At 39.7% G+C, this 128,524-nt stretch overlaps 8 protein-coding genes, 2 long non-coding RNA genes and 2 pseudogenes across 18 annotated transcripts; 4 read left to right on the top strand and 8 right to left on the bottom strand.

Annotated features, from left to right (window-relative positions):
- Positions 1-7,375: 7,375 nt before the first annotated feature.
- LOC116209081 (disease resistance protein RPP4-like) lies at positions 7,376-21,906 on the bottom strand. Its single transcript, XM_031542640.1, is given in 6 exon segments — positions 7,376-7,723; positions 8,239-8,249; positions 11,260-14,929; positions 15,022-15,312; positions 19,934-21,029; positions 21,156-21,906. Coding segments are annotated over 6 exon segments (6,009 nt in total). The 5' UTR covers positions 21,749-21,906.
- A 24,197-nt stretch (positions 21,907-46,103) lies between these two features.
- On the top strand, positions 46,104-46,746 carry LOC116207148 (UDP-glycosyltransferase 75C1-like). The gene has a single exon (XM_031540018.1). The coding sequence runs from the start codon at positions 46,135-46,137 to the stop codon at positions 46,720-46,722; it is 588 nt and encodes a 195-aa protein (XP_031395878.1). The 5' UTR covers positions 46,104-46,134; the 3' UTR covers positions 46,723-46,746.
- A 242-nt stretch (positions 46,747-46,988) lies between these two features.
- LOC116207147 (crocetin glucosyltransferase, chloroplastic-like) lies at positions 46,989-47,810 on the top strand. The gene has a single exon (XM_031540017.1). The coding sequence runs from the start codon at positions 47,209-47,211 to the stop codon at positions 47,674-47,676; it is 468 nt and encodes a 155-aa protein (XP_031395877.1). The 5' UTR covers positions 46,989-47,208; the 3' UTR covers positions 47,677-47,810.
- A 1,614-nt stretch (positions 47,811-49,424) lies between these two features.
- Positions 49,425-63,028, bottom strand: LOC116207145 (TMV resistance protein N-like). 9 transcript variants are annotated; one of them, XM_031540011.1, is made up of 14 exons: positions 61,841-63,028; positions 60,619-61,714; positions 56,531-56,821; positions 55,170-56,438; positions 54,782-55,031; positions 54,453-54,553; positions 54,013-54,127; positions 52,565-52,640; positions 51,951-52,073; positions 51,468-51,545; positions 51,267-51,354; positions 50,149-50,252; positions 49,631-49,718; positions 49,425-49,519 (listed from the first exon to the last, which is right to left on the bottom strand). In XM_031540011.1, the coding sequence occupies exons 1-5, from the start codon at positions 62,431-62,433 to the stop codon at positions 54,858-54,860; spliced, it is 3,423 nt and encodes a 1,140-aa protein (XP_031395871.1). In that variant the 5' UTR covers positions 62,434-63,028; the 3' UTR covers positions 49,425-49,519; positions 49,631-49,718; positions 50,149-50,252; positions 51,267-51,354; positions 51,468-51,545; positions 51,951-52,073; positions 52,565-52,640; positions 54,013-54,127; positions 54,453-54,553; positions 54,782-54,857. The 9 variants fall into 9 exon arrangements, with proteins under 9 accessions (XP_031395871.1, XP_031395868.1, XP_031395869.1 ...); XM_031540008.1 differs by having other exon boundaries at positions 54,782-56,438; positions 61,841-62,702; positions 62,802-63,028; XM_031540009.1 differs by having other exon boundaries at positions 54,035-54,127; positions 54,782-56,438.
- LOC116209080 (nuclear pore complex protein NUP62-like) lies at positions 49,490-54,369 on the bottom strand. The gene is made up of 9 exons (XM_031542639.1): positions 54,246-54,369; positions 54,013-54,127; positions 53,145-53,201; positions 52,565-52,640; positions 51,951-52,073; positions 51,468-51,545; positions 50,149-50,252; positions 49,631-49,718; positions 49,490-49,519 (listed from the first exon to the last, which is right to left on the bottom strand). Exons 1-9 carry the CDS (start codon positions 54,367-54,369, stop codon positions 49,490-49,492), a joined length of 795 nt encoding a protein of 264 aa, XP_031398499.1.
- Positions 63,029-69,528: 6,500 nt separating the features above from the next.
- Positions 69,529-71,348, top strand: LOC116207144 (UDP-glycosyltransferase 75C1-like). The gene is made up of 2 exons (XM_031540007.1): positions 69,529-70,519; positions 70,735-71,348. The coding sequence occupies exons 1-2, from the start codon at positions 69,581-69,583 to the stop codon at positions 71,203-71,205; spliced, it is 1,410 nt and encodes a 469-aa protein (XP_031395867.1). The 5' UTR covers positions 69,529-69,580; the 3' UTR covers positions 71,206-71,348.
- Positions 71,349-71,853: 505 nt separating this feature from the next.
- On the bottom strand, positions 71,854-79,950 carry LOC116207143 (nuclear pore complex protein NUP62). Its single transcript, XM_031540006.1, has 9 exons — positions 78,320-79,950; positions 77,350-77,446; positions 75,958-76,033; positions 75,392-75,514; positions 74,909-74,986; positions 73,799-73,902; positions 73,255-73,342; positions 73,045-73,143; positions 71,854-72,457 (listed from the first exon to the last, which is right to left on the bottom strand). Exons 1-9 carry the CDS (start codon positions 79,866-79,868, stop codon positions 72,365-72,367), a joined length of 2,307 nt encoding a protein of 768 aa, XP_031395866.1. The 5' UTR covers positions 79,869-79,950; the 3' UTR covers positions 71,854-72,364.
- A 3,354-nt stretch (positions 79,951-83,304) lies between these two features.
- On the top strand, positions 83,305-87,321 carry LOC116209079 (annotated as a pseudogene).
- Positions 87,322-104,690: 17,369 nt separating this feature from the next.
- Positions 104,691-108,576, bottom strand: LOC116209078 (annotated as a pseudogene).
- Positions 108,577-108,814: 238 nt separating this feature from the next.
- LOC116207325 lies at positions 108,815-109,485 on the bottom strand. Its single transcript, XR_004156904.1, has 2 exons — positions 109,367-109,485; positions 108,815-108,900 (listed from the first exon to the last, which is right to left on the bottom strand). It is a non-coding gene; the product is annotated as an uncharacterized LOC116207325 (long non-coding RNA).
- Positions 109,486-110,973: 1,488 nt separating this feature from the next.
- LOC116208850 lies at positions 110,974-114,018 on the bottom strand. The gene is made up of 3 exons (XR_004157142.1): positions 112,392-114,018; positions 111,560-111,773; positions 110,974-111,470 (listed from the first exon to the last, which is right to left on the bottom strand). It is a non-coding gene; the product is annotated as an uncharacterized LOC116208850 (long non-coding RNA).
- A 1,256-nt stretch (positions 114,019-115,274) lies between these two features.
- On the bottom strand, positions 115,275-119,141 carry LOC116207356. The gene has a single exon (XM_031540265.1). It carries the CDS (start codon positions 119,095-119,097, stop codon positions 117,436-117,438), a length of 1,662 nt encoding a protein of 553 aa, XP_031396125.1. The 5' UTR covers positions 119,098-119,141; the 3' UTR covers positions 115,275-117,435.
- Between the last annotated feature and the right edge of the window lie 9,383 nt (positions 119,142-128,524).

Raw genomic sequence — 128,524 nt, 5'->3', positions numbered from 1 at the left:
TAATTGCTGAAAAATAAGTGTTGATTTTAGAATAAGTAAAAACGTTTGGGAGCTAACAATTTGAAATTGTTAAAATTAAAATTAATACTTAAACTATAAAGTAAGCATAAGTAATTTTGAAAGAAAATCACATTTCTAATTGCAGAAATTAGCCAAACCATGGTTTTGAAATAATTTATCAAACACTGCTTATGCTTAAAACTCAATAAATTAAATATTTATCCATCCGGCATCGCGCTCCCAAACGAAGCTTAAATCTAATTGCAATTGATGCTTGTTCTTATTCTTCTTTCTTTTGTAAACATTTCATTGGCCAATAAGTTATTGGGTCCATTTTCAATTCAAAAGCGCGAGCTGATAGGTTATAATACCCAATCGCTTATAAACTTATGATTTTCTAATCAATTCTTCGACGTGGGATTCTAACTCTTAACACTCGCCCTCGCAAGGCAACGCGTGCACCATCACGTGTTAGGTGCCCTTTAAATAATTATCCTTAAACACCCACTCTCAATAACTGATCACGAGCCAAGCATCCTCTTCCATGCTCAAGCGACGGGGGACAAACTAAATTGATTGCGAACTCCACACTCGGATCTAACTAACATCCGGGCACACTTTATCTGCCCTCACACAAATGTACATTAGACTTGGCGTGATGTGAGCCAATACGGGCAAGCGTTAAAGTAATATGCTCAAATATCAGCTACCAAGTAAAAATTCTACTGAGTTATAAGCGATTGGGTTTATCACCAATCCAAAATCTCAAATTTATAGGTCGTGATACCAAATCTCTTATAAACTTATAGTTTTCTATTCAATATTTTGATGTGAGATTCTAACTCTCAAGAGCTTTCATTGCCAAATATAATAGATTAAACTATGTTTGGGAAGTTAATTTATTCATTAATTTAATTAGAATATCTCACAAAAAAATATTAAAAATAATCACATTCATATGATTTCTAGAAATACATTAGCAACCACCTGATTACTCAATAAATCAATCTTAAGGTGGAATTTAGTGCATTACCATATAAGATCAAAATACTCGTAATGGCAATGCCCGGTATCCTGTTGTCTATAGGAAAAAAATTACTAAAAGGGAATACGTGCCTGTCACTAAAATACACTCAAACCAAATTGGATAATTTTCAATACATAAAGTGGATCCTCGTGATTTAAAAGCAGATTACTAGTAATCCAAATGGATTGCCCATGATTAATAGAAATTAAATGTATTAAGCTTTTCTAGTTGAAAAAGTAAATTACATTTTGGTAGTAATAGATACGCTTATAAACAAGTATGTCCTATTGTAAGTGACAGTTCCTTTGTGGCAGAGGTCAAACCTTGTCAATTTACTTTGACTTTGCACTCATTCATTGGAGAAGAGAATTCTCATTTCATCAACATGAAAAATCTGTCAGCCTTGGTAGTGTTCGCCTTCATCCTCTTCGTGATCAGTTGTAAGTCGGAAATTATCTGAAGTCAATCAGTGGCGCCTTCGTGATAAGTACGGGTCGAAGGCTATTGGACATTGCGGATTCGAACTTGACTGCCAATGTTTCTATCATTGTTTAGATTTAGTTCTTGCTAAATCAATCAACCATCCGTCCGGAGATGATAATGAAATGAGAATAAAATTTTTGGTATTCTCCGACTTCCTGTCCTCGAAATGAGTTCTAATGCGAGGAGTGAGCTAGCTATATATTAGCCGCCGGAATGCAAAATCAAGAATAATTTGTCCTCAGAAGTTTCGAAATATGAATCCGAGTAGCTCTAAAGTGAGATTGTCTGGAGAAGCCAACAAGCAAAACAATGCTAATCTTTGAGAAATCAACAAAAGAAAAGTCTAGTTTTCCGATACTACCTGTGTTTTATTGCATACTAGGCAATTTCTATGTTTCGACTGATACGGTTGGATTTTGAGAGGCTAAGCTTTTTCCTATGAAGTTTTTTCAATGAAATGGGAGGAAAGAGAAGAGAGGCGTATGCGAAAATATATAAATTTTGAAAATTAATTTTGAAGAATAAAGTTTTAAAAAAATAGAAATGCAAAAAAAGTAAAAATTATAAAAAAATTTAAAAGATTCACAAAAATTAAGAAAAATGTTTTCAAAATACAAAAAAAAATTCACAAAAATTGTAAACATTTAAAACATTCGAGAAATCAGAAAAAATAACAAAAAAAGTATAAGATTTAGAAAAAATAAAAATAAAAGGTAAATTTAAAAAATTCAATAGACTGAACTAAAATTATCAATATCGTCTCAACCCATCTTCTTTGTTCACCACTCCTTGTTTAATTTTCTCTCTTTTATTGCTAAGATAACAGTCTCTAGACCCCTAACTGTCGGAAAAACCTATCGAACCTGATTATAGCTGTAAAACGGACGCAACTATAAAAATGAGCTCAAGAAAGATTCAAACCACCAGTCGCAAAGAGGCTATTATAAATTTTATGTATTTTCTTAGTTTTACTTCATTTGAATTGTACATTTTTTTTTTCTTGTTTTAAAAGTTTTTTCCTCAATTTTTTATTCATTGGAATTTAATTTTTATCGTTCTTTTAGTTTTCCTTTTTTAAAATTAAATTTCCTTAATTTTCAATTTCTTTGGATCTTTTAAGTTGTTCTGATATTCTTTTGAATTTTAGTGAATTGTTTCTAATATCTAATTTCTGAGAATTCTTTTTTAAAAATTCCTAATTTTTATATATTTTTAAAATTTTAATTTTTTTTATTTATTGAAGGTGTAGAAGCTATTAATTTTTATTATAATTTTTAGATTTCACGGTTATTAAGGTTTCTAATATCTAAATTGGGAAAATTAGTTATTTCGGGCTTGATCAAGGAGGCTAATAGAAGGTAAATGAAGTGGGGTATTAAGGGTGTATTATGAAAGGAAAATGGTGTCGCCAGTGGAGAAGAGAGGAAGCTAAGCGAGGAGCTGTGAATAGGGAAGACGGTGTTGAGACGACATCGATGATTTTAGTTTAATTTATTGAAATTTTTATGAAAGTTTTGTATATTTCGAAAACTTTTTTTTTAAAAAAATTTTCTTTGTATCTAATACTTATTATTTTATGAACTTTTTGAGATTTTAATTGAAAAATTTTTAGATTTAGATTTTATTAGTTATGCAGTGCACTATGATTGGTGCCGCGTGGCAAATTTAACATGTACCACGCCATATTAGCCATTAACCAAAAAATTAATAGAAATTTGATGGGAATGGTTGCAATAATGAATTGTTTTTTACGGATTAGTTTTTCTTTTTTCCAGTCAAACGATTACGTTACATTTACCGGTTGCACCATTGGGGTATTTTCACCGCAAAAAGTAGCAAACCGTCGCTCTATCAGTTTAATAAATGGTGATTATTATATATACCCAACTATTGCTGTATGATAAAATTTCCTATTATTTCACTCTTATGGAGTGAAGAGTATCGAGGGACCAAAGAGGATAGAAATGGGGGGAGGAGCCATGCGGGGCACTGTTCTTCCAACGACTCCGACCGGGACTCCATCTTCCTCGAGCGGCCTTTTCTCCCCTTCTTCCTCGTATTCTTCGAACCCTTTTCCTCCTAACTTCCCCGCTTCGGCCAACTACTCTGCCTCCTCCCAGACGTTGGGACCTCGCCCTTCAGCTTCCTGCCAAGACCCTGACAATGGACCACTTGGAGGTGGTGCAAGAGGAGGAGGTTTCACTTTCGGCTCTTTCATCTCTTCCGTCTTCGGGCCCGTGCCTTCGCAACTCGAGATCGAGCGTGCCATCGCTGCTCTGCAAGAGTGAGCCACTCTGCTGTTTCCCCACTTGATACAATTTTCTGTTTTGATTAGGGTTAATTGTAGCAAAGCTGTATGCAGTTGATTAATTTGCATTAGCAAAGCAAAGGTTTAAGAGACAAAGGGAAGAGCACGGTGAAGGAAGCTGAATGATTTGAATAAGGGAGTTGGAGTTGTAGAATAGTGAAGAAGATGATTGTGAGAGACAAAGAGTGTCCGTATGCCAACAAGATTACTAGCACTCCTGATGCTGTCGCTGTGATACAATCGTTGAACAAACGATTCTTATATAGAGTGCGGTGGGCAAATTTGATCTCGTGGGTGATTACAACGTTCGGATGTGTAAAATGAATAATATGCTATCAGCTGACACGAAAAAGTGATGAAGTTTGAGTTTATACACGGATCGGTGCTGACTATAGTTTATTTTCGGAGACAGTTTTCTGCACGTAATTTCTTCATCCGGGTGGAGAGAAATTGGGTGCAGCTGCTAGGATGTTGTCACCCGAGATTACTCCTTTCCGCGGGACTTGGGAGGGTTACTCATGCTCTCCATCTGTTGCAAACAGACCCATCTATTAAGGTGAATTATAGTGCCCAAATTTACGAAGAAACCAGGCCAGGCTCGGGTTTTACATGTCCGGCCTCTTTTCTAATGTCTGAAGTCTGCCATAACTGTGGATAGATTTTTTGCATTTACCTTTTCTTACAAGCATTCACTGAGAAACTGATTCTTCGTGTAGAGATTGGTGGTCTCTCTATCCTCTGACAGAGCTCTTTGGGAAGCTATTCTGAACAATGAGTTGGTGCGAAAGCTCCAGCAGTCACTCTCTACAGGTCAATCTTAATATGAATTTTAAAACCTTGCTGAGTGAACAATTGTGCAGATCAGGGCTATAATGAAACTCGATCGAAGCTACTAAATTGATATAAATAGATAAGCGGGAAATGAATTCTTGAGTTGGCATTCCTTTTCATTAGCTCTCATTGCCCTTCTTTGGTCTCATACTGAATAAGTTTGTACAGCAGAAATTAGAAGGCCCAGGATCAGCGAGGAAGCATCGTCAGAGCCAGACTCGGGTTCGGACAATTTGTGGTGGTTTTTGGACATCGTGAAAGAAAAGATTATGGAACTCATCGAGAAATTCAAGTCTCTCATGGACGAAATATTCAAGCAACACTACGGCAGAGCAAAGCAGCCAACAGCTGAAGATACAGCTCAGTTGGAGGAAAAAGTCCGATCTTCATTACTGCTAACGGTTGTTATCCTGTTGATGGTGGTTCTGGCACGGGTTCGCGGAGCTTAGCATTCATCATTGATTAAAAACGGGGTATTTTACTGTACATTTCACACAAATGTGTGAAAGCAAAATGGTGCATGTGCATAAATAAAGTTCAAGAATGGAAGCTGCATCATATTGTACCCATTCAAGTACTGAGGGATGTAGCTAATGTCCATCTATGTTATGTGTGATTACGGTACTTATCGACTCAAAGAGTCAGCTTTGCAATAATAGCTTTATGTACCAATTTAGTGACAGAACATGAAAACAGATTATCTCTATTCTCCTCTTTGCTCGGACGGTAAACACCCTGCTTCTCCATGCCCGAAAGCTATTGGTTTGGGAGTTAGGAACCAGATAGACCTATTTTTTAGCAGATCACTCATGCGTTCTATCTGCTGCAGACCGACCCATCTGTTAAGGTTAACTGTGGTAGCCGAATTTACTAATGAGGCCGGACTCTGCTGTTAATTATATGGTCGGGCCTCTTTTCTAATTACTGGATTTTGCCAATCTGAATTGTTGATACCGTTAGATTTTGCATTTAGAATTCCTTATTGACTACTGGGCGTTCACTGAGAAGCTGGTTTCCCATGCAGAGATTCGTAATCTATTTATCCTCCGATAGAGCTCTTTGGGAAGCTATTCTGAACAATGAGTCAGTCCGAAAGCTCCAGGAGCTGCTCTCTGCAGACTATAAATCCGTTTATCGGACTTCATGATGAGTGAACAGTAGTTGCAGATCACAGGAGAAGCCTTTCGCGTTTCTCATGCTTGAGAATAGTTTGATTTAATATATTCTCGACGCTGGGGCTATTATGAAATTTGATCCAAAGTGAGGAAGATGATTAGTGCTAAATTGATAGAAATTGATAATAGATTTGAGAAAAAGCTATTCTTAAGTTTGCATTCCTTTTTATAAGCTCTCGTTTCCCTCCTTTGTAGCCTCACTGAAAACGTTAGTTTGTACAGCCGAAAATGATAGGCCCAAGGTCTCCGAGGAAATATTGGCAGAACCAGACTCAAGATCGGACTATTTGTGGTCGTTATTGGACATCATGAAGGAAAACATTATGGAACTCATCGAGAAATTCCAGTCCGTCGTGGACGAAATATTCAAGCAGCACTCTGGCAGCGTGAAGCAGCCAACATCAGAAACTGCAGCTCAGTTGGAGGAAACGTCCGGTCCTCATTCCTTCTAACAGTCGTTATCTGCAGGTCAGTTTTAATATGAATTTTAAAACCTGCTTACCAAAGTAAATGGTGAGTGAACAATTGCAGATCAGGGAAGAAGCCCTTGCTGCTGCTTGAGAACGGTTATTTGAATGTATTTTCAGCGTCAGGGCTATAATGAAACTCGATCTAAGCTGCTAGATTGATATAAATGGATAATAGATTTGGGGAAAATGCAATTCTTGAGTTGGCATTCCTTTCCATTGGCTCTCATTGCCCTACTTTGGTCTCATACTCAATATTATAGTATGTACAGCAGAAAATGGAAGGTCCAGGATCTCCAAGGAAGCATCGTCACAGCCAGACTCGGGTTAGGACAATTTATGGTGGTTTTTGAACATCGTGAAGGAAAAGATTATGGAACTCATAGAGAAATTCAAGTCTCTTATGGACGAAATATTCAAGCAACACTCTGGCAGTGGGAAGCAGCCAACAGCAGAAACTGCAGCTCAATTGGAGGAAAACGTTCGGTCCTTGCTTCTGTTAACCGTCGTTATCCTCTTGATGGTGGTTTTGGCACGGGTTCGTGGAGCTTAGCAGTCATCTTCATTAGTTAACCAGGATTTTCACTGTATATTTCACACGAATGTATGAAAGCAAAACGGTGAATGTGTATAAATAATGTTCAATAATGGAAGCTGTATCATATTTTACTCATTGAAGTACTGAAGGATGTAACTAATGTACATCTACGTTCATTGTCATTATGGTACTTATCAACTTGGGAGGGTCACTCATGCGTCTCGTCTCTTACAGACTGACCCATCGACTGAGGTGAACTGCGGAAACCCAAACTTACAAACAAGGCCTGGTTCTGCTTTTTTTTAATGTCTGAACTCTGCCAAAATTGTGAATTCTTGATAATGTCGTCAGATTTCGCATTTACCATTCCTTACGGGTTACAAGCATTTGCTGAGAAACTGGTTTCCCATGCAAAGATTGGTAATCTTTCTATACTCCGTAGAGCCTTTTGGGAAGCCATTCTGAAAAATGAGACGGTCTGCCAGCTCCAGGAGTCGCTCTCTGCAGGTCTGTCTTAATTTGAACTATAAATCTGCTTACCAGAATTCATGATGATTGAACAGTAGTTGCAGATTGGGGAAGAAGCCTTGCAAACTGCTTGAGAACAGCTTGATTGAAAATCTTTTTCCAGATCGAGGCAGTTATGAAATTCGATCTAACGCGATGAAGATTGCTGACAAATGCAATTCTTAAATTTTCATCCATTTTTATTAGCTCATAGCCCTCCTTTAGTCTCACGCTAAAAATTTTAGTTTGTACAGCAGAAAATGGGAGGCCCAGGATCTTCAAGGAAGTATCGGCAAAACCAGACTCGACCGAGTCTCTGACTATTTGTTGTGGGTTTTGGACATCATGAAGGCAAAGATTATGGAACTCATCGAGAAATTCAAGTCTCTAATGGACGAAATACTCCAGAAACACGCTGAAAGGGAGAAGTAGCCAATAGCAGAAAATACTTTTCAGTTGGAGGAGAAAGAACGATCTTCATTACTGCTCACTGTTGGTATCGTGTTGGTGGTTTCTGGCATGGGGTCGTGGAGCTTAGCATTCATCATTGACTAACCGGGTTTTTTACTGTAGATTTCACACAAGTGTATGAAAGCCAAAAGATGCATGTGTATAAATAATGATCGTGAATAGAAGCTGTATCATATTGTACTCATTCAAGAGCTTGGGGATGTAGTTGATGGACCATCTATGTTCTCTGTGATTAATGAAAGTCTTCTGATGCTGATCGACTTAAAGAATTAGCTTTGCAAGAACAGCTTCAAATTAGTAAAAACAGATTGTCTGTATTCTCCTCCACTCTGACAGAAAACACTGCCAAAGAGTAATTCTCCCATTTGGGCTGGAAAACCAAATCATTTTGTCATAAGGCCATAGGGGAACAATAATCTGAGGTAACAAACCTGTTCCAGCTCTGAAAGTAGCCTTAGTAAGCTTTCACAATAATACCAATAGCATGCAGATTTGAATTACTCGCCTAGCACCGTATACCCATGCCAAGCCAGTTATCTTGACAAACAGAAACTTTTCTTAACCCTTGCGAACTCCAAAGCTTATAGGAGGTACGGCTAAAGCTCTCACCTGCAAGAGGTTTCTCCATGCCCAAGAGCTCATAGGAGGTATGTGTTGAGAGTAAAAAATTCCACACGGAAGAAGTAAAAAGAATGTAATTGGGTTTATAAGAGATTTGGTACCATAATCTCCATGTGTATGGGTTCACATCTGTTAGATAAATTTTTAAAGAAAATAGACCTAATTCGAAATTTAACCTATATGCAATCCAAAAACTTAAATCAATAAGTTACTGAGCCTTTGTCTTTTATAAGCTTTTCTCATTTTTTCCTTTCAATCAGTGTGTGACATTTTGTCCTCTCACACTCCCCAATTTTCTCCAACATCCCGGCCTCACGTGGTATCGTGTCGTCTTATACGTTCCACATGACCTAAACCACTCGACTGGACCATTTGTATACACACACCCGCCCTCACTACGAAGTCCCGACATCGAACACAACGAGTGCCTACTCGAGGCGCACGCTATGCTTACAAACTTGAACCAACAAGTATAGAGACCCCCGCGCATATGCGCACTACACCGCACGAAGGTGGCCATACATGCCTAGGATAGTAACCATGGACTCTGATACCAGCCAGATAAATTTTTAAAGAAAATGGGTAATTTGGATTTGAGCTCATATACAACCCAAAAACTTAAATCAATGAGTTACTGAGCCTTTTGTCTTTTATAAACTTTTTCCATTTTTTCCTTTCAACCGATGTGTGACATTTTGTCCTCTCACACTCCCCAATTTCCTCCAACAACATCACGTCATTTGAAATGTCTTTTTGTTGATGGACAACCAAAGTGCACTCATGTTTTGTTTGAGTATGGAACTCGTGGTCTCTCCGAAATTTGAGCGCATAGAGAAACTCGTCTCATCTTAGTTCGTCCCAAGCATGATCTCATTGTCAATTGTCGTCCCCCATCCTTCCGAGCACAGAAGTTCAATCCCGGCTCATAGTTAGTTCTTGAGGGCGGATTGTTCTAGTCTATTTGGCACATGTAGGTGAATGTCAAAGCCACACGTTGCCATGTGAAAGCAGGTATTGAGAGTAAAAAATCTCAGGATTTATAAGAGATTGGGTACCACAATCTACAAACTCGAGCTTTTAGGTTAAAGATGGGCCCAATAGCTTATAAGTCCAGTAAATATTTTATAGTACGACTATGTATATCTGAGCCCACACCACCCATAATGATCCCAAACTAGACAAAGTTTCTCGAGATACATTTGTAATTCCTGCTCTATGACACCCGACCCGGCCCTTAAGCAAACATAGAATTGTCCAGCTTAGTTTTGCTACTCAGAGAGTTACATCCAGTCCATTCATGAGAAAGGATCCGTGCTTTTGATGCACAAACTTCAGAAAATTCTTATCGAGATAAACAAGAGCATCAGTAGTTGGCTAGATTAATTGGTTACTAAATTGATTTATTTAACTATACCAGCATAGAACAAGTACTTCATAGACCAGCCACTAATGCGAGCAGTAGTTCTATCACTAAGCATCCCACAATCTCTGGCAGAAAGTGAAGTCACCTTATGAAGAGGCATGCTGATTATTTAACTGAAGAAAGCCTCTTTGAAAACCGGCAGAAGAGAGGAGATCAGCAATATATTCCTCAACTTAACCCATACTGAAGATATCCATACTCTCAAGATTGAATCTCAAGCTTGATACATAGAAGTCCCTCAGAATCTGCAATAGATTCAGCAGTGTATACAAATAAGTCGCCGGCAAAGCAGACATGACTGAACTCAACCTGGCTAGTGGCTCCATTCAGAATCTGAGAGTACTTCCATAGTCAGAAGCAATGAGCATTGCGAGAAAGCCATTAAGTCTGAGAGCCCCATCAGCCAATATTTCGGAAACAACCAAACCATGAGAATTTTCGGCTAATATGGGTCCAAATATGCATGAGCAAGCTAATGTGCAAGTTTTACTTTCACGTTAAGTTGTAGTATGTACAATGAAGTACATTGTCAAAATAGATCAACGATATCTCTAATGTTTAGGAACAAATAGAGCCTTAGTTTATCTTAAACCCCCTTCTGAGCCTGCAATGTCTCTCCACCAGTGCAGGTCTTCAAATAAAAGGGTTCTGATGTATTTTCACATCGCTTCATCCAGTTCTCCAAATAAGCAGCAACACAAAATGAATTTGTACCTGGATGCATAACAACAGCAAATTGAGAACTCGACCATGGGAAAAGGAATGCATATGCTTTAATTAATCGAACAGCACAGCCAGTGGCAAATTCGCTAGCGTCCAATATCTCAACCAAATAAGATGCTTTGATATTTCGACAACAGTTAAAAATAATCGTGCATACCATCATCACAAATTGCAAATACTCTTAAGTTGTTTTTTGTGATTTGCGGCAGTTCCAGGTAGTTGTAGGACTACAAAACTCGGCTCTGCTCTTCCCAATTACTTCAGAATCATCTTTATAAACGAATATAAGCTCAAGTTATTAGTGAACAGCCTTATGTCCAGGAACTATACTTGCAAGTAAAATGTCTGACAATCAAAACATTTAGGATGATAAGTCACAAGGAAGACCTTACTCACTGCCGCATGATTTGGACTTCCTACAAGTAAAATTTTCAACCTGTCCAAGAAGAATAAGGGATCAAAACAATTACAACTTACAAGATAGATTCCTTTTACGGAAAAAAAAAGAAGGATCTCAAGAAAATTAAAATACCAAATCGTTACCTTTTAAGAATTTATACTCTTGAACATATTTTAGAATTCAAGATCTTCAATGAAGAATCCTGGGTCTGAAGCAACAAACAACCAGAAGTAAGTTTACCTCATACCAACTTAAAAGCAACAAAAGCAATCCAGCATTACATACCTTTTTTAAACCGTTCCAGTGCCTCCGTCCTCCAAGCCTCTGGCAAATTTTCACAACCCTTACACTTTAGATAAACTAATTTGTCCAGTCTTGATAAGGTAGGCAGCTTTTTAATTTCCTTGCACCCTGCGATGCTTAGGTGCACCAAATTGTTTAACTCATCAACTCCTTCAAGTTCCTGTAGCTTCTTGCAGTCATCAAGTGACAAATATGCTAAACTTTTCAAGCTCTGTAGATTTGGTAACTTCTTGATAGCTTCACATTCTGAGAAGTTCAAGACCTTCAATTTTTCCAACCCATTAAGTCCATCAATTTCTACAAGATTAGCACATTTGGAGACATCCAGAAAACTTAAAAGCTTTAGTTTTGACAGATTAGGGAGTTCTTTGATTCCTATGCATCCAGTTATCACTAGCTCCATAAGTGCTGCCAATTCTTCAAGTCCTCCAAGCTCTTGTAGCTTCTTGCAGCCAACTGCAGAGAACTTGCTCAACAATTTCAAGTTCGATAGATCAGGCAGTCTTTCAATTTCCTCACATCCATCAATATACAATACACCTAATGCTACCGCCCCATCAAGCCCTTCAAGTCCTTGTAGCTTTTCACAGTCATTCACACACAACTTTCTCAATGCTTTTAACTTTGATAAATTAGGAAGCTTCTCAATTTCTCCACATCTTTCAATAGCTAACTCCTTCAAAGTTACCAACTCAACAAGCCCTTCAAGTCCTTGCAGTTTTTTGCATTTATCAGCATGCATCTTTCTCCAAGCTTTTAAGTTTGATAGATTAGGCAGTTTATCAATTTCAGTACATCCTTCAATAGACAACTCCTCTAATGCTACCGACCCATCAACCCCTTCAAGTCCTTGCAGCTTTTCACAGTCATTCACACACAACTTTGCCAATGCTTTTAACTTTGATAAATTAGGAAGCTTCTCAATTTCTCTACATCTTTGAATAGATAACTCCTCCAATGTTACCAACTCATCAAGCCCTTCAAGTTCTTGTAGCTTTTTGCAGTCATCAACATCCAACTTTTCCAAAGATACCAACCCACCAAGTCCTTCAAGTTCTCGCAGCCTTTGACATCTTCGTGCATTCATCTTTTTCAAAGCTTTCAAGTTTGATAAATTAGACAGCTTTTCAATTTCAGTACATCCTTCAACATCCAACTCTTCCAAAGCTACCAACCCACCAAGTCCTTCAAGTTATCACAGCTTTTCACATCTTCGTGCATTCATCTTTTTCAAAGCTTTCAAGTTGGATAAATTAGACAGCTTTTCAATTTCAGTACATCCTTCGACATCCAACTCTTCCAAAGCTACCAACCCACCAAGTCCTTCAAGTTCTCGCAGCTTTTGACATCCTCGTGCATTTATCTTTCTCAAAGCTTTTAAGTTTGATAGATTAGATAGCTTTTCAATTTCAATACATTCTTCAACATCCAACTCTTCCAAAGCTACCAACCCCCCAAGTCCTTCAAGTTGTCGCAGCTTTTGACATCCTCGAGCATTCATCTTTTCAATTTCAGTACATCCTTCAACATCCAACTCTTCCAAAGCTACCAACCCACTAAGTCCTTCAAGTTCTCGCAGCTTTTGACATCCTCCTACATTCATCTTTCTCAAAGCTTTTAAGTTTGATAGATCAGGCAGCTTTTCAATTTCAGTACATCCTTCAACATCCAACTCTTCCAAAGCTACCAACCCACTAAGTCCTTCAAGTTCTCGCAGCTTTTGACATCCTCCTACATTCATCTTTCTCAAAGCTTTTAAGTTTGATAGATCAGGCAGCTTTTCAATTTCAGTATATCCTTCAATATTCAACTTTTCCAAAGCTACCAACCCACCAAGTCCTTCAAGTTCTCGCAGCTTTTGACATCCTCCTGCATACATCTCTCTCAATGCTTTTAAGTCTGATAGATTAGGTAGCTTTTTAATTTCAGTACATCCTTCAACATTCAACTTTTCCAAAGCTACCAACCCACCAAGTCCTTCAAGTTCTCGCAGCTTTTGACATCCTCCTGCATACATCTCTCTCCATGCTTTTAAGTTTGTTAGATTAGGCAGCGTTTCAATTTCAATACATCCTTCAATATTCAACTTTTCCAAAGCTACCAACCCACCAAGTCCTTCAAGTTCTCGCAGCTTTTGACATCCTCCTGCATACATCTCTCTCCATGCTTTTAGGTCTGATAGATTAGGCAGCTTTTTAATTTCAGTACATCCTTCAATATTCAACTTTTCCAAAGCTACCAACCCACCAAGTCCTTCAAGTTCTCGCAGCTTTTGACATCCTCCTGCATACATCTCTCTCAATGCTTTTAAGTCTGATAGATTAGGCAGTTTTTTAATTTCAGTACATCCTTCAACATTCAACTTTTCCAAAGCTACCAACCCACCAAGTCCTTCAAGTTCTCGCAGCTTTTGACATCCTCCTGCATACATCTCTCTAAATGCTTTTAAGTTTGTTAGATTAGGCAGCGTTTCAATTTCAATACATCCTTCAATATTCAACTTTTCCAAAGCTACCAACCCACCAAGTCCTTCAAGTTCTCGCAGCTTTTGACATCCTCCTGCATACATCTCTCTCAATGCTTTTAAGTCTGATAGATTAGGCAGCTTTTTAATTTCAGCACATCCTTCAATATTCAACTTTTCCAAAGCTACCAACCCACCAAGTCCTTCAAGTTCTCGCAGCTTTTGACATCCTCCTGCATACATCTCTCTCAATGCTTTTAAGTCTGATAGATTAGGCAGCTTTTTAATTTCAGCACATCCTTCAATATTCAACTTTTCCAAAGCTACCAACCCACCAAGTCCTTCAAGTTCTCGCAGCTTTTGACATCCTCCTGCATACATCTCTCTCAATGCTTTTAAGTCTGATAGATTAGGCAGCTTTTCAATTTCAGTACATCCTTCAACATTCAACTTTTCCAAAGCTACCAACCCACCAAGTCCTTCAAGTTCTCGCAGCTTTTGACATCCTCCTGCATACATCTCTCTAAATGCTTTTAAGCTTGTTAGATTAGATAGCGTTTCAATTTCAATACATCCTTCAATATTCAACTTTTCCAAAGCTACCAACCCACCAAGTCCTTCAAGTTCTCGCAGTTTTTGACATCCTCCTGCATACATCTCTCTCAATGCTTTTAAGCTTGATAGATTAGGCAGCTTTTCAATTTCAGTACATCCTTCAATAGACAACACTTCCAAGGCTACCAACCCACCAAGTCCTTCAAGTTCTCGCAGCTTTTGACATCCTCCTGCATACATCTCTCTCAATGCTTTTAAGTTTGACAGATTAGGCAGCTTTTCAATTTTAGTACATCCTCCAATAGACAACTCTTCCAAAGCTACCAACCCACCAAGTCCTTCAAGTTCTCGCAGCTTTTGACATCCTCCTGCATTCAGCTCTCTCAATGCTTTTAAGTTTGATAGATTAGGCAGCTTTTCAATTTTAGTACATCCTCTAATAGACAACTCTTCCAAATCTACCAACCCACCAAGTCCTTCAAGTTCTCGCAGCTTTTGACATCCTCCTGCATTCATCTCTCTCAATGCTTTTAAGTTTGATAGATTAGGCAGCTTTGGAAACAATGAGAAGTCTGGGGTTGATGTTAATAGGTGACATTCCTCCAAAATAAGAACTTTAAGCTTCGATGCAGTCTGTAGAAAAAAGTGTAAAGTTATAACTATCTTATCTTTCTTGTATTTCTAAATGATAAAACATATCAAATTCTACGTTCATTTATCATTACCTGCATGAGGCTCCAGCATCTCCAATCATGCGTGACCAAGCTGCCTGATAGATCAAGAACAACCAGGCTTTTTAAATCTAAGTTGGTTGGCTCACACGCTTGCCCCCCATATCGCCAACAAAGGTATCTCAACTTTGTAAACAGGTTCCGGAAATCCCCATCAAGGGCAGCACCATCTATTTCAAGGAACCTCAAAGCGGACATGTTTCTAAAGTTTTGGTCAGTAAGACGCCTATGTTCAACCTCCAAATGTGGAAACTTTAGACAAATGGCTTCAATACATGGTGAACCCTGCGACATAGAAGATAATATTACAATTAAAGCTTTAACATGTAGACCTAACAAAATTAATTATAAACTGTCGTCATGTTACTATTAAAGTATTTTCTGTAAATTTTCACAACAGCAAGCGTACGCCAAAAAAGTAGTGCTGCTGCCGACCCACCAATCCCTCATCCTCATTCCATCTTATTTGATTTCATTGCCCGTCCCCCAACTCCTAAATTAAAACCTTGTCCCCATAAACCCACAATCCTTTAATCATCCAATTAAAAATAATTTCCCCATCTGATTCCACAGTCCAACTGCTACAAACTTTGTGCCGGTGGAGACACGATATATGGTGGCAGTCTATTTTATTAGCTACTTTAAAAAAAAGGAAAAAAGACAAAAATCCCCATTGTGGTTTGGGATCGGGACAAATCGCCCCTTGTTATTTTGTTTGGAACAATTAGCCCCCCTATGGTTTGCTCCGTTAGACATGAGGGGTTACGGCGTTAATTTTTTTTTCCATTTTCAATCCCCAATCTTTAGTCTTTTAATCATTTTGATCATAAATCTTTTTCTTTTATCATTCATATCCTCAACTTTTCATTTTGTTTCATTTTAGTCCTATAACGAAAAATCGAAGGGGGAGGGGGTCGGGGATTGGCGGCCCCGAACCCTCCACCAAGAGCGCCGGCACCCACAGAGGACGCTGACGACCTCGGTGGAGGGGTCGGGGTCGTCGATTGGCGGCCCCGACCCCGAATCAACCGGGGACTCCGACTCGAGGTCCCTGGTCGATTCGAGGTTGGAGCCACAAATCGGCGACCCTGAGCCCTCCACTAAGGTCGCCGACACCCACAGAGGACGCCGGCGCCCTCAGTGGAGGGGTCGAGATAGCCAATTGGAGGCCCCGACCCTGAATTGACCGAGGACTCTAACTCGAGGTCCCCGGTCAATTTGGGGACGGGGCTGCCAACCGGCACCCTCGGTGGAGGGTTCGAGGTCGCAGATTGGCGGCCTCAACCCCTTCCCCTTTCAATTTTTCGTTATAGGACTAAAATGAAACAAGATGAAAAGTTCAGGATGTGAATGATAAAAGAAAAAGATTTAGGATCAAAATGATTAAAAGGCTAAAGATTGAAGATTGAAAATGGAAAAAAAAAATTAACGCCGTAACCCCTATGTCTAACGGAGCAAACCACAGGGGGACTAATTGTCCCAAATAAAATAATAAGGTGCGATTTTTTCCGGCCCAACCCACAATGGGAATTTTTGTCTTATTCCAAAAAAAAAAAGAGACCAAAATCATTTTCCCAGTAGTTAACTCCTCGATCAACTATTCTATGGAAGCTAGAGAACGACCAGAATTAATTCAACCAGCTCCCTGTATATATCTTCTCATGTTCGTCTCTTTTCAAGGAGAGAGAGAGGCAGAGAACAGGGGGCCTCCGCCGATAACAGAAGGGAATCGGAAGAGAGAGAGAGAGCGACGGTGGCTCGCTGCTGGCCACCCCCAACCACCAAAACCAACCCCACCCACCCCAACAAAAATTCTGCCACACTTTTTTTAACGATTTTTAACTAGATGAATACATGTGCATTGCAAGGGAATTGATAAATAAATCTTTTAGCTATTTTGGTGGAGAAAAATGCTATAAATTCATGGCCTAGAGAATATGGCTCATTTAAATGTTTTTTTTTTCGTGTTTTTAATATATTCACTTAGCTTCATCTTTTACCTCATTTAACCTCGTATATATTTTTATGGAAGAAAACAAATTATATATAAAGAGTTCAATATCAATTAGGTAATTAAGTTGACTAATTTTGTTTAAATTTAGTTCTATTACCCCGTGTATATGATACCATTAAATTTTTTTTTGTTAGATGCATATTAATCTTTTAGCTATTGACATAATTCAGTAGACGATATATACTTACATAAACATCCCTCGACTACATATATTCCTATTTAATAAGATTGACCTAATGAAGTAAAAATTACATAATTACGTAAACATCTCTCAACTATATATATTCATATATTCATAAATGAATTTACGTATGTGAATATTTATCAACTAGATATTATTAACATATACAGCACATCCAACCTATATATATGAGATTTATTTATCAAATTACTCTTTCATCAAATAGATGACTGTTATATTTAAACTATCACGCAAAAAAAAATATCGCATATGGTAGTAGTAGAAAATTCTATTTTAATAGGAAACTATATATTTTGAAATTATATCGTCAAAAATTATAAAAAATTATAAAAAAAAATATAAGATGTTGATACGGTGATATTAGAGGGCTTAGAATTCCGATGATGTGGCAACATGAGAGAAGGCGATTTTAATTTTGGAGGTGGCGGCGTAATATATCGCTTCGAGGGTTTATTATTATTATTATTATTATTATTATTATTATATATTGATATTGATTACTGAAATGAAAGAAATTTAATATGTATATATATGTATATATATGTATATATTATCTAAATGAGCGTTTTAATAGGAAACTCTCATTTAGTCATGTGTCACTTAAAAGGGCAATGCTTAGAAAAATATTTTAAAACCTCCTTCTCTCTTCTTTTAAACTTGGCACTCAAGCATTAGTTAAAATTCAAGGAATTAAGTTTTTGTTCATAAACTTGGCCTTCATTTTCTTTTTTTATCAAATTATTTTTTATTTGATTCTTATACTAATAATTATCAAGAGAAATGGAACAAGAGATTATGAATTTTTTAAACTAAAAAAAATAATTGTAGCTCTCTAAAATGAAAATGATTTGTCTTCAATAAATTGAATTCAAGATATTCAAATAAATGTTAACATTTAAGAGGATAAAAGACTGCAAAATTTTGTTAAACAAATTCTCAATTTTATCCAAGCACTGTAAAATCTAACATAACTGCTCCATAAGTTTTTATTTTCTTAATTTTGCATCTTGCTAACGCTCTTTTGTTATAATATTTACCTATTTTTAGAAGAAAAATATTTAATTAATTCAACGCTATTTTGTCTTCAAATTAACAATATGAGATAGTTCTCATAATTATTAAAAGATATTGAGAAATATTAGTGAATATTATATTATAAATAAGAAGATATATAAACTTAAAAATTATATAATCAGAATTTTATAATATAAATATTTTTTTCTGTAAAATTACTCTGTGGCAGTGCACGGGCTTCTTTTTCTAGTAAAATATAAAAAGGCCTTACTTGAACATTTTTCGCTACGTGTTTTCCTTATTCAGTACAAAAGACATGGGAATTAAACTGAAAAAGTACCAAATTTTACGGACCAAATCAGTATTATCCAAAAATTCAAAGCAATAAATCCTAACGAGGCCATCACTTATCCTTTTGGATAAGTATCTTCTTGAGACATTTTGTACTTAATAAAGATGATCACTTATCCAAAAGTAAATAAATAAATAAATCCTGACGAGGAATTTCGTTCATTGGATGGGAATTAAGGGGAACATGATTGAGCATGGCGGGGCTTAAGATTGAAGTTCTTTTTTATCCTATTGTAAGGGAGACGCAGTACGGAGGAAGGTAAATAAAGGAGTATGGGGAGTTTTATTGACTAAAATCGAACTTGGAAACTTTTTATAGAGTTTTTGTTGCTTGTTTGGTGATTGAATAGACCGGGAATAGGATATGGTTAACTGTTGTTATTAAAAGTTACAAATGTCCATAGGTTTAAATAAAAGTAATATCAATTTTTGAAACTATATAAGTTTAAATAAAGTAATATCAATTTTCGAGACTATACATTGAAAAAAAAATCAAACTCCAACCACGGGAAGGGCGACACAACTCTAGTATCCCCTAAGCTCACCAAGAAAGCTCTAGGCTAGTGCTTCAAGCCTCAACTGACATGCGTGAGCACTAGGCTGAGAATGGTGATGCTTGCCCGGAGGCTCGGAGCCCTTAGCCTAGGGCTCAGGCTAGCTATAGGTTAAGAGGTTTGATGCAGTGATACAACTTTGCTTAGAAGTTGGTCTCAAGTTTGATTTTAGCAAGTTAAATTACCCTTGCCCTCTATTTAGCTTTCTAATTTTTTTTTTTAACCAAGCCCTCCTTGTCGCAGAAGGAAAAATGAAAAGCAAAATGGCATATGTCAATTGCCCATCAGACATTAAAGAGCAACAATTGGAGGATATCTTGATGGCTCTAGACGCAGACATGCAAGAGTACTCTAATTAATTACTACACAAAGAAGTTAAATAAGTTAGAAAAAATTTTCACATTATAGAAAGTTTAGTATGAAAAACTTGCCGAATGAGAAAGGGTGTTTGATTCTGGCATCGTCCTTAACCTCAGACCAAGTTATTCTGTATTCGAGTTTCATCAATGGGATTTCCCGTGACTCTATATTTTCTCTTTTCCTATTTATCTCTTTCTAGGTCAACTTCTTCGTAATAAATAATAGGGTCCATTTGACTTCCAAATACCTGAGTGCAAACTGGGAAATTTTTTTTTAAAAAAAATCATGGCAATAATTCTCGTATTTTTCAAAATATTTCTCTGAAACAAGCAATAGATGATTTTTTTTTTCAGTAAATCAACAAATGATATATTAAAAGGTGAATTAATACCTGCAGACTTGTATGCTTACCTTTTTTTCCTGCAGTACACTTAATGCTTCTTCGTTGTTCCACAACCTACTTCGATTCCCTGGTTCTTTCTCATCCTCTTGTTGAACTATTGCTCTGCCAAGGTCTCTTAGTTGATCGTGCATCCAGAATGTGTTGTCCCCCCCGATCTTAATAAGAGACCGCAGAATGAGTTCATCAAGTCCACTTTCTGGATAAAACTTACAATCTTCCCACATGTGAATCGCCACTCGTCTATCTTTTCCAATAAAATGGCATGCAATGTCTAAAAATATTTTTTGTTGTTCAAGTTCTAACGAGTCATAGCTGATCCTCAGCTTTTCTTGGACTTTCATATGAGGTTTTTCTTTCAACTTCTTTAACGTCTCTTTCCATATGACCTTCCCTTTTCCACAAAGGTAAGACCCTATAACCTCAAGCGCTAAAGGAAGCCCTCCGGTTGTATTCACAATAGCATCAGACAGAGCCCTTAATTCAACCGTTGGAGAGTCACTCCTGAAAGCATGCTTGCAGAAGAGTTCCATTGACCAGACAGGATTCATTTCCTCGACTTCATATTGCAATTCTTCCGGAGTCAAACCTAGAGCATTCTTATTTCTGGTTGTAACGATGACTCTGCTTCCTGGACCAAACCAAGCAACTGAGGCCAGTTCCTTGAGTTGGTTACTGTCATCGACATCATCGAGAACAACGAGAACTTTCTTCTCCCGAAACCTGCGTTGCAGCTCATCCATTCCTTCATCAGTCGTAGTGAAGTCTTGGTCTTTACATCTAGAGAGATCTGCAGCTAGCTGATTCTGCAGGCACTTAAGGCCACCCAAATGCAATACTGTTGCACGGATATCTTTGAGGAAGCTGCAACTGTCGAAGTAGTCCATAATTTCATTATAGATGACCTTGGCAAGTGTTGTCTTACCAATGCCGCCCATACCAAAGACCCCAATAGTTCTCACGTCTTCGTTCCCCACCTCAAGCAACCTCATGACCGCTCTTTTCTTATCATCGACTCTGACAAATTTTTCGGTCAAAATAAGATGGCCTTTCTTCAAATCACTCAGTAACCTTCCGACAACTAGCTTTATCAATTGTCCTTGATGTCTGCGAAGCAACATCCAAGTCATATATATACATTTATATATGTATGTTATTTTTTTCAAGTCATATTGTGGTAAGCAGATAAGAATTAGGAATCGTGAAGAGTGTAAGAGTGCACAAAGGGGTTACCCGTTCGTCTCATTCTGTAAATCCCAGCCCTTCAATGTTCCAACCTCCTCAAGAGCTTCCCTCCACTTTCGAACATCGATCCTCGGGTCGCGCTTTGAATCTTCCACGTGCTTAGAAAAGGCCTCGGCATAAATCCCCTTCTCGGGGTGCTGAACCTCATTCGGCGTGACATCGTAGAAAATGGGAAGCACAGTCTGCTTCATCCTCTTCCTGCATTCCATCATACAAGCAAACTCCCGGAGGCACCATTTACTGGAGGCGTAGTTCTTGGAGAAAATGGGGATAGAGATCTTGGACCGCTCAATCCTGTCGAGGAGCTGGGGACCGATCTCTTCCCCAACATGGAGCTCTTCATTGTCCCTGAAAACATCGACCCCGGCATCTCTCAGGCTAGTGTAGAGGAAATCAGTGAAGCCATCCCGGGTATCAGCCCCGCGGAAGCTCAGGAAGACTTCGTAACCACGACCGTAGGAGGGTGAGGGTCTGCTTCCGCTGCTGCTGGAGCTGATGCCCGTTGATGATTGCTGCAGCTTTGGATCTGCCAAACCCTCGTTTAGACTTCTTCTCTTGGCGGCGGCATCGGAAGCGGCCATTGCAGTAGTCTGAGATCTCAAGTCCAAAGATCTGCAGTCAGATCTGATCTGATGAGTGTGCGGAGGAGACTTTATTCCACAAAGCATAAACCCAAGATTTTTTTTAATAGCAAATCCTAATGACTTTGTCGGCCACAAAGACCAACTGCAGTAAGGTGTACTCGCGTTCAATGATTTATCTATGAGATGCGCTATATATGCCGAAATCGGTACCCCAAAATAGTCTTATTTTAAAAATTAATTCTCAAACTAATTTAGTTTTGAAAATAATTCCCTATCTTGACTTATATGTACAGAATTTCTTTTAAATTCAATCCTTGATTTCTAAACTCTTTTAAAAACAACCCCAAAAATTATCTTATGTCTTATTTTGAATTAATTATATGGGTATCAATTTTAAAAAAAAAAAACTATTGTTGATTCACGATCGGAACTGTTATCGCTGCCATTAGACCTCCACCTCGGATGGCCCAACCAACCATTCTCAACCGGTCTCGATATGCGAGGTTAATGATTTCATTTCGCCTTCATTGGAGTCGGAGACTATGAGCAAGCCTGGGGCTTAGTGCGCTTCGAATGACCTAGCCCCAAGGTCCCCCGAGCCTATTGTAAGCTTTGTGACTGGGTCGACCTAGAATGAGCTACCCTATGTCATGCAAGCCTCGTGGAGGTCTAAATCACCCTAGGGCACGCGAGGGCTCAAACCCGTTATAATGAGATTGAGCATCGTTAATAAGGTGAGATTGAGCATGGCTTAGCCTTATCAATTTCCACTCCTCAATTTCGACGCTTGAACATCGTTAATAATGTAAGATTGAGCTACCATGTGGAAACAAGCCTAAAAGGGTAGTTCACATGACGGAGGGTTTGTCCGAGGTTGGAATGGGGATATGAGTGGGGAAAGAAGCCAAAAACGTAAACTGAACCATCCAACCAAATTGAATTGAAAAAAAAAACGAACTTCTTAAATAGGTTCTACTTCTATTCAATTTTTTTAGTAACAAAAAGTGGTTCGTTTAGTGACTTATTAAATCCAATTTACTTAATTGCGGTTCACCCAATTAAATTGTTTTAATTAGAAAATACTAAATAACTAATATAAAATCGCTAGAATAATGGTAAATAATTAAAAATTTTGAAAAATAAAACCACAAAACTCAAGGATCCATTAAGATTAACTTTAATTTATGTTTGACTCTAAGAATTGCATCCAACTTGGCCGAACCATTAATTTTTTTTTCTAGATTTTAGTATTTTTAGAAAATTGATTAATCTAGCCAATAATGGTTGTTATTATTTTTCATTTGAACTTAATATAATTGATTTAAACACAGGAGTATCTTTGAGGGTATTTTGGAAAGAGTTTAAGATAGGGTCTAAGTTAAAAAGAGCTTAACACACATAAAACTAGATAGGGAATAACCACTTACTTTCTCTCTCGCATATCCTTATTTTTTGTCAATATTTTTCACTCTCCCCCAAATCAAAGGACTGCATTTAAAAATAAAATAAAAAAGACAACGTGCCTTCCTCTTCTTTCTCCGCCAACGGGGGTTCTTTTTTATTTATCGATATCAATAAGGATTTTGTTATTATAAATGAGGAATGGTAATCAAATTAACCACGTGTCTATTGATTTTTTTTTTCGAGATTTGGTTCATTTCTATCTATTTAAATTGATTTACTGATCTTTTGTTTTTAAATAATTTCATGATCCTGGAAAAAAAAGAAAATTATAATCAATAAATTTATTTATTTATTTTTAGTTTCGTAGACACCTTTTAACTAATAAGATTGGAAAAACTTACCAACCCATGGACTGATAACTCGGTCGATTTAGTGTATAATTCTCATAACTATATGAATTGTATTTTATAATATGATCGGTTATCAATCTAAATTGGTTTTGAAATATAAATAAGATTTGTTTATCTAAAATGATGAAGAAAAATCAAGTATGAAAAGTAAATATGACAAATTATCTTAATGCACGCCTTTGTGAAGTCAATTTCAGAAAATTTGGAACATAGACTAGATATTCGGTAAGAATTTCATCGACCGACACCCTCTAGTATTATTATTTCGTAAAAGAAACAATGACACTCTGATATTATTTTGAAAAAGAACAATAACACCTCGCATTTTTATATAGTATCTTAAAGTGTTATGTCAATCAAATTATTGGTATGAAGTTATTTGAGTTTCTAGAGAAGTACTAACGAGTGAAGTAAATTACACAGATATCGAAGTATATTATAAAAATTCCTAAGTGAAGTACATAAATTTTCAGAATGATTTACCTTTTTTTCAAAGAGTTTGACTCAGTTTATTTTTTTTGTAAGATATGCTTAAATTAATTTTTTATTAATTTTTAAGCACTTAATTTAATTAAACTTATTTATGTAACACAAGAAAATGACTTAGTTGAATGCATTAAGTTAAAAGAAGCACTTATTGATTAAGAAACTGAGCCTCGAGAAAACCTATTTATACCCTATATAAAAAGTGTGAAGCTCAATAGTGTGTTTTTACACATAGGTGTGCGCACCCGAATTTCATCTCGTCGGGGCACGCATGCGCGCGCCTAAGCAAACGCGGCTTGGGAGTGTCCACCTTCCCGGGGACGCGCGACGGACGCACGTGAGAAGGAGTCGCCACTTGCCATTTTACGACCCGAGGGTCGAGGGCCGACAAGTTACCCGGGTCTAGGGGTACGGGGTACACCTAAATGCTAAGGCAATGGTCGTACGGAACCGAAAATTCCGAATTCGGGGGTTCTATTACGTGCGGGCCTATATCCCGCACGCCCTCTCGGTACTCTAGTTTGCTAGGCTTGCCATTTTGTTTATTTACCGCGTGATTTAGAGTTGCGCTCGACTCGCCCGTTTGGACACCGTAAATTCGATGAATTGATCAAGTTGGACCAAGAGTCCGAAAGATGAGTAGGCTTGTGCATCGAGGAGTCGGTTCACTATCTTAGCGTTACAGTTCATCGAACCGTGATGGTTGATTCCCTGCGTGAACCGAAACCACGAGTATCCAAGCTTACTCACCCTTTGGTGGCGATAGACCAACTTAACCGATCCAGCACTCGGACCTCTCGCTCACCGATCGGGGATCCTTACAAGGAGATGAATGAACATACAAATAGAATCCTCACAATGTTCTCTCGAACAATTACAAAGTATAACCGAATAAGTAAATGGATCCCGATCGGTTTGCATTGGGCCACTATTCCGCTCCTGCTCACCGTGTATTTTGAATAACCGATAAATAAATTAAGGCAACGCGGGCTCAAAGAGCCGGGGGTCGGGTCCGATCGAACCGTCGGTTTGCAGAAAAACGACTTGTTTCCACTGTAACCGTTGGATCGATCGAGCTCCCGGGTGATATCTAAACACGTTTCACGCGCTCAATCCAAATCCGCCTTCCACATAGGCCGTATTCGGAGTGTGACGGTGAATCGAGGCTAGATCCCATTCCGCACTCGGGTTGCACGCGCTCGGTGAGTTAAGAGGCGTTGGACCTCGTGTTCGGTGATTTGGGGCATTGGACCCCATGCAACACGTGACTTATGGGTTCGGGCCCGAACCGCAATAAATCATCAAAAGCAAGAATAAAACGGAAGAAAACTGATGTAACTGACACGATACAGAAAGCAACTGACAATTGTCGGTGAATACAGACAAGTGGTGTATTAAGTCGAATGTACGTGATTTAATCAGTTATTACCCGTGGTTGATTGGCAAACAATGCATCTAACCTAGGCAAACATAGAGGGCGGGCTAGGATAAGGTTCTAAGCCGATTACATGTGTGTGTTTGTTCTTATGACTCTTATTCAGTTAAGTGTCACTGCGGTTTCACTGAATTAGCCAAACTCGTGTTTTGACTCTAGATTGGAATCTAATATTCCACTATCCATTATCTAATGTTTATTTAAGTCAAGTACATGATTAATCCGGTTCTTCGTCTTTTTCAACTGAAATAAAAAGGTTCACCACCGAATCTACGATACGAAGATAGAAACACCGAAAGTGAACGGAATGGGCCGTACGAATGAAACTCGCACCCGAACGGGCCGTCCCTTTCCGTCCATAGATCGAGGTGTTTCCGACTCCCTAAAGCCTAGGATATCGATGAATCACGGAATGACGACTATGCCCTTGAGTGGTAAAACATGTGATGTTCATATATAAATTAAAGATCGTGTGACACGAAGAGGTCTAAAGAGGACTCGCGCATCTCGACTCGAGCCGCCTCAAATTGGGCCCGGACTCGAGTCATAGTATGCGAGTACTTGCTAGACACAATTCTATTCGTGTTACACGTCTCGATGTTTTGAAATTATGAGCTTTTAAGGAAAAGGGCATTTCCGCCGTTTCATGAACCATCGATACGTTTACGAATTAATATTCAATTTGTCCAATTATTTAATCCAAGTGATTTAATTAACCGAATGATACGTCTCGTTTCTCCCATTTGTGAAATTATTCGGTGGTAGTGATCTTATATCGAGGAATTGTGGACTTGACGGATAATCTTCCAAAACTAACTCTCCTAGGAGACGGCTAGCACATGATCGACGATAGAAACACAAAATATGGGTACACTCAATTCCAAGGGACGATTCCGAAACAACGAAAGAGACCGTCCTAAGCCCGGGATGGGTCAAAGAGCACTCGGCCCCTCCTCCAAAGGTTGAGCCGAGAGCTCTCCATGACCCGACTTGGGTTATGGAGGGCCTCCTAGATCGATTCGGATCGTATCTTGCATGCATAATACGTCAAGCACGATAGTAGCGCACGTTTTAACCAAATCGATGCCGCCATGATCATAATTACGCAAACGGGCATACAAACATGCACAAACAAAATATTTAAAGGAATCAATAAAACGGCATCGACTCATACAACGACGAAATGGAAAATACGGGAACCGACTTATTTCGAGGCGAAAGAGGATTCCTTGGACCCGTGTGGTCCAAAGAAACTCTCGGCCACCTCCCATGAGGAATGGCCGTGACTTTCCGTGGCTCACGCGGGTCAAGGCGACCTCTTCAACCCCGATTTAAGTTCTTTCCCGTCATGATGCATGTGTTCATACGACGTATAGCATGATAAACGACGTACATTTACATGGGAGTAGGTAAGAACGTAAACTTGCATGCATTTCAACTTGTTAAACGCCTTAACACCTCATATCAAAAGAATATCGGAGATCCTAACTTCTCTAAGTCGTAGAGGAGTGTTACCTAGCCTCGGAACACGAGGAAAGAGTCGGAGAAGTGGCAAAGGGAGTCGGGAGACTCGGTTGGAACGAACAGACCCGAATCGGAGCAGTCGGGTCGACTGGCAGACCCGACTGGCAGTCTGGCTTGTCGGGGCCGTATTTGTTGATCGGGATGGAATTTTCGCGCGGGGCCAGTTGCGTTGGATTCCCAAAAGACAAAGGATCGCGCCTGTGGTGGTTTCGGGAGGAGAGCATGCATAGATTTTCTTGAAATCAAAAACAAAGTCGGGTCAGTAAAAAAGGACAGACCCAGTCGGGTCAAAACAGACCCGACTGGCACCCAATGAAGAAACGGCTCCACAGGAGGCTCCCGGTGGTCTTTTGATGCAAGGTCTGTGGCATTGGACTCCTAACTGGCTGAGGATCACGGTGATAGGTGGTTCGTAGCGAGATTCAACCCGAGCTGACCTGTACATTCCTGCAAAGTTCGGGTTAGAAAAGACGACCTGAGGAGCAGACCCGACTGGCACCCGATGAAGAAACGACTCTACGGGAGGCTCCCGGTGGTCTTTTGGTGCAAGGTCGGTGGCATTGGACTCCTAACTGACTGAGGATCATGCCTACAGTGGTTTCATGAAGATTAGACATGTCGATTTTCCTGAGAGATGCAAAGAAAACCGGTAAAAACTGGAAAAAATCTGTGAAGGGAGAAAGGAGAGAAATGGCGGTGGTGTGCGGTTGAGCGGCTCTCGGCACGCGACCACCTTGTCACGGGGGAGAGTGAGGGTCATGAGGAACCCCTAGGAAATGATGGCACGACTCGCCATAGTCGTGAGGTAGTGGAAATGTCGGGGAAGCCCGGGAAGCCGTGAAACACCTACGGAACCCGTTTCTGGACAGAGCTGGTTCGGGCTGCTGGGAGCTTCAAATCGCAAAACTAACACCGGAAATGGACTCGGGAGGTCGAAAACATGTGGGATATGAAGTTTGGTTGAGTTTGGTTCGGGTTGAGTGGCGGTCGCCGGAAAACGGTTGAGTTTTCCGGCAATTTTGCCTTGGTTTCGGGCTGAGGGAAAGCTGGACGAATTATTGGAGTTTGAGAGGAATTTGAGAGAGTTTTTGAGCGAGAAAGCTAGAGAGAGAGTGTAAGAGGAGTTGTGATTAAAGTGTCTTGCAATTAGGCACTTATAGGATGCCTTAATGAGCCAAATTAGTGAATTTAAGTGCAATTAGAGGGGGGAGCTTAGGGGTTCCGAATTTTGGAGGGAAGATTAGGGTGGGGAAGTTGTCTTGTTGAGTGTGGGGAAAGGAAGAGAAGGGAAAGTTGATGGGAGGTGATGGGGAAGTGATAAGAAGTGATGGGTGTAAGAAGGATTTGAAATGTGTGGAGGGGGTAGCTTCTTGAAGCTTGGAGCCACCGAATTTTGGGTTTTAGCCGCGGCTTGGAGATTGAGCCGTGGCTTGGTGGCTTGGCTTGGCTGAGCTGGGGTCCCATTCGAATAAGAGAAAAGCCGGAAAAAGCTTGAGACTTGATTGAACGCGCGTCCGGTCTCTGATGTCCGATTAATTTATAGATTTGGAATGCTTGAACGAAGAGGATTTGAATGAGCCCAATATCGCCATACGTCGTGTGAGCGAGCGTTCGGGTGACTCGGCACCTCGAGAATCGGTTTTGCCCTGTTCGGACATTCGGAGTGGAGTTGAGCGTCCCCGGTCCCCGATTGCTCTTTGTGCACCTTAATGTTCGTTTCGGCGACCCTTTTGCCCCGCGGGTGATTGTTGGCTCGTCGTCCTCGGTCGGGGACCGTTGGCCCGGGAAGACCTAGGGACTTTGACCGGGATTCTCTCAATGTGCCCCGAATGCCTTGAGGTGCTTGGAGGTTATCGTGAGGTACTCAGAGATCGTTGTGGTCTCTGCTTTCCGTGGAAATACCCGAAGGTTCACCGGGAGGCGTTCGTGATCACTGAAGCGTACTTCGGGAGATCGAGCCGAGTTCCGGAAGGTTGTCTGAAACTTGTTCCCCGGCCCTGGTGGTCCCTGGGCGCCTGTAGACCCGTTTTGAGGGGCCGTTTGCTTGTCAGTGGAGCGAACCCCGGGAGCTCTGTCAGAAAAGGCGTCCGTGGGGGATCGGGGTGTCCCGGCTTAAGCAGGATGTCCCGGAAATGCGCCCGGACGTGTCATTGGTCATTTTGGCACTGGGAGGGATTTTTGGAGCCCCATATTGGGCACCTTTCGGTGCTTCGGTGACTCAGTGATGAATAGTGCCACAGTGCCAGCTCCGTTGTTTCGGGATTCCTCGTTCGTCTGTTCTTCTGACTGCTTTCTTCCGCCTTTCTCAGTGGACCGTGTTTTTCTTTATTGTTCATGACCCCGTGCTCGCCTATTTGCCTCCGATTGCCGGGCGATGAATAGTGTCCCGAGCATCAGTCGGGAATCCTTGTGCGGGAAGCCGGTGGGCCAAAATGGGGTGCTGACAGCTTGCCCCTCTTTGGTTGCATGCTCGGTTAGAGGATGTAGCCAAAGACCATGAGAGGCACCCTTTTTGGTCCCGGCGACCGCTTCTGTTATCGCTCTCTGTGATAGCTTGCTCCCTCGTGTTGGATACTTAGGGAGGATGTGCGAAGGTGCCCGGACCTGTCATAGGGTAACCACCTGATTAGGAAGCGAACATTATGAAATTTAGATGAGGGGTCTAAACCCCATACGACAGCATGTGTAGGGCCAAGGCCCGTGGAAAGCAGTAAAATGGACGCGAAGTCCATGGACGCGAAGTCCGGAAAGCAGTGAAATGGACGCGAAGTCCGTGGACGCGAAGTCCGGAAAGCGATAAAGTCACTAGGCCGAAGCCCGAGGAAAGCAGTAAAATGGACGCGAAGTCCGGAAAGCAGTAAAGTCACTAGGCCGAAACCCGAGGAAAGCAATAAAATGGACGCGAAGTCCGTGGACGCGAAGTCCGTGGACGCGAAGTCCTGAAAGCAGTAAAGTCACTAGGCCGAAGCCCGAGGGAAGCAGAAAAATGGACGCGAAGTCCGTGGACGCAAAGTCCGGAAAGCAGTAAAGTCACTAGGCCGAAGCCCGAGGAAAGCAGTAAAATGGACGCGAAATCCGTGGACGCGAAGTCCGGAAAGCAGTAAAGTCACTAGGCCGAAGCCCGAGGAAAGCAGTAAAATGGACGCGAAGTCCGTGGACGCGAAGTCCGAAAAGCAGTAAAGTCACTAGGCCGAAGCCCGAGGAAAGCAGTAAAATGGACGCGAAGTCCGTGGACGCGAAGTCCGGAAAGCAGTAAAGTCACTAGGCTGAAGCCCGAGAAAAGCGGTAAATGGACGCGAAGTCCGTGGACGCGAAGTCCGGAAAGCAGTAAAGTCACTAGGCCGAAGCCCGAGAAAAGCGGTAAATGGACGCGAAGTCCGTGGACGCGAAGTCCGGAAAGCAGTAAAGTCACTAGGCCGAAGCCCGAGAAAGCGGTAAAATGGACGCGAAGTCCGTGGACGCGAAGTCCGGAAAGCAGTAAAGTCACTAGGCCGAAGCCCGAGGAAGCGTAAAATGGACGCGAAGTCCGTGGACGCGAAGTCCGAAAGCAGTAAAGTCACTAGGCCGAAGCCCGAGAAAAGCAGTAAAATGGACGCGAAGTCCGTGGACGCGAAGTCCGGAAAGCGATAAAGTCACTAGGCCGAAGCCCGAGGAAAGCAGTAAAATGGACGCGAAGTCCGTGGACGCGAAGTCCGGAAAGCAGTAAAGTCACTAGGCCGAAGCCCGAGGAAAGCAGTAAAATGGACGCGAAGTCCGGAAAGCGATAAAGTCACTAGGCCGAAGCCCGAGGAAAGCAGTAAAATGGACGCGAAGTCCGTGGACGTAAAGTCCGGAAAGCAGTAAAGTCACTAGGCCGAAGCCCGAGGAAAGCAGTAAAATGGACGAGAAGTCCGGAAAGCGATAAAGTCACTAGGCCGAAGCCCGAGGAAAGCAGTAAAATGGACGCGAAGTCCGTGGACGCGAAGTCCAGAAAGCAGTAAAGTCACTAGGCCGAAGCCCGAGGAAAGCAGTAAAATGGAAAAGTCCGTGGACGCGAAGTCCGTGGACGCGAAGTCCGAAAGCAGTAAAGTGGACGCGAAGTCCGTGGACGTGAAGTCCGGAAAGCGGTAAAGTGGACGCGAAGTCCGTGGACGCGAAGTCCGAAAGCGATAAAGTCACTAGGCCGAACGGAAAGCAGTAAAATGGACGCGAAGTCCGGAAAGCGATAAAGTCACTAGGCCGAAGTCGAGGAAAGCAGTAAAATGGACGCGAAGCCTAGGCCGAAGGAAAGCAGTAAAATGGACGCGAAGTCCGTGGACGCGAAGTCCGGAAAGCAGTAAAGTGGACGCGAAGTCCGTGGACGCGAAGTCCGGAAAGCGGTAAAGTGGACGCGAAGTCCGTGGACGCGAAGTCCGGAAAGCGATAAAGTGGATAGAGAGCAAGGGAAAGTAAGGGCGGGAAAGGATGCCAAGTAGTTCGTCGGGGATGTCGGCAGAGGTAGACTGTCCCGTTCCAAATCGAGCTTGTTATCTGTCTTTTCCTTGAGTTAGGGCCAAGAGAATTCTCTGTTATGCCTTCCACTCGGTTCGAATCCCCAATCTGTCGCACAAGCCAATCGCGTGTTCGTCAGGAAGGAGATGCCCCCCGGGGTTCCATGCGTATCTGCAGAGAAGAGCATAACTCTTCGTTAGTCATGTGGACAGTGGCGCGCGCCAAGTGTACAGGGCTGATGCTGTCCCGAAGGTGTTGATCTGCTGTAGATTGGCGTTGCTGCTGCGATGAAGTTGCTTCGTCGATGCTTTGCCCTTGGGGTGGCGGTGTGTGTTTGATCTGCCGGAAGCCGGCTTTGCTGCTAGGGCGGTTACTCTTTGCCCTGCCGGATGTCAGCTCTGTCACAGTGGCGATTGTAGTTCGCTAGGGACGCCCGGTTATGCGATGAGGGATTCGAACTCTGGGGTAAAGTGCCTACGTATCCCGAGGAGTCGGGAATCAGAGTCTGCCGTAGTTCCCGCGTTTGTTGTACTTGTGATCCTGACATCATTAGTAAGTCATGGAGGTTACTAACAACGTGTAAGCGTGGGTAAAAAGATGTCTTTGAGACGCATGCTCTTTAGTTTCGGGTCGCCTGAGCGACCCGCAAAGAGTTTTTGTTTTAGCGATGCGAATGGGATCCCGCTTTCAGAGGCCCCGATGTGAGGCCTCCGGGGCTCCTGTTGGCCTTGCATGGGCATATCGAGACGTTCTCAAAGGTGCCCAAGCGGCTCTATCGGTTGTTCGACGCGCCTGTGAACTTAGGACCCTTCTTATCAAGGTGCCGTAGGGCGGCTGCATTTGTAACCCGCATGGGGAATTTTGTTCAAATTTGGTCAGACCTCGGTCTAGTCATTTTCAGAGTGTTATGACTAGACTCCCGGAAAGAAATGTCTAGGATTTTGGCTTTGTGGTAGCCGATTGAAGGGTGGCTGTGACCCATTTTGGAGTTATGTAAATGACAAGGAGAAAAGAGAAAGCTTAGAGAGCACGTTGCCCCAAGCTAAAAGGATACACGGGTTCACGCCTGCAGCGAAATGTACCCCCTTTTTGTCTTTCCGCGGTGTGGGCTGCGCCAAACTCCTCGGATGGCGTGCTCGGTTGTCCACTACGCCTGGGGAAGAATCCGCCTTGGAAAGTTGAGTTATGTTGAAGAGCCGATCGGGGATCGCGTTGGAGTAGACATCCTGGCCATTTCCCTTGGGGATCCCTAGCTCGCGCAGTGTGCGAGAGCCTCGGGTGACTGTTTTGTTTATCTCTCGTTTTGCTCTCCTTTTACTACGGTCACCCACCTCGGGGCCGCACCTCTTAACCTAAAGGGGATGAACTCTCCTTTTGCCACGACCGCCCGCCTCGGGATTTTCGGTCATGCCTCTCTTTTGCCCTAGCTTTTGCCTAGGTCGCCCCGAGGGGTTTTCGACCTAGCGGGCTCGATTCTTTTATCTCTCGAGTTTGCAAGGGCGAAGTGCTCGAATGATTCGACGTTCGAGTGCGTTACGCTCTGTCTCCGTCGAGGAGTTGCGACTGCTGCTTCCCTTTTTGTTGGGATTTGTTCATTTCTTTTGGATCGGGGGTGCCGGTGCTTTTGGTGAACCTCGGCATTGCCCCATTTTTTATTGGCGGGTTTTTCCCGCTTCTTTTCTCTCTCTCTTCATTGGCGGGTTTATCCCGCTTCTTTTCGCTCTGTTTTTTTTCTCGCAGCTGGGGTCTGTATTGTGCCCCTTGTACTTGTTTGAAACTCCTCGACTTTGCATCATCGAGGCTGCTTTTGTTTGCTTCGCCCCATGGAGACTTAATGTACTTTGTTGTCCTAGCCCAATTTTGTGAGGGCTGGTTTTCTCAGAAGTCTGATGCTTGTGCACTCAAAAGCCGAACTTCGCGTCTTTTGTCCTTGCAAACTTTACAAGTCCTTTCCCCTATTGTCTAAAACGAAAACAAAATTGCCCCAGGAGCATGGGTGACCAAGGTTGCCTCCGCGTGAATGTTGGACGGGGATGCCCCGGTCTTTGTGATTTGTGTCGGGCGTCCTGTACAACCATCGTCCCCGATCGTGCTTGTGGTTCCAGCATCAGTTGTACGCCGGAAAGGTGTGCTCTCGAAGCCGATAGGCATGTTTGTTTGTCGATTGAGACGGTTGCGCTGAAGGCATGCAGCTCGTTCGGATGCTTCCGTCGTCGGCTTCATAGGGGGTACCTCCTTGTCGGGCCCTTCCCTACTAAAGTATAGGAAGAAAGACCCGATAGGAGTTCTCGGGGAGGTGTGAACCCGCGCATCGCTCTTCGCCCGCGACTGGCGTGTCCCTGTGAAGGATGACAAAGAGGATGATGCATTAGGCGATTATGCGGTGGAATGTGTGGTAAGAAATGTAAGGTGGACCCATGGGAGGTTCCCTCATCCAGCGCGCGACCCGTGGGTGCCGCGCGTGGGGGACACTCAATTCCGGGAGTCTAATCATCACCACCCTGGGGTGGTCAGACTGTGATCGTGAGCCGTATAGGCGTACTTTCCCCAATTGCTGGTTGGCATGCACAGCCGTCCTAGGGAAGGCTCGAGAAGCCGGATCCCAGGAGGACAGACGAATCGAACAATTCCGACAAAACCAATAGGGCGTCCTGAGAACTGTCCTAATGCCCCTTTCTTGTCCGGAGTCCGCTTGGGAATGTATTAAGATAAATGTAAAAAGAGAGTTTAGGGAAAAGTGCATGTTGCCCTAGTGGCTGGTTGATGGCCACAGTGGAGGGTGGGCAGGGATCATTCTCCGGTCGGAGATGTGACCGTGCTAGTGACTCTCGCGGCGGGTGGGCAGGGCCATGCTCTGTTCGTCAGAGCCGTTGCTTGTGATCTTTTGCGGTTGAAGGATTAGACTTGCTCCTCGGAGTATCGCTTGGATGAATTTGAATCCAAGTCGATTTTTGACTTTAGATGAGCCTGAAAGCAGTAGATGCGAGGTGTCAAAACCTGAAAGCAGTAAATATTGGGCCGGGGCCCGAAAGCAGTAAATGTAGGACCAAGGCCCGAAAGCAGTAAATGCAAGATCGAGGCCCGATGCGGGGCCGAAGCCCAAAAATGGGGCCGGAGCCCGCTGCAGGGCCGAAACCCAAAAGTAAATGCAGGGCCAGAGGCCGATGTATGGTCGAAGCCTAATGCAGTAAATGCGGGGTCGAAGCCCGATGCAGGGTCGGAGCCCGATGCAGTAAATGCAGGGCCGGAGCCCGATGCAGGGTCGGAGCCCGATGCGGGGCCGAAGCCCGATGCGGGGCCGAAGCCCAATGCAATAAATGCGAGGCCGGAGCCCGATGTAGGGCTGGAGCCCGATGCGGGGCTGAAGCCCAATGCAGTAAATGCAGGGCCGGAGCCCAATGCGGGGCCGAAGCCCGATGCAGTAAATGCGGGGCCGGAGCCCGATGCAGGGCCGGAGCCCGATGCGGGGCCGAGGCCCGATGCAGTAAATGCGGGGCCGGAGCCCGATGCAGGGCCGGAGCCCGATGCGAGGCCGAGGCCCGATGCAGTAAATGCGGGGCCGGAGCCCGATGCGAGGCCGGAGCCCGATGCGAGGCCGAGGCCCGATGCAGTAAATGCGGGGCCGGAGCCCGATGCGGGGCCGAAGCCCGATGCAATAAATGCGGGGCCGGAGCACGATGCGGGGCCGAGGCCCGATGTAGTAAATGCGAGGCCGGAGCCCGATGCAGGGCGGGAGCCCGATGCGGGGCCGAAGCCCGATGCAATAAATGCGGGGCCGGAGCCCGATGCGGGGCCGAAGCCCGATGCAATAAATGCGGGGCCGGAGCCCGATGCAGGGCCGGAGCCCGATGCAGGGCCGGAGCCCGATGCGGGGCCGAAGCCCGATGAAGTAAATGCGGGGCGGAGCCCGATGCGGGGCCGAAGCCCGATGCAAAAATGCGGGGCGGAGCCCGATGCAGGGCCGGAGCCCGATGCAGGCCGGAGCCTGATGCGGGGCCGAAGCTCGATGCAATAAATGCGGGGCCGGAGCCCGATGCAGGGCTGGAGCCCGATGCGGGGCCGAAGCTCGATGCAATAAATGCGGGGCCGGAGCCCGATGCAGGGCTGGAGCCCGATGCGGGGCCGAAGCCCGATGCAATAAATGCGGGGCCGGAGCCCGATGCAGGGCCGGAGCCCGATGCGGGGCCGAAGCCCGATGCAGTAAATGCGGGGTTGATAGGAAAGTGCAAGAAATGCGAAAGCAAAGGTCAATGCTGAGGAATAGCGTGAGGCGCTGCAATGCGGTGACGCTGATTTGCTTGCGGTCTTGCTTTGTGGAGCAGGGATGAGGACTTAGTGTTGAAATCCCAAGGAGCTGGATGGATGTAAGACGTTTGTTGTCTCAATTGTGGTCGATCAGTATTCATGCTGTCTTCTTGTGTAGAATTTTCTACAATGGGAAAGAAAACAATGAAGGAGTAAACTATATTCGCGATTTCAGCGTAAGGGCTTAGGGGATTGAACTAGCCTGGTAGGCGTCGTGCGAGCGCGCTGAGGGACATGCACAAGGTGTGTCGAGGATGCGTGCATGGGCAAGGTAGGGGTGTGCTCGCACGACGCGGAAAGGGCACACTGTTGTGCTGGTGGAAGCACTTGTAGCATCGAGGGACGTGTGCTCAACCATGCAATGACGTAATCGATTGCGCGGGATTAATGGGGAGTTAGTGTTGCTTAGATGGTTGGCCCTTGAGCTACTGATCGTCTCGCCGTGGAGGAAGGGTGAGGACCACGAGAGATCCACCTGCAAAGGCGGTCACAACTTTGTCTACCGTGTGGTAGTGTTAATTCTCATGTAAAATAGTAAATAAATAGGATGCGTGCAATGCGTGAGTTTTCAAAAGCTAATGTTGTCGTTCACATTGACTCGAAAGGTTCAAAGTACAATGCAAATTTTGTAAAATAGAGCCTTAAGCTGATTTGCCACCACACTCGGGGTTTGAGCGAGCGCCGCCTTGGAAAGCACCGGGTCTAGGCGAGGGCCTTGCGGAGATATCTATCCTAGAGTGCATGTGTGGGTCTTCATGAGGCCCTTTCCTAGACCTCTCCAGGGCGGCGTTCGCTCAAGCGAGCTCCTGACCGCATCTCTGCATCTTGGCACGAGTTTGGGAGAGCTCCCTCTGAGGTGGTTGGCCGGCGAGTTCTTCGTTTCTCAGCGACCTCTCGGTGATCGAACCTAGTGTTGATGAGGTCGATCATGCTGTCCCAGAGTATACGCCATCTGCATTTCGTGGCGGGTCGGTGAGGTTCTTGTGTTCTGGTGGACTCTGCCGAGGCGCAGGCAGGAGGCCGAGCAAGGCGTCCCTTACCAAGACGACAGGAAAATCCGCCTAGGACTCGTCAACATGAATGACGTCCTATTTTTTGAAAATTGCATGATGCATGTGTGCGAAGAGAGTAAATGCCCACGGCTTAATAGAAATTACATGTACATCGCTCTTGAAATGGAAAAGACTCAAGTGGCACGCAGGCCGACTCGATGGACTGTTGTCGGCGTCGGGTTGAAGGCTTGCATGGAGGCATAGCACGATGCATGGTTCGGTGCTACAAGGACCGTGCTATCTATGGATGGGGGCTCCCGACTCAAGGGTGTGAATTCCTTGAAATCGAGCGAGGATCTTTGGGGGCCGGTTCGGTGGCATAGCCGACTCGATCCGTTCCCTTACTCGGAACCTCTGACTAACCTAGCTTCCTATTTTGGCGCCCGTGGGATTTCGGACAAGGCACCTAAAGCTAGCATGATATGCAATGCATGCGTGAAATAAATGTGCGTAAGTAGATAAGCCGTAAACGACGGAAAGCAGTAAATAAACAAGCAAGCAAGCGAACGGGATTGAGCCCGAACCCTCTAGATGTCCCCAGTGGAGTCGCCAAGCTGTGCGCACCCGAATTTCATCTCGTCGGGGCACGCATGCGCGCGCCTAAGCAAACGCGGCTTGGGAGTGTCCACCTTCCCGGGGACGCGCGACGGACGCACGTGAGAAGGAGTCGCCACTTGCCATTTTACGACCCGAGGGTCGAGGGCCGGCAAGTTACCGGGTCTAGGGGTACGGGGTACACCTAAATGCTAAGGCAATGGTCGTACGGAACCGAAAATTCCGAATTCGGGGGTTCTATTACGTGCGGGCCTATATCCCGCACGCCCTCTCGGTACTCTAGTTTGCTAGGCTTGCCATTTTGTTTATTTACCGCGTGATTTAGAGTTGCGCTCGACTCGCCCGTTTTGACACCGTAAATTCGATGAATTGATCAAGTTGGACCAAGAGTCCGAAAGATGAGTAGGCTTGTGCATCGAGGAGTCGGTTCACTATCTTAGCGTTACAGTTCATCGAACCGTGATGGTTGATTCCCTGCGTGAACCGAAACCACGAGTATCCAAGCTTACTCACCCTTTGGTGGCGATAGACCAACTTAACCGATCCAGCACTCGGACCTCTCGCTCACCGATCGGGGATCCTTACAAGGAGATGAATGAACATACAAATAGAATCCTCACAATGTTCTCTCGAACAATTACAAAGTATAACCGAATAAGTAAATGGATCCCGATCGGTTTGCATTGGGCCACTATTCCGCTCCTGCTCACCGTGTATTTTGAATAACCGATAAATAAATTAAGGCAACGCGGGCTCAAAGAGCCGGGGGTCGGGTCCGATCGAACCGTCGGTTTGCAGAAAAAAGACTTGTTTCCACTGTAACCGTTGGATCGATCGAGCTCCCGGGTGATATCTAAACACGTTTCACGCGCTCAATCCAAATCCGCCTTCCACATAGGCCGTATTCGGAGTGTGACGGTGAATCGAGGCTAGATCCCATTCCGCACTCGGGTTGCACGCGCTCGGTGAGTTAAGAGGCGTTGGACCTCGTGTTCGGTGATTTGGGGCGTTGGACCCCATGCAACACGTGACTTGGGTTCGGGCCCGAACCGCAATAAATCATCAAAAGCAAGAATAAAACGGAAGAAAACTGATGTAACTGACACGATACAGAAAGCAACTGACAATTGTCGGTGAATACAGACAAGTGGTGTATTAAGTCGAATGTACGTGATTTAATCAGTTATTACCCGTGGTTGATTGGCAAACAATGCATCTAACCTAGGCAAACATAGAGGGCGGGCTAGGATAAGGTTCTAAGCCGATTACATGTGTGTGTTTGTTTTATGACTCTTATTCAGTTAAGTGTCACTGCGGTTTCACTGAATTAGCCAAACTCGTGTTTTGACTCTAGATTGGAATCTAATATTCCACTATCCATTATCTAATGTTTATTTAAGTCAAGTACATGATTAATCCGGTTCTTCGTCTTTTTCAACTGAAATAAAAAGGTTCACCACCGAATCTACGATACGAAGATAGAAACACCGAAAGTGAACGGAATGGGCCGTACGAATGAAACTCGCACCCGAACGGGCCGTCCCTTTCCGTCCATAGATCGAGGTGTTTCCGACTCCCTAAAGCCTAGGATATCGATGAATCACGGAATGACGACTATGCCCTTGAGTGGTAAAACATGTGATGTTCATATATAAATTAAAGATCGTGTGACACGAAGAGGTCTAAAGAGGACTCGCGCATCTCGACTCGAGCCGCCTCAAATTGGGCCCGGACTCGAGTCATAGTACGCGAGTACTTGCTAGACACAATTCTATTCGTGTTACACGTCTCGATGTTTTGAAATTATGAGCTTTTAAGGAAAAGGGCATTTCCGCCGTTTCATGAACCATCGATACGTTTACGAATTAATATTCAATTTGTCCAATTATTTAATCCAAGTGATTTAATTAACCGAATGATACGTCTCGTTTCTCCCATTTGTGAAATTATTCGGTGGTAGTGATCTTATATCGAGGAATTGTGGACTTGACGGATAATCTTCCAAAACTAACTCTCCTAGGAGACGGCTAGCACATGATCGACGATAGAAACACAAAATATGGGTACACTCAATTCCAAGGGACGATTCCGAAACAACGAAAGAGACCGTCCTAAGCCCGGGATGGGTCAAAGAGCACTCGGCCCCTCCTCCAAAGGTTGAGCCGAGAGCTCTCCATGACCCGACTTGGGTTATGGAGGGCCTCCTAGATCGATTCGGATCGTATCTTGCATGCATAATACGTCAAGCACGATAGTAGCGCACGTTTTAACCAAATCGATGCCGCCATGATCATAATTACGCAAACGGGCATACAAACATGCACAAACAAAATATTTAAAGGAATCAATAAAACGGCATCGACTCATACAACGACGAAATGGAAAATACGGGAACCGACTTATTTCGAGGCGAAAGAGGATTCCTTGGACCCGTGTGGTCCAAAGAAACTCTCGGCCACCTCCCATGAGGAATGGCCGTGACTTTCCGTGGCTCACGCGGGTCAAGGCGACCTCTTCAACCCCGATTTAAGTTCTTTCCCGTCATGATGCATGTGTTCATACGACGTATAGCATGATAAACGACGTACATTTACATGGGAGTAGGTAAGAACGTAAACTTGCATGCATTTCAACTTGTTAAACGCCTTAACACCTCATATCAAAAGAATATCGGAGATCCTAACTTCTCTAAGTCGTAGAGGAGTGTTACCTAGCCTCGGAACACGAGGAAAGAGTCGGAGAAGTGGCAAAGGGAGTCGGGAGACTCGGCTGGAACGAACAGACCCGAATCGGAGCAGTCGGGTCGACTGGCAGTCTGGCTTGTCGGGGCCGTATTTGTTGATCGGGATGGAATTTTCACGCGGGGCCAGTTGCGTTGGATTCCCAAAAGACAAAGGATCGCGCCTGTGGTGGTTTCGGGAGGAGAGCATGCGTAGATTTTCTGGAAATCAAAAACAAAGTCGGGTCAGTAAAAAAGGACAGACCCAGTCGGGTCAAAACAGACCCGACTGGCACCCAATGAAGAAACGGCTCCACAGGAGGCTCCCGGTGGTCTTTGATGCAAGGTCGGTGGCATTGGACTCCTAACTGGCTGAGGATCACGGTGATAGGTGGTTCGTAGCGAGATTCAACCCGAGCTGACCTGTACGTTCCTGCAAAGTCCGGGTTAGAAAAGACGACCTGAGGAGCAGACCCGACTGGCACCCGATGAAGAAACGACTCTACGGGAGGCTCCCGGTGGTCTTTTGGTGCAAGGTCGGTGGCATTGGACTCCTAACTGACTGAGGATCATGCCTACAGTGATTTCATGAAGATTAGACATGTCGATTTTCCTGAGAGATGCAAAGAAAACCAGTAAAAACTGGAAAAAATCTGTGAAGGGAGAAAGGAGAGAAATGGCGGTGGTGTGCCGTTGAGCGGCTCTCGGCACGCGACCACCTTGTCACGGGGGAGAGTGAGGGTCATGAGGAACCCCTAGGAAATGATGGCACGACTCGCCATAGTCGTGAGGTAGTGGAAATGTCGGGGAAGCCCGGGAAGCCGTGAAACACCTACGGAACCCGTTTCTGGACAGAGCACGTTCGGGCTGCTGGGAGCTTCAAATCGCAAAACTAACACCGGAAATGGACTCGGGAGGTCGAAAACATGTGGGATATGAAGTTTGGTTGAGTTTGGTTCGGGTTGAGTGGCGGTCGCCGGAAAACGGTTGAGTTTTCCGGCAATTTTGCCTTGGTTTCGGGCTGAGGGAAAGCTGGACGAATTATTGGAGTTTGAGAGGAATTTGAGAGAGTTTTTGAGTGAGAAAGCTAGAGAGAGTGTGCAAGAGGAGTTGTGATTAAAGTGTCTTGCAATTAGGCACTTATAGGATGCCTTAATGAGCCAAATTAGTGAATTTAAGTGCAATTAGAGGGGGGAGCTTAGGGGTTCCGAATTTTGGAGGGAAGATTAGGGTGGGGAAGTTGTCTTGTTGAGTGTGGGGAAGGAAGAGAAGGGAAAGTTGATGGGATGTGATGGGGAAGTGATAGGAAGTGATGGGTGTAAGAAGGATTTGAAATGTGTGGGGGGGTAGCTTCTTGAAGCTTGGAGCCACCGAATTTTGGGTTTTAGCCGCGGCTTGGAGATTGAGCCGTGGCTTGGTGGCTTGGCTTGGCTGAGCTGTGGGTCCCATTCGAATAAGAGAAAAGCCGGAAAAAGCTTGAGACTTGATTGAACGTGCGTCCGGTCTCTGATGTCCGATTAATTTATAGATTTGGAATGCTTGAACGAAGAGGATTTGAATGAGCCCAATATCGCCATACGTCGTGTGAGCGAGCGTTCGGGTGACTCGGCGCCTCGAGAATCGGTTTTGCCCTGTTCGGACATTCGGAGTGGAGTTGAGCGTCCCCGGTCCCCGATTGCTCTTTGTGCATCTTAATGTTCGTTTCGGCGACCCTTTTGCCCCGCGGGTGATTGTTGGCTCGTCGTCCTCGGTCGGGGACCGTTGGCCCGGGAAGACCTAGGGACTTTGACCGGGATTCTCTCAATGTGCCCCGAATGCCTTGAGGTGCTTGGAGGTTATCGTGAGGTACTCAGAGATCGTTGTGGTCTCTACTTTCCGTGGAAATACCCGAAGGTTCACCGGGAGGCGTTCGTGATCACTGAAGCGTACTTCGGGAGATCGAGCCGAGTTCCGGAAGGTTGTCTGAAACTTGTTCCCTGGCCCTGGTGGTCCTTGGGCGCCTGTAGACCCGTTTTGAGGGGCCGTTTGCTTGTCAGTGGAGCGAACCCCGGGAGCTCTGTCAGAAAAGGCGTCCGTGGGGGATCGGGGTGTCCCGGCTTAATCAGGATGTCCCGGAAATGCGCCCGGACGTGTCATTGGTCATTTTGGCACTGGGAGGGATTTTTGGAGCCCCATATTGGGCACCTTTCGGTGCTTCGGTGACTCAGTGATGAATAGTGCCACAGTGCCAGCTCCGTTGTTTCGGGATTCCTCGTTCGTCTGTTCTTCTGACTGCTTTCTTCCGCCTTTCTCAGTGGACCGTGTTTTTCTTTATTGTTCATGACCCCGTGCCCGCCTATTTGCCTCCGATTGCCGGGCGATGAATAGTGTCCCGAGCTTCAGTCGGGAATCCTTGTGCGGGAAGCCGGTGGGCCAAAATGGGGTGCTGACAATAGGGACTCCATTTGTGTCTCTTATATCCAATTGTGCCCTCTCTATTCGAATGAATCCTGCCAATTGATTTCCGTCATTCCGAAATTGTTTTCACTCCTCTCCGGTCACATCCTAATCTCCATTAATTTAATTATCACTTTCTTACGTACACCACCTGTGATTGTCCCTCAGTCCCTCTTCCTTCCCTTGTAGCCCCCGCTTAACTTAACCTACCGGTGATGCTGCTTCCGACCCATTTGCTCACACAAACGATGGCCCCCGACCTTCCATTGTAAAGCGGGTAGGGTACTAACTATTATTTTTCCATTGATCATTAGAGTTGCCCAAATTCCATTTTCCTTAATTTGTCAATTACACTCTGATTAGTATCCCTGCATCCTCTTTACCTCCATGTCTTTTGCGCCCACCACATGTTCGACCGGATTCCGATTTTTTCCTCTGTTTCTCTAGAAATTAAAGGTAATTAATTGTGCCTAATAATTTGATGACATGCCCATTGTTAGAGGGGATCTACAGAGAATCTACAACGAATTGTAAACGTTTAAAAGTTTTGAGCTTCCTCCTGGAGAGTGGGATTCCAATTTCTACCCTCACCATGGCTCTCTCCACCTAAAATAATGCAAAAACCTAAAAAAAAAAAAAAGATCTCTCTCTTTTTTTGGTGAAAGAAAAAACTAGAAATAGATATTTTGCTTCATAACATTTTTCATGTACCGTAAACGCATGAGGCGGCAAAGGGAAAGGGGGGGGGGGGAATACAATTCTTCTAATGTTCAGTAAATGAAATAAGACAAGATTGTTTAGAGAGAGAGAGAGAGAGCTACACTGCCACAAACATGAGGAAAAATATGAGAGGCTGAAGCAAACAGAAGACAAAGAAGGGAGGCTGAGAGACTTGCCAATTCATTCACTTCCCTGAAGAAGAACACTACCTGTAAGTAGAGAAAGGCTATTTATATTTCTACTTCAGTTTCTCAACAAAGGCAAGTAAGTGATAGCTACTCAGTCTATTTGTTTTTAACATACTCTGTGTTGTTGTGATACTAATGTTCTCCTCTTCTGTTCTGCAGAGCTATAGACCTTCAAATCTATTCTTCAAAAGAGAGGCATGTAAGTAATACATAATATGAAATTCGACTTGCTTCTATTTCCCAATAACAATTCTACTTGCTTCAACTTATCTTTATATGTAGATAAATATGATTGTTGTTGTTCTCTTCTACAGAACTTGCACAAACTTCAAAGAACATAATTATTATTTAGTAAGTGCCATTCTAGATAACTAAACAATAGTGAAACAACAGACTTTCAAGCAGAAAGATATAGCTTCTGCGTCCTCCCTACAAAGATTGAATGAAAAAAAATGGAATCAACAAACCACTCAAAATATATCTATGAGATATTCTCTTATATATATTTTGGGAAGATTCAGTTATGGGATTTTTTAGGGGGAGGAAGAGAAAAAGGTAACACATGAGCCAGCCGAATCAATTATGAAATCTGTTATATATATATATATATATATATATTTATATAATTAATTATTTACTTATTTATAATAACTGAGTATGTTCTAATTCTTCTTCTAGCAGATGGACTCAAGCTTGGCACACATTCGAACCTGGTTTCAGAAGGTTGGTCTTCGAAGTGGTCGGTTAGCAAATGAATCTACAGTAGCCCCTAAAACTGGCCATATCAGCTAATGATGGAAGCAGTCTGTGAGGCATAATCATAGTATACTTGGCATATGTCTATCCCTAGGAATAGTACGTAAATACTATTTAAGAAATGTATGGAGTCAAAATCCACTCAACTTCAAAAGAAAGAAAGAATAATTATGCACTTTCAAAAAGATGAATATATTGCGGTTTTTTTTATAAAATAAATGAATTCCATTAATGTAAATAGTCAAAAGTCTTTTTTCCGTACATGAATTGCTTCGTAGTATGCACGACATGCAATTGTTTTTTACCAAAACATCGTGGTCCTCATGATGCAAACGTGAAAACTGATCTCAGGAAAATTTCATCGATATTATAGTGATCTCTAAGTAATTGCAGAAAACCAAAGGGCTTAGCAAATAATGAAATATTATTGAGTTTTAATTAATTATAAAAAATAACAAAGATGTCCTTTCCATAGACAATGAAATTCTAAATGTTAACAAAGTGAAAGATAATTTCTTTCAAAATTCCAATCTGAAAAGAGATTTTGGCTTCCACTATTAGATTTCTGACGTTTCAATAGACTTCAGGCGATATAATTATGAAAGGGACAACATTTACAGCACCGGATAAATTAAGGAAGTTTGGTTGGTGGTAATACCAAATGTATGGTTGCGGAAACCGAACTAAGACATTTTGGTTTTCAAGCTTCAAGCTTGACGTAGACATATTTCAATATTCTTCTTTCATTTAAGAAATGTACGGAGTCAAAATCCACTCAACTTCGAAAGAAAGAAAAGACAATTATGCACTTTCAAAAACGAATATATTGCAGTTTATTTATGTATAATAAATGAATTCCATTCATGTGAATAGTCAAAAGTCTTTTTTCCGTACATGAATTGCTTCGTAGTATGCACGACATGCAATTGTTTTTTATCAAAAGATTCAACCGAATGGAGGACCTCTATAGATGAATCAACTGCCATTCATTCCAAAGTGGCAATTCTCATGTGCAGAAGCCAACAAGAAGAGACTACGTTCATGCATTAATATACGTATGTTGAGAGCAGGAGATGATGAATCATCCGAAGATGATATACGTTCATGCATTCATCTTTATCAGTTTTTCGTTTCCCATTTAATGATGCAATCCACCTATATCTTTGCTCTAGAGGCCAGATGAAGACAGAACGAGCACCCTATACGAAAAGCAGTAGATATATATATATATCTATGTCGGCCGTCATAAGATATTTGATCCACAATGAACAGCACAGCCCGTGCATGCACGGGCCCAGCACCCCAAGTACATATATATGGTCGTATCCCTTGGCATATTTAAGCGTGTGCAGAGGCACGCCATGTGATGTAATAATATTTGTCAGTCGGTTCCATATAATCCATCCGGCAGAAATTGGTTAGCATTTCAAATTGTCTGGATTTAGAGCGAGATGTTCATATACATATATATTGAGGATATTTCTTTACGCTTTTCATCTAGTTATAATTGGTGTTCTGATTCCATCTTCAACATGTTTCCTATAACAATATAAGTTACTCTGATCTTTTTCAGCTTTGATTGACGATGTTTAACTTAATTTAATCCGCTTGCTGGTCCAATTTATCTTAGTTGTTCCTGTGCTTGATGTTAAAAGTCTAAGTAATGGATCAGGATGCCTATCTTTTTCCCTCATGAACTTTTGTATTTGTCGTTTTCTCGACATGTCTCACTTGCCGATATTCCTCTCAGTGCTGTTTCTGTAACGCCCCAGTTCCAAATACAAAAACCCGAAACCCCGAGATAAGCTCCCATACACATTACATATCACTTGATCAGAGATAGCTTCTTACTCTTCCACTTTCCACTTTCTTGTTGTTTCCTTCCCAAGCCAAGGCCACATCAATCCGTCACTCCTATTCGCGATGCGCCTTCTGCGCTCCGGCTCTTGCGTGACCTTTGCCACTTCAAGGTCTGCCCTCCGCCAGATGCGTGAGTCCAAAGAAACTTTCGATGACTTGTCCTACGCGGCATTCTCAGATGGATACGATGACGGATTCGACATAGGAAAGAACGATATTCAGCAGTTCATGGATGAGCTCAAGAGACAAGGGCCTCAGACTTTAGGAGAGCTTATCGGGAACTGCCTGACAGAAGGGCGAGAATTCACGCACTTGTTCTACACGACGCTCATCCCGTGGGCTGCAGATGTGGCGAGTTCCTTTAGGTTGCGTTCTACGCTCATCTGGACACAGCCTGCAACCGTGTTGGACATCTACTACTATTACTTCAATGGTTACGGAGACGTCATCAGCGATGCAGGGATCAACTCTTCATCCCCGATTGTGCTGCCAGGACTTCCGCCTCTTACAGGCTGCGATGTCCCTTCCTTCTTCTCCCCCGAGAACCATTACAGTTACTTTCTGCCTTTGATGAAGCGCCAGTTCGAGATACTCAATGAGCAGGGCAATAGTCATAAAGTGCTTGTGAATACATTTGACGCATTAGAATAAGGGCCTCTACGAGTCACTCGTAAGCTTAACTTGGTGGGGATAGGACCTCTACTGCCCTCAGCCTTCTTGGACGGGCACAACCCGTCGGATACATCCTTTGGAGGTGATATCTTCCAAGGTTCTTCAAAGAATTATACTGAATGGCTGAACAACAAGCCTCGGGCGTCGGTGATCTATATATGCTTTCGGAGCATCCATCTTCTAACAAGGCGGCAAAGGGATGAACTGGCAAGGGGATTACTATCCAGCGGTCGACCGTTTCTATGGGTGATGTTTGATGATCCATATCTAAAGTTTTTTAACTCTTAGATCATGTTCCGGGCTTAATATAATGTAAAATGACTGTAGCATGAGAAATACCTAAAAATATGTCGGGATAAAGGGATATCTAACCGTTCAAAAAGTTATTGCACTAAATAATAATTGTCCAATAAAATTTTACAGGTATCTGAATTTTTCTATTATAATTTATGTTTGGTACAGGTGATGAGGGATGCTGGAGAAAATGATGAGGAAAACAGACAATTGATCTATCGGGAAGAATTGGAGCGACAAGGAATGATCATACCATGGAGCACGCAAGTCGAGGTCCTGTCCCATCTATCAGTAGGATGCTTCGTGACGCACTGCGGATGGAACTCTACCAGTGAAATCCTAGCGTGCGGGGTGCCCATGGTGGCATGTCCACAATGGGTAGACCAGAGGACGAATGCGAAGCTCGTCGAGGACATGTGGAAGACCGGCGTAAGGGCCAACCCGAAGAGCGGGACGATCATCGAAGGGGAGGAGATAAGGAGGTGCTTGGATTTGGTGATGGGAGGGGGAGAGAAGGGAGAAGAAATAAGGAGGAATGCAAAGAAGTGGAAGGAGTTGGCTAAGGAGGCTGCTGGGGAAGGAGGGTCTTCGGATAAGAACCTCAGGGCCTTCTTGGAGGAGATTGCAAGCTCAGTTTAATCAATTAAGCTAGAGTAGATTGAACTTGTTCGCATCCTGTCGTTGTCCTTTTACGAAATTATAAGAATATCTAGGTGAAGTTTTAACGTAAAATCTAATATACAATAACATAAACAAGATGTTTTACATGAACAGACCGGACATCCAGTTTACGGCTTGAATGATGACAGTTGAGATGGAAATAAGATCACAATAGATCTCATCAACTGACTATGCTGGCGGCAAAGTCCATGGCTAAGATGCTCAATCTGAGTCCCCCATGTTCGACGACTCACTGCACTACGTGCTGTGGCTGGTGTCACCGTTGACAGGCAAGATTGTGATCGAAATCTCACCCACGCAAAAACATGCAATCCCCATCTCGGCCTTGACTTGGTCAGCACAGTGGCCATAATGATGCTAGTCACAGCCAATTCAGCTTCTATCAACCCATTTCTCGAACCAGTCGAGATCGGGATGGGATTTGGAACATAATCATTGCCCGTTTTTGGTCGGGCACGGTTGTGCTGCTGCAGCAACAGCCCCGCCAGACTGCACCCTTTTATTATCAATCATCCCAATCTCTAGATCTTCCAAGTTTACTTGTGGAAAAGGATACTAAGAAATAATAGCACATTTTCTTAATACTAGGAAGGAAAAGGCAATCTTAGGCTCGTTACACATCAAAACACATCTAATTCTTGGGCGCAGAAACTACTAGCACTTTCTCTAATAACTACAAGACAGCATCGGATAACACGACAAGCTTCAGTTTCAAAAGTCCCATACACTGCATACCTATACTGGAAAATCGAATTGCTCAATCCCCATATCCACAAGTTCAGCGAGGGGGAGATAAGAATGGATACAACATTTCCAAAAGGTCGCTACTCTGCACAGCTTTGTAAACTACAAGTTTGCAACGTTGAAACATTCCCAAGAGCTCCGAATCATCGCTGAGAGCAAAATCAAGCTTCTAATTTCAAGTTATAGCGACAAGAGTCGAAAGAACAGTGGCAGGGTTTCTCTGCATTGGCTAGATCTGATGTGCTGTAAAATAATGCAAGGACCGGAACACAGTATCTTAACTCAGGACAACCAGAATTTCGGACCCATTAGTTCGTGTTCAGCAGCAGAGCCTTGCCCAGCGAGCTTCTGGATACGGGAGGAGAACTCCTCAGCCTGCCAGGAGCTTAAGTAAGGTCAGTGGAGCTGAATGACATCACGCAAGCACATTGTGAAATCACAGATATATGAGACTTCCCGAATATGATTTGACCACACAGATCATTATTATCCAATTAGTATAGTGTACCGAAACTAGTATAGTTAAGAGCAAAGATGAAACTGTAGTTTCGGTTCATAGAAACATGAACTCCTATCTTCCTTAGACGTGAAAACTATTACACAGAAGGTAACGCCTCGAAAACTGTTTTCTTCCAGTAGTCTGAGAAAATAGATTGAAAGACAGAAATTGCACAGTACAGCTTATTTTCTTGTTTTTAAATACTTTTACATGTTTATCCATTCAAGGTTGTAATCAAGTCACATCTCACTGGACACGTTTGCATTTTGGAAATGACAGAACAGTGTTTTCACTTATTCTAGATGCAGGCTTCCAGATACCTCTCAATTGATTCTTTAAGAAAAGTTTAGTATAATCATTTGGTGTTCTTAGCATTTCGGAATTGTATGTGGAGGGATGACTGTTTAGTTAATAGACACGAGTAAAGCAAATGACTGAAAATAGAGCAAGTAAAATGATGGACCTTCTCATCAATCCACATTAGGGAGCTCAGCTGATTATTCAATATCCAGACAACATCCAATGGCGTCATCCATCAACCGCCGCAAGCTCTCCACCCTGAAAGGGTCAATGGAAACGAAATCTTCAAAGGCTGACATCACTCAATTCGCAAGTCTGACCATACTTGTATGCAGAATCAGCAAAAAGAAGCCACATGAAGAAGGCTACCTGATTGGAGTTTAGGTTCTGAATGATTGATTTGATCTGTTTGGTCATTTGCTCTAGCTCCCTCTCTATAAACTCAGCTTGCTCATGCCTAAGATAGAAGGAAAGTTAATCACCTTGCATGGAAGAAAACCCCTCATACTTTTAACTGACTGCAAGTTCAGAAACCAGTGAGACAACAGTTGAACACAAACTCCTATTGAAAAGAACTGGCATGTTATACAAGACAATGAAATGCATAACAGCTACTTTACCCTATCAGCAAAAAGAAGCAACATCCTGATAATCCTATAAGAATTTTGGCCTGGTTTAAGACTTACAATAAAATAGCAGATAATACAAGCTCATTGTAGAAACTGTTCATGAGATAAAAGACGATTTCCCGTCACTTATTGAGAAGAACTTTCAGAATATATTTCGTATCTAATATAAGATAGTTTGATTATAATAAAAGGCTGCTTTAAACCAAGGTCCTTTAATTACTGATGTTTAATAAAAGAAAAAAGAAAGTGTCTTCTCACATTGCATCTCTTGTAGATGCAGCTTCGTCATCAAGAAGTATTACAAGTCCGTCCTTATAAATGCGCTCAGCTTCTTCTTCAATGCTCTGCAAAGCCTTGTCAACCTAACATAAAGAGGAAATGGAAAACTCATTCTCAAAAGCTCAAGCCACGGTTTTCCCCCCAAATAGGAATGCATGTCAAAAGAATAACCAAGAGTCCAACACAATGCTACTAATAAAGACAGTTTTTTCAGGAATAAGTGCTGAAATCGTATATTTAGAAAAATGTATTTCGGAAAGCAACACACCCTAATGCTCACAAAGAGAACAACTCCAGCAAAAAAAGACTTTTCTCTTGGTTTACAAGAGTATTTATAATCAGTGCCAATTTATTTAGAAAATATTATCTTTTAGATTTATACACGAAACAAACAAGACGGACATAGCCATCCAGCATGAACTCTTCTGGTCCATATGCAACATCGGATACACATTGCCAATAACTTTCTCTTGATCCATCATTGAGCAGTCACCCATCCTATGACCGGGGCATTTCCTACAGTACATCTTATTCAGATATTTGTAAATGAACCCATCATAATAATGTGCTGACATTTTTCGGCCTGACAGTAAGTTATAGAAATAGGACTGCAACTGTTTATTCCCCCATCCCAAAAAAAAAAGAAAAAAAGAAAGAAGATGGCAAGAGCACAGAGTATTCCAACCATTGCTGCAAACACTTTGCCCAGGAAGATTTGCACTCCTACATCTCAACATTGTTTCATCTTAACTTACATGAATCTGTTCCTGTTCTGTATCTTAAACATCAAGCTATCATTTCTCCCTGCTCCTTCATAAAAGGTGCATGGAACAGCATTCAAGAATCCATAATAACACTCTTAAATGCAAAACACATAATAAAACATAAATGTGACTCTCTTTCTGTACCAGCTCGAGGAACCGACTTTGTCGGTATCTTAAACCGTCAATGCATATTCAGATGCATTTCTGTGAACAACTCATCCTGCTGACATTCATCGGATAATAGGATAAATACAAAGTTCAACTGATATCTCTTAAAGAAATTCCAGGAGGATTAATGAATAAAAAAAGCAAGACAAGAAAGTTATATCTGACCTCTTTCTGTACCAGCTCGAGGAACCAACTTTGTCGGTATCTTAAACCGTCAATGCATATTCAGATGCATTTCTGTGAGCAACTCATCCTGCTGACGTTCATCAGATAATAGGATAAATACAAAGTTCAACTGATATCTCTTATAGAAATTCCAGGAGGACGAATGAATAAAAAAAGCACGATAAGAAAGTTATATCTGACCTCTTGCTGATGAGTTTCAATTAGTTCCAGCTGTCTCTCCAACCTAGCTTGCATCTCAACCACTTTTGCTACTTCAATCTAAATAAAAATTCATATAAAGGCACAATGTAATGGACTCAACAACCAACTTATGTATCAGAAGGTTAACAAACGAAAAAGGAAGAGAAGAGCATCAAGTGGAGACTGCTAAGCATAGATATGGAAAAGAAGTTGTAGTAATCTATTCTAAATTTAAAAGCACTAGTGGTATGAAGTTCTTGATTCTCAATGGACCACGTACAGCACAAAAAATATGCCATATTGCATAATATCTGATCAGAAGCAGTATTCACTTTGCATAGGATAGAAAATTCACAACCTAAAGTACTATACAAGCAGTTGAGGTAGTCAATACGATAAAAGAAGAAGAGTGGATAAAGTTCATGCATATAACCATTCTGGTTTTGTAATAAGTTAAAAATTGTCATGATCGAAAATGATCACCTCAAGCCTAAGAAGAACATCACGATTTTGCAAAATCCTCTTATCCCATTCAGCTATTGCACTGGCTTGCTTCCGAAATTTCCCTGTTCGCTCTTGCAGTTCAGCGTTCCACTCCTTGATGATCTTCATTTATACAACCAAGTTGTGAGAGAGAGAGAGGCAGACAATAAAGAGCTCAAAATTACTTCATAACGTAATTAACATGAGTCACAACAAAGGAGATTACGACATTTATCACAAACAGGTTATGATCAAGAAGCTCTCAAATTCCATCTTCACAAAAAATGGAACTGGCAAAATTTTTGTAAAACTAAAAGCATACTTTGTTGTTTGATACAGGGTGATTTTTTTATCAGGAAAAAGTGTCAAGTGCAAAATCTTGTCCTGTCCCCATGGTCCATTTAAGAAATATCCCAGTAGTGATGGTATTCATTGGAAATGGTCATGCTAGTTGTAGCTGACAAATCACAGATATTTCTCTAAAATCTCCCCATGCACCCAACTGCGATGGAGGCTAATAGATCCAAACAATCAGTTCATTTAAGTCCATGTTACCAAATCTGAAGTAACTTGCAGAAATTGGTTCCTATAATTGCAAAAGCAATAACAAATACCTCCTCAACTGTCTTCCCAGTGATTTCTGATGGCATTTTCGGTGCAGCAGAAGGTATGCTTACACTTGAAGTTTCCCTGCAGAAAGTAGAAGAAATAGTCAAGCATACAGTGTATTCTAATGCCATAGCATATTCTTTTTAAAAGAGCTAATAATTAGTAATACTTTTTCAAAGTAAATGGCTTATTTGAGAAATAAGCAATTGAAATACAGAAAATCATTTCACTCAATTATCTGCAGTAACTACCCAGGAAGTCAATCTCCAGTCAAAAAAGATGGGCGGAAAAATGTAATGTTAGACTATTTAAATGCACTGATTCCCCTCAAGTTTGGCACCACTTGCAATTTTGTACCCTAAAATTCCACTTTCTTTTTTTTTTTGGCAATTATCCCTATTATAGATTCATCTTTTGCAATTTTCCCGTCGTTTAATAGTTTGTCAAAAGCAACAGAATGTTGGTGGCCTTCATGCAACTTCATTTTGCCTTGTCAAAGCTCTTTTTCTTTTTAAATGGCAAAAACTTCCCCCCATTATCCTCTTGATCTTTGTGCTTGTAACCTTCTACCCACATACTACTCACAATTGCAGCTGCCCTGTTCCACTTTCAAAACCAACTTTCTCAAACATCATCTCCACTCTGTAAACCAGCTTTTCAACCCAAATCAGTGGAAATGAAAGTTTTCACCATTTGTAATTAAAATAAAAAGATACCCTCTTTCAGTCCGCTTGACCTGGCAAGTTGGTGCAATTATAAGAAGCTAAGAAGTAACCTATGTGCAATTCCTACAAATAATAGGAGTAAAGAGACTTATGTCATGTGCATCCAAAATTTTAAGAAAGTATAAATATAAAGACATTTATTTTCAAAATCATTTGGTATTTAGGTTGACCAATTTCTTCCATTAATTCATCTCTTAGGATATTGATAAAATTAGTTTTAGAATCCACTGAGTTTTTATTCTTACCTCTCAATTTTGCAACATGGATGTAATTGCATCATCTGATCTCAATTTTAATTTCTGTTATTATATATGTGTTCTAATACGAGTCTGTTGCTTCCCTTCCCTTTCCTCTATTTGCCTCGGAGAAGAGGTAGATAATCAGGGCAATCTTTTGTTATTGATATTCTTTTTCTTTTTTTTTTTCTCCTTTTAAGGCTCTCTCCAGGCAAAAGATAGTCCAAGGGTGGAGGGGGTGTGTAAAATGTCACTTTAATAGAAAGTGATGGAATACTAAACAGCTGGTGGACATTGCAAGATGAAAATAGGTGGTTTAATTGCCAAAATTTGAAGTCTTGGTTTTGGGGGGGGGGGGGGGGGGGGGGGGGGGGGTTGCAGTAATTTTAGCCCATGAAAAATCGACACTGATCAACCAACCATAGCAGCAAAATGACAAGAAAATCATGCAGCATAAATATCAAACAGAACAAGAAAATAAGAGCAGCATACGAGGAAGCATATATTGACCCACTACTGGAAGCAGCAACAAGAGCTGATGGTGCCTGGCTAGCAGCTGTACTGGTAGAGGTAACAGTGGTTGTGGCAGCAGTAGTAGAAGTAATGCCTGCAAACACGTATCAATAACAAAAACTTAAACAGGAGAATTTGGGAAGCATGGACCAAAACTCAAGACTATAGAGCCCAAAATCTAAGGAAATAAGTCATAAAGTAGAGTATATGACCATCAACAGCAATCACAGTGATGAAAATGTGCAAATTTTTCCAGTCTATGATACGAAGGATTGTACATCCAGAATCATAAACAAGAAAACTTGTCGGTAAGACTGAAAAGATTATGGACATCATGTAGGCAAAGATTATGGAACTCGTAAAGAAATTCAAGTCTCAATAAATAAGTCGCCGGCAAAGTAGACATGACTGAGCTCAACCTGGCTAATGGCTCTATTCTGAGTCCAGAGTTCTCCACAATTGGAAGCAATAAGCATTGCAAGAAAGCCATTGAGTTCCGAGAGCACCATCAGCGTATATTCTGGAAACAACCAAACCGTGAGAATTTTCAGCAGATATGGGTCTAAATATGTTTGAGCAAGGAAATGTGCAAGATTTACTTTCACGTTAGGTTCTAGTAAGTACAGTGAAGTACATTGTCAAACTTCTATTTTTGTCCGCGACAATCTCCTTTCCAATAGATCAATATATATCCTTTTTATGAAAATAAAGAAGGATCTCAAAAAATTTAAGGTACCAAATCAATTACCTTTTAATAATTTTTAGGCAGTTTTACAATTTCAGTACATCCATCAACAGCCAACTCTTCCAAATTTACCAACCCATCAAGTTCTCATAACTTTCGACATCCTTCTATGCATCGTTGTCAAAGCTTTTAAGTTTGCTAGATTAGTCAGTTTTTCAATTTCAATACATCCATCAACATTCAACTCTTCCAAAGCTACCAACCCATCAAGTCCTTCAAGCTCTCGTAACTTTCGACATCCTCCTGCATGCATCTCTCTCAAAGCTTTTAAGTTTGATAGAGTAGGCAGTTTTTCAATTTCAGTACATCCTTCAACATTCAACTCTTCCAAAGCTACCAACCCATCAAGTCCTTCAAGCTCTCGTAACTTTCGACATCCTCCTGCATGCATCTTTCTCAAAGCTTTTAAGTTTGATAGATTAGGCAGTTTTTCAATTTCAGTACATTCAAAGACAAGCAACTCTTCCAAAGCTACCAACCCAACAAGTCCTTCGAGCTCTCGTAACTTTCGACATCCTCCTGCATATATCTTTCTCAAAGCTTTTAAGTTTGATAGATTAGGCAGTTTTTCAATTTCAGTACATCCAAAGACATCCAACTCTTCCAAAGCTACCAACCCATCAAGTCCTTCGAGCTCTCGTAACTTTCGACATCCTCCTGTATATATCTTTCTCAAAGCTTTTAAGTTTGATAGATTAGGCAGTTTTTCAATTTCAGTACATTCAAAGACAACCAACTCTTCCAAAGCTACCAACCCATCAAGTCCTTCAAGTTCTCGTAACTTTCGACATCCTCCTGCATATATCTTTCTCAAAGCTTTTAAGTTTGATAGATTAGGCAGTTTTTCAATTTCAGTACATCCAAAGACATCCAACTCTTCCAAAGCTACCAACCCATCAAGTCCTTCAAGTTCTCGTAACTTTTGACATCCTCCTGCATGCATCTCTCTCAAAGCTTTTAAGTTTGATAGATTAGGCAGTTTTTCAATTTCAGTACATTCTTCAACATTCAACTCTTCCAAAGCTACCAACCCATCAAGTCCTTCAAGCTCTCGTAACTTTCGACATCCATCAACATCCAACTCTTCCAAAGCTACCAACCCATCAAGTCCTTCAAGCTCTCGTAGCTTTCGACATCCTCCTGCATGCATCTTTCTCAAAGCTTTTAAGTTTGATAGAATAGGCAACTTTTCAATTTCAGTACATTCTCCAATAAACAACTCCTCCAGTTCTACTAACTCTTCAAGCCCTTCAAGTTCATATAGTTGGTAACATTTAGCCACATCCAATTTCCTCAAAGCTCTGAAGTTCGATAAATTAGGAAGCTTTGTAATTTTCCCACACTCTTGAAGATTCAACTCCTTCAGTGCTTCTAATTTCTCTTGTCCCTCAAAAAGTTTCAATAAGTTGGAGCAGTGCCTGGCCGAAAATAATTCTAACGATTTTAGAAAGCACAACTCAGGTGGAAGCTCCTCAATGGCTTCACAGAAATTCATATTTAAGACACGCAAGGATCTAAGACACCTTATTGATGGGTCAATCTCTTGCAAATTCCGGGATCCGTCAAGAATCAAGACCTCTAAATTTGGAAACAATGAGAAGTCTAGGGTTGTTAATAGGAGACATTTCTGTAGAATAAGAACTTTAAGCTCCGGTGCAACCTGCAGAAACAAGTGTGAACTTATAACTTTCTTATCTTTCTTGTATTTCTAAATGATAAAACATGTCAGGTTCTATGTTCATTTATCATTACCTGCAATGGCCTCCAGCATCCCCAATCATGTTTGACTAAGCTGCATGATAGATCAAGAACAACCAGGCTCGTTAGATCTAAGTTGGTTGGCTCACACACCGGCCAAGAATGTCGCCAACGAAGGTATCTCAACTTTGTAAACAGGTTCTTGAAATCCCCATCAAGTTCAGCACAATCTATTTGAAGGAACCTCAAACCAGACATGTTTCTAAAGTTTTGGTCTGTAAAACGTCTATGTTCAACGTCGTAATGTGGAAACTCTGCACAAATCGCTTCAACATATGGTGACCCCTGCGACATAGAAGATAATATTATAATTAAAGTTCTAACATATTGACCTTACAAAATTAATTATGAAGTGTCGTCATGTTACTATTAAAGTATTTTATGTAAATTTTCACAACAGCAAGTGTACCCCATAAATTAAAGGAATAAGTCGATTTGGGCCATAAAGTTTGGTACTTTTCTCTTTAAAGCCAAAAACCAGTAGCGCTGCTGCCAACCCACCAATCCCTCATCCTCATTCCATCTTCTTATTTGATTTCATTACCCATGCCCCAACTCCTAAATTGAAACCTTGTCCCCATAAACCCACAATCCTTTAATCATCCAATTGAAAATCATTTTCCCCTCTAATTCCACAGTCCAACAGCTACAAACTTGTGCCTGTGGAGACATGGTATATGGTGGCAGTCTATCTTATTAGCTTCTAAAGAAAAAAGACCAAAATCATTTTCCCTGCAGTTAACCTCGATCAACTATTCTGTGGAAGTTAGAGAACGACCAGAATTAATTCAACCCGCTCCCTGTATGTATATATCTTGTCCTGTTCGTCTCTTTTCGGGGGGAGAGAGAGGCAGAGTATAGGGGGCCTCCACCGATGACAGAAGGGAATTGGAAAAAGAGAGAGGGAGAGCGACAGTGGCTCGCCGCTGGCCACCCCCAACCACCAAAACCAACCCCACCCGTCCCAACAAAAATTCCGCCGTACTTTTTTTTTTAATGATTTTTAACTAGAGGAATACCCGTGCATTGCACAAGAATCGACAAATAAATCTTTTAACTATTTTGGTGGAGAAAAATGTTATAAATTCATGGGTCTAGAGATTATGGCTCATTTAAATGCTTTTCTTTTTTCGTGTTTTTAATATGTTCATTTAGCTTCATCTTTTGCCTCATTTAACTTCGTATATATTTTCATGGAAGAGAAAACTTTATATATAAAGAGTTCAATATCATTAGGTAATTAAGTAGACTAATTTTCGTTTTAATGTAGTTCTATTACCCGTGTATATGATACCATTAAAACTTTTTTTTTGGTTAATGCAGATTAATTTTTCAACTATTGACATAATTAAGTATATACTTACATAAACATCCCTCAACTACATATATAACTGTATTCATAAATAAGATTGACGTAATGAAGAAATAATTAATAATTACATTAACATCTCTCAACTATATATAGTCATATATTCATAAATTCATAAATGAATTTACGTATATGAGTATTTATCAACCAAATATTATTAACATATATGGCACATCCAACCTATATATATGAGATTTATTTATCAAACAACTCTTTCATAAAATAGATGACTGATATATTTAAAATATCGTCCAAAAAAAATTATCGCATGTGGTAGTAGTAGAAAACTCTATTTTAATAGGAAAATATATATTTTGAAATTATATCATTGAAAATTATAAAAAAATATAAGATGTTGATATGGTGATATTAGAGGGCTTAGAATTCCGATGATGTGGCAACGTGAGAGAAGGCGATTTTAATTTTGATGAGGTGGCGGCGTTATATGCCGCCTCGAGGGTTTATTATTATTATTATTATTATTATATCTTGATATTGATTACTGATATTAAAGAAATTTAATATACATATATATATCTGTATATTATCTAAATGAGTGTTTTAATAGGAAACTCTCGTTTAGTCATGTGCCACTTAAGAGGGTAATGCTTGAAAATATTTTAAAACCTCCTTCTCTCTTCTTTTAAACTTGGCACTTAAGCATTAGTTAAAATTCAAGGAATTAAACTTTTGTTCATAATTCCGGTCTTCATTTTCTTTTATATCAAATTATTTTTTATTTGATTCTCATACTAATAATTATCGAGAGAGATGGAACAAGAGATTGTGAATTTTCTAAACTAAAAGAAATAATTATAGCTCTCTAAAATGAAAATGATTTGTCTTCAATAAATTAAATTCAAGATATTTAAATAAATATTAAAATTCAAGAGGATAAAAGACTACAAAATTTTGTTAAACAAATTCTCAATTTCATCCGAGTACTATAAAATCAAACATAAATTCTCCATGAGTCTTTATTTTCTTAATTTTGCATCTTGCTAACGCTCTTTTGTTATAATATTTACCTATTTTTAGAAGAAAAATATTAAATTAATTCAACGCGATTTTGTCTTCAAATTAATAATATGAGATAGTTCTCATAGTTATTAAAAGATATTGAGAAATATTAGTGAATATTATATTATAAATAACAGGATATATAAACTTAAAAATTTTAAAAGTTAAAAATTATATAATCAGAATTTTATTTCAAAATATAAATATTCTTTTTGTAAAATTACTCTGCGGCAGTGCACGGGCTTCTTTTTCTAGTAAAATATAACAAGGCCTGGCTTGAACATTTTTCGCGGCATATTTTCCTTATTCAGCACAAAAGACATGGGTCTAAAACTGAAAAAGTACAAAATTTTATGGACTAAATCAGTATTATCCCAAAATTCAAAGCAACAAATCCTAACGAGGCCATCACTTATCCTTTTGGATAAGTATCTTCTTAAGACATTTTGTGTTTAATAAGATGATCACTTATCCAAAAGTAAATAAATAAATAAATCCTAACAAGACATTTCGTTCATTGGATGGGAATTAAAGGGGAACATGATTGAGCATGGTGGGGTTTAAGATTGAAGTTCTTTTTTATCCTATTGTAAGGGAGACGCAGTAAGGAGGAAGGTAAATAAAGGGTTACGGGGAGTTTCATTGACTAAAACCGAACTTGAAAAGTTTTTATAGAGTTTTTGTTGTTTGTTTAATGATTGAATAGACCAGGAATAGGATATGGTTTAAATAAAAGTAACATCGATTTTTGAAACTATATAAGTTTAAATAAAAATAATATCAATCTTCGAAACCATACATAAAAAAAAAATAATCAAACTTCAACCATGGGGAAGGGCTCACCGGAGTTGACACAACTCTAGTAATCCTTGGGCTCACTAAGAAAGCTCTAGGCTAGTGCTTCAAGCCTCAACAGACATGCACGAGCACTAGGGTGAGAATGGTGGTGCTAGCCCGGAGGCTGGGAGCGCTTAGCCTAGGGCTCAGGCTAGAAATAGAATTATTTCTCTTTCTAGCCCAAGCTATAGGATAGGGGGTTTGGTGTAGTGATACAACTTCGATTAGAAGTAGGTCTCAAGCTCGATTTTAGCAAGTGAAATTATCCTTGCCCTCTATTTAACTTTCTATTTTTTTTTTAACCAAGCCCTCCTTATAACTGAAGGAAAAACGAAAAGGTAAAATGGCATATGTAGAATCAATTGCCCATCAGACATTACAGAGCAACAATTAGAGGATATCTTGATGGCATTAATTTGATGGATCTAGACGAAGACATGCAAGAGTACTCTAATTAATTACTACACAAAGAAGTTAAATAAGTTAGAAAAATTATTCACATTATAGAACCTTCAGGATGAAAAACTTGCCGCATTAGAAAGGGTGTTTGATTCCAGCGTTGCCCTCAACCTCAGACCAATATTCTTTATTCGAGTTTCATCAATAGGATTTCCCGTGACCCTATATTTTCTCTTTTCCTATTTATCTCCTTCTTAGTAAATAAGTAATAGGATCCATTTGACTTCCGAATACCAGAGTGCAAACTAGAAAAAAAAAATTGTTAAAAAAATCATGGCAATAATTCTCGTATTTTTCAAAATAGATCTCTGAAGCAAGCAATAGATTTTTCCTTTTTGGTAGATCAACATATGATATATTAAAAGGTGAATTAATACCTGCGGACTTGTATGCTTACCTTATATTCCTTCAGTACACTTAATGCTTCTTCATTGCTCCACAACCTACTTCGATTTCCTGGTTTTTTGACATCCTCCGGTCGAACTATTTCTCTGCCGAGGTCTCTTAGTTGATCATGCATTGACAATTTGTTGTCCTCCCCGATCTTAACAAGGGACCGTAGAATGAGTTCATCAAGTCCACTTTCTGGATAAAACTCGCAATCTTCCCACATGCGAAACAACACCTGTGGATCCTCTCCAATGAAATGGCATGCGATATCTAAAAATATTTCCTTTTGTTCAGGTTCTAACGAGTCATAGCTGATCCTCAGCTTTTCTTGGACTTCCATATGAGGTTTTCCTTTCAACTTCTTTAACGTCTCTTCCCATATGACCTTCTTTTTTCCGCAAAGGAAAGAGCCTATAACCTTAAGCGCTAAAGGAAGCCCTCCGGTTGTCTTCACAATAGCATTAGACAGAGCCCTTAATTCAACCGTTGGAGAGTCACCCCTGAAAGCATGCTTGCAGAAGAGTTCCATTGACCAGTCCAGTTTCATTTCCTCAACTTCATATCGCAATTCTTTCGGAGTCAAATTTAAGGCATTCTTATATCTTGTTGTAACAATGACTCTACTTCCTGGAGCAAACCAAGCAACTGACACCAGTGCCTCGAGTTGGTTACTGTGATCGACATCGTCGAGAACAACGAGAACTTTCTTCTCCCGAAACCTGCGTTGCAACTCATTCGTTCCTTCATCGGTCGTAGTGAAGTCTTGGTCTTCACATCTAGAGAGATCTGCAGCTAGTTGATTCTGCAGGCACTTAAGGCCATCAAAATGCAATAATGTTGCACGAATATCTTTGAGGAAGCTGCAACTGTCAAAGTAGCCCATAATTTCATTATAGATGACCTTGGCAAGTGTTGTCTTACCAATGCCGCCCATACCAAAGACCCCAATAGTTCTCACGTCTTCTTTCCCCACGTCAAGCAATCTCATGATCGCCCTTTTCTTATCGTCGACTGAGACTAATTTTTCAGTCAAAATAAGATGGCCTTTCTTCAAATCACTCAGCACCCTTCGGACAACTAGCTTTATCAATTGTCCTTCATGTCTGCGAAGCAACATCCAAGTCACATACACACATTTATATATGTACATTACTTTTTTCAAGTCATATTGTGGTAAGCAGATAAGAATTAGGAATCATGAAGAGTATAAGAGTGCACAAAGGGGTTACCCGTTCGTATCATTCTGTAAATCCCAGCCCTTCAATGTTCCAACCTCCAAAAGAGCTTTCCTCCACTTTTGAACATTGATCCTCGGATTGCGCTTTGAATCCTCCACATGCTTAGAAAAGGCCTCAGCATAAATCCCCTTCTCGGGGTGCTGAACCTCATTCGGCGTGACATCGTAGAAAATGGGAAGCATAGTCTGCTTCATCCTCTTCCTGCATTCCGTCATACAAGCAAATTCCCGGAGGCACCATTTACTGGAGGCGTAATTCTTGGAGAAAATGGGGATAGAGATCTTGGACCGCTCAATCCTGTCGATGAGTTGGGGACCGATCTCTTCCCCAACATGGAGCTCTTCATTGTCCCTGAAAACATCGACCCCGGCATCTCTCAGGCTATTGTAGAGGCAATCAGTGAAGCCTTTACGGGTATCAGCTCCGCGGAAGCTCAGGAAGACTTCATAACCACGACCGTGGGAGGGTGAGGGTCTGCTGCCGCTGGTGCTGGCTCTGATGCCCGTTGATGATTGCTGCAGCTTTGGATCTGCCAAACCCTCGTTTAGCCTTCTTCTCTTGGCGGCGGCATCGGATGCGGCCATTGCAGTAGTCTGAGATCTCAAGAATTAAATTACACATAAAAAAAAAGATTAATTCATATTAATCAGAGAACCAAAACCCTTATAGGAACGTTTGACTTCCTTTCTCAAGATCGTCTTTCTCGCTTCCTCTCCTCCACAATATACACATAAAGACTCCAACCACACAGTTCTTATACTGTCTAGTGTCTAGCGAGAGTAGAGAGCTCTGCCCTCGTCAATGGCGCCAAAGCGTTCCTTCCGCGATGATCCGCCCTCTGCCTCTTCTTCCTCTTCAGAAAGGGAAGTAGAACAGGAAGAGGTGGAGCCCCATAAGGAAGACGGAAAGGAAGAGGAAGGAGATCAAGAAGAAGAAAAGAAGAAATCACAACCCCAATCTTCAGATTCTGAGACCGAGTCCGAGTCCGAGCAAAGACATCAAGCTGAATGGCAAGCCGGTTCCCGCAAAACCTGCGGAGCAGAATAAGCTCGGTGCGGAAGAGATCGTCTCGAATGGGGGAGGCGGAGTTGACGGGGATTGTGGATTTGGGCGGGGGAAGGTCCATTAATGAGGAGTTCTTAAGGAAGGGGATGGCCTTGGGTTGACTTGTGGTCCGACTTTGACCATTTCGCCCACGTCCCACTTTTTAGCTAGTAGGATATCTTAGGCCTGTTTGGTTTTTAGATGCAATTTTAAAATCACAATTCTAACTTAATTTTACTCACTACAAAATAAAATAATTCATATAAAGTTAAAAAGTGGGCCCTATTTATACCACTTTTTTTCCACAACAAAACAACATAACTCATACAAAGTCAAAGGGTGGACCCCATTTATACCACTCAAAATCAAAATCAAAATCTAATTTTAAAATTCTACTATGAAACCAAACGCAACCTTATTCATTCCCCGGGCCAACATGGCGTGTCTGCACTCCACCAAACTGTAATGCTGCGTTTGATTTCCAAGTAGAGTTTTAAAATTAAATTTTAATTTTAAAAAGAATGATATAAATGAAATTCACCATTTGACTTTGTATGAATTATTTTATTTTTTTGTTGAAAAAGAGTGGTATAAATGGGGCCCACTCTTTGACTTTATATGAGTTATTTTGTTTTATTGTATGTAGAATTATGTTAAAGTTGTGATTTTAAGATTAAATTTGTAAACCAAATAAGTCCTAATCATTTGAAGACCTCCGAACCGGACCACATAAAATCGATTCTTATGGTGTGTTTGATTTTCGAATTAAGTAGAGTTGGATTTTGATTTTAATTTGATTGTAATGATTGTGTTATTGAATTATGAGAAAAAATATAAAAAAGTATAGTTAAGAGAAAGTGATGATTGTATAATAATTGTATTGTTGAATTGTTAAAAAAATAATAAATAGTTGATATAATTTATTATTAAAAATTAAATTGAATATAATAGAGTTACACATGAGTTTATATAGGGGTCCATTTTTTTGAATTGGAAGAATTGATTTTTGTTGTGTTGTGAGTAGAGTTAAAATCTTAAAATTATATTGGAAAACTAAACAAAAATACAATTTAATTATCTGATTAACTACTTTCGTAGGAGTCAGTGAGGGGATTTTCGCTCTAGAGATCATGGAAGAGGGGGGGAATCCCAATCTTCCACTTATAAACCCAGGAATTACACTTTAATCATCCTGTGTCGGTTGCTATTATTATTATTTTCAATGGCATATGCATATATATACTAATATTTTAATAAAAATTGAAAATTTAAAGGACAGTTAGTGTATCATCATATCTCAAAATAAATATTGGTAAATTATTACAATTTTCAATTATATTTATTTGTATTACTAAGTTACAAATAAATTTCCAAAAATTTCAAAAACTTTGATTTGAAAATTCAACAACAATATTTGATGGAAAAACACACTTTTTGAAAAAAAATATTCGAAGAATTAAATTTTCTATATACGATCATATCAATTATCTTTAGAGTGAATAGACAAGAAACATGTGGTTTTAAAATTTTTTTTAATCTATCATATGCTTTAAAAACTTGTTGTAAAATCTCGTAGTTTTTATTTTGCTCCGTATGTATCACGCCATCCACCTCGAAATGCTAACTTGTCATGTCTATTACCACCACATGGCCCTTTTTCATTAAAAATTAAACTTTGGTTTTTATTAAAAAAATTCAATTTTTGATAATTCAAAGAAAAACGAAAAATTTTAAAAATAAAATGATGAACTTGGAAGGGATGGAGCGACTAGGGGCGTCGGGCGACGGCTAGCCAATCCCCTTATCCCTTCAATTGACCAAGATCTCAATTTTGAGATCTGGGCCAATTCGGGGGTCGAGGGAGTCAATTGGCAGCACCCCTGCCACCTCCGAGGTTACCAACGTCCTTTAAGAACTTGGGTAAACTGAGAGGCAAAGGAGGGGATACTAACGCCCCTAGCCCTTCCCTTATTCTCTAGGCCCATCCTTGTCCTTCAATTTCTTTTCCTTCTTCTTTTTTTTTTTTAAAGTTTTCAAATTTTAATTTTAATTATTAAGAAGCCAAATTACATTATGAAAATGTGCCACGTTGCAGAAATAGGCAGGACATGTTAACATTTAACGATGGAAAAGTAATAGGTGTACAATATTAAGGACAAGACTGAAACTATGTGATTTTCCAGTAATTTTTTGAAATTTATGATAATGAAAATTTAAAACCACTTTTTAATTTTTTGCTATTTAACAATTTGTCTATTAAAACTAAAAAGGCACTCATATTTATCTAAATATATTTATATTCTATATATTAATTTTTATCTTAATTGACTAGCTACTAATTTTTATCTTAAATAAAAAATTCAAGATTATTAAATATTTTATAGATTATAAAATTTTCTCAAAATCTTGAAAAAAATATTATCTTATATTATATTTATCTTATTAAAAGATATTCATCCAATATTAAAAATTCAAAACTAAGTGATTTATTAAATATTATATGTAACAAGCAACATCTCAATGGAAAATTGACAAAACCTTTTGTTTTATTTAGAACTAATTGTGTACCTTTATAAAATTTGAAAAATGATTTTTTTTTAATTATTATATATGTATAAAAAAATAGAATTCCATTAATTCGGTAATCGGGCTGATGCCTTCAAGTTCACCATGTCTATCAAAAAAAAGTTCACCATGTCTTTGCTTTCATATTGTAAGCCCAGGGGTCGGGTGGAGAATTGGTGCCTTTGTAGTAGCATTACTTGTAAACTTTAGCAACCCGTTTGGTTTTATGATCGATTTTTAAACTTCTAATTCTAACTTTAACTCTACTCACTACATAACAAAAGTCAACAGCACAATTATTACTTTTTTATTTTTCTTTAATTATTTTTAATACTAAATTCTCTTAACTATTCATTACTTTTTCACACTTTTTCTCATAATTCAATAATACAATCATTACAACTCAATTAAAATCAAAATTCAACTCTACTTAACTCTAAAACTTAGCCTCGGAAAAAATCTATCTATATCCTATATAAAAAATGTGAAGGCCTATAGTGTGTTTTCACGCTGGGACTCCTTGTGTCTCTTATATCCAATTGTGCCCCCTCTATTCTAACGAATCCTACCAATTGTGTTCCGTTATCCCGAAATTATTTTCACTCCTCTCCAGTCACGTCCTAATCTCCATTAATTTAATTATCAGGTTTCTACATACACTCTCTGTGATTGTCCCTAAAGTCCCTCTTCCTTTCCTTGCAGCCCAGCTTAAGACCTGTCAGTGCCGCTGCTTTCGACCCATCTACTCACACGAACGTTGCCCCTCGGCCTTCCATTGTAAAGCGGGCAGGGGACTAATTATTATTTTTCCATTGATCATTAGAGTTGACCATATTCCATTTTCCTTCATTTGTCAATTACACTCTGATTAGTATCTCTGCATCCTCTTTGTGTCCATGTCTTTTGCGCCCACCTCATATTCGACTGGATTCCGATCTTTTCCTCTGTTTCTCCATAAATTAAAAGTAATTAATTGTGCCTAATAATTCGATGGCATGCCCATTGCTAGAGGGATTTACAAAGAATTGTAAGCTTTTAAAGTTTTGAGCTTCCTCATGGAGAGCGGGATTCCAATTTCCACTCTCATCATGGCTCTCTCCACCTAAAATAATGCAAAAACCTTTAAAAAAAATCTCTCTTTTTTGGTGAAAGAAAAAAAACTAGAAATAGATATTTTGCTTCATAACATATATCATGTACAGTAAACGCATGAGGAAAAATAGGAGAGGCTGAAGCAAACAGAAAAGAACGGAGGCTGAAAGACTTTGCCAATTCTTTCACTTCCCTGAAGAAGAACACTACCTGTAACCAGAGGGAGGCTATTTATATTTCTACTTCAGGTTCTCAACAAAGGCAAGTAAGTGATAGCTACTCAGTCTATTTGTTTTTAACCTACTCTGTGTTGTGGTACTAATGTTCTCCTGTTCTGTTCTGCAGAGCTATAGACCTTCAAATCTATTCTTCAAAAGAGAGGGATATAAGTAATACATAATATGTAAATTCGACTTGCTTCGACTTATCTTTATATGTAGATAATATGATTATTGTTGTTCTCTTTTACAGAACTTCCCCAAACTTCAACTCCTAGGTGCAGGCTAATCTCAAATGAACAACGGCAAGTAAGTTACGTATTATGCAAACTTTAACTTACAGATTTTTATGTGCTTTTATTGAGACAAACAGCTACCCTCTGCAACCATTGAAGCAAAAATGAAAATCAGTCAGTACGTTGGCCAGGAAAACATATCACCAACATCTAAAGAACATAATTATTATTTAGTAAGTGCCATTCTAGATAACTAAACAATAGTGAAACACTAGACTTTCAAGCAGAAAGATATAGTTACTGCCTGCTCCCTACAAAGATTGAATGAAAAAAAATGGAATCAACAAATCACTCAAAATATATCTATGAGATATTCTCTTATATATATTTTGGGAAGATTCAGTTATGGGATATTTTAGGGGGAGGAAGAGAAAAAGGTAACACATGAGCCAGCCGAATCAATTATGAAATCTGTTATATATATATATATATATATTTATATAATTAATTATTTACTTATTTATAATAACTGAGTATGTTCTAATTCTTCTTCTAGCAGATGGACTCAAGCTTGGCACACATTCGAACCTGGTTTCAGAAGGTTGGTCTTCGAAGTGGTCGGTTAGCAAATGAATCTACAGTAGCCCCTAAAACTGGCCATATCAGCTAATGATGGAAGCAGTCTGTGAGGCATAATCATAGTATACTTGGCATATGTCTATCCCTAGGAATAGTACGTAAATACGTACAAGTAATTTTTTTTTTTTGCCTTTATTCTTTGTAGAAGGATTGTCTTTTCTTTTGTGCTTATAAGACCGAGCTACAACATCCTAGTAATAAGATTTCTGTCGGCCAATTTGTGATTTTATCAGTTCAAGTTGATGTACCAAACTTGGAATATTATGTAAGAAATGCGCATAACATCGTAGTGGATAGCAAAGATAGCTTTGGTTGTTGACATAAGAAATGAACCATACTTATTCGTGTTGAGGTATAGCCCCAGTTGAATCAATAGATTTGGTAGGGGATAAGACCCTAAATCCAAAAACAATAGCCTCAGCCCAGTCCCATGAAAAAGTATTCTATACCAAAACATCGTGGTCCTCATGATGCAAACGTGAAAACTGATCTCAGGAAAATTTCATCGATATTATAGTGATCTCTAAGTAATTGCAGAAAACCAAAGGGCTTAGCAAATAATGAAATATTATTGAGTTTTAATTAATTATAAAAAATAACAAAGATGTCCTTTCCATAGACAATGAAATTCTAAATGTTAACAAAGTGAAAGATAATTTCTTTCAAAATTCCAATCTGAAAAGAGATTTTGGCTTCCACTATTAGATTTCTGACGTTTCAATAGACTTCAGGCGATATAATTATGAAAGGGACAACATTTACAGCACCGGATAAATTAAGGAAGTTTGGTTGGTGGTAATACCAAATGTATGGTTGCGGAAACCGAACTAAGACATTTTGGTTTTCAAGCTTCAAGCTTGACGTAGACATATTTCAATATTCTTCTTTCATTTAAGAAATGTACGGAGTCAAAATCCACTCAACTTCGAAAGAAAGAAAAGACAATTATGCACTTTCAAAAACGAATATATTGCAGTTTATTTATGTATAATAAATGAATTCCATTCATGTGAATAGTCAAAAGTCTTTTTTCCGTACATGAATTGCTTCGTAGTATGCACGACATGCAATTGTTTTTTATCAAAAGATTCAACCGAATGGAGGACCTCTATAGATGAATCAACTGCCATTCATTCCAAAGTGGCAATTCTCATGTGCAGAAGCCAACAAGAAGAGACTACGTTCATGCATTAATATACGTATGTTGAGAGCAGGAGAAGATGAATCATCCGAAGATGATATACGTTCATGCATTCATCTTTATCAGTTTTTCGTTTCCCATTTAATGATGCAATCCACCTATATCTTTGCTCTAGAGGCCAGATGAAGACAGAACGAGCACCCTATACGAAAAGCAGTAGATATATATATATATATATATATATATATCTATATCGGCCGTCATAAGATATTTGATCCACAATGAACAGCACAGCCCGTGCATGCACGGGCCCAGCTCCCCAAGTACATATATATGGTCGTATCCCTTGGCATATTCAAGCGGGTGCAGAGGCACGCCATGTGATGTAATAATATTTGTCAGTCGGTTCCATATAATCCATCCGGCAGAAATTGGTTAGCATTTCAAATTCTTACACTTTTCATCTAATTATAATTGGTGTTCTGATTCCATCTTCAACATGTTTCCTATAACAATGTAAGTTACTCTGATCTTTTTCAGCTTTGATTGACGATGTTTAACTTAATTTAATCCGCTTGCTGGTCCAATTTATCTTAGTTGTTCCCGTGCTTGATGTTAAAAGTCTAAGTAATGCCTATCTTTTTCCCTCATGAACTTCTGTATTTGTCGTTTTCTCGACATGTCTCACTTGCAGATATTCCTCTCAGTGCGGTTTCTGTAACGCCCCAGTTCCAAATACAAAAACCCGAAATCCCAAGATAAGCTCCCATACACATTACATATCACTTGATCAGAGATGGCTTCTTACTCTTCCACTTTCCACTTTCTAGTTGTTTCCTTCCCAAGCCAAGGCCACATCAACCCGTCACTCCTATTCGCGAAGCGCCTTCTGCGCTCCGGCTCTTGCGTGACCTTTGCCACTTCAAGGTCTGCCCTCCGCCAGATGCGTGAGTCCAAAGAAACTTTCGATGACTTGTCCTACGCGGCATTCTCAGATGGATACGATGACGGATTCGACATAGGAAAGCACGATATTCAGCAGTTCATGGATGAGCTCAAGAGACAAGGGCCTCAGACTTTAGGAGAGCTTATCGGGAACTGCCTGACAGAAGGGCGAGAATTCACGCATGTGTTCTACACGACGCTCATCCCGTGGGCCGCAGATGTGGCGAGTTCCTTTAGGTTGCGTTCTACGCTCATCTGGACACAGCCTGCAACCGTGTTGGACATCTACTACTATTACTTCGATGGTTACGGAGACGTCATCAGCGATGCAGGTATCAACTCTTCATCCCCGATTGTGCTGCCAGGACTTCCGCCTCTTACAGGCCGCGATGTCCCTTCCTTCTTCTCCCCCGAGAACCATTACAGTTACTTTCTGCCTTTGATGAAGCGCCAGTTCGAGATACTCGATGAGCAGGGCAATAGTCATAAAGTGCTTGTGAATACATTTGACGCATTAGAAGAAGGGCCTCTACGAGCCACTCGTAAGCTTAACTTGGTGGGGATAGGACCTCTACTGCCCTCAGCCTTCTTGGACGGGCACAACCCGTCGGATACATCCTTTGGAGGTGATATCTTCCAAGGTTCTTCAAAGAATTATACTGAATGGCTGAACAACAATCCTCGGGCGTCGGTGATCTATATATGCTTTGGGAGCATCCATCTTCTAACAAGGCGGCAAAGGGATGAACTGGCAAGGGGATTACTATCCAGTAGTCGACCGTTTCTATGGGTGATGTTTGATGATCCATATCTAAAGTTTTTCAACTCTTTGATCATGTTCCGTGCTCAATATAATGTAAAATGACTGTAGCATGAGAAATATCTAAAAATATGTCCGGATAAATGGATATCTAACAGTTCGAAAAGTGATTGCACCAAATAATAATTGTCTCATAAAATTTTACAGATATCTGAATTTCGTATTATAATTTATGGTTGGTACAGGTGATGAGGGATGCTGGAAAAAATGATGAGGAAAACGGGCAGTTGATCTATCAGGAAGAATTGGAACGACAAGGAATTATCATACCGTGGAGCACGCAAGTCGAGGTTCTGTCCCATCCATTGGAGGGATGCTTTGTGACGCACTGCGGATGGAACTCGACCAGTGAAAGCCTAGCGTGCGGGGTGCCCATGGTGGCATGTCCACAATGGGTCGACCAGAGGACGGATGCGAAACTCGTCGAGGACATGTGGAAGACCGGCGTAAGGGCCAACCTGAAGAGCGGGACGATCATCGAAGGGGAGGAGATAAGGAGGTGCTTGGATTTGGTGATGGGAGAGGGAGAGAAGGGAGAAGAAATAAGGAGGAATGCAAGGAAGTGGAAGGAGTTGGCTAAGGAGGCTGCTGGGGAAGGAGGGTCTTCGGATAAGAACCTCAGGGCCTTCTTGGAGGAGATTGCAAGCTCAGTTTAATCAATTGGTAGTCATAATTAAGCTAGAGTAGATTGAACTTGTTCACATCGTGTCCTTGTCCTTTTACGAAATTATAAGAATGTCTAGGTGAAGTTTTAACGTAAAATCTAATATACAATAATAGGTGAAGTTTTAACGTAAAATCTAATATACAATAACATAAACAAGATGTTTTACATGAACAGACCGGGCATCCGATTTACAGCTTGAATGATGACAGTTGAGGTGGAAGTAAGATCACAATAGATCTCATCAACTGACCATGCTGGCGGCAAAGTCCATGGCTAAGTTGCTCGATCCGACTCCCCCATGTTCGACGACTCGCTGCACTACATGCTGTGGCTGGTGTCACCGCTGACAGGCAAGATTGTTATCGAAATATCACCCACGCAAGAACACACAATCCCCATCTCGGCCTCGAATTGGCCAGCGCAGTTGCCATAATGATGCTAGTCACAGCCAACTCAGCTTCTATCAACCCATTTCTCGAACCAGTCGAGATCGGGATGGGATTTGGAGCATAATCATTGCTTCAATTTTGGTCGGACAAGGTTGTGCTGCTGCAGCAACAGCACCGCCAGATTGCACCCTTTTATTATCAATCATCCCAATCTCTAGATCTTCCAAGTTCACTTGTGGAAAAGGATATTAAGAAATAATAGCACATTTTCTTAATACTAGGAAGGAAAAGGCAATCTTAGGTTCGTTGCACATCAAAACCCGAATGCTTTACGCGACAAGAGCTGGAACCAGAACCACCATCTAATTCTTGGGCACAGAAACTACTAGCACTTTCTCTAATAACTACAAGACAGCATCCGATAACACGACAAGCTTCAGTTTCAAAAGTCCCATACACTGCATACCTATACTGGAAAATCGAATTGCTCAATCCCCATATCCACAAGTTCAGCGAGGGGGAGATAAGAATGGATACAACATTTCCAAAAGGTCGCTACTCTGCACAGCTTTGTAAACTACAAGTTTGCAACGTTGAAACATTTCCCAAGAGCTCTGAATCATCGCTGAGAGCAAAATCAAGCTTCTAATTTCAAGTTATAGCGACAAGAGTCGAAAGAACAGTGGCAGGGTTTTCTCTGCATTGGCTAGATCTGATGTGCTGTAAAATAATGCAAGGACCGGAACACAGTATCTTAACTCAGGACAACCAGAATTTCGGACCCATTAGTTCGTGTTCAGCAGCAGAGCCTTGCCCAGCGAGCTTCTGGATACGGGAGGAGAACTCCTCAGCCTGCCAGGAGCTTAAGTAAGGTCAGTGGAGCTGAATGACATCACGCAAGCACATTGTGAAATCACAGATATATGAGACTTCCCGAATATGATTTGACCACACAGATCATTATTATCCAATTAGTATAGTGTACCGAAACTAGTATAGTTAAGAGCAAAGATGAAACTGTAGTTTCGGTTCATAGAAACATGAACTCCTATCTTCCTTAGACGTGAAAACTATTACACAGAAGGTAACGCCTCGAAAACTGTTTTCTTCCAGTAGTCTGAGAAAATAGATTGAAAGACAGAAATTGCACAGTACAGCTTATTTTCTTGTTTTTAAATACTTTTACATGTTTATCCATTCAAGGTTGTAATCAAGTCACATCTCACTGGACACGTTTGCATTTTGGAAATGACAGAACAGTGTTTTCACTTATTCTAGATGCAGGCTTCCAGATACCTCTCAATTGATTCTTTAAGAAAAGTTTAGTATAATCATTTGGTGTTCTTAGCTTTTCTGAATTGTATGCGGAGGGATGACTGTTTAGTTAATAGACACGAGTAAAGCAAACGACTGAAAATAGAGCAAGTAAAATGATGGACCTTCTCATCAATCCACATTAGGGAGCTCAGCTGATTATTCAATATCCGGACAACAACATCCAATGGTGTCATCCCATCAACCGCCGCAAGCTCTCCACCCTGAAAGGGTCAATGGAAACGAAATCGTCAAAAGCTGACATCACTCAATTCGAAAGTCTGACCATACTTGTATGCAGAACCAGCAAAAAGAAGCCACATAAAGAAGGCTACCTGGTTGGAGTTTAGGTTCTGAATGATTGATTTGATCTGTTCGGTCATTTGCTCCAGCTCCCTCTCTATAAACTCAGCTTGCTCATACCTAAGACAGAAGGAAGGGTAATCACCTCGCGTGGAAGAACACAAACTCCTATTGAAGCTACTAACATCTAGTGGCTGCTTAACCATTTTCAAGTCCTCACCAGCCAGCAAACTTCTCCCAAACTACCACATAGATTAAAAAGAACTGGCATGTTATACAAGGCAATGAAATGCATAAGCTCCTTTACCCTATCAGCAAAAAGGAGCAATATCCTGATCATCCTATCAGAATTTTGGCCTGGTTTAAGACTTTTATAATAAAATAGCAGATAATACAAGCTCATTGTAGAAACTGTTCGTGAGATAAAAGCGGATTTCCCGTCACTTATTGAGAAGAAATTTCAGAATATATTTCGTATCTAACATAAGATATTTTGATTATAATAAAAGGCTCCTTTAAACCAAGGCCCTTTAATTACTGATGTTTAATAAAAGAAAAAAGAAAGTCTGTTCTCACATTGCATCTCTTGTAGATGCAGCTTCATCATCAAGAAGTATTGCACGTTCGTCCTTATAAATGCGCTCAGCTTCTTCTTCAATGCTCTGCAAAGCCTTGTCAACCTAACATAAAGAGGAAATGGAAAACTCATTCTCAAAAACTCAAGCCACGGTTTTCCCCCCAAATAGGAATGCATATCAAAAGAATAACCAAGTGTCCAACACAATGCTACTAATAAAGACAGTTTTTTCAGGAGTTAGTGCTGAAATAGTATATTTCGGAAAGCAACACACCCTAATGCTCACAAAGAGAACAACTCCAGCAAAAAAAGACTTTTCTCTTGGTTTACAAGAGAGTATTTATAATCAGTGCCAATTTATTTAGAAAATATTATCTTTTAGATTTATACACGAAACAAACAGGACGGACATAGCCATCCAGCATGAACTCTTCTGGTCCACATGCAACATCGGATACACATTGCCAATAACTTTCTCTTGATCCATCATTGAGCAGTCACCCATACTATGACCGGGGCATTTCCTACAGGACATCTTATTCAGATATTTGTAAATGAACCCATCATAATAATGTGCTGACATTTTTCAGCCTGACAGTAAGTTATAGAAATAGGACCGCAACTGTTTATTCCCCCATCCCCCAAAAAAAAACAAGAAAAAAAGAAAGAAGATGCCAAGAGCACAGATATTCCAACCATTGCTGCAAACACTTTGCCAAGGAAGATTTTGCAGTCCTACATCTCAACATTGTTTCATCTTAACTTACATGAATCTATTCCTGTTCTTTATCTTAAACAGCAAGTTATCATTTCTCCCTACTCCTTCATAAAAGGTGCATGGAACAGCATTCAAGAATCCATAATAACACTCTTAAATGCAGAACACATAATAAAACATAAATGTGACTCTCTTTCTGTACCAGCTCGAGGAACCAACTTTGTCAGTATCTTAAACCGTCAACGCATATTAAGATGCATTTCTGTGAACAACTCATCCTGCTGACGTTCATCGGATAATAGGATAAATACAAAGTTCAACTGATATCTCTTATAGAAATTCCAGGAGGATTAATGAATAAAAAAAGCACGATAAGAAAGTTATATCTGACCTCTTGCTGATGAGTTTCAATTAGTTCCAGCTGTCTCTCCAAACTAGCTTGCGTCTCAACCACTTTTGCTACTTCAATCTAAATAAAAATTCATATAAAGGCACAACGTAATGGACTTAACAACCAACTTATGTATCTGAAGGTTACCAAACGAAAAAGGAAGAGAAGAGCATCGAGTGGAGACTGCTGAGCATAGATATGGAAAAGAAGTTGTAGTAGTCTATTCTAAATTTAAAAGCACTAGTGGTATGAAGTTCTTGATTCTCAATGGGCAACGTACAGCACAAAAAATATGCCATATTGCATGTTATCTGATCAGAAGCAGTATTCACTTTGCATAGGATAGAAAATTCACAACCCAAAGTACTATACAAGCAGTTGAGGTAGTCAATAGGATAAAACAAGAAGAGTGGATAAAGTTCATGCATATAACCATTCTGGTTTTGTAATAAGTTAAAAATTGTCATGATCGAAAATGATCACCTCAAGCCTAAGAAGAACATCACGATTTTGCAAAATCCTCTTATCCCATTCAGCTATTGCACTGGCTTGCTTCCGAAATTTCCCTGTTCGCTCTTGCAGTTCAGCGTTCCACTCCTTAATGATCTTCATTTACACAACCAAGTTGTGTGTGAGAGAGAGAGAGAGAGGCAGACAATAAAGAGCTGAAAAACAGGTTATGATCAAGAAGCTCCCAAATTCCATCTTCACAAAAAATGGAACTGGCAAAATTTTTTGTAAAACTAAAAGCATACTGTGTTGTTTGATACAGGATGATTTTTTTATCAGAAAAAAGTGTTAAGTGCAAAATCTTGTGCTGTCACAATGGTCCATTTAACAAATATCCCAGCAGTGATGTAACATTCATTGGAAATGGTCATGCTAGTTGTAGCTGACAAATCATAGATATTTCTCTAAAATCTCCCTATGCACCCAACTGCGATGGAGGCTAATAGATCCAAACAATCAGTTTATTTAAGTCCATGTTACTAAATCTGAAGTAACTTGCAGAAATTGGTTCCTATAATTGCAAAAGCAATAACAAATACCTCCTCAACTATCTTCCCAGTGATTTCAGATGGCATTCTTGGTGCAGCAGAAGGTGTGCTTACACTTGAAGTTGCCCTGCAGGAAGTAGAAGAAATAGTCAAGCATACAGTATTCTAATGCCAAAGCATATTCTTTTTAAAAGAGCTAATAATTAGTAATACTTTTTCAAAGTAAATGGCTTATTTGATAAGTAAGCAATTGAAATACAGAAAATCATTTTACTCAATTATCTGCAGTAACTACCCAGGAAGTCAATCTCCAGTCAAAAAAGATGGGGGGAAAAAGGTAATGTTAGACTATTTAAATGCACTGATTCCCCTCAAGTTTGGCACCACTTGCAATTTTGAACCCTAAAATTCCACGTTCTTTTTTTTTGGCAATTATCCCTATTACAGATTCATCTTTTGCAATGTTCCCGTCGTTTAATAGTTTGTCAAAAGCAACAGAATGTTGGTGACCTTCATGCAACTTCACTTTGCCTTGTCAAAGCTCTTTTTCTTTTTAAATGGCGAAAACTTCCCCCCATTATCCTCCCGATCTTTGTGCTTGTAACCTTCTACCCAACATACTCCTCACAATTGCAGCTGCCCTGTTCCACTTTCAAAACCAACTTTCTCAAACATCATCTCCACTCTGTAAACCAGCTTTTCAACCCAAACCAGTGGAAATGAAAGTTTTCACCATTTGTAATTAAAATAAAAAGATACCCTCTTTCAGTCCGCTTGACCTGGCTGGTTGGTGCAATTATAAGAAGCTAAGAAGTAACCTATGTGCTATTCCTACAAATAATAGGAGTACAGAGTCTTATGTCATGTGCATCCAAAATTTTAAGAAAGTATAAATATAAAGACATTTATTTTCAAAATCATTTGGTATTTAGGTGACCAATTTCTTCCATTAATTCATCTCTTAGGATATTGACAAAATTAGTTTTAGAATCCGCCGAGTTTTTATTCTTACCTCTCAATTTTGCAACATGGATGTAATTGCATCATCTGATCTCAATTTTAATTTCTGTTATTATATATGTGTTCTAATACGAGTTTGTTGCTTCCCTCTTCCCTTTCCTCTATTTTCCTCGGAGAAGAGGTAGATAATCAGGGCAATTTTTTCTCCTTTTAAGGCTCTCTCCAGGCAAAAGATAGTCCAAGGGTGGAGGGGGTGGGTAAAATGTCACTTTAATAGTAAGTGATGGAATACTAAACAGCTGGTGGACATTGCAAGATGAAAATAGGTGGTTTAATTGCCGAAATTTGAAGTCTTGGTGTTTTTGTGTGTGTGTGAGTGGGGGGGGGCAGTAAATTTAGCCCATGAAAAATCGACAGATCAACCAACAATAGCTGCAAAATGACAAGAAAATAAGAGCAGCATACGAGGAAACATATACTGACCCACTACTGGAAGCAGCAACAAGAGCTGATGGTGCCTGGCTAGCAGCTGTACTGGTAGAGGTAACAGTGGTTGTGGCAGCAGTAGTAGAAGTAATGCCTGCAAAAACGTATCGATAACAAAAACTTAAACAGGAGAATTTTGGAAGCATGGACCAAAACTCAAGACAATAGACCCCAAAATCTAAGGAAATAAGTCATAAAGTAGAGTATATGACCATCAACAGCGATCACAGTGATGAAAATGTGCAAATTTTTCCAGTCTATGATACGAAGGATTGTACGTCCAGAATCATATACAAGAAACTTTCATAAGACAACCTACACCTGCATTAACATGAACTAATCTGCTTCTATGTCTATGGGCTTATGGGGGATCAGGGAAGCCTGAGTTGGCTACAGTACAATGGACTCCTTACATGACTATAAAAGGGGAAACGCTATGTACATAACAGAAAAACAGCTCTCCCAAGCTATCAGGTACCAAATTACATCACTACTAACCCGTTTGATCTTCCAAACTATAGAAAAACAGGTAATCTTCCTTTCAGGACAAGTTGCAAAGTATGAGCTCCACTCCAATCAATGTCCCAATACATGGTAGAAATGTCATATTATCATTATAGATCCATATATGAAGGTTCTAATCTCCTCCCAATGATCTTATATCAGACACATCTGAAGGAAAATTGCTCACATTATTCTACCACTGCTTGTTTACTCAATCTCTACACACTTCTCAACATTTCCATATAGTCAGCTCCCCAACCACCCCAAGATTCTGGATACTCATCCCAATTCGCCCTTCAAACTCATATTTTCAATTTGCCCTACTCTATATAGCATTAATAGGATCGTATCCATCAACAACGCAAGCATGTAAAGTGATGGCATATCGCACAAAAATGGCAGTTTCATTCGATATGTATGAAACCCCACTGCCAACAAACAAAAGCAAAGTAACCCAACTCACCAAATGCAGGGGCAGGACTGGTCGAGGGGGCATGTGACGAAGCCGGAGTTGTAACCTTAGTTGACAAAGAGAAGCTTGGAACAGAGCTGGTGGTCCCCGAAGAAGCAGTAGTGGAAACCACACCAAAACCGGTAAATGAACCAGTAGTAGCAGCTGAAGCTGCTGAAGTCGTGGCTGCTGATGACGAACTCGCTACCAATGATGGAAACGTTGCGGCCGAAGCAGAGCTACCAGCTGCTGGTGTTGATGCACTCGTGGTGGTAGTAACCGTTGAGAAGATGGGGGCAGGGGAAGAAGCAAATGAGAAAGATGTGGATTTTGTGGCTGGGGCTGTGGAGGCAGCTGTGGCAGGTGCTGAGGTCGCTGCAATGCTGAACCCAAAAGAAGCTTGCGAAGGTGATGAAGCAGGAGCGAAAGAGAAGCTCGGACTGGTAGTTGAAGTTGTTGCTGTTGTAGGGGCAGCGGTTGATGCAGAAGTTGTGATCGAAGCAGTGGGCTTTGTGAAAGAAAATCCAGTAGAAGCAGAGAAAGACGATGATGTAGCACTCGAACTCGATGAGAACAAATTTCCGAACGAAGGGGTTGCAGCAGCGGCAGTAGCTGGAGCTGAAGATGAAGCTGTTCTGAACAGTGTAGAAGGAGCAGCAGTGGTGGTGGTGGTGGCGGCGGCTATAGTTGCCCCGAACAGCCCTGAACTGCCAGTGGACGGAGCTGCCGCTGCTCCAAAAAGTGAGCCCGAGCTGGCAGCGGAAGCGGAAGCAGGTGCACCAAACGGAGATGGTCCAGAAGCAGTAGACGACGGCATCCCAAGAAGGGAAGAGGTGGTGCTAGCGGTGGACGATCCCATCCCAAACAAGGGCGAGCTGGAACCCAAAGCTGTACCGAACGGAGTAGAAACAGAGGTAGCCGCGCCAAACAGGGAGGAAGCAGAGCTAGCTGCTGATGAAGCAGCCCCAAACAAGGACGGGCCCGAGACTGCCGCAACTGAGGACGGAGTCCCGAAAGAGGACGGAGCAGCAGCCGCAGCCGGTGCGCCAAACAACGGAGAGGGAGAGCTCATAGTGGATGGAGCCGACCCGAACGTGGATGAGGCAGAACTGGCGGCAGATGATGCGGCGCTGGACAGCGATGGGCCAGAGGTGGCGGCTGATGACGCAGCGTTGAACAGCAACGAGCCGGAGCTGGCCGCAGACGATGGAGTGCCAAACAATGAGGAGCCGGTGCTGGAAGCAGAGGAGCCAAAGCCGAATGGAAATGAAGGGACGGAGGCTGGGGCAGTGGAGGCGGAGCCGAAGCCGAAAGGAGAGGAAGGGGCGGCGGTGGAGGAGGAGGTGGTGGCGGGATTGAGGGCGGCCAAGGGGGAGGGAGAAGAGGAGGAGGCAGAGGGGTTGAAGGGGAAACCGGCGGAGGAGGAGCTAGGGTTTGGGGAGGAGCTGGAGGAGAAACCGGCGGAGGCGGAATGGGCAGAGGATCCGAAAGGGGAAGGGGAGGATCCGAATGAGAAGGACGGAGCGGAGGCGGCCGAGGATCCGAATGAGAAGCCCGACATGGCCGCGGTCTCTGTCTCTGTCGGGGCTGAGCTCCGCCGTCGGCGAGGGTTTACAATTTTCAATCGTGCAGGAAATGTCCGATCGCTGAAGATGAGGCTTTTATGGGATGGCATGCATTGTAATTATCGAAAGAAGATGAGGGTATTTTTGTCCATTCGCCTCCATTTCCGCATCCGGATAAGCTAATCCGGACCGTGATGGGCGGCACCCGTATTCTGCATGTAAACCGGATATGGATCTTGACTCGGAATAACTATTCCGCATTCCGTTCAACCAAACGACCGAAAATATATTCCGTACGAAATAGTTAATCATTACCCTACCTAATCCGGCGAACCAAACGTGCCCTAATCCTTGCTCTCTCTTCTGAGAGCGAGAGAGATTTTCCTTTCAAAATTTTTGCCTCCGTCCGTCGTCGCTTCCTTTCTTCTTTCTTCACCCCTTTCAGTTAATCAATTCATTAATTTAATATAAGTGGGAAAAAAAAAGTAAAAAACAGTTTTGGTCCTCAATTTTGATATATATCATTTTCATCTTAAACTTTATTTTTTTCAATTCACATCCTTCACCTTCAATTTTTTGCCATTTTAGTCCATCAGTTCAATTTTTCATAGAAAAACAATTTTTTCGATATATACTTTCTATAATTACAAAGTTTTAAAAATTTTAAAAAAAGAAGATTCCCAAAAAAAAAACAGGGAGAAGGGAAAGGGGAGAATGGAACAAGGAAAAGGGAGACGGGAGGAAGAGCTTGGGGTGGTGATCGCCAACAAGGCTCCCAATGCCCAAATTAATGAATTTGAAAAAAAAAAATTGGATAGGGCCACTCCGATTACAATCTCTCGAATGTTTGTAGAGCTTGTAAAATTTAAAAATAAAAATGTGTTACATTAATTATGAATGATAAATTAATAAATAATAAAGCAGTAGATGATGATCCTGGCAAAAAATAAATAAATAATGAATTAATGTACATAATAAATGTCTATTGATTGGATAATTATCTTCATTAGATTTACAAAATTTGATAAAAAGTGCACAATAAATGTTTCAGTTAAATTTTTTCTTAAATTTTATTAAATATTTTTAACTTTAACTTTTTATACCTACATGTAATTAATTTGGAAATTTCATGTGAGTAATTGATCCTTTCAAGATCAACATGCCTCTTGGCTCCTTTAGGTTTCGTTTGGGAGTGTAGTGGCGGTTGAATAACTGTTTATTCTGTTGAGTTTTAAGTAGAAATAGTGTTTGTTGAATTCTTTCAAACCATGATTTGACTAATTTCTGCGATTAGAAAAGTGATTTTTTTTAGAAAGATTTATAAGTACTTATAAAAACTGTTTATACTTATTTTTTATTTTAAATATTAATTTTTATTTCAACAGTTTCAAATTATTACTAATTTTGTTTATTCTAAAATCACGACTTATTTTTCAGCAGTTATACTTTAGAACTTTTATTTCAGCAATAACACTCACAAACCAAGCCATACCGTCTATCCTACTACTTATTTTCTACTTTGTAACCCCTTATTCGCTTCTCAAGTTAAGCCCGCCCTAGTTCATTTCTAAGCTTTGATCTCAATTGATACATGTTTCGTCTCCATCACATCCAACAAGTACACCATGACTAAGCTAACTTCACCTCTGACACTCCCAGGTGCTAGCAAAACCCACCTAATTTCATTGCCTTTGGCTTTCCCAAAGGTTGTTTCCCCTCAGGAGATAGCTTTCCCAGCAATTAATGGAGAACAACTGTTATGTTATCCTCAATGATGTCTAGCATGTTTCACTAACAGTTGAGAGTTTTAGAGGTGAGGATAGTTTAGTTGTTCTGAGCTTGTTCGACTTGTTGGAGACCAAACAAGAGTCGAATAAAAGGGAACAAATGCAAAACTTACGTAGCGTTTTAGATAGTGAAGAGGACATGTTGATCTTTGAGGGGCCAACTCCTCTAATGAAATTTCAAAAAAAAAAAAAATGAATTGAATGGAGCCATAAAAAGTTAATGTTAAAATGCTTTTCTCATAATTTAAAGCAAAATATTAGCTTAAACATTTAATAAGATTAATTGCACAAGATTTCATGAACTCGGCTTGTTTTCCCCAAATGTAACATGGACTATTTTTTCCTAAGAAAAGTATACAACTTTCATTTCCTTCCCAAATCTGGTGCTTGTTAGCTTTTTAGTTTATTTTCACTAAAGTGGCAAACGAATTTTGACACATCATAAAAAATTTCTAAACTAATATAAAAACATAAAAATTTTCAAAAAATAAGAAATGAAATAACTTAAGAAAAATTATAGAAAAAATGGAATACTATAAAATAAAAAAAAATCAAATCTAAAATAAAAAATAGGAAAAGAATTAAAGAATTTACAAAAAAATCAGAAGATTTTATAAAATTTTCATAAAAACTTGGAGAAAAAACAAAAAATTAAGAAAGAAAATTACAAAATAAAAAATATTCTTTTTGTTTGTTCTCGAATTCTTTGAATTTCTGTGTTTTTGAAAAAAAATTCTTAATTTATATAAATTTTTTTAAAAAAATTATAATATTTTAAGTTTTCATTTTTGTCCTATTTTTAAAATTTTCCTTATGGACTCTGAGGCCCGAAGGTCGCTTTTCTGGCCCAAGGTTAAGACGCTAAAGATATGGTTTGATTTCCCTAAGATATATAACTTCCAAATTAAATTCTTATTAGATTACACAAGAATATATCAAATCCCTTGGAAAATATCATCTCACGCCCTCTCCTATATAAATGTAACCTGTTTTGTTATTTATTCTTTTCGGTGAATTGTTATTTATTTTGCTAAGCACAATTACTTTCTTAGGAACCTAATCTGACTAAAGCTTGGCTGCTTTTCACTAAGCCTATTCTCAATCTTTGCTGAGCTGACTTACACAGTGCTTATTGATTTTCGAGTGGCTCTCTCTCGTAATCGTATGTCCTACTTCCCAGTCATTTCTGTTCGGGTAGTTTAGATAACCTGAACAATACTTTCTAAGTGTTGGAGAAAAGCTCATCCTAACTTGAGTATCAATCAGGGCTTATGTATCCATGTACTGTGGTTGCCGATACTTCCAGGACCTATGCACATATTTTCTCTTTGCAATTAAGTTGCACCCCATACCATAGTCATCGCTATTTCCACTTCTTGTGGATGCAATACTGTGGTGTGGATATTCCTCTAGTCAATGCATCGAGCTTTCACCGTTTTCATGGCCAGGTTTGATATTAGCGCTTGTATTCATTGCTTATGCTTGCTTCACATTCCAAGCTTCTCCAGTTATTAATTCTGTTTTCCCTGATTCGTCTACTTGGATGTAATCTCTTTTGGTGATTCTAAGTGACTTGCTTGCCTAAGTTGCCTCTATTGCTAACATGTGAGAACTAATCTTTAGGCCCAGGCCGAGAGACTGCATCATGGCCCTGTTGGTCCTTGGTCGGCCAACTATTGTACCTGCTGTGGTTGCTAGTTGGAGGCATGGCAGCTCGAGCAGAGTTGAGAAGTCTAGAACTGTGAAAATGGTATCTGCTTTTCGAGCACACTCTCTCGCTATGAGAGCCTTCCCAATGATGTCTGCTGTTCAAGCAATGAGAGGCTTTTCCGGTTTGCGAGAGACGAATGCTCTCGACAATCTAGTTAAGACTGGCCTTGATTTTAGTGCTAAAGTTGCAAGCATAATCTCCTTCCCCCAGAGGAACGGCCAGTCGTACAACTAGAGCCATGTCAGAGAGATTCACCAAAAAGGCAATTGACGTAATCGTACTTGCCCGAGAGGGAACAGAGAGACTGGGTCACAATGCCGTTGGGCCCGAGCAAATCCTACTCGGTCTTATTGGTGAAGGCACTGGTATATCTGCCACAGCTCTCAAGTCAATGAGGATCAATCTTGAAGATGCATGTGTTGGAGTGGAGAAAGTAATTGGAAGGGGGAGTGGTTTTATTCCTGTGGAGATTCCATTTACTCTGGGGGGCCGAAGCATGTTCTGGATCTCTCACTGGAAGAAGCACGTCCACTCGGAAAGACGCATTCTTCTTTGTTGTAATAGCCTATTGAGTCTTTGGCTTTTTAGTTTGATTTGCATATCTCGCCACTTCACTGTTCGTACTTACTAGTTACAGCACGAATCAGAAGCATAGAGCTAATCAGTCAGTAGATTTTCAAGTCTATTTCAGTTCAATGAAATGAAGTAATTGATTTCCAAGAGCTTGGAATTAATGGCCTGTCAGTCAAATGAAGCAAATAATGTTGCAGAAAATCAACTGGGAAAAGTTCCCTTTGCACCATCGTAGTTGCGATGTCTTTTATCTGATCTTGTTACCTTAACCTTCATTCTCGCCGATGCATTTTTTGTTGTTATCTTGGTAGTAGTTCTTTCCCTGGCAAAAACCGTACATCCATGTGTACTGAAGGCCATATTTATATTGGATCTGAGCACTTGCTTCTTGGATTGCTTCGAGTGGATGAAGCAGCTCGTGTTCTTCAGGATTTGGGTGCTGACCTTGGCAATATCCGCCCCCAGGCAAGCTTACTTTCATTGAACACAGGGGGAGACCCTATCCACATGGCTGTGATGTACTATGTGTGACATGGTTGTATCCTGTTACGGGCTTACGGCAGGTTATCAAAATGGTTACAGAGAGTACAGGGGCTGTTGGTGCTGGTGCTGGTGCTGGTGCTGGTGCTGGTGGTGGAGGCGGAAGTAGTGGCAATAGGATGCCAATACTCGAGGAGATGGGACGAACTTGACCAAATTGGCAGAGGAGGTCGGTAGTGGTTCTTTTACTTTCTTTGTTTTTTCATATAGGGTATTACTGTCGTGTTTCCAATAGAGCCTAATTTTAAGTAAAACCATGTCGCTTTTGTAGGGTAAACTGGATCCTGTTGTGGGAAGGCAGCAGCAGATAGAACGTGTTGTCCGAATCTTGGGTCGTAAAACCAAAAGCAACCCTGGTCGTATCAGGAAGCCTGGTGTAGGGAAGACTGCTATTGCCGAAGGCCTTGCACAACGAATTGCAAGTGGTAATGTTCCCGAGACAATTGAGGGGAAGAAGGTGAGGATAAATGGAAGATATATATTGGAGTATCATTTTGGATTGGCAGTTATTTTGAGGCAGCCTTTTTAAATGCGACTGGTTTATTAGTGTTTACGTAAAGAACCTCCATACTGTTCAAGGTAACTTCAACTGTAGCTGTATATTTATCGTGGCATTGGGCATGGTCTGGGGATTATTATTGTATTTCAGGAATTATTACCATCTCAAGTGTGAGGAAATGCTAAGTAAATCTATTCAAAAAAGAAAAGGTGTCAAGAAATATTTAACACTTCTGTTTGAAGTAGCTATCTTATTATCTCTATGTTCTTATAATAATGATTAAAGGGACAGAGTAGTATATGTTCCTTTTCGCGTTTCGGGTAATTGCCTTAGACATGGGTGGCCTGGTTGCTGGCACAAAATACTGTGGAGAGTCCGAGGAGAGACTGAAGAAGCTAATGGAAGAAATTAAACAGAGTGATGAGATAAATACTTTTCATTGATGAGGAGCACACCTTGATTGGAGCTGGAGCAGCAGAAGAAGCAATTGATGCTGCAAACATACTGAAACCTGCTCTTGCAAGAGGTGAATTGAAGGTAATTTTTTTACCTTCTTTTTTGGCTAGGCACGTAAATATTTACTAACATCAATGGAATTTTCAATGTTCACCTTTGGCCGCATTGCTCTGTAAGTAATGAGGATACTTGAATAGCATTAATTCAGGGCACCAAAGCCTTGTGTTGATGCTTTGCAAAGAAAGGGGTTCGATGCTTGTGCAGAGTTTTTATATTTTTATTTTTTAAATCAAATTTGAGATTTCAAGACAAAAAGGTTGGATATTGGTTTCAATGCTGGAAATATAACTAGTAGAATGCGCAACATAGGAATAACAAAGTACAAAATGGGCTGAGAGATGTCGAGTTAGATCCTGTCACCTCTGCACTGATCTGATATAAGAACTCACCACCTCTCTGTGAGTGCAGTGCATTGGGGCTTCGACACTGGATGAATACAGGAAGCATACTGAGGGGGACCCGGCTTTAGAAAGACTTTTCCTACCGGCCGAAGTTCCTGAATCATCAATTGATGAAATCATGAAACCATTCAGATTCCTAAGGGGATTAGTGAGAGTTATGAGGTCCATCACAAACTCCGTTATACTGATGAAGCCCTAGTAGCTGCAGCTCAGCTATCCTATCAATACATTAGGTATGCCATTTTCTAAGATGTTTTTGCCGAACGGAAAAAGTGCCCCTCTCTCTACACTTGGTATGACGCTAGGAAATCCGTTTGCCTTGCTTGTTCTTCTGTTATCTTTACCTCTACCCTTGCATGAAATATACACTCACCTATCCTACAACTACATGATTGAGTGACACTGTTGAGCCAAAATTTTTCTATTCTTCAGGCAAAAGCGCAAAAGTTTATGGTTGTCTTTGGCTACTATTTTAGCAGTTATCATTTTTCCATTTTTCAGGAGCTTTATCACACTCTAATTAGTGGTGACTGTTGTCTAATTCATTGACCGTTTTCTCCACTGCAAAGCAATAGATTTGATTGATGAAGCCGTTCTTATGTTCGAATACGTCATGCACAGGTTAGATATCTCATTTCTAAGCTATGCACAATGGTCCTCTTTCATCTTCCAAGAAAGAAGCTGCTCGTTTATCATATTGTTTGCTTATTTTCAGAGTTTTTTGGGAGTTATTTACTTAACTCTGCAGAAGCTATTTATTAATTGCTGGCATTAAGCTATAATCTTGGTTTAATTGAGAAGGTGTCCAGTGATGAGTCAGATCGGCTCCTCAAGATGGAGGAGACCCTCCACAAGCGAGTCATCGGACAGGACAAGGCAGTCAAAGCCATCAGCCGAGCTCGAGCTAGGCTCAAGAATCCCAACGGACCAATAGCTAGTAGCTTCATCTTCTCTGGTCCAACTGGCGTCGGGAAGTAGGAGCTTGCTAAAGCACTGGCCGCATGCTACTTTGGGTCGAGGAAGCCATGATCCGACTTGACATGAGTGAGTTCATGGAGAGGCACACAGTTTCCAAGCTCATCGGTTCACCCCCTGGTTATGTTGGTTACACCGAGGGAGGTCAGCTCACTGAGGCTGTCCGTCGCCGGCCTCATGGTGCTGTTCGATGAGATCGAGAAAGTTCACCCTGATGTTTTCAACATGATGCTCCAGATCCTGGAGGATGGGAGGTTGACCGACAGCAAGGGACGGACGGTGAGCTTCAAGAACATGCTGCAGATCATGACATCGAACGTGGGGAGCAGCGTGATCGAGAAGGAGGGCCGCCGCACAGGGTTTCATCTCCATTATGATGAGGACAGCAGCTACAACAGGATTAAGATCCTGATGACAGAAGAGCTGGAACATTTTAGGACTGATTAATTGTAAAGCTGTTATACTCATTATGCTCTGTTATAAATGCAAAAAAGGTAAAAAGTATTTTTAAGCCGAAGTATTATGTTGATATGCAATGGAATTTCTAAAAAATGTACCCATGATGGGACAATCATCTATTACATTTTTCAGCGTTTAACTGTGACCATCCATAATTTACATATTTTATCCTCTATATTATAGTGCTTCACATTTTTTGCCCATTAAATTATAGAGGCCTTCTTGATTCGCTCGATGACGTATACCAATCACCTCCGCCATGTAAACCAACCTAATAAGCTAGGTTATTTGCCAAACCGAGTAACCCGAATAATAGTATTGGGTCGAATCAATGTTTAAAGTAAAAATGTTAATCTTGTAATAACCATAACAGTGTGAACTAACTTACTGTATAGCAGACACCATGAATCATCATGAAATGACGTCCAATAGATGCAGGGTCACAAGAAGTAAACATATGTTATGATTTGATTTTTTTATTTGGATGGTTACGACGTCCATATATGTATCAACATAATTGTCGAGACGAGGAAGATCATCGTTTTATATTGTTCTTAAAATACAAATTAATATTATCATTTTATTTTGCTCTGAAAATTAAAGTAGAATAATAAAAAAATAAAATGGGTCAGACTGGTTTAAACACAAGAAGTTGGTTTAAGCTAATTGTACAATTAATTACAACTAAATATTACGGGGAACAGATTTGAATTGGCTCTGGAGCGATCATTTCACTCTAATAAATTGCAGTGACTTGGATTGATCTAACCTATATGCTCTTCTAAAGTAACAGGCTGACTACTTTATATTGACTCCATCGAGTAATGGCACATATAGTTTTTTTTTTTTGGGAAATGATGCTTTTTTCTAGAGTATTGAGTAAAAATTTGTAAAAATTTGTTTGAACAGTATGTGAAAAATAGTTCTTTTTGTATGCAGTTTTGAACTATCATATATAACAACATCTTGAAATTTTCCGTCAATTATGTTCGACTCATTTCTAATCTTTCTTAGCGCTACCTGTTATGTATAACGTTTATCTTTTAGAGATAAACGTTAGGCCTATTTAAGGATGTTCACCAGCCTACTCTAGGATGGACTGTTTTGGAGAGGGTTTTTTTCCTTTTTTTCATCATTGTACTCTTCGGCGATCACGTGCGATTACTTGTGAAGAAAAAGAGGATACAAATTTAGCTACGAACTGAAAAAAAAAAAAAGATAATTTTTTTTAAAGTTTCATATACAATTTTTAAGGATAATAAATATTTCTCAATATGGTTGTTTTTTCTTCATTTATAAATTAGAAATAGTGAATGTATAAAGTACTCGTTGATTGAAATTTCAAAAATAAGGATAAGCAATCGATAAGCAATATTTACATATATACTTGTCTAATATTGCTTATATTATAGGTCTATTGTCCTTAGCGATAATTTAACTAATTAATAAAGTATAAACATATGCAAATTCTACCATGGTACCCAATCTTTTGTACCATGTTAGAACAATAATTTCAGCCATTTGATCATCTCAACCTTTTATTATCTATGTTCATTATTTACATATTTTGCCCCTAATAGTTTGATCATTTATATTTCGCATTTGCATTTTTTGTTCAAAATACTATACCACAGTTCCCGATTCTTTGTAACAATCAGATTTCACCACGTTACCCACCACCGCCACTCCATCCACCATCACCACGTCCCAATTCATCATGACACATGTACTAATCACAAGGGGCCACGTCACTGACTACTACTAACCTACTAGACCGGTTTATTAGGAAAATGGAGTAACTTGGTTTATTAATCCTGTTTAGAAAATCAAATTTCAAAAAATTTAAAACATTCCTGTCAAATTTCAAAAGATTTAAAAAGAAATTTGAAAAAAAAAACGCAATAGAGGCTTCTAGAAGAAGAAGAATGGAGGGAGGGGGCAATAGTTGCCTCTACGTCGGCCACCTCTTCCTCTGATGTGGCCGGCGAACTCGTTTGGAGCCACCACTGCCCATAAGACCTCCTCTCTTCTTTTTCTTTCGTTTGTTTTTTTTTAAATTTTATTAATTTCGAATTTTTTATTTCCTGAAATTTAACCATATTAATTTTTATATAATTATATTATTCGATTTGTCAAAAAAAGAGGTTGATTATTTTTTTTTGTTAGACTAAGGATATATACCAGTAATACTTTTTATTTTGATAAAAACCTGATTTAACACATTAATCCTGATATTTTTCTTACAAATATTTTATAATTCGTTTAAATTATTCTAATATTATTATTTTAATTTTTTTACAATTATTTTAAACTTATTTATAAATTTTTATTTTGTGATTATTTTAAAATAATTTATTTTGAATTATTTAAAATTATTTACACTAATTATTTTACAATTATTTATTTTAATTATTTTACAATCATTTTAAAAGTACTTAAAATATTTTACAATTATCTAATAATATTTAATTTATTTATTTTACAATTTCTGTGTTTTATTTATTTTTTATTTTATAATTTTAAAAAAATGAAAATTTTAATCATATAATATTTTTATTTCGTAAAATAACTTTATCTTGGATGTTTTGTTTGAGATACTTATTTTATTTGTATTGAACAGCTTTAGTTTAGACTCTTTTTATTTTAAAGAGATATTTTATTGTATAATAAGAACTTTATATTATCTTTTATATTTTATATCATAATTTGCAACTAATTATTTTCAATTTTTGTTTACATACTTATTTCCAATCACAATAAAAAAATAAAAAATATCTTTCTTGCTAGGAGGAAGAAGAATGCACACTAGTTAGAGTGCGAATTACTATTGGCTCGCACTAACATATAATTGGCGTACTATTTTTCTGTTCAACATATTAGTTTTCAGCAAATAACAGTGCTAGGTGGAACATATGTTTAAAATGGAAGAGTTTATCATGTATTGGTCAACAACAATTTAAACTAACTTAACATGTACTAGGGATCATAAAATATCATGAAAAGATAAACTGGCGTAGAGTGGCCGCAGTGATTATGACCGTTTTGCTTAGGGAACATATTTGAGTTGGCAGGGCGGCTCACTCGTAAATGAATCCATATTAGCTAGTTCTTTCATTCCATACGATCACACTATCAGATTAGTAGAGCCAACATGGATTTTATGAAATTCCTTTTTGTATGTTGCAGGATGAGTTGCTGAAGCAAGTCCAGGAGACTGGTCTCTACAAGCACATTCTCGATTTCTTGCTAGCCACCTCGTTGTGGAAGACTCTGATCTCTCACTGACGATATTTGCTCAAGTGTTATGTCTAATATATTTCATTTCCTATTATAGCTCAGTTCAACCTAAATATAAATGTAAGGTCAAATTTTCAATCGTTTTGTACTTTTGAAGGGTATCCGAATCTCAGTACTCTTATAATCGGTTCTAACCTTTAATTTCAATATATACTTTATTCAGCGAAAAAATATTATAGCTCAGTTCAACCTAAATATAATGGTCGATTGAAACAATATATTGTGTTAAATATAAACAACTATATTTGCATTACTATGAATAAATTCTTAAGGTGGTTCACACCAATACTCTATAAAGATGACCATTTTTCAGAGAACATATATATGTTATAACAATGTTATTACCGAGGCAGAGTCAATATATAGTTACAACTTGTTACTTTAGAAGAGCATATTAGTAAGAGCTATCAAAGACGCCGCAATTACCGTTAGAGTGATGTGATTGCTCTAGACCCAATGAAAAACCTAATCCTATAATAGTTTATTGTAATTAGCCATACATTTTGCTAGAACCAACTTCTTGTATGGAAGCTAATCTTACTCATTTTATTATTTTTTATTTTACTTTATTCTTCTAAAAGTAATATAAAATGATAACATTATTTTACTTAACAATTAGGTATATTCACAAATGATTTTCGGTTTGAATATTTAGCAAAACAAAGATTTTCGGATTTGAATCGAAAATTGTACTTAAAGGGTGGTCTTTTCAATATATAAGAGAATATAAATTTATACATAAAAATATTGATGCTTTCCATATAAAAGTATCATAAATTTTATTCATTACAAATTATACAATTGTTTTTAGAGGAATTGTAAAATAAATATCATTAAAAAAAACGAAGAGTTCTTCATTTATTTAAAAAATTTAAAATAATATTAATTTCAAAATTGTAAAATAAGTACCTTTTTATTATAATATATATTTTTAAATAATATTTATTGTAAGATAATTATTAGTTATTGTATGTAAATAAATTGAAAAGAAAGTATTGAAATAAAGTGGATAAAACAATAAAAAAAGGTTAATTGCTCCAAAAATACCAACTTTCACGGTGTTTCCAAATATATCACAAACTTTGTATTTTCTCATAATATTACATGAACTATTGGACGTTGTTGCAAATATAGCATCCGTCCATAAATCCGTCAATTTTGAGGTGACGTGGTAGACAATGACGGGTGACGTGGCAAACAACATCCCACGTGGCAATTACATAAAATTCATTTGTGTTTTTTAATTATTCTTAATTTTTTTAGGAGGAAGACCAAATTGGGGAAGGGGTTGATCAGATAGGAAGCCCCTTGCTGGCCGTTGACTCTCCACGCAAGGTGGCTGGACTCAAACGACCTCGCTTGAGGGTTTGACAGCCATTAGGTGAGCCCTCAACCGAGTCGACCCCCCGTCCCTTCTCCTTCTGTTTTTTAAACAAAAAATAGAGGGAAAGGGTAGGGCGCTAACCATTCAGTCCCACTCTCTCTCTACCCCCCCCCCCCCCCCCCCCCAACACAAAAAGAAAAAACAAGAATTTGGTCTTCCTCTTAGAGAAAATAATAAAAAATACAAAATAGATTTTACGTAATTGTGACATGGGATTTCATTTGCCATGTCATCAGAATTGATGGATTTATGGACAAATGCTATATTTGGAATAATGTCCAATAGTTCATGTACTTTTATGAGAAAAATAAAATTCGTAATATATTTGGGAAAACTGTGAATGTGGAGATTTTTGGAGCAATAAACCCCCAAAGAAAGAAGAAGAACAGAGTGGTCTCTCTTGAGGAGAACATTTTTTTTATTTAGAGGGGGGAGGGTGGGCGCCAGCCACCACCCCCCAAACAAGGTCGCCAGCGGCAATAGAGGCCACCACCCCACACCATCTTCTTCTTCAAACAGTGCATTTAATCCCCCTTTTTTAATGGTGCTGGCAGGTCTAGTTGATTAGACTGGTTCATTAAATTGGTCAATCTTTAGGGACACATCAGTGACCCTTTGGATATGTTAATGAACTTTGGATTCGACCCGATAAATTTGTGATAAATTTAAAAATTTGTGGATAAAAATGAATTTTTTTATATTGAAAGGACTAAAAAAAGCTAGTGTACTATTATTTTACATGAGATTGCGTACCATGGTAGAATCATTCATTTTAAAAGGTAATTATATTAAAATCCAATTTATTATATAAGGTATATAAAATTATCACTCCCCAAACTTTAACCCCATGTAGATGTTACTCTCAAAACTTTAAAGATAAAAGTCCTACTCCTTAACTATCATAAATAAAAAAATATTGCTCCCCAACCAGTGGAAAAGTACAAACTAACCCTTGATCGATGAGAGGACTACAAAGGATAATTTGTTAGTGTAAAATAAATAGAAATTTCAAAACAAAGCAAAATGAAAGACAAACCTAGTCTAATCAACTCATGCATTTAGACTTTACCGATGACTACCTTATTTCAGGATTTAAGCTACTTCCAATAATTGGTTTATATGTAGCCGGAATGGAGGAGGGGTAGGTGAAGGAAATTGTTGAACATAGTGGTTTTAAACTTGGCAAACTTCCTGTCAAATATTTGGGGTTTCCCCTTATGCCAGGTCGATTATCTGATAAGGGTGCAAGCCCTTTAATGAGAATATTATTCGTAGGAAGGACGGATGGATAGTCAAGAAGGTTTCTTCAGCATAAAGATTTCAGGTTCTTCAATCTATCCTACATTGAACGATAAATTGCTAGTATAGCACTTTCTTGGTTATAAGAAGATGATTAGTATTGTTGAGAGGAAATGTAGGAGCTTTTAGTGGACGGGCAAAGCTGTTAGTGCACAGGGAGCAAAAGTGGACTGGGAGTCAGTTTGCCTTCCCAAGAATGATGGTGGATTGGGAATAAGGAAGCATTGATTGGAATAAAACTTGTATCATGAGGTTTCTTTGGTTGCTGATTAATGGAGTTGTCTCAATTTGGATTGCTTGGGTCAAGGCTTACCTACTCAAACATAAGTGCATATGGTCATTATAGGCTCCCTGCTAAGCTCAGAAAACATACTTGTCTAATGATCAAGCATCGGATAGGAAATGGGGAAAATACTTGGTTTTGGTTTGATAATTGACATGTTCATAGCCCTTTATTGAACTATTGCAGGCAAGGGTGTAAGTGGTGTTCGACTACATGAGATCGCAAAGTAATATGTTGTTAATAGTAAAGGAAGATGGAAATGGAAGATGTGCAAATTAGCTAAAAAAGCAAATTATTGAAAGAGAAAGCATGTTCAACTTGAAGAAGGGAGTGACATCGTCGTGTAGCTTGTAACAACAAGTGCATGGGAGCAGATGAGGAAGAAGAAAGTTGCTATTAGTTGGCATAGGTTTCTTTGGGCTTAGCCATAGTCCTGAGACAATTATTTTTCCAATCTGAATCAACATGCTCCTCCATTAATCAATCAAAGGATCGAAATACAAGGCCAAAAGGCCAAACCAATGCAAGGGACAAGGTCCAAACAAATGGCACGCAGGCCATACAGTCTGAAAATCCAAACAAAACATATGAGCAACAAAGTATATTAAGTTACTGATCAATTAAGAAATAGCCTATCAAGAGAACCCTCCCCAATCCATCAACAACTTCTTTTGGGCTTATGTAGTAACTCTCTGCTCAATCCTCTTAACTCCTATCATTCGCCCTCGAACAAAACTATGAACAACATGAAGAATCCTTTCCATTTGGAAGGCTACTAAGTTAGGTTCCCTCCAAACAAAATATATAAAAGCATGATATACCAATTTGGAGAGTGATATCCATAGATTTCCCTTTGAGTGTGCTAGCAGCCCATTGAAGCTCACAATCCCAATCACCAATGCTTTTACTTATGCCACACTTCTGTAGGATAGTCACCCATAAACTTATCACGAATGAACAAGAATAAAAGATGTGATCCTTGCTCTCCACTTCATCTCCACAAAATTTACAAATAGTATTGGCAATATGATTCCACCTGATTACTTGATTCATAGTGTTGAGCCTGTTATTAATCACAAGTCAACTGATTAAACAATGTCTGGCTATACATGGATTAAACGAAATAAGTTCATACCGGTGGACTTTTCTTCCTTTAGCTCTCAGCTCATTCCATCTATTGGTGAGAGAGAAACTCCCGTTCTTCCCAACCTTCCAATAAACATAATTCAATTTCCCATGAACCAGAATTGTTTTTTGGAGAAGCCTCTGCATATTCCTTCTTCTTTCATCCCTGCATTCTCTATGAAGCCAACCGGTAGTACTCAGACCACTAGCAACAGTGGCATTGTGTGGTATACCATACAGTAGGCCCTCACCAAATAAGGGACTATTCTCGGTCCAATTATCATACCAGAAAAAAATAGAATTGCCTCACCAAATTTATGTTGAATAAGGGGATAGATCAGTGGTCTTATCTTGAGGAGCTTCCAACAAGCATAAGAACAGTAATTTGGACACTACAAACTCCAAAAACTCTTTCCCTTAATGATATAAGCCTCCAACCATGCAATCCAAAGGGAGCTATCCTTAATCCCTAGTCCTCCTCCATTTTTGGAAGACATACAGTATCCCATTTCATCTTAGCACCTATGCCATCACCATCTTGACCTTTCCAAAGAAAAGTCTTGCACTTTTTCTCCACCATCTTCAACAACTTTTTAGGCAAAATAAATGCAGCACACTAGAAGTTCACTGAAGGGTAAATGACAAACTTAATGAGTTAGAGTCTGCCTACATATGATAATTTCCTCATTGTCCAACCATCAACATGACTAGGAATCTTGTCAATGAGAGGTTTACAATCCCTATTAGTGAGCCTACCTGCAATGAAAGACACCCCCAAGTATCTCACAGGCAAGGAACCCCTCTTAAAACCACTCAAATCAATAATCTCTTCACAGTATGTGCTTCCATCCTAGCACAGTATATTTTAGACTTAGTTGGGTTCAATCTTGAGCCAGACATGCTGTAAAATTCATCAAAAATAGTAAGAACAGTGTTGATGGAATCAAGCTCACCTTCCTTGAATACCATAAAGTCATCAGCAAATCCAAGATGAATAAGCTAAAGTTTCTTACTATAAGGGTGGTAGGCAATAAGGCCATTGACAGAAGCTCTATTGAGAAGCTCAAAAAGAACTTCAATAGCCATAACAAACAAGTAGGAAGAGTAAAGGTCACCTTCTCTGAGCCATTTTTTCACCTAAAAATACCATTCCAAACCACCATTCACAAGGACAGAGTAACAAGTTTCTGGGGCGCACTCAAACTGCCAATCAGTAAACACAGTAGGCATGCCAATGGCTTGAAAGATATCCTTTAGAAAACCCCAATCAATAGAATCAAAAACCTTCATAATATCTGTCTTAGTAGCACATCGAGGACTTACTCCCTTTCTGTTATATCCTTTCACTAGTTTAGGGGCCAAGAATATGTTATCATCAATATTTTTGCCACTTACAAAAGCACACTGGTTTGGTGAGATAAAATAAGACGGGATACTCTTTAATCTATTGGCTAGAACCTTAGTAATACATTTGTAAATTACATTACAACGTGAGATGGGCTTGTACTTTGTCATCCTTGAAGGATTTGGAACTTTTTTGGACAAGAGTTATATAAGTAATGTTTACCTCTTTTAAGAGCTTTCTACTGGCAAAAAGACCTTTTTATAGCTAAAGTGAAGTCCCTCCTGACAGTAGCCAAGGAAACTTTGAAAAAAATGATAGCTACACCCATCAGGGCCAGGAGCTCTATCTCCCTCAATGTTGCAAATGGCAACTTTAATCTCCATATCAATAACTGGTTGAGAGAGTAAGACAAAGTACTCCTCAGAAAAAGTGAAATTCAGAATGTTTTGTAGAACTGAAAAATGAGCACCTATAACAAGAGGATCTTGTGAGCTCAACAACCTTTGATAGAAACCCACTGCTTCATTAGAAATCATCTCAGGGTCATCCAATCCGATGCCATCTTCAGTGAGGAGGAGAGTTTTAGAGTATGTTTAGATCTTCTCACTTTAACAATTTTATTAAAATAACTAGTACTCTAATCTCCTAAAGAAAGCCACCTCACCCTTGTCTTCTGCTTGTAAAAGCTCTCCTTGGCACTTCTTAGTTCAATGTAGGTGTGGCTTAAATCTTGCTCAGCAACCAAGAGATCAAAAGGATGGTTCCCGTTTAGAATCCTTGACTGAATCTCTTTTAGACTATACTCAGCTTCTTTGATTCACTTTGAAATATCTTCAAAATTCTCATTATTGAAATCTTTTAGCCTCTTCTTCAATTGCCTTAGACTCTTACAAAGAAGATATACAGGAGTTCCACGAGTTTCTCTGATCAAACCATTTTTTAGCACCACTTCATACCTTGGATGGGAGGTCCAAAAGTTGAATAATTTAAAAAGAGTTCTTTGTGATAACCTTTTGAAACACAGTAGTGACACTTGGGCAGTGATCTGAAATCATAGGATGCAGAAATTCAACCACAGAACTTGAGTAAGCGGAGTACCAACGCTCATTCACAAGTACCCTATCCAATTTCCTAGAAATAAACCCCTTAGATCTTTTATTTGACCACGTATAGTAATTGCCAACCCAAGGATGGTCTTGCACTTCAACCTCATGTAGAAAATATTGACATTTATCCATACTATGAAGAACATTCATATCACCATTACAAGCTTCATTCTTAGTCTTAACAATGTTAAAATCCTCAGAGATAATCCATGTGAAAACTTCCACCAAATCCCTTAGATTCTTAAGAGAGTTTCATAGCCTAGCTCTGTCAGTCACAAAGTTTGCAGCATAAACCACAGAAATCCAGAAAGCAAAAGAGGAATCATTCCTGACAGCTCAGTGAATATAATGCTCAGAACTTTTCACAACAGACAATTTCACGGTGCTATTATAAAGAATCCACACTCTTCCAAGAGGATGATGTAAATATTTGTAGATAATAGACCAATTTTGGAAAGAACCATGCAGAATCAATTGCATTTTATTCTCCTGCACACAAGTTTCCAAAATGCAAAGAATATTGATCTTATTAGCAAATGCCAATATGCAAACTTTTTGGTGCTTTAGAGGATTATTGAACCCTCTAACATTCCAAGTAATTATTTTTGTCATTAGGAACACGTAGGTGGGGGAGACATACCTCTGGCTGGGGGACCACTTACACATTTCCCACTCTTCTTATTCTTCTTCTAGTTTTGAGTAATATTGCTCAACATTTCTTTACAACTCAATGCTGCCCTCCTAGGTTTCTTAGGTGACAATTGAAGTAATTTGGATTACATAGGAATCTCCTTCTCTGTTTAAGTATTAAGGACAACTAAATAATTAGGAGATTCAATCACTGGTGTTGCCACTGTTGTAGAACTTAAGCCAACCCCACTCTTCTTGTTGTTACCTTCCTTCCTAAGGACATGAATAACTTCGGAGTATTTCACCTTCTGAGGACTCTTTGAGACAATGATACTAGCAGATTCCTCCATTACCTTCGTACTACCTTCCTCTATTTTACTTTCCACCATTACATCCTTTGGAGCCTGTGGGACCTTATGAACAGTTGATTTCTCCACTGAGACCTCTTTCCTAACCCACTGTTTCTGAGCTTTCTTAATGATCTGTTGTTTAGCCCAAGGATGCTCAACCAAAACTTTAACCATTGCTCCATCCTCAAGTAATACATCAGTATCATTAGGATTAACCCCTGTTGAAATAAGCTCCACACATACAATAGTAATGTGCTTAGCAATTTTCTCCAAGCAAATAGGAACTCCTAAACCACTTCCTAGATAGTTCAATCCCTCGCATGTCATGAGTTGCAAAGGAATTTTAGAAAGCTTAACCCATACTGGAGGCTTTTTCAGAGCAAATTCAATATTCTCGATGTCCTTCTTCCATGGCCTCAAGATCAAGGGAATATGATTTATATGCCAAGGACCATTGTTAAGAGCCCAATCTCTACCCTTAGCAGTAGCAAAATCGAAGAGTATCATCTCATTTTGTAGCTCAAGTATTCTAACATGTCCTCTCTTCCCCCATAAGAAATTAGCAGTAGAGTAGATCTTTGGAAGAAGAACCTTACCTCCCACAAACTGCCCAACAAGAGCGTGCTTCCACCGATCAGATCCTTTATCGAAGACAGCTTTTGGAGGCTTGATCACTGGCCGACCATTAATCACTTCTAGTTTGTGAAATGCCATAACATTCTTCTCTGAAGAACCAAACAACATCTGCTAACATGACTGGCCATGGTCAATCATCATAGGAGGATTCTCAGGAGCATCCAATGCACTAGGTGCAGAAGAAAAACTCTTGCTCATTCCTATAGTGAGATTTCCAAGTGAACTCGCTGGAACTGAATCTGATTTCTCTGAAGTAATCACCACAGGAGAACTCTGAGAAGGGGCCAATAAAAACAGAGAAATCAAGTACGAAATCGATCTTTTGTGAGATCAGCTTGAAAAAATAAAGCAATCTCAAGCTCAAATGGAAGAAATTGTGCAGAGGATCACCGAATCCTAATTGCGCAAGGTTCACGCAAGGAGAACGGTGTTTCCTTGCTCAAAATACTGTCAGAGAGAATTTTCACCCTCTAGGGAGCTTAGAGAGAGATATTTTCAAAGAGATAAATTGGCTAGCTATCAGGGATAAATTGGCTACACTTGATAGGGTTGTTAGGTGAAAAATTGATTTGAACTCCACTTGTAAGTTGTGTGGAAGAGAGAATGAAACCAAAAACCATCTCTTCTTTGACTGCCAAGTCTATTATACAATTTGCTATAGCATTTTTCCAACAGCTACTGGTAAGAAGAAGTAGTAGATCTTGGGATTATGAGTTGAACGGGCGATAAGGAGATATAGGGGAAATACTTTACAGGCTATGATAGCCAAATTAGCATGGCAGGCCCACACTAAACTTATATGGAAGTCCAAGAATAATAAGATTTTTGCGGAAATTGAGCCCTCAGCAGAGGAGTTCAAAGCTTGTGCTTAGATGACATGAAATAAGGCTGATGGGATCTGGTAATTTGCAGAAGTAAAGAAGCAGAAAGGTGGAAGGATGTTGGAAGGCTTAGGGTATGTCCCAGTATTATGTATTCTTTGTTTTTGTGTATTGGCTTTTGGCCAACATGTGTCTAATCGATTGAGTGCTTTCAAACTCGGCCTAGGCGCTCAAATCTGCACTAAGTACTGTGTTCGATGTTTTTAATAATGAAGGGCTACCCTAGTTGGATAAAAAAGAACATTTGAAAAAATTATGCTTTCACATAATAAAAGATTTCTTTATATCTCAACCGACCCAATCCACTCTTTTCCTGAGTTCAAGTGATATGTTCCGGAGATTGACTTAGAAATTAAATTTGCTATTTCTAGATTTCTCTCAAAAAAATATCTAATGATGACATCATGTTATACAAAAGAAATTTTTTTGTTCATTTTCCATCTCGAAAGATGAAAAATCTGTCAATAGGAATATAAAAAAAATGATTGTATTTTTAAAGTAGGAATTGATTTATGGAATGCCATAAAATTTCACCCCTTCCCCTCTATTACAAAGGGAGAATTGACCATTCTCTCACTTTGTTTTACTTTTTAGTTTTTTAATCATTCTTTTAGGCTGTTTTGAAATTCCACTAGATTAGGGAGTGTATTTGCAATTTTTACAGTTCCGGGAGTGATCACTTTTCAAAATTTGGGGAACCACAATTAAAAGTCGGTCTTAGCTTACAGAATGACGCCTACACTTACCCTATTATTTACTATTGTTGTATATTATTTGTAATTATCATTTTTAGGATAATTATTATAGATATAAAAACATTAGTTTCATATAAAATAAATTTTACCATGAATTCCCTTGCATATATTTTATCATGTTAATTTTATTTATTTTAATCAAAGAATTTGAAAACATAGTATTTTGAGCTGTTTTGACTTTTCGCCAACTATGAAATGAAACTCATAAATACAGAAGACAGATGAGTGTAGCCTAATCAAAATAAACATGTATTGAGGACATGCATAGAGAGAGAAAGTAACAAGAAAATTATTCGTTTGATCATATAGAAAATTAAAATATTTAAATTAAATAGAGATAAAGCAGTTGAATAAGGGAAATAGTGCATTTGCATTTTTAATTACAAGTCATCTATGTATACTAGGATTAAATATTTTCACTAAGGAGCTTCCATGTCTCTCTTCTTGTTTCCCTTCAGTGGATTATAAACCTTTATTATGCCAAGACAAAACATCATTTTGGAAAAATCTCTTATTAGCACGTACAGTTGCAGGCATCTGTTTTGTTGCATAGGAACTGATGGGTTTACAATTGACAACGAATTAACGTTAGAAGGGATTTAAAGTGATATCTTTTTTTTGTGGTATGATTGGTTTTATAAATAAAAAGGAAGATGATTTATTTTGGGTCTCCTTAACCAAATAAACTATTAGCAAAAAATACCCTTTACAAATGCAGAACTAGATATTGCATTATTCAAGAGGCATGAGAAAATCGAATCCAGTTAGCACATAATAATAGAAATTTTTTGTGGCAAGAAATATGAATATTGTGGAAAGAAAATAGGAATATCTGTTGCCCCCTTTTTTTTTTATTGTAAATAATAACAGAGCATTTGTCACAATTGTTTTGGGTATAAACTTATATGCTTTTTCGACGAACTAAATCATGGTAGATGAGACAGACGCATTAACCATCTCAATGCGTGGTAAATGATGGACATTTTACTGCAACCACAATAAAACTAATATATGATAATACTTATTATGTCATTTCTTAGAAACTCTAAAATAAAAATATAGTCTCATAAGTAACAATTATCAATTTCTAATCAAGAAGAAATCATCAAAAGAGCTTGGTTGACAAAATATACCGAACATCATAAGAGTTAACAAAAGTTTCTACGAAATAGTTCATATGCCTATAAAAGGCAGTCCATACCAACAGAAGAACCTAACATATCATCTTCTACCGTTAACTCTTCTTGCACCTATTTCACCAAAATGACGAAGTAGGAAGGACCTGCACGATTACATGTACATTTCACCATTTAAATAAACAAATTAAATGAGTACTCCTATCATAATATTAAATAATTTTATATTACAAAACATAGAGATCTACATTACACGATTTAAATATGATTTTCAATAGACCAATAATGAAGTCAATCTCATAAAATACATACTCCACAAAACAATACCCAATACAATATTTGGGAAGAAAAGTAAGATTAGCTCCCAAGACAGTCCCCCCAAAAAAGTACATCAAATATAAGGAAGAAAAAGCTCCGAAGACAATCACACATAATATGCCTAATAAATTAGGGATTAAACACTTCTTTAGATAGCTAAGCAAACAAGATTTAAGATCAGTAAGTATTCGTACCAAGTCATGAAGATGCTGGATAAACGACTTTGAGCCTCCACAATGATTTGCCAACAGTTTCTTGCGATTGTCTGTGTTAACCTCACTTGAAATCAATGTTAGGGTAAAACCAAATTCTATACCAAAAAGTTGCATAAGATTATGTATGCACAAGTATTTTCATTCGAAGTTTGCCCTTTCAACAATCGAAAACCCAAAAAACACATGATTTTGCAAATACTGAGATTTACCTGATGCTTTTCAGTTACAAAGTGTTTGCAAATTGTCTCCTGGTCGCTTTGTTTATGCTGAGCTCTTTTATGCAACCTTTTGTTTGTTCCAAGATAGGTACGGAGATCATACTTTCTTTTCGTCATATAATTGGTTGCGAGTTTGGCCTCCAATGTTATACAGTATCATGAATAATATACTATAATCCTTGATACTCCAATGTGAAATTTGTGAGTTATTTTTTTTCAAAACAGAAAGGTGTTCTAACTCTCAAAACTGCCTTTTTTTCATTGGTAGCAAAAACAAATCATTCACATAATGATAAATAATCCCATCACGGTCACTTTTGAACTTTGAATAAGTATGTTGGCGTTATTGCATTGAACTCATGAGGCAATATCATGTATACTCAAAATCTTTTGGTGTTTAGTCGGTCCATACAGAGACTCGATTAATTTGCAAATATTTTCTAATTATCTGGCATCACAAACCCCCTAAGTTGCTCTTGATAACTCTCTTGTTTGACCCCTTAAGCCGCATGAACATATGTATCATAATATTTATAGGTTCCTTTTGTTTAAAGCAACTGATCCAGCTATAAGGATATCAAATTTTATTCTTATACCAAGTTGCAAACTATGACTTTGAACCCAGAGGTAATCCACAAGGAGAAATCACTAATATCGAAGCCGGATTTAATCAATCTAGACGAACGGAAATGATCGCAATAATCAATAAAATTACTGTTATAGCTCTACAAAAAATCATTTTATCGTCATTATTGTTTATATTAAAAATTCTGATTGACTAATATTATATTTTTTTCTTAAAAATTTAATATTTTCGTGCAAGATCCTCAACCAAAATTTAAACCACCCAACGAAACATGAAAAATTTAATAGATTTATTATTTTAATTTTTACGTCTTCCAAAATTTAAACTACCCAGCAAAATATGAACAAGTTAATAGATTTATTATTTTAATCTTTTTGTCTTCCATAATTGCAAATAGTTTCGGTTTCGTGAAGCAACATGGCAACATAATATTGTGCCAATTGTGATATGGCTAATAGGGGTGTGCACGGATACCGAGTATACCCGGAACCAGTTGGAACCTACCCGGTAGGGTAGAGTTCGAGTAACTCGTATTGAAAATATGGTAGAGTCCGGATAGTATTTGCGGCTGCCTACCTCCCTTTCCCTCTCTTCCGCTCTCCGCCATCCCTCCTCTCATTATTGTTGACATCCGATCTCTGCAACCGCAACCTCTTACCGCATCCGCTCCGCATTGCCCAACTGAATTGAAAGAGGTGAGAGTTTTCATTTCTAGGGTGGGGTTTCCTAATTTTGTCGACTTCTTCTGGTTTGGTTGATTTCTGATTAATTGTCCCCTCTGATGGTGATGGAACCAAATCTCGTTGGGTTTCTACTGCTCCCTTACCTCCACTCTCGTCTCGGTCCTTGCTTGTGCCTTAATCCCGCTTCTGATTTAATTTGAGGTATTGGGATCTCAAATTTGTCTCGATCTTGCTGGACTTTGTGATCTTGGTCCTTTGCCGGTAAAATAACGCAGTTAATTGCTCGAATTTGTAATGAGAAGTACGATGACAGGTAGCTTTTTTGCAATTGATTCCTTGAATGTTTCGGAGCTGGTTTGTGGAAAATAGGTAATGATTATGGTTTTATCTTCTTTAAATATCGAAAAACAATTCCGTAGGGTGGTCACACGTTGTTGATTCAAATAATTTGCGGTGATTACTAATTATGGGTGTGATATTTTCGGTTTTATTTAGTGATATAAAAAAATTAACAGGTTCCAATAGGGTACCCGAAACCTGTGGTATAATACAGGTTTCGGTTCCAGGATTCAACAGGATAGGATTCGGTTCCAAAATCTTGGTACCGAACCCTTACAGGGTAGGGTCTGGGTATCGTGAAAAAAACAGGGCACCCGAAACTGATCACCCCTAATGGCTATTGGTAATCAGACAAAGGGTCTCGCAAGGAAAAGCCTCATTTGTCCTACGTGGCCCTTCCCGATACTTTGGCCCGCCTTTTAATATTTTATATAGATGTATAGATATAGATTGGTGTTTAGTCTCAGTTTAGAAAAATGAAGATTCCTTTTTGATATGTAGGCAAATGAAAGATTCAAACTGCAGAATTCAATACATCTTTACTGGTTGCAGTCATCTTGTTATATTCCTCAAACCCGAATTATTGAACGACATGGCATCATCGAATGACAAAAGGTTTATGTTGTAATTGAAAGAGTACGGCGAAGACTGAGGAAGAAGTGGTAACATCCATAATTAATTAACATCGGGCGGCTCTTCCTGCCCACCTATTCAAGAATCTGGTCGAAAGCATGCGTTTAATTAACACTGAATTCTCCACATCCCTCAAGAATGATCTTCCGAATTCTGATGAGCCAAACTTACAAAGCTTTGCTTAAATTTACACCTGGAGTAATACAAGAAGATCTATGCACGAAGTAAATGCAGGCACTTCAGGGATAATTGAAGCCTCGGTTTAACATTACAAAAGATGAGAGATTTTACCATTTACAACACGCTAGTCAATGATACACAGAGTTTCATTCCGGTTCTTGTTTCTGTTTTCAATTTCTTAAAAATAAAATAAAATCAACTAATACTGAATCACACTTTACAAGATCTGACGAATTATAAGAGAAAGAAGAGCACGCATTGTAATGTAAGCCCAGCGAAGCGGAAAAGGCAATGGAAGTATGGGGAGATCCTCCGAGTTTTCCAGATCTAAATGGCCTCAGGGCGGTCCCTCACTTCACTCGTCTTTCCCTGAAAGCTCCTGCATCTTCTTCTGCCCCACATCCACAAGCGAGGTCAAGAGAGCTTCACCCACCTGAGAAGCATCGGCTTTGGAAGGGTCATCATTCAGAGACGAGTAGACCATCCAGGCATGGTCCAGCTTACGAGTGGGCTGGACCACCAATGAGCCTGGCACCTACGCATTGCAGCGGGTCACGAGCCCATCTCTCTTCTTCCCGTACTGAGCCTGGATGACCTGCGCACATGCAGCCATTGCTGCACCAAGGGGAATCACCACGGGCAGCTTTGTGGGTTGGCCCAGAGGCAGTTCCGCATGGGCCACATGGGATAAGGAAGCTACTACTGCAGGTGAAATGCCCGCTTCTGTGTGGAATGACAACACGGGGAGTTCTCTGGGAAGTTGGTGTTTCGAAAGGAACTCCTTCTGCTTCTCATAAGTCAAGTCTATCAAAGCTTGCATGTCGCCCTACAGAAGAACCACGGCATTTGTAAGAAATAAGGTCTGCTACTGCTAGAAGACAAGAAATGGCTTCTAAGCTGATCTAGACTAAGTTGAAGCATATGTATGTAATAAATAAAGAGGAATAAAGAACATACATCATTGTACTCGTCTGTCTCCATGTAATATCGATTAATTATGAATTATATGGATGTAAATGCATGGATCAATAGTCTTTTTGAAATCGCATATGACCATGGAGGAGCAATATGGAGGGTGAACATGTATTTACACCCTGAACTTAGTGTTTAGACCACTCCGTACCTACTACCTAAGGTTCTACACCAATTGACATCCTACAGTATTATTAAGTTTGGGCTGCTTTGCACCCTCGATATTACATGATCACGAAGTTGAAAAATTCAATATTTTGCTTTTGGTTACCTGCATCCAAAATCTTCTTTTGAAATCACCAGCTATTTTCCCATGGAAATCGTGCACAACCGGGAGCAGGAAAAACATGATCGTTTTTTTTTTCTTTTTTCCTTTTTAATGGCTTCTTCAAAGTCTCACGGATTTGACATAAAGCGGTACCAAGATCAAAACTTTGTAAAAAAATTTACCACATAAAGAAGGATTATGTGATCTTGTTCATGTTGCAAAGTGGCGAAAACTAAAATTTTACAATGCGAATTGGGCCAGCATGTGATCTTGGGATGCAGGGTAATCAAAATGATGAATTGTCAAACTTCAGGGTACATCATATAATTGCACCAAAACTTAAGAGAAATAATGTAAATCCCTTCAAAAAATGGTCATTACGTAATTCAAAGCTTAATGTGCCATTTCTCCTTTCAGGGCCAATCAAAAGATCAATAGATTTAGAAAGCAAGTACCTTGATCACTTTACATATCACGATTTCCTTGAGTTTCCTTAGACTGACATAATCACCGAGCTGCCCCTCTCGAAGAATGTCTAAAGCTACAGGGGTCCCACCATATGGACTCTGGGCTATTGCCAACCCAGCAACCTTATCTTTCAGCGCAGACCAGTACAATGATAAGGCAGCTGCGCTGTCTATCCCCCCCTTTGCTATGCCCGAGTAACATCACACCTTTGTTGAAGGCCCAATAAATTTCCTCAATGTACTCTTTGATCTCTCTAGCATTTTTTTCAACTGAAGCCTGTCCAGAAATTTTTTCGCCAAAGCAGTAAAGATGGAATGTTAATCATGCAATATTAGCAGAGATAGCTTCACAGGTATAAATATGTATACATCACTTGCATACTAAGCAAAAGAAATCCGAGATACCTCACTGTGAATCTTGGCAATATGACATGCCAAGCCCATCTTTGGAAAAAGCCATCTTCGTCTTTACAAAATACATTGGCCCATGATTACTGAAGAGACCTGCCAACCCCATGAAATAGCCAAAAACAGTTGTACCACAGGCCAAATGCTTCAAGCTTCTACGAGTATATATATTGAGCATTTCTTTCAGAGGAATAACTTTTACATGGTAGAGATGTCTATCTTCCTGTTAATGCAACATCTTGACCACAGTGTCCATTTTTATTTATACATCTTACAAAAATTTCTTATTTCAGCAAAAATGCTCTCCAAAAGTTACAGCTCTAAAAACCCAACAATCGAATTTTTAGTACCCGAAGAAGATGTCACATCATTCAGAAATGTCAGCTGCTCCTAGCAATAAAGGAGTCATCATCACTAGATACAGGAAACACAAAAGGCTGGTTTGATCATGCTAATAAGCCCTGAATCTCGACATGAAAACCTTTCTTCGTCCATATAAGGACGTCCAGTGACATGCTTGCTTACTTGGAGGACAACATTTCAGTAATGTGCATTACTTGATGTACATTATTGAAAGATACTCTTTAGAAGCATCCCCCTCTCAATTAACATAATAGGTTTTGAGAGATGGTTCAGAGATTTCAAGTGTCTGCCCAATAGTCACTGCTTTTGGGATGTTAGTAATCTTGTAGATTGATCGGCAATGTCTTTTGCACCCTTTTAAATTCCTGTCGGTGCTTTAACACAATGAACACATATATTGGTGGAAGAACGGAAGAGAGGCTTTGCAATTTACAGCATGGCAAACTATGAATGAGTACCCTCTACTATGCTTAGTAAAGTGGTTATACTTCTATGCCATTAAACTTAAAGATAGTTTTCAAACCAAACTATAACTCCTACGGGCTATTACAGAGCATAATTGTGAGACAATCAGAGATCGGTACCTGGAACTAACAGGTATACCAGTGATTTTGGTAGTGTGTGTATACCATGCCTGACAACAAGCGAAAATGTAATCAGTAACATTCATGATGAAGTAAGGCAAAATTATGTGGATATTAAAAAATGTGTTACCTGATGTTATCGAGAATTATGTTATGCTTTTCAGTCCCATCTTCAACAGGAGGTAATTTAGGATCCCGTCAAAGCCACCCTATGTCATCAGCTGAACCTCAAACTGTCCTCCGCGCACGCTCAATAAAGCTGAAAAATGAAATCACCGAAACATTCACTGAAACAGTACATGTTATCAAGTACAGAGTCTTAGATAATACATATGTCCGTGGCTCCATCTATAAGCTTATGCATTTAGGTTAGTCACCAAGTGGTCATTTATTATTTCAACTTTTATGTGAGCTTGGATCTGATGACCAGGCTCACTCATTTGCCTTCCACTTAATTTAATTCGTCGCGTTTTATTATTTTCTCAGCCTACACATAGAGGGACATAAATTTAACACATATATTATCACTAATCCTATAAACCAAACATTAGATGACAGTCTTTTGAATATCTTGGATAGAACGTAACCTTTATTTTCTTTTTTTATGAATAAAAGGAAAACCATGAAGCTCCCAACTCTGGGATACAATTCTAATAGAATATAATTTTTGAAGCATGGATTTTATTAAACAGTAACCGACAAGTCTGACTAATAGCCTTCCATGAAAGACATTCGTAAGCATCATCCAGCAGAGCAATACCCCTGAAAAATGGAAATCCCATTCCCAGTACTGCCTGATGCCACAAGCATTGCAGAAGAGATTGCAGATTAAGTACTTTCTATATGCCGGAAATTTAGTCTCAGCAAATGAAAACAAAAGAGTGATCTCGGGAAATCTTTCAAAGTTGAAACTTGGGTACAACAAACACCAAATTCGCAAGAGAGAGTAGGCATTCCATGGATGAAACAAGAAAACCACCTGAGTAATCTGTGAAACAGCCAGTTAGGTATGATGCTGTCTGTGAAAGATATGATGCAGCTTCATTCAGAGATGGCATAGAGGTAAAAAGCTGAGGCAAAAGTCCATCATAAGCAGAATTTTGTGCCTGAAAATCAAAATATAGCCGCTGGTCAATTTCCTGGATTACACTACAGAGGCAAACCTGAAACTTTGGAGGTGAATATAGCATTCAGTGGGAAAGGAATGACTTAACTCACTGAACAAAAAAAGGAGATACTTGTATTAAAATCCAAATATAAGAAGAAATATTATTTTTCCAATTTAGTCACTAAACCTGTTACCTAACTTTCATAAAGCACACATAAGAAAGCAGATGGTAAATGAAAAAATGTAAAAAGAAAAAAAATGCTCAGTTGAGTGAAAACCCTTACATGCGCATGACAGGATAAACTAAAAACCCTTACATGCGCATGACAGGATAAGGTAAACTTAGCTACCATATGTTTCAAAATGCGATAATAAATGATCTAAAAAGAAAAAATGAGATGGACGAGGGGCTGCGAAACAAGATATACAAGGCATACAAATATAAAGCAAAAGATTAGACTTACAACTAATGGAGCACTTGGATCTCCTTGGTTTTGTCTCCCATCTTCCATTTCTGCAACAGTAAAATACTTTCATAATCATATTCAGGCGAAGATGGTTACAAAGAAGCATCAAGATGCAGCCACAGCATAAATGCCACAACAATTGCATTTCAGCTACTATCTGACTTTGTAGCATGGTAAGATGAAAAGCAATGAACTCTATGACCATCAGATTTGGAGATAACCTGGCATGATATTTAATTTCATTGTAATTTGGATGCTTTTGTAAGTTGTGAAATATTATCATGAGATCCCACCTATCAGACAAATTTTACTGTCTAGAAGTTTAAACTTATGCTTTCTTACCTATGTTTCTCGTCATTGTGGCCAGATACCAATTGGCCAAAAACAGAGCCAAGTTATCCTACCGCTTTTAACTAGCAATGAACCTTACAAGATTCTACTGACAGACCACAGCAAGCCCAAAAATCAGAATAGGAAAGATTTTCATTTTTCACTAATTCTAGCAGTTACCGTTCTCCAACTTCAATTCCATCACCTCAACCATATGATCCTACTTAGTTAATATGGTAACTCTGATCATATCGGGATAATCAAAATTGAGAAGCAGAGCATTTCTTGCCCCTCTAACTGACAAAGTCTCCGCACATTTCAACTTCCAAGCATAAGAATCAACTGCAGCAACCAACCAACTCTACCTCTACTTCCTGCTCCATCTGTAATCCATTGAATTCCTAGCAGATGGCAGCTAACCCCGATTCATCAATAGCACAGCCATGAAAGAACCAAACCGAAAACCGACAGCTTCCCACATCCGACATGATCGCTAAACTCGCAACAAATTAAACTTTCCCCACACCGAGAAGTTCGAATCATACAGAGTTCAATCAAAGTTCAAGAGACGAACAAAGCAATCAATAGAGATTCAGAAATTGGTGAAGCAAAGTTCCAGTCCGTTCCTCACCTGATATGTCACCGATCTGCGCATCGAACCATCTTCGAGACGAGGATGAGAAGAATTACTTTAATGTCATTTTATTGTCTTCTTTTTTCCCATCATAAAAGAAGCTTCATCAGTGTTTTTTTTTTTCTTTCTTTCTTTGAGATGAAACTGACATTAAGTTTGGATTGATGTTAAATGGTATCTCAATAAGACTTCATTTCTTCATGTAAGTGGTGAACGCAGACAGTGGTAGGCAGCGGCTGCAGAGCCTCATATGGCAGCCTGCCTTCTGAGTCAAATTTGGGATCATGCATATCATATGAATATTAAGCTAAAAAAATAGCAAATCGACAACCACAAATGTTGCTGGTTTGCAGCCAAGTGATAACTTATTATCTATTTCAGTGTGCACCACGATATCCTGAATTTCAATGGGCTCCAACTAATCCATTTAGAAACAGATTGGCCCACTTAAGGGATAAATGTCTCCAAATCATGGATTTTCTCCATATATACTCAAACCCAAGACCTTGCTGGTGATAACTTATTATATCCTTCAAAACATAACAGAGTCCATGGAGTGGAACTATGAAATGTTCATTTAATCATAAGAGAGATGCAATTTTTTGCTGTTTTATCCATTGATTTCTAATGAGTTTTAACAACTACAGAATTAGTTCCATAAAATAGATAAATTTTGACAGCATTCAACGAATAAACAGTAAAATTGTCAACATTTGGCATCTGCAGACTTCTCACTCGTTTCAATCAGGTATATGTCACGAAGAAACCGAGCACACACGAGAATCTCATAATGGAAAAACACTGCACTATACGAAGGCAGAACTAAGCCAATCTTTGACTAATATGGCAACCGATCAGGTGGGCAAGAATGTAATTACAAGAATTAGATTTCTTTGAATCAGTCTACAGTATAATCGAAACCTTCTGTCACCTTTCCAAAAACTTTTGTAATCAGACAATGATAAGATTGCCCTGCTGCTAATGGTGTGGAGGTGCTTCAGGGAAAATAAAGAAATCTCACTACCCCTCTAACCTTCGATCAGCCTCTTTAATAGCCCGGACAAGATGCTCTATCCGATACTGGAGTTTCGCATTTTCCTGGGCAAGCTTTTGTGCTTCTCCAGAGAGTGTTTGTGTCTGCAATGCAGTACCGAAGATTACCATGAAGTTTGCTCACAAATACCCACCTAGAACGACACCTTAGAGGAAAGACTGGGGATAAATACCTTCTCTTGTTGCTAAACGAGCTCAGACTTTGCAAGTTCCAGTTCTGATTCGAGTTGACTTATCTAGTGCGATCCCATCTCCTCAACCGGATGATGGTGGAGACCGTACCCGCGACTCCCTCTCCCTAAGCATATCCTAACAACCTCAGCTTCCCGCAGACCACACTACAGCACCTTTTGATTTTGCAGAACTCGTTCGCCTTCTGGGGTTTTCCTGAGCAGTGAGAAGTTTGGAGCTTTAATTGCTTTCGTCTCTTTCTATGGTACATAATTGATTGTTTTGTTTTGATGAGTCTTCTACTAGTTTTCTTCTCTTTTTGTGCATTCTTGTTTGGCAGGTTACTGGAGGTGGAATTAGATTAGTGTCTAAGCACGGAACTCACAGATTGGCTAATATATTTTGCAACTTATGCTATCAATCTTGCTATCATCGCAGGATGCTATTGCTATTATAGTAAATCCTTGCTCGTTTTTCTCATGATTTTTCGGTTGCCTTGCGCCATGTGGTTGCATGTTACTTCTTCATGAAATGAGATTGGTTATCGGGTTTCAAGAGCGACCCAGTTACGCTGTTATGAAGTTTCACTCGTCCAATCTATCTATAAAGGATTGGGCTTTTCGGCTAATGACAAAAAGCTGCATGTCAGTATATCTAAAAGCATTATACGGTTAAGTAATACACCATTACTGGTGTTATAGGAGGATTTAGATTTGATAAGATCCGAAGATTCAATATATGAGGCATTTGAAATAGGTAGCCCTTGATCAGAAGCTGCTATGTTTAGTGACATAAGAACTGAGTTTCCATCAGGGCTTTCATAGTGATTCATACCATGATAGACGAGATGAGTTCATTCTGCAACTGAAAGCATAGTTCTTTCCAATTTAAATCGTTAGCTATGCTTTCGACAATGAAACATGAGATGTGCACATACTTCCTTCTACTTCTGCAGGAGTCCGGGAATCTGTCAAGAGTAAGTCGCAGAGCATATTCTAATGAGTTTGCGGTTGCAGTTATAAAGTCTGAAGACCAAAAACATCCTGTAAAGATGAAAGGCAGCTGCGTATCTTTTTTCCCGGTGACATGCCTCCTATTGTTTGATATTTGGTAATTGCTGGTGAAGAAAACACAAAGAAGATGTTACTATCGTGAAATTACTCTTGAATAGAACATCCTATGTATCGATATCGTTATTCCAGATATAATTTTAGGATGCAACTTATATATGTACTCATGAGTCTTGGATGTAACCGTTAATTTTAGGTGAACGATGTAAACTTTATTATTATTATTATTATTACTGAATAACGATGTAAAGTTTATTCTACTTACTAGAATATGCCTTTTGGGATGCAGCTTCTATTTATGACGTTTACTGATCAATATCTGCATGTTGATCAACAATATAAAGCAAAAACAAAAAATCATAATGAACATGACCAATAACAAAATTATCATCATCCTGTTTGGATAAAATCAACCTAATCGAATCTACACTATTCAAAATGAGTTCTGATCTCAGCTGTGATTCCAAAACCATTTTCATCACTCTTTCTCCCCAGCAATTTGAAAATGCACTATTCATTCATCTAAAACCCAAAACGCCGCAAACCATGTTTGCTTAGTCCATAGCAGAAACACTAACAATCCATTTGATTTCAGAATTAAAATTTTGAAATTGTAACTGTGATTTTAATTGTGAAAAATGACAAATAAAAATGAGCCGTTGTGGACCCCACCTGTTTTGATTATGTAGATAATTGATTATAATGAAATTGCATGTTTTATAATCTATGGGGCCCACTTGTTTGTGTGTTGAGTTAAAGTGAAAGTTAAAATTTTAAAATTTAATTTTGAAATCAAACGAGCTGCAAATAAATCAAGTCTAGAGGGAGAGCTAGTTCAATAGGTTTCCTGAATCAAAGAAAAGTAACATCACTTTGTTCTCCAAATTCAATTCTGGTGACTGCTTGCTACTGAAGACTGTGAAGCCAAACCAATTCATTCGTATTCAGGAGTCGACCTTTCATGGCTTGCCTCTCTCAACTTCCAACCCATGTGCCTACTACGACAATTGAAGAAGAGTAACATTACAAAATTCACGGAGTTTGATTGGTGAAACAAAAGATTATGACCTCGTATAAGTAACACAACAATAAAAACAAACTTCGTATGAGTAACAAGAGGACGAAATTCTCACCGACAAATGCGAGAGCGTGTGGCTATAAGGAAAGCCGTTAGGCGCGTGGCTGTAAGCACAACGGATGACGCCGGGGTTTGGTCTTCGGGGAGCAGAGGTCATCGAATTGTGGTCGGGGGAGAGGGCTAGCAAGTCTGGTCTGCGCCCACGTCTGGTTGTGCACGATTTAGTCTGGTGGAGCGTGGTCGAGGAGTTGAGGTCGCGGGGGCTGGTCTGCAGAGGAGACATCACGGTGCGGGTGAATTGAGGGAGTGTAATTATGCCACAATCTTATTTTTTATTTAGATTCTTCTTCTCACAAGTATTTCAATCAGTGTGACGTTCTTGCCATTTATATTTTGACATGTGAGAGATGCGTGATCTTCTTTTGGCCATAAATCTCACTGGAATTGGAAGTAGGTGGCACCTTACTTATTTTCAGATTAGGTCAGGAGGCACTTTGCAATATTTTGAAGGTCAGGGAGCAAACCCAAACGCATCCCCCTTAGTTCGGGAGGTATAATGCCTTTTACTCTAGATTAATTGAGGATTTGGATTAATTTAAGAATTGTATTAATTTTAAGTAACATTTAATTAATAATTATATTATATTAATTAATTCTAACGTAGTAAGAAACTGAACGAAGATGTCAGAAAAATCTTTCAAGTTTCAGCAATACAATAATATTTCGTATCAATGATAATTGTTTTGAACGAAAATAGCAAAAAGTTTCCATATTAAAAAAAAATTCATTTAGTATTTAGGGATTTCTCATGTGCGAAATCTCGAATGAGAAGTATGAAGATTTTTTTGCACAAGAACATTGTTTTATCCTGAAAGATTTCTTGTACGAAACTTTTGAATTAAAGTACAAAAATTTTTCGGACGACACATATATTATTGATTACTTTAGAATTTCTCTTGTACGAAAGCCTAAATAATAGTACAAAAAGATTTCATACAAGAAGAACATTATTTTGTATTGAAAGATTTCTTATACGAAACTTTAAATTAAAGTACAAAAAGTTTTCATATAACATGTATATCATTCAATACTAAAGGATTTCTCTATTACGAAATCCCAACTAAGAAGTATGAAAATGTTTTGCACAAGAAGAATATTTTTATTTTCGTACCAAAGGATTTCTTATACGAAATCTTTGAATTAAAGTACGAAAATTTTTTTGGACAACATGTATATCGTTTAATATTAAAAGATTTCTCTTGTACAAAATACAAAGTAAGAGTACAAAAAGTTTTCATACAAGAATAAAATTATTTCGTAGTGAAGAACATCTTTACGAAACCTTTGAACTAAAGTACAAAAAGTTTTCCTACATTATCAATATCATTTACTACAAAAGGATATCACTTAGTATTGATGGATTTCGCTCGTACAAAATCCCAAATAAGAAATACAAAAAAATTTTGCACAAGAAGAATCGAGCAACAGGAATGACCGAGACTGCAGACAATCGACTGCAATACTATGGGCAGCCAACTCCAGTTAAATGGAGGAAGATGACATAAACCTCAGTCAGTTATATGAACATCCATGTCATGTGTGAGCGAATATATATTTAAAAAAAAAAATATCGGCATTTTTCAGTGTCTTTCACTGGGTCTACTAACTATCCCATTAAAGTAGAACATAGAGGAACGAGACAACTGATGAGTACCTAACAGACAGTTGATTGCAACTACGGCATGACCACAATGCAGCAAAATGGACCTCAGCCATCAGACTCACATGCTAAGACTAAAGATGAGCTGAATGCCTGAATATGTGAAGTAGAAGGCGTTCCCCTTGATCAGCGCAAAGACATAACCCATGGCAGAGCTTTCCCAAATTGCTACTCTGGCTCTGGGCAGCATAGCATCTCACCAGCCTGGATCCACCCTGACTCCTCAGCTCCACGGGATGGAATCTCGTCTCTATCTCTGCCCACCTAATGAATTCGTTGCGGATGATCTGCGCAAAATATCAATAGCCAAGATCGATGCAGAAGGTAATGGTTCTCTTATAAGTGTTTCGCATTTTCACGGATCAGTTTTGAAACTTTGTCGTTTAAAGCACTAAGGGAGATTATCATATATTGACAGCTCAACAAATTAGCGCAGAAGCAACATAAGAGAGAGAGCTTCTAGGAAACAATACTCGATGATAATGCATATAATGCTTATAGGAAATGTTCGGTATACCACGGCTCCGCTTTTCATGTAGCATTGCCTCATTTGACCATCTGAACTGACCTTAAAATCTTTTTGCAGCTTCACGAGCTTGAGAAAAACTTGAAGGCAAAGACCGCCTTGTCTTTGCAGAACCTGTTTCACCTATATTATCCAATGATGAAGATACTAACATACCCGTTTGTAAGTTAGTATACATTTTCATTTTCTTAACTTTCACCTGCTATCGTGAAATCACATATGCTAGAAATTGTTTTTGTATTAACATAGATAAGAGAAAGTTAAAGAAAAAGAAATATATACTATCGTAATTCTCAGGGAGTGTTATTTCTTTTCTTTTGTCTCTATGGCCTTGTGTTATATCCCGAACGAAATAATGAAGAAGAAGAAGGACGTAATCGAAGGAGATTCGAGAGGCAGAGGAGAAGAGCAGAGAGAAGAAGAGGAAGACGATACAAAGCAAAATTTGATATTTCTCTTCCCGGTTTCATTCCCTGATGTTAGCAATGAAAGATACCAAGCAAGAGCATTCCATTCCCCATCCTGGCCTCTTGGGCTCGTTCCCTATTCATCCGAGCTCATGGCAGACAATCTGCATTGGCTAATGAATTACATGGACAAGTAAAGAAAGTGTATAGGAACTCCTGAGAGTGCAGATCACGCAATTGACTTTTCAGAGGTACTTGAACACATATTTTCAATAATCCGATGGTCCGTAGAAGTAATTTCAGGCCATAGTCAGAATGACAAACGCATAATAAGATTTGCTTAACAGACGTACATAGTGAAAATAAAATCTACGTTGACCAATGGATGCATTAGACCCTTATTAGTGTGAAAAATATGCTAAGATAAAACATTACGAGACTCCATGATCATCCCCTGTCCGACTCTGCTTTCCGTTGCACCCAAGATTTTTCATTTTATCTGTCGTCTCTTTTTCTTAAATTCCTCCAGATTTTTCATTGACCTTTCCAATTTTTTTTTCAGTGCCTCTATTTCTGCTTCTTCACTGGAAATTTGTCCATCCAGTTGCTTGATCATAAGGTCTTCCATTTGTCTACTTTTCTCTGGATCTACCTGGAGCCGGCAATGATTTATATTTAGTCCCCTCATATTATTCGGATCGGAAAAGAAATACAGTTCTTAGGCAATATACTATGAATTTGTGCAACAAATTTTCTTAATTTCCAAACAAAGGTCTAGGACTAGGAGTGGCTTCTTTTTACTTCTTCAGGTTTTTCCAATCATTGTTCCTTTCCTGGCCGGCACAGAAATTAAGATCGGGATGAGCCAGAGAGAGTGATGGCTAGCTACTTGATGCTTCGGAGAATGAGAATGTGGTGAAATTTTGGGATGTCGGGCTTACCTTGGGGATGACACAGTCGATATCAGCAGCATAATTACACTCCTCGCAATAATAGACACCAAGTTCTGGGTCCCTGAGTGTCTCACACACGTCACAATATTGCTCCTCATAATCGTAATGCTCATCAACAACTCTATCACGGAGCACCAGCGGATGGAAAGTGGAATTCGTGTTTAGCAGAAGGGGGCAGAGGCAAGCAATTGAAGTGAAGATTATAGTTGCACGGAACACAGCGGTAGAAGTCAATCCTGCAGTCATTGTAACACACATTGCACTGTGACCTGGAGAGTTCGTGGCCTATCCTTTCGAAATATGATAGGCTGTGCTCGTGGCGCTGATGTTTCAGAGTCGGCCTTCTCATAGCACAACGTGCATGGAACTGGATCTTACAATAATCACAATAAAAGGTGAATCCCCAAGGGCTTTCCAGACACGCAACGCAAGGATTGGATTTGTTGAGTGGCTCAGAAGAAAGGAGGAGAGGATGCTGTGGGTGAATAGGGAGTTCTGATTCACGTTCTAGATCAGCACATGTTTTATGGATTTTTGCGCGGCAAACGTCATCTGTACAGACGTAGACTGGACCTTCATCAGGGCACTTGCAGCAGACAATATCTAATTCCCCTAGCCCTAGCTGCTCAGCTTCAAAATCAAGGCTCATGGGGTGTTTATGGAGACGCTCACTGTTAAGAGTTAATTCCTCTTTCGTAGCAGAGAGAGTTTGGAGAGCACATGCCGCATGAAGGCCAAAGCCACAGTCTCCACACTCGAATCCAATGTCACCCTCATAACCAAAGCAAAAGGAGCATTCAATCTCTTGATCTGGTTGGTAAATGAGAGGGTGGTCCGGATGAAAAGGGTGCACAATCTCTTGTGTCAACTTGGCCCGCAATGGGTGGAGCAAGAAAAGGCAGTCAGGGCAACCGTAAAAATCACCGGATATCACTTCCCCGGGAACATCACAGGTCGCAAGAAGCTCAGGTTTAACATGTAAACGTGTCAGTTGGTGGGGGTGGGAAAAATGATGGATCTGATCTCGCCTGTCGTCTGTGCTACTCTGATCATCTCGTGGAGGAGGATGCACAAATACATCAGCACAACCCAGATCGAGAAACAAATCACATTCTTTGCAGCGGTATGCAAAGCTATAGCTACACCTGCAGACATTGCATAGAAAGCTAGGCTTGGAATCGACAAGCAAGGTAAGCGGGTGCTGTGGATGGAGAGGATGATTCATTATCTCTCGGGGTGCCAGAGCGCAAGATTCGTGCAGCACAAATATGCAGGCACGGCAACCATAAACGCGACCGGAGATCCACCGTTCGCATGCCTTGCATTTGATAGAATTTGGCACATCGACGTGGAAGGATGCAAGAGGATGGTCGTGAGCAAAGTGCTCAATCATCTCCTCCTCGTCCTTATGCTCTTCTTCTTCAGGAGGAGGGAGAGTTGCAGCTGCACATCCCACATGCAACTCTATTTTACAGGCATGACATCCATAGTAATCAGCAAGTAGGCTGGAAGGACACCCATAACATGGTGTTCTCGCGGAAGAATCCCAGCATAATTTGGACAATACAAGCGGGTGCTGTGGATGAGAGGGATGTTGAATCTCGGGAGGCAACTCGGCGCACGACTTGTGGAGGAAGAACTCGCAGTCTATGCAATGGTAGGCCAGACCTTTCACGGAGAGCCTACAGATGTTGCATTCCAAGCTGAAACTTTCGCTTAGCTCTTGAAAGATCAGGGCATGTTTATGTTTGGGATGCTGAAGAAGGCTGGGGGTATTAGCAGTCATCCTTGAGACAAAAAAGCACAAAGAAGAAGAAGAAGAAGAAGAATAGAGCGCCTCAGTCTGATCTAAAAGGAGCAGGGGAGAGTGACACAACCGCTAGCTTACATAGCTGCTGGGTACATAGAACAAATTATTATTATTAATTTAATTTAATATAGTGGGCGGCAACATATATTACTTTGACTGGAAAAAGACAAAAACAAGCACAAAATTCAAAGAGAAACCCAAAACTCTATGCAATGCATTGCAGGGCAGCCACTATTTCCTAAATTAAATTAAATTAATCGGAGATAAAAAAAAAATAAACAAGAGAAAAAAGTCAGTTTGCTCCCTAAAGTTTACGCAGCCTCCAGTTTAATTGATGCGATTCCCGCCAAGAATGACGAGACCCGACAACTAAAGGAACCCAAGATCGTTCCACGATCAGATTTGATTGACGAACCCTCGACCCGTTGTTTACGACAAAAACAAGAACCTTGGTATAACTGACCTCAACCCGTTGTTTAATGCGAAACAAGAACCTCGGTATATAGGAAGACGCCACAAACGGTAATGGAAAACCGCTTGATAAGTCGATGAAGACGCCACAAACGGTGGTGGAAAGCCGTTTGATAAGTCGATGATGAACGCCACGGAAATTTCCGATAAGTTCGATTAGTTCTTCAAGAACCAAAGAGAATACTCTCACAATTTTCTGAATGTTCCTTTCATTAAAAATTGACTAAGATGAATATATATAGACATAAAGTAATCCTAATCTGATCATATCTCCTCCTATAGATAAGGAAATTAAAACCAAGAATATCAATAGAGATATGACATAATCTATAAAGATATAAAATCTAAATACCCCTAGAATATCTCTATGAGATTTAAACTTCAAACAAATCTGATGTTATTTTCTGTTGATCATCAACTATTCTAGAAGTTTCCTTAAACACTTGCTGAATTTAGCCTTGTCCGGAATCTTCTATAACTTGAATAATGTTGATGGATCTTTGTGGATCACGTGATTCATGTCCAGTGGGCCTCCACGAATTTGCTTGAGCCCAAACCTCTTGAATCAGGCCGTTGAGTTCATCTTTAAACTTCTTTGCTCGTGCTCGCGTAATCGGTCCAATTGGAACTTGAGCTGGATCCCTTAAAGTCGTGTTACGATTTGCATCATTCCCCTCCTCTTGAAAAGGATTTGTCCTCAAATCATCACCTACATCAAAAGGAAGCAAATCAGCAACATTAAAAGTAGCACTTACATTGTACTCACCAGGTAAGTCTAGTTTATAAGCATTGTCATTGATGCGCTCCAGGACTTGAAAAGGTCCATCTCCTCTTGGAAGCAGTTTGGAACGTCTTTGCGCCGGAAATCTCTCTTTCCTCATATGCAACCAAACCCAATCTCCGGGTTCAAAAATCAGCTTATGACGGCCCTTGTTGGCGTGTTTTGTATACTGCTCCGTTTTTCGCTCAATGTTGAGTCTTGTTTTCTCATGAATCTGCTTGACAAATTCAGCTTTCTTTTTGCCATCTAAATTAACATGCTCAGTCAAAGGTAAAGGAGATAAATCCAATGGAGTTAAAGGATTAAATCCATAAACAACTTCAAATGGTGAAAATTTAGTAGCGGAATGAACAGATCTGTTATAAGCAAACTCAACATGTGGTAAACACTCTTCCCATGTTTTAATGTTTTTTTTTATGATTGCCCTCAACAAAGTAGACAAAGTTCTATTTACTACTTCCGTTTGACCATCAGTTTGTGGGTGACAAGTAGTAGAAAATAACAGCTTAGTACCTAACTTACACCACAAAGTCTTCCAAAAATAGCTCAAGAACTTAGCATCTCTATCCGAAACAATTGTTCTAGGCATGCCATGTAACCTCACAATCTCCCTAAAGAACAAATCAGCAACATGCGAGGCATCATCCGTTTTGTGACATGGAATAAAGTGTGCCATCTTAGAAAATCTATCCACAACCACAAAAATTGAATCTCTCCCACGTTTAGTCCTAGGTAATCCTAACACAAAGTCCATTGAAATATCAATCCAAGGCTCACTAGGAATTGGTAAAGGAGTATACAAACCGTTAGGCTGCACTCTGGATTTACCTTGCCTACACGTAATGCATCTACCACAAATTCTCTCAACATCTCTTTTCATATGTGGCCAATAGAAGTGTTCTTGCAAAATAGCTAAAGTCTTTGCTACTCCAAAATGTCCCATTAATCCCCCACCATGTGATTCCTGCATTGATAACTCTCTCAAGGAACAATTTGGCACGCATAACTTATTCTCTCGAAACAGAAAGTCATCATGCCTAAAGAACTTACCACAAGGAATTTTCTCACAAGCTCGATATTCCTCACAAAATTCATGGTCATCAGCATATAAATTTTTAATGTGCTCAAAACCAAGCAATTTTGCATCAAGTGTAGAGAGTAATGCATACCTGCGAGAAAGTGCATCGGCGACCACATTCTCCTTACCTTGCTTATACCGAATGACGTATGGAAACGTCTCAATGAACTCCACCCATCGGGCATGTCTTTTGTTTAGTTTGTGTTGGCCCTTCAAGTGTTTCAAGGACTCATGATCGGTGTGTATCACGAACTCCTTAGGCCATAGGTAGTGTTGCCACGTCTCTAAAGCTCGAACCAATGCATACAACTCTTTATCATAAGTTGGATAGTTTAAGGCTGCACCGCTTAGTTTTTCGCTGAAGTAAGCAATTGGTCGTCCTTCCGGCATGAGAACTGCACCTATACCAACACCTGAAGCATCACATTCAATCTCAAAAGTTTTAGAAAAGTTAGGTAAAGATAATAAAGGAGCGTTGGTCAGCTTCTCTTTGATTAGTTGAAACGCCTTCTCTTGTTCTTCTCCCCATCTAAATCCAACGTTTTTCTTGATCACTTCAGTAAGTGGTGCTGCTATGCTACTAAAGTCCTTCACGAACCGCCGATAGAAACTAGCAAGTCCATGAAAACTACGAACATTACTTACACTTGTGGGACTAGGCCACTCTTGGATTGCACGTACCTTCTCCTCATCAACCTGTATACCTTGTGCACTAACAACAAATCCCAAAAAAAACAAGCTTATCGGTGCAAAAAGTACACTTCTTCATATTAGCAAATAACTTTTCCTTCCTAAGCACATTTAAGACAGATTTCAAATGTACCTTATTATCATCTAAGTTTTTGCTGTAAACTAGTATATCATCAAAGTAGACAACCACAAATCTACCTATAAATGCACGCAAAACATGATTCATAAGTCTCATAAAAGTGCTTGGAGCATTAGTCAAACCAAAAGGCATAACTAACCATTCGTACAAACCGTATTTTGTTTTAAAGGCCGTTTTCCATTCATCTCCTTCTTTCATTCTAATCTGATGATAACCACTCTTTAAATCAATTTTAGAAAATATACAAGAACCATGTAACTCATCTAACATATCATCTAAGCGGGGAATAGGATGACGATACTTTACCGTTATGTTGTTGATTGCTCGGCAATCAATGCACATTCTCCACGTCCCATCCTTCTTAGGTACAAGTATTACTGGAACAGCGCATGGGCTCAAGCTCTCCCTCACGTACCCTTTCTCTAACAACTTCTTTACCTGCCGTTGAAGCTCCTTTGTCTCCTCAGGATTGCTCCTATAGGCTGGTCGGTTTGGAATTGTCGCACCGGGAACAAAATCAATTTGATGTTCAATCCCTCGGATTGGAGGTAAGCCATGTGGTGTTTCCTCGGGAAAGACATCCTCATACTCCTGCAAAAGAGAAACAACAGAACTAGGAAGAGAGATATCAAGTTCGTTAGTATTGAAAAATGCCTCTTTGTACAAAAGTACAATCATCGGCTGATTTAAAAACATTGCTTGCCTAATTTCTCCCATGTTTGCATAAAAATTCTTTTGTTTTCTCTCTGATTTTCTCTCAATGGCCGAATTTTGATTTTCTTTTTCTCTCTCATTTTTCTCGGCCTCTCTCTGATTTTCACTCTTTTTCTTCTGTTCACTCTCTTTCTTTTGATCACTCTCTTTTTGCAATCTCACTTGATCCTCATATACTTGCTGCGGAGTCAATGGTACAAGAGTGATTGATCGCTGATTAAGTACAAAGGAGTATTTGTTCGTAAAGCCATCATGCTTCACTCGTCTATCAAATTGCCATGGACGCCCTAGCAACAAGTGTCCTGCTTGCATCGGTACTACATCACACAACACTTCATCTTCGTATTTACCGATTCGAAATGCAACTAACACCTGCTTGTTCACCCTTATCTCACCACTATCATTCAACCATTGCAGCTTGTACGGCCTAGGGTGCTTCACCATGGGCAATCTTAATTTTTCCACCATTGTTGCACTTGCGACATTAGTACAACTACCACCATCAATAATCACACTACATACCATGTCTTTGATGTAGCACCTAGTGTGAAAGATGTTCTCCCGCTGCACTTCTTCAACTCTTTTTGTTTGCAAGCTTAATGCTCTCCTTGCCACCAATGTCAATGCATCTGGAGCTAAATATTCCTCTTCGGGAACGTCCTCCAATGGGGGCATGTCATCGGTGTCGGAATCTTCAGTGTCGGTCACAATGTCACCATTGTCTCGCATCACCATGACCCGCTTGTTTGGGCATTGACTTGCTATGTGTCCCCTGCCTTGGCATTTAAAACACTTAATGTCAAGATTCCTGGAGGTAGAAATGTCGGTTTTACCTTGAGGAACATGGCTGGTTGCTTCTCGCTTTTGCTCGGTTTTCAACATCGACGTGGATTGCTTCTCATCTTTCTTCCACTGATTCGGTTTCCAAGTGGATGTGCTTGGACTTTGGCTTGCACTTGTATTGCCTCTCCTCTTGAACTGGTTCTCAATCTTGATGGCCATGTGCACCATATCCTCCAACTCCACATAATGTTGTAATTCCACGGCATTTTGAATTGCTCGGTTCAATCCAGCCAAAAATCTTGCCATAGTAGCCTCTCGATCCTCCTCTATGTTAGCTCTAATCATGGCCACTTCCATCTCCTTAAAATATTCCTCTACACTCCGGTTACCTTGCCTAAGACTTTGTAACTTATTATACAGCTCCCGGTAGTAATAACTAGGAACAAATCGCTTCCTCATCACCCTTTTCATTTCCTCCCACGTAGCTATAGGTGGCTCTCTATTTCTTCGCCTATTTATCATCAATTGATCCCACCAAACAATTGCATAATCCGAGAATTCAATTGCTGCCACTTTGACTTTCTTCAGCTCGGAATAACTATAACAATCAAATACAAACTCCACCTTTTTCTCCCACTCAAGGTATGCTTCGGGATCACTCTTTCCTTGGAACGATGGGATTTTCATCTTAATACTACCCAAGTTATAATCTTCCCGATTCCTATCTTCTCTAAACCGCCCTCCATGTCTCCTATTACTAACAACCGAATCTCGATCATCTTCATCAAAACCAGCCCCATAAATCTCTTCATCTTCAACCCTCACTTCCCTCGGTTGAACTCTTTCCCTCCTACGTGCATTAGGAGCGTTTCGTGGCTGCTCCACACGTTTATTCTCTATCAGATCTATCCGTTCATGAACCTGCTCAAACTCCAACCGCATCACACGCCTCATCTCACTCATCATGGCCTCTAAAAGTATTTTCGAATCAGCCAATTCCGTTGCACCTTCGGGAATACACTTAGCACTATTGTGAGACATGATTGCTGCAAAATAAAGTTAGAAAGAATGGACCTCACAATTCGCTCCCTTACGTGTTTACACTCAAGAATGTGAATCACTCTACACTCGTGTTTTCACTCAACAAAATATGTGCCTTTTAACCCTATAATATTCTCACCGCTCTTGCCTTTTTCCACTCGACAATTCTCTTTCAGTTCCTTTGGAACTAAACAAACAACTCCAAATTTTCCAGCAACAATTCACCAAGAACTCATCAAGGAAAATTAATGATCAAAGGAAATTTCAGGAAGAAAAGAAGCAAGAGAAAAGGCAACTACTATGAAGGATTAAATAAACCAGAATGTTATATGAAATTATGGGATCAGAATCAATGCAGATTACAAAGAACGAGAAATAACAACTTTAGAATGGCCTGATGTAAAAAATTTGGATCAAATTGACAACGATGTCTTCTTTCTTTTCTTTCGATCTTTTTTTTTCTCAGCTCAGTATTTTTTTTTGGCCGATTTTTTTTTCAGCTCTTTTTTTTTCAGCTTTGTATATATTTTTTTTTCAGCCGAAATTTTTTTTTTCAGCCCTTTTTTTTTCTACTAATAATCCACAAAGAACAATTTCGATGAAGCGAAACTCAGCAAATTGAAACAAAAAAGGATAGGATAAACCCGATTTGAAGCCTGATGCTCTGATACCAAATGATGCGATTCCCGCCAAGAATGACGAGACCCGACAACTAAAGGAACCCAAGATCGTTCCACGATTAGATTTGATTGACGAACCCTCGACCCGTTGTTTACGACAAAAACAAGAACCTTGGTATAACTGACCTCAACCCGTTGTTTAATGCGAAACAAGAACCTCGGTATATAGGAAGACGCCACAAACGGTAATGGAAAACCGCTTGATAAGTCGATGAAGACGCCACAAACGGTGGTGGAAAGCCGTTTGATAAGTCGATGATGAACGCCACGGAAACTTCCGATAAGTTCGATTAGTTCTTCAAGAACCAAAGAGAATACTCTCACAATTTTCTGAATGTTCCTTTCATTAAAAATTGACTAAGATGAATATATATAGACATAAAGTAATCCTAATCTGGTCATATCTCCTCCTATAGATAAGGAAATTAAAACCAAGAATATCAATAGAGATATGACATAATCTATAAAGATATAAAATCTAAATACCCCTAGAATATCTCTATGAGATTTAAACTTCAAACAAATCATGTTATTTTCTGTTGATCATCAACTATTCTAGAAGTTTCCTTAAACACTTGCTGAATTTAGCCTTGTCCGGAATCTTCTATAACTTGAATAATGTTGATGGATCTTTGTGGATCACGTGATTCATGTCCAGTGGGCCTCCACGAATTTGCTTGAGCCCAAACCTCTTGAATCAGGCCGTTGAGTTCATCTTTAAACTTCTTTGCTCGTGCTCGCGTAATCGGTCCAATTGGAACTTGAGCTGGATCCCTTAAAGTCGTGTTACGATTTGCATCATTAATTCTCCAAGGGATTTTAACATCAATATGGTCCTTAATGTTTTATTCCGTCTGTCAAAACTGTCCAATGTTAAATGTGCGTGACGGAAATCCTATGTGGCTCCTACATGGCTTAACGGCGTGATAAAAAATAATAATGGTATGAGAAAAAATAGTAAGAAAACAGATCGACCTAAAACAATATCTTATTAGTATAATTAAAAATTATACTTTTTAATTATTATAAAATAGAAAGAAAAAAAAAGGAGAGGAAGAGTGGGGGAGCTCGGGTGGGGCTACCCCGCGGGCAACCTATCCTCAAGCGAGGTTGCCGAAGGATCCTAACCCCTCCGGCGACCGGAGCTCCCCTCCTTGCTCACTCTTCCTTTAAGGGAAAAGTGAGCGGAGGGGAGAGTTACTGTGGTGGCTCCTCTCCGTTCAATTGATATTTTGAATTTTCTACAAGACATAATGACGTCGTTTTTAGAGTTTAACGGACAAATTTACGGCATCAAGTCACTTATGATAACACAACAAATTTGCATTTGGTCGTTTTAACATCGACCGTTTCGATAGACAAAATAAAACTTCAGGGACTATATTGATGGTAAACTTTCTCCGAGGATCAATCTGGAGGTTGTGGTAACTTGAAGGACTAAATTGATCATTTTCTCTAAAAAACCCCGCTTCATGGCGAGCTTTTCACCAAAATAATCTCCATTTTGAAAATAATTCCCAAATTAATCTTCCCCAGAAAATATTCCCAATCTAGCCTTCAAGTTGACACATGGTTAGCACAACTTTATCATTATCTCATGTGTCATCCACATCAACAGTCCACTTAAAAGCTCAATTAGAAAAGTTATCGTATTACTTCATAAACTATGAGACTGAGCAACGTTTTGCCCAAAACTATGAAACCAAGCAACTTTTACCCCCTTGAACCTGCTCGGCTCAACCCAACCAATACCACCAAAGACGAGGTCATCGGTGGTGTCAGAATCTACTGGCGACGTCGTAAGGGTGATAGTTAATGATGGTTGGAGGACATGGGCTCTTAGGCCACGTTAACGTCTTGGCATGTTTCCTTTTTTACAATTTTTTTCGTTACTTTTCTTTCTTATTTGCTTTTTTATTATTTTCTTTTTTATGTTTGTTGGTAATTTGAATGGAACTAGTTACGGGAGGGGAACATTCTTCCCGAGCGATAGTTTTGAGGGGGTAATATAAATGTTCCCGAAAAATAGTTACGGGGTTTAGGGGTGATGTGGTAATTTTTCTAATTAAAATTTTAAGTGAATTGTTGACCTAGATGACACGTATGATAATGGTAAGGTGGAGGCAACCATGTGGCAACTTGAATTCTAGATCGAGTATTATTCTTTGGAGATTATTTTGGTGTTAAATTCATCCATGGCTTCTTCTCTTTCCTTTCATCGTATTGCTCCCGACAAGTACACTTTTTAGAATTCAAACTTATATTTTCCTTCATGTTGATGTTGCTTCCTATTTAACCAATAGCTTGTTAGTTATGTTCTCCTTTTTGTTGGTGTTCCTTCGTGTTAATGTTGCTTCCTATTTAACCAACAGCTTGTTTAGTCTTCTTTTTATCTTTGAAATTTCTCTTGGCTTTCACATCTCATTCTAGTGTTTTCCCTTCCTTTTTTTTTGGCTCAGCGACTTTCTAGTGTTTTCATTAATTAAGAAGTAAGCTTTAGTATCGATAGAATAAAATAAAGAAAGGATTTCAGGACTATAGTTTAGGTAATAATATATGAGGCAATAAAAATCCAACAAGAAAATATGAGGCAATAAAATAGTCAGAATCATCCTATTTCAATAAGACGGGTAGAGCGCCTCATTGGCCTCTTCACAAAAATTGAACGGCTACACGTTTGTAGATAATTCTTGACATAAACCCAGTTCAGTGTACGCTATTCTTGATACAAAATCAAATTTTACGTTATATTCACATAATAGAGATGTTTGAGGAAATTTCTTAGATATTATTGATCATTCCCCCTTTCACCAGCAAAATCATATTTTTAGATTATAAAAGAGGTTCGTGACTTATTTAAAAAAATATTCCAATGACTAAAGAAATCGAACCTATAACTAAAGTTTCTTTATTGTTAAATGAAAGTAATTACTATGCTTTTTTTCATTCTCGAAATCCATCTTTTTAATAGAAGAGCAAATCTATATTTTGACCGTTCTGGCCTAGACCTACTACTAGGCAACTAA

The sequence above is a fragment of the Punica granatum genome, chromosome 5, assembly GCF_007655135.1.
Source record: "Punica granatum isolate Tunisia-2019 chromosome 5, ASM765513v2, whole genome shotgun sequence".
In the NCBI taxonomy this organism is placed as follows: Eukaryota; Viridiplantae; Streptophyta; class Magnoliopsida; order Myrtales; family Lythraceae; genus Punica; species Punica granatum.
Note: the sequence above shows the minus strand (reverse complement) of the source record. Positions and strands in the feature narration are given on the sequence as shown.

Bases quoted from the DNA above. Each gene is read 5' to 3' on its own strand.
- LOC116207148 (XM_031540018.1), top strand. From the start codon at position 46,135: ATGCGCCTTCTGCGCTCCGGCTCTTGCGTGACCTTTGCCACTTCAAGG.
- LOC116207147 (XM_031540017.1), top strand. From the start codon at position 47,209: ATGAGGGATGCTGGAGAAAATGATGAGGAAAACAGACAATTGATCTAT.
- LOC116209080 (XM_031542639.1), bottom strand. From the start codon at position 54,369: ATGATGTCCATAATCTTTTCAGTCTTACCGACAAGTTTTCTTGTTTAT. The intron at 53,202-54,012 runs GTATGCTGCTCT...GCTGGTTTACAG, and splicing joins GGGTCAATATATGCTTCCTC to AGTGGAGATGATGTTTGAGA. The intron at 49,719-50,148 runs GTGAGAAGACAC...CTTCTATCTTAG, and splicing joins GCATCTACAAGAGATGCAAT to GCATGAGCAAGCTGAGTTTA.
- LOC116207145 (XM_031540009.1), bottom strand. From the start codon at position 62,433: ATGGCCGCATCCGATGCCGCCGCCAAGAGAAGAAGGCTAAACGAGGGT. The intron at 56,822-60,618 runs GTAAGCATACAA...TCTATGTCGCAG, and splicing joins GTGTACTGAAGGAATATAAG to GGGTCACCATATGTTGAAGC. The intron at 56,439-56,530 runs GTAATGATAAAT...TTGTTTCTGCAG, and splicing joins GATGCTGGAGGCCATTGCAG to GTTGCACCGGAGCTTAAAGT.
- LOC116207144 (XM_031540007.1), top strand. From the start codon at position 69,581: ATGGCTTCTTACTCTTCCACTTTCCACTTTCTAGTTGTTTCCTTCCCA. The intron at 70,520-70,734 runs GTGATGTTTGAT...TGGTTGGTACAG, and splicing joins GTAGTCGACCGTTTCTATGG to GTGATGAGGGATGCTGGAAA.
- LOC116207143 (XM_031540006.1), bottom strand. From the start codon at position 79,868: ATGTCGGGCTTCTCATTCGGATCCTCGGCCGCCTCCGCTCCGTCCTTC. The intron at 76,034-77,349 runs GTCAGTATATGT...TACTTCCTGCAG, and splicing joins GTTGCTGCTTCCAGTAGTGG to GGCAACTTCAAGTGTAAGCA. The intron at 75,515-75,957 runs GTATTTGTTATT...GTGTAAATGAAG, and splicing joins CTGGGAAGATAGTTGAGGAG to ATCATTAAGGAGTGGAACGC.
- LOC116207356 (XM_031540265.1), bottom strand. From the start codon at position 119,097: ATGACTGCTAATACCCCCAGCCTTCTTCAGCATCCCAAACATAAACAT.